General features: G+C 36.1%; 1 protein-coding gene across 12 annotated transcripts; it reads left to right on the top strand.

Moving 5' to 3' along the window:
• The first annotated feature begins 6,808 nt into the window (after nucleotides 1-6,808).
• Nucleotides 6,809-94,752, top strand: RBM26 (RNA binding motif protein 26). Of its 12 annotated transcripts, XM_035726483.1 has the most exons (23): nucleotides 6,809-6,824; nucleotides 9,440-10,574; nucleotides 39,294-39,412; nucleotides 40,060-40,196; nucleotides 43,070-43,158; nucleotides 43,809-44,026; nucleotides 45,749-46,009; nucleotides 46,988-47,227; nucleotides 47,648-47,818; nucleotides 48,166-48,321; nucleotides 53,749-53,860; nucleotides 54,960-55,119; nucleotides 56,743-56,907; nucleotides 57,549-57,680; nucleotides 58,903-58,974; nucleotides 65,797-65,922; nucleotides 66,261-66,335; nucleotides 67,953-68,120; nucleotides 69,758-69,862; nucleotides 72,933-73,133; nucleotides 75,825-75,911; nucleotides 84,185-84,298; nucleotides 85,948-86,732. In XM_035726483.1, exons 2-23 carry the CDS (start codon nucleotides 10,504-10,506, stop codon nucleotides 86,035-86,037), a joined length of 3,069 nt encoding a protein of 1,022 aa, XP_035582376.1. In that variant the 5' UTR covers nucleotides 6,809-6,824; nucleotides 9,440-10,503; the 3' UTR covers nucleotides 86,038-86,732. The 12 variants fall into 12 exon arrangements, with proteins under 12 accessions (XP_035582376.1, XP_035582377.1, XP_035582380.1 ...); XM_035726484.1 differs by lacking the exon at nucleotides 6,809-6,824 and having other exon boundaries at nucleotides 8,678-10,574; nucleotides 57,558-57,680; XM_035726487.1 differs by lacking the exon at nucleotides 6,809-6,824 and having other exon boundaries at nucleotides 8,678-10,574; nucleotides 47,678-47,818; nucleotides 57,558-57,680.
• The last annotated feature ends 49,427 nt before the right edge of the window (nucleotides 94,753-144,179 follow it).

Consider the following 144,179-nt stretch of genomic DNA (forward strand, 5'->3'; position numbering starts at 1 on the left):
TCCCTGCTCCCAGGACTCTGGATGGACTACTCCCCCTGAATAGAATGGCACAGCCAGAATATCCTACTTAACTGCCATGCCCCAGCTCACATTCAACCCCTTTGTAAAGCTTCTTCTCTGCCAATGGGGCACATTAGCACAGTGGTTAAGTAAAAAGATGTGAGCGTGCAAGAATAGGGTTCAAGGAAAGCAGCAGACAAGGTGGTGGACCATGGAGCCAAGTGGCATAGGTCTGAATCCTGCCTCTACAATGTGGTCACAAGCTCTGTGATCTTAGATGAGTTACTTTACTTCCCCATAATCAGTTTCCTCAACAGTGAAATAAGATAAAGAGTGGTAGCTACGTCAAAGATCTGTTTTGGAAATTAGATAAACACCTAGAATAGTACCCAGCAAATATTTGCCTAATAAAGTCCTAGATCTATCATTTCTTAGCTAGGTGACCCTGAATGGGTTATTTAACCATTTTGCATCTCAATTTCTTGACTTTAAAATAAGGATAAGAAAAATAATATCAATTTCATACTATTTTTGAGGATTAAATAAAATAATGTATGTAATTTGCTTAGTACATTATCATATGTAGAGCCTTGCATATGGCAGGATTTCAACAAAATCGTAGTTTAAAAAAGTTGGTTGTTTCTTCTGAACTCATAATGCTTTATTTATGTCTTATTATATCAAATTATATTATAATAGCCCAGACTGGGAACTCCTTGAGAGGACAGGAGCTTTGTTATTATTCTTTGGATAAAGGGAAAACCGGTTCAGCTGGCAACTAGGATGTGAAAACGGAACTGAAAGTTGAAACAAAAACCACAACTTGTAAAACCATATTATCACTCACAAAATAGAAAAACTGTACAAAAAACCATGACACACAAGACAAATTGTTTTCAGACTCTGAACACCAATTCATCAGACCTATGGTATTCTGAATAAGACCACACAGACAGACCAACCTAACAATAACTCCACAAAAAGTCATGTGTCCTAAAGATAAAACCACTGATCGTTCCAGTAACTTCCTAGTTTATAAATTCGGAGCAATCTCTGCCAAGGCCATCCTATGACTAATTCCGGTTCTACAAAGTCTGTATAGGTATTCTTTTGTAATTGGCCACCTGTTGAAATGTTGAACTCTCCATAGTGTACATTCTCCCTTGTAGCAGCCAGCTAATAAACCTAAATTTGAAAAAAGAAAAGGACTATCTATTATATGTTAGGTACTGGGAATAAAACAAGTGAATGGAAAAAAGCTTTTGCTTTCAAGGAACATGATCTTTTAATGTGGTAGATAGACGACTATTAACAATACAGGCTGATATAATTATAATAGGGATGCACTCTGTGAACACTCAGTCCAGTCAGAAAAGACTTCCTTGAGGAAGTGATTTTTAAGATAAATCCTGAAGTGTGATTTAGAGTTAAGTACAGAATAGGGTTGGGCGTGGTCAATGTTCTAAACAGCAGGGTCTGCTTGTGCAAAGAAGAGAATAAAGGACAGTGTGTTTTGGAATAGAATAAAGGACAGCTAGGAATAGATTGAGGATTTTACAGGCCTAAGGCATCAAAAATATAATGCTGTTCCATTCGAAAGTCAAATTCAAAATAATGCTCATGACAAAATACATGTAGGAAATTCCTTCTGTTTTTTCTTATCATGTTTAGTTGGATACTTTAATAAAAGAAATTCCCAAATTCTCTAAAAAATATATCCATTTTCCTGTTTTGATTTTTTTTTTTTAAGATTTTATTTGTCAGAGAAAGAGAGAGAGAGAGAGAGCGCAAGCTCAAGCAGGGAGATTGGCAGGCAGAGGGAGAAGCAGGCTCTCTGCTGAGCAAGGAGCCCAACATGGGATTACCTGAGCTGAAGGCACTTAACCAACTGAGCCACCCAGGCATCCCCTATTTTTATGTTTTCTTCAGCATATACCAGTTAGCTTATTGCGCCATAGAGTATTGTTTATTTGGGGAACTATACCAATACTTCGGTATGGCAGCACCATAGAGTGTGAAAGGTGAAAAAGTGAGATGAAGTTGGAGAGCTAGACAGACACCAATTAATGAAAGATTTAGTAAAATGTGGTTAAAGATGTGGTCGTTGTTGTTGAGTGATCTGAGTTCGAGCTCTACCATGCTTGAGTACTCCCTGAATGTACTTAGACAACTCAAGGCTTTAATTTCCTCAGTTATAAAATGGGAATGTTAAATTGTGAGGATTAACATAATATATATATAAAGCACTTAGCACAGTGCTTAATACCATAAAACACACTAAATTTTAATTAGATATTATCATGAATAAATCTGTACTTCAGCCTGATAAATGGGGAGTCAATAAAGGATTTTTATTATTTTATTATTATTTTTTAAAGATTTTATTTATTTATTTGACAGAGACACAGCGAGAGAGGAAACACAAGCAGGGAGAGTGGGAGAGGGAGAAGCAGGCTTCCTGCCAAGCAGGGAGCCCGATGCAGGGCTCCATCCCAGGATCCTGGGATCATGACCTGAGCCGAAGGCAGACGCTTAACGACTGAGCCACCCAGGTGCCCCAATAAAGGATTTTAAAGTGTGACATGATTAGCATGGGATTCTATGGATTTCTTTGGCTGCAGTGTATAGCCTGGGCTGAATGACAATGAGTAGATTCTAGGTGTACTTATGAGGAAGATTCAATAAATATTAATGATTAATTGGATGGTGGTTGAAGAGATATATGCATATATATGTGTGTGTATACACACACACACACACACACACACACATGTTCATATTCACATACGCACACATTTACAAAGTCCCTTGTACAAACTGCCATAGATGATGACAGGTATAAATCTCAGTATCCAGAGGAAAAAAACCTGTAATATTATTAAAACCCTCTGTCAGGGAAATGACGTGATGTTTATGTTGTCAAAATAAATTGAAATAGAGTAAGAGGAGAGTATGGAGTATCAATGAAATAAGATTGATCATGAGTCGATAACTGTTGAAACTGGATGATAGGGAAGATTATACTCTTTTCTGTGTTTGTATATGTTTAAATTTTTCCAAAATAAAAAAAACTTTTAAAAAATCTATTAAGGCAGGGACCTTGCCTGTCTTGTTTACATCTGTATTTTCAGGACCTAGAGAAGTTCATAGCACATGGTAGGCTCTCAATATAATATTATTTGTTGAATGAATGAACACTGGCAAAGGAGACTTATAACCTGGGTGAGAGTCTTACAGCTTAGGCTCAGAGTCAGGACTCCTGGGGTTCCCTTCATCTTTCATGATACAAATAACACTCCATTAGCTATTAATGCCTCATAACAAAAACAAAAACACACCCAAAGAGAAAGCAAAGCAGATTGACAAACTTCACTTTGGAATTCCATGAGAAGTAGGTATTTACAAGCTTATATGCATATGATCCCCAGAGAGCCTCTGTGGGGACTCTGCCATCATTTCCTTTCATTGCTTTTTTCCCAACAAATAGTTATTGTGGAGCTATCTCTGTCCTTCAAGCCAAGAATCAGAAGAAAACTGGGTATACCCTTTTGTCCCTTCCCCTCTCATTCTCTGGCTAGTAAGAAGTGAGGGGAGGAATGAACCATCTTTTGAAGAAAGTTCACCTCTACGTTTAGTTATTTCCTTAATAGCCTTAGGACAAAAATATCTATTACAAAAGTAATGATATAGAACCTTAATTACGGCTTTTGAAATTCAAGCCCAATTTTATTGAAGGCCAGTACCTGAGCAGAGGAAAATGACCAATGACACTGAAACAACAAACATCGGCCACAATTAAATACCCAAGAGACACTCTCTAAAGGTTTAAAGCTGTGCTGTCCGATACCATAGCCGTTAGCGATGTGTAGCTATTGAGCACTTGTGATGTGGCGTGCTTAAATTGTGATGGCTACAAGGGTAAAATACATACTGGCTTTCAAAGACTTAGTAACTAGAAAAAAGTGAAATAGCTCAATAAATTTTATATTAATTACACACTGAAACGACAGTATTTTAGTTACTATGAGCAAAATAAAATATATCAAAAGTAATTTCACCTTTTTTTTAGCTTTTAAAAAATATGGCCCCTAGAAAATGTAAAATTACATATGTGGCTCCTATTATATTTTTATTGGACCGTGCTTTCCCAAAATGGAAGAACTTTTCCTCTCCTTATGTGGAATAAAATAAAAAGCTCAGTGTTTTAATAGCACAATTCCTAGTCCTTTTACTCTATACCGTTCTGCTAGGTTTTAGATCCCTTCCATTAAAGTATTGCTATAGGGAGTCATTATAACCAATTAAGGGTATAAATGGAGTGCCCACTAAAGAATCGGTGATTGTCCTTCAAATTCTTTTATTGCAACCAGAAGTACTCTGATCTTTTTAAGGGGAAAATCATAGTATGTCCTCTGATCCTATTTTACGCTATTAGCAATTGCTGAAGGGTTTCCTCTTGAATTACCTAAGGACATACCTCACCGCAGCAAAGCATTATTTCTCTTCCCAAGTTATTGGCTTCTAGTCTCAGATGAAAAAACTATATTCCTTTTATTAACATGATCTTGATTCTACTGCTAGGGAGATAAAAATCCTAGCATTTTTATGTTAAAGGTGATTTGCCTCCTTTTTGTTTTTGTTTAAAAACTCCCAAATTTAATTAAGCTTTCTAAGTGTGTACGTTCAGCTCACCACACTGAAAACCTCTCAATGGCTGCACATTATATTTTTATTATTTTTTAAAGATTTTATTTATTTGAGAGAGAGAGCGAGCGCATGAGCACACGAGCAGGGGGAGTAGCAGAGGGAGAAGAAACAGACTCCCTGCTGAGCACAGAGCCCAACATGGGCTCAATCCCAGAAGGAACCCCAGGATCATGACCTGAGCCCAAGGCAGATACTTAACCAACTGAGCCACCCAGGTGCCCCTGCACATCATATTTTAAATAAAATGTTGTTCAAAAATCTTAACATGTCCCTTATCTAATTTGGCCTATAGCTTTGTTTCCTCCTGACTTAACATACTCTCACCTCTCTGACCTTTAAGTCCTGGCCCTTCCTTACCTCAGGAACATCCCACAAGCTATTACATAGGCCAGAAATGTTCTTGTCTCTGTTTTGCTTCACATGGCTAACTTGTACTCATTATTCCCTTTTCTTAACCATTTAAATATCATATCCTTAGAGAAACCATGCTTGAGCATTTCTAGTCTAAACTGTTAAAATGGTTCATATTTCCCTCTTTATAATACATAACATATTTTGTAAGTTTTCTCCTGTATGATTATTTGTTAGAAGTCTGCCTCCTTAAGGAGATATAGTGTCTTTTTTTGTCCACCACTGTATTTTCAGCAAGTAGTGGTAATGTTTAAAACAGAGGAGACCTTCAGGAAACATTGCTTCAACAATGCATTGGAAAGGCCCAGTAGAGTGCAAGGGTTGAAAACAGGAGATTAGGAAGTAACTGATGAAACAAGGTACTCAGGGAGGCCACAGGGAATTAAATTCAGAACATTAGTTGGAGGATAAAGTATATGTACACCAAAAAAAAAAACAATAGGTACTAAATCAATGATGGCCAGAGAAAGTTGTAGAATGTATGTCTTGGGAGGGATCTTATTAAATTGAGTTGGGTAGGGATGGTTTCAAAGAAGTAATTGGGCCAGAAGCTATGGTTAGATTGTTATTAACTATGACTTTAATTTATAAAAATAGAATGAATCAGATAACTTGTGTCATAAGTTGGATTCTCTGGGGAGATGTTGAGTTAGAGTTAGAAGTGCAAAAGGTTTACTGCAGAGTAGCACTTGTGGAAGGGAAAGAGAGGAAGCAGGACTGGGTAAGGAGAGCCATCAGACTGCCATGCAAGATCTGAGAGAGCCTCTATCACCAATGTTGAGTATGTCCTTATACTATGCCTGACTCCGTCTTTGGCTGAGGACAGGCATGGGGGAAAGGGGCTGCCCTGACAATAGTGTACCTTCAGCTTGAAAGCTCAGGTGAACCTAGAAGGAGTTAACAGCTGGAGGCTGTCAGCTAACTACATGCTTTCAGTTGGGCGGTGAGTCCTTTCTTGAAGGCAGATCTGAGAAGAGCAACTGTGACTACCACACATTATAGGATGCCAATTCAACCCAAATTAATCTACAAATTCAATAAAGGATTTTTATTTTATAAGCTCAACAATCCTGTTCTAGGAAGTATTTGGAAAAACAAAGGTTTAAGTTAAGTAAAATGTGAAAAAAAAAAGAGCATAAAGGAGGGATTTGCCCTATTAGGTACTAAGATAGTCTATAAGATGTTGGTAAATATAAACAACAGGATTTTTTGTTTCGGTAAATAAAAACAACAGGTTTTATTCTTTATGACAGGTGTAGTCATAGACAAAGAGACCAACTGAAGAGTTCAGAACCAGAGCCATATATAAATGGAAATACAATATATAATAAAAGTGGCACCAAAAACCAATGAGAAAGAGTAGACCGCTGTGTAGAATTTCAGAGAAAAATTGGCTTGCCATCTGGAAAAAAAATAGGCTAGCTCCCCACCTTACACCAAATAAAGGAATGCGTTCCAGAGAGAATAAAGATCTAAATGTGATTCTCTGGAGAGTAATGAACTATTAAGGAAATAGAACACATAGAATATCTTTGTGATGTCAAAATGCAAGGTCAGTTTTTAAACAAGAGCCCAAAGGCACCACTGAGAGTAGTAAGATTATATCCATCAGCTAGGAGAGAGAACTGGGAGAAGCTAAGAAGGAGTTAACTACACTATAGAGAATCTTCCTAGGATCAGGGCAGCTAAGTAAGCCACGAGGAGATGTAAGTCAATTAGGAGGTATCATTATGACTCGCCTGTCCAAAATATTTTCCCTGCCTCCACTTCCTTCCTATTTAAAATTAGGCAAGTAAACATTTTTTAGTTCCAGACACTGTGCTAAGCATAGTAAGTAAAAGGATAAATAAGCTTGAGTCCTAGTCCTTAAAGAGTTCATAATCTAGTTAAAGAGACAGAGGAGAAAACTAAATAAGATGTTTTAACTCATATCCTACAGGTAGGGACCAAGAGGCAACTATCTCTGCCTAGGGCATCAGTGAGAAGCTGGTTTTTGAGCAATGAGGAAAGTCATTCCAGGCAAAAGGAACATCACTAACAAAGTCACAGGGATTTGAAAGAGCATGGTGTATTGGAAAATGTTAAGTAGGTAACCTAATAGTGAACATTCTGAAATGTTTGTTACTGAATGCAGAAAGCATTCTACAGAGGTTGTTTTAGTCTTTTCTTAGCAGCATTGATGATCACACTAGCTAATTATCACTTTTGAAGGCAAAGCCAAAGATGAAGTACTGAAGTGATAAGCGATAAATGTTAACGGTTAAGAAACAGAAGCATGCTACAAAGCACTGATGACTAAACGTGGAGTAATAACAAGCACTGTACAATGGATTTAGAGGAGGAAGAGGTCGCTGTCAATTTCATTGGTCAGGGAAGATTTCATGGAAATGGCAGAGTTTCACTGAATCATTAAAGAAAATTGAGAGCTGACTGAATATATCAGGGGCTGTGCTGGAGCAGGAGCTTCAAAACTATAGTTACTAAGGGACAGATAATCAGATACTTGCAAAAAATAAAGCAAGATTGCTATAAGAGGCAAGCATAGGCTGACGTGAGAAAACCTCAGAGTGACTCTTGGTTTAGAGCAGGGAGGTCAGTGATGGCTTTCCAAAGGTGAGGCTGTATGCACTGAATTATGATGGATGAATAGGATTTCATCTAGTGAAAGGGAAGAAAAAATTTTCTGCAATAGCCCCATTTAGTGTGAGAACACACCTCTTCCAAGGAACATGGAATAGCTCGAGATAGCTGAAGCAAAGGCTGAAAGGCAGTGAAAGAACTTTCTAAGGCAAATAGGTAGGGGTTTGATTACGAAAGGCCTTTTATAGAATGTTGGAAGAATATGACTTTTATCCTGAAGACGATGTGGGAGTTGATGAAGATTGTAAGCAGGGAAGTGACATGATTACATCCAAGTTTCACAATGACTGCTATTAAAGTCAATGATGATAGGGCGCCTGGGTGGCTCAGTTGGTTAAGCGACTGCCTTCGGCTCAGGTCATGATCCTGGAGTCCCGGGATCGAGTCCCACATCGGACTCCCTGCTCGGCAGGGAGTCTGCTTCTCCCTCTGACCCTCTTCCCTCTCATGCTCTCTATCTCTCATTCTCTCTCTAATAAATAAATAAAATCTTTAAAAAAAAAATAAAGTCAATGATGATAAAGGCAACCGAAGATGAACAGATAATGGGGGCAGCATAAGAGGCAGAGAGATTAAAAGGCTGTTGCTATTGCTTAGGAAAAATCAAAGAAGACTCAAACATACAGTAGTAGTGGTATTAGGAGAGAATGGGTAAGGTTTGAGCAGCCAGAGAAAGAAGTGGAGGCGTTCCTCAGGGAAATGATGTAGATAAATGTTTGGAGAAGTGGAGGGTGAGCAAATCAGTTTACCTGGGGTATATAGTATTTGGTAGAACAACGATGATTAGCTTTGGAAGGCTGGAGCAGAGGGCCAGTTAAGGAACAGTTGGTGATGAAGTTGAAAACTCAGCCTGAGACAAGTCTATTAAATAAACAGGCTAAACAATTAGGATTTTACTTTTCCCATAGCAACATTAAAATATCACTTTTATTGTTGTAAAATATACATAAAATATACTATTTTTAACCATTTTAAGTGTACAATTCAATGGCATTAACCATGCAACCATCAATACTGTTCATCTCCAGAAACTTTTCAACATCCCAAATAAAACTCTTTCCCCATCCTCCCCTGCTCTCCCACCACTGGCACCCAAGCATTCTACTTTCTGCCTCTTAAAGAGTTTGGTTACCCTACGTACCTCATAAGTGGAATCATATGGTATTTGTCCTCTTGCTTCTAACTTATTTCACTTAGCTAAATCACTTTAATCAACACCCTGGCTAATCAACACACTGAATTCTAATTTCATTCTACTCTACGTGCTATATTTTAAAACAAACGTCTAGCTTTTCTTACTTGACAATCTTTCCCACTTATTGCTTAAGGACACTTCAATCTAGCAAATTATAAACTCAGAGTTCTTAAGGACAATTTCGTCTACCACTGCCTACCACGAGAGCTTTTTATTGGTCTACTTACTCTAAATGTCTTTATGTTGCTAATTATTTTCATTTCATTATAGCTTACGGGCACTAGACCTTTTGCAAAATCCCACCTAGTACCTTAACCATAGTAAATAATAGCAAATAAAACACAGACATGATTCAAACTTCCCCAGGAGAACGGAAGTTTATTTAGGACCTGATATGAAGGCTCTTTTGATACTATTTAATTTCCGATCTGTAGTTGAATCGGCTCTAAATGAAGAGAATTAAAAACACACTGTTCTTATCTTTAGCTGGGGAAAACTCCAAAGTTTCAGATGCTTGAAAACTATTTCAGAACCGTCAAGGTTATCTCACCTTTCTTTGGGGGCATCCCTAGATCATTACCTCTCTGCGATCGAATCCACTAATTTTGGACAAGACACTAATCCTCTGAAGTCTCAAAGAGTTAGATTACACCAGCCTGTGCTTCCCAATCTTGTCCACACCACAGAGCACAAAATATGGTACTGCAGGACACGGAGATAAACGGAGGAGGCAGTACAGCACACCTGGAACCCACGGGCCGCCGTGCGTCCTCGCACAACGTGTAGACGCTCTCAAGGAGCGCTCCAGTCCAGAGGTTCGTTCCAACTGATGCGCCATAGCCGTCTATTACATAGGACGAAGTGGGACTCCCACTGTTTCTGGAGTCAGCGGCCTTTGCCTTCTTGTAAAAAAAGGAAAAATTTATTCCGTACGCTGGCCAAGTCGTAAAAAAGCACAAAGGCCACGAACCACGCAAACGAGCAAAAAATTGAAGTACCGCACTCGACCAGCGCGCTTTCCGCTGGTCTTACGTCTCTTCCCAGCAGGCTCTGGGAGTTACCGCGAGACTTCATCAATTCTCGCGAGATTTATCGGCAGCCATCTTATTGGGGGTGCTAGGAGCCGGGAAGACCCCCCGAATCGTTCCCATTGAGCTGCCCTTCGTCTTCGCTTTTTTCACTTTTGCCTCTTCTGCGTTGCCGACACCACGTTATCCCGAGGCTGAGTGAAAGCCCGGATCTAGGCGTGTGTCGCCCTCCCGGTCCAAGAAGATTTGCTCGAGTGGAGGGAAGGGGGGAGGGCCCGGGCAAACCGTTGCTGCCTCAGCCGGCGTCCGGGGACGGGGAGCTCTTGGCACCCCGTGGATTCCCGGCCTGCGACGGTACCCGCAGAGCTGTTCGCCGATCGGGGCTCGCGGGAACCTGCCACCGGCGCCTCCCACCGCGGCCCACGCGGGCGGCGCGCGGAGGAGGGGGCGGGGGCAGCGGCGGCTGTAGCGGCCGCGACCTGGGCGGGCGGAGGAGTGTGACGGGCCTCGGGGCCGCTGTGGATGGTTTCTAAAATGATCATTGAAAACTTCGAGGCACTCAAGTCCTGGCTCAGCAAGACTCTCGAGCCCATGTGAGTATCCGGGGGCTATCTCCTTGCAGGGATGGAAGTGGGAGATAGGCGGGCACAGTTCCCGAAGTGCCTGTGATGGAGGCCGAAGCGGTGAACAGAGATCCCAGGGTTTTGTGTTTTTTCTTTTTCCACCCTCGCTTCCAGGTTCAGGAGACTCCAGAGAGCTTGAGCTGACCTTTATCTTACCGCTGAGTTGGTCCTTGAACTGATACCTTTTTCTCTCGTTTTCCCGTTATATGTAGACCGACTCGAACCTACACACACATTTGATGAGGGCCCCCAAATCGGTTTCTTTTATTTTAGTGAATCCGAGCCTTACCTCTTGCCCAGACTATTTTACCTTGTTTCTTTAAATGAAGTGAATGGCCCGTATTAGGGATTAGGGCAGTTCTAATGTAAGCCACTCACGTTTTACCTAAATACAGTCCCCGAAAGAAAGGCCACGTTTCCCATGTGCTATCTGGCTCACCCGCACCTCTCTTAACTGATTGAAGATGTAACAGGTGCCAAGGTGCCCAGTAAGATTCCCTTTTCCTACTTTCACGTTTGTTAGCTTGGAGAGGAGGAAGAAAATGTTATTTATCCATATGGGATATTTGGCAGTTTTAAGTGGGATGCTGTAGATGGACTGTGGGGAGGGGGTGTTCAGAGTGCTGGAATGTTTTATACTGGAAAAAATAGTGTTTTAAGGATTTATCTTTTAATACATACAAAATATATTTTGGGCCAGGTGCTATATCAAAGTTAGTTGATATACAGTAAACAATGAAAGAGGTTAAATCCACTCATCTAATAAGTTTATTAAGTGCCTGCTGTATATTGTGGGAGGCTTTGGTGGCAGCTTTTAAATTCCAAAGTTGAGAACACAGTAATAAATAAGTTTTAAAGAAGTAAGATAACTTCAGATTAAAATAGAAGTGGTGGTTGTAATAATAGAGGGTCATATAAATGATTAGAAGGCCTCTCACAGGAGGTAGCATTTGAGCAACACTTGGGGAGAACGAACCATCTGGGTCAAAGTCTGGAGAAAGACTGTTCCTTGCAGAAGGAACAGCAAGTGCAAAGGCCCTGTGGCAGATACGATTACAGTGTGTTCCAGGAAGAGAAGGAAGGTAACTGGCTGCAAGGAACATTGTGATGGGGGAGAGAATGGAATAACATGAGGTTGGAGAATTAGGCAGGGGCTGCATTATTTTGGTTCTTTGAGGCCATGGTCAAGAGCTAGGATCTTATTGAAAATACAGTGAGACCTTAGATAATTTAAAGCAGGCAGGGACTGATTTGATTTTTTAATTCTGCTCGCTTTGTGGAGATTAAGGGGGCAAGAATGAAAGTAGACTATTCTGAAGGGCATTGTAGGCAGAAATGTGGGTCGTTTATATTATAGTGATAGTGGAGACAGAACGAAATATGTCTTATAAGTAGATCTGATAGAACTTTCTAATGGATTGGATGTGGGAGATGAGGGAAAGGCACATCAAGGATAATGACTAAGAAGTTAGCCTGAACAGCTGGATGGATGATGATAGAGAAGGCTGGGAGAGAACAGGTTGAAGGGAGGTGGAAAGGTAATTGGTGTTTGTTACACATCCAAGTTAGATATTTAAGAGGTGGTTGGGTTGAGTCTAGAACTTGGGCAGGACTAGAGAGTCACGCAGAGAGTATTTGAAACCATGGAATTGTGGGAGATTTCCTAGTAAGAATGTGTTGCTAGGTAAGAAAGGAGGGTCCACATCTGAGGTAGAAGACTGAGATTTCTGTTACTAACGAAAAATATATGGCAAGAGAGGCGAGTTGTCAACTTGATGGGATGCTGCAGAGTGGATGAAAAAGGTGGAGTCAGATGAGTGGTCCTTAAGTTTGGAAAGGTAGAAGTCATTGGTGACCTTAGCAAAATAGTTTTATTGAAGTGAGGTGGTCCAGATAGAAACCTTATTTCAGTGGATGGAGAAGAGAGCGTGCAACAGTGGTTGTAGTGATTTAGAGGACGAACTCCGGAGTCAGAATGGCTGGCTTTAAATATTGCCTCTGCCACTTACCAGCTGTATAATATTGGGTAAATTACTTAACTCAGTGTCTCCCGTTTCCTCATCTGTATGGGGAAATAATAAACATGTATTAAGAATCTTTAGACACTGCCTGGTTTGTAATTAGCACTCAATAAATATTAGGTGAACAGAAAACGTAAAAAAAAAGTTTTGAGTTTAAATAGCACTCCTTCTTAAAAATATTTTTTTGAGTTATAGTTAACGTTATATTAGCTGCAGTTACACAAGGTAGTGGTTTAACATTTCTATTTTATGCTATAACCTAAAAGAAGATTACTTACAGTTATGTAGTATGTATACTTGTGACTTTTATTCAGTTTTAATAAAGCATGTTTCAGATATCATAGCCTACTTAGATGACTGTAGCACTGCAGTCATTACTGTTAGGATAAATAAGGCTGCTAGTACAGCCTAGACAGTGGTAAGAATTGGGATTGGTCCTTTCATAATGTATATTGCTGTGGTAAAATTGAGACTTTATCCAAGTTCCTGTCCCTTTCATTGCATTTCAGGTGAGTTCTCGATGACTTAAAGCTGATTCCAATTGTTTAAGACTTGTGGTTTCTAACCTTGGTTTTGTGAAGCTTTAAGATGTGTTTGTTATCTAAAGGGATTTTTTGCTTTACTTTAAAAGTATAATTGCTGAATAGCACCTATTTGAAGGAGAAACATTTGAAGGACCAAGGGTAGGATATAACTCAAAACTTGTATGGAACTTTCTAGCTACTTGTGCTAGTAAAGTATCTCATGGTTTGGGACTTCCCCTGCATTTTGAATATGTTAATTCAGCAAACATCGAGTACTTAATCTGTACTGAGCAGTGTGTTAGATATTGGGAATATTGGGAAACAAGCTGCAATAACTATCTTCATATTGTTTACCATTTAGCAGGGAAGACAGATGTTGAACAAGTAATTATAAGACCTTTGAGTATTATGAAGTCCAGAATGCTGTCAAAATGTATGTTTGGAAGGTCAGGAAAGGCTTTTGCTGGTATAACATTTGATCTTAACTTAAAAGGATGAGTAGCAGTTTGCTAGGACAAAAGGGTGGGAGAGCTGTGAAAGCATTCTAGGTTTTGAAGAACAGATTGTATGAAAGCCCTAAAATGAAAGAAAAAAAAATATCTTGGGGAAAATGAAATTTTTGAAAAAAGAGCAAAGGGAGGAATAGCAGTGGATAGCTCCAGAGAGAGGAGCTGGATCATTCAAGACTTTGTTGAGTCATGTTAAGGATTTTGGATGTTAATTGAAGGATAGTGGGAAGCCAGTGAAGGGTTTTAGGGCAGGAGAGTTTTCAGATTGACATAAAAACAAACAAAAACCCAGCCTGGTTGCAGTGTTTTGGCATGAAATGAAAGTCGGTAAATCTGCTTGTTATTTGATTATAAGGTCTGTCGACGTGTCAGGGCTCTTGAGTTTTGTGGGTTTTTTTCCCCATAAATTATTGAAAATGTAGGTGTTAAAATTGGCATCTTGAAATACTTAAGATTGAAATTTTGTTCTCTCAAACATTTGCTTAGTCATACTTGCTGTAATAAAATGAAATTAGATGTTGGTCTTTTCTTTAACATTCTCTTTGCTAATGTGAAGTCCTGGAAAAACAATTTTAAGCTTTTTTTTTTGGATGTTCACTTTTTCTGTTTTTGTTTTCTAAACAGAAAAGGTTTTCTGCTGTATTTTGAAACTTTTTATGAGTTTACACATCACTAAATGTGGTAACTTAATAAAATCATGGACTATTTTAGCTGGAGGGAAACCTCAAAATCAAATTTGAAAAAACTCCTTAATTTTTCAGAAAATGGAGAGGCAGATAGACTTAATGATGTGCCCAGATTTTGTGAGGTTAGTAGTAAAGAACAGAATGCATAGTTTTGTGCTCCTGCTGCTATGTAGTGGTGTGGCGGTAACGTGTAGTGGAAAGAAGCCAAGTTTTGTAACCGTACAAACTAATGTTCACATCTAATTCCTGCCACTTATTAACTGAGTAATCTAGGCAAATGAACCTCCCCTTTCCTTATTGGTATAATAGGGGGAGTTATACTTAATTACTTTTTTTTTTAAAGATTTTATTTTATTATTTGACAGAGAGAGTGAGAGAGGGAACACAAGCAGGGGGAGTGGAAGAGGGAGAAGCAGGCTTCCCGCCAAGCAGGGAGCCTGATGCGGGGCTCGATCCCAGGAACCCGGGATCATGACCTGAGCTGAAGGCAGACGACGCTTAACGACTGAGCCACCCAGGCGCCCCTGTACTTAATTACTTTTGTAGTTGAAAGATTTGAGACACATTTTTTTAAAAAGATTTTTAAATTAATTCATTTAGAGAGCCACGCCCCAAGAGAGAGTGTGCAGGGTGGGGGGAGGGAGAGGGAGAAAGAGAATCTTAAGCCGACTCCCTGCCGAGCTTGGAACCCTGCAGGCTCATCTCACAACCCTGGGATCATGACCTGAGCCACCAAGAGTTGGATGCTTCACTGACTGAGCCACCCAGGGGCCCCTGAGTCACATTTTTAGGAGCCTAGCCCTTCCCTCTGTCCTTAAATACTGCTTGACTAAACATAAATAGGTTACATTACTTGCTACTGTTAACTCTTATCACTACCACTGCTGCTGCCACTACCACCTGCATTTGTATGCATTGTTGAAAGTTTTGTATTACTTCCAGTTCTGAGAGTTGGATTGTTACCTCCGGTTTGCAAGTGATGACACTGAGGCACAAATTTAAGGTACTTGTCTAGAGTCACACAGCTAGCCATAGCATGTGACTAAACAGTAATTTAAACTCCTACTTTTTTGCCTCTAGAGCCATGTTCTTAATTTACTACCACACAATATAGTGTATTCTGCCCTGTTACTGTATGCACTTTTTTACTATTACGTTTTCATAATACTAGCTGCAGTTATAAAGGAATAAAGTTCGAAAGCATCATGGTTATCAGTGCTTTACAGTTTAAGAAAAACTTTTTCAGAGTTTTTGTAGTCTCTTTCTCCCTTCACCCACACTTGTTAACTATACCTTTCTCACCACATTAAAATTATTTTTGTTCCTGTTTTACAGGAAGAATTGAAAGGTGATCTTTTCACTGCTGAACTTTATTCCTGTTTCCCTTCTTTGATCTTTCTCTTTTTACAGACTCCTTTTGGCATAAAAAGTCAATTTCCTAGTCCTTAAGGAAGAAAAACTCAGCAACAATAGCAGCAAAAACAAAACAAAAAGTAAAATCATACTTTTCTTCCAGTCATTTTCATGCTAGCTTTTCTTTTCACTAGTAAATCTAGAAATAGTAGTCAGTCTTTAATTTTTCACTCCTTTTTCCCCAACCATTTAGTTCTTAATCCTTTGTCATATAGTTTCTTTTTCCTTATACACAAACAAAATTGCTTACCTCAGTGTTACCAATGAATTTATTAAATGTAGAGATTTTATATAAATTTTATATTTATCCTATATGTATAACATAAAGCAGTGTTGATGCTGCCTTTTTTTTTAACTTCTTATATCTTGAATCCCTAATACTTTGCTTCTCTTTCTTCTCAAATCAGCTCTGTCCTTTTTAGTTCTTTTTCTTGCCTTTTAATTATGTTTTTTCAAATTCTGTTTCCATGCCTTTTTTTCCCCTCAACTATTTCTACTCCTGTCATCTCATTCACATTCGTTCCCATGGATAGTTTCCATTATAATCTGTTCCAGTGGTTCTTAAAAAGTGTGTGTGTGTGTGTGTGTGTGTGTTGGAGTCTTTGAAAGTTTGATTAAAGACTTCCTTCCTTAGGATATTGCATATATATGTTTGCATTGAATTTCAGAGTTTTTTCAAGAGAACCTCTAGTCTCTACATTATTTTTCACGTATGTATGTTTAGACTTAATCTCTCTTCAAAGCCTTAAGCTCTTATTCCAGTTGCTAGCTGTGTTTCTACCTGGTTCTCCCATATGAACTTCAAACTACATTTCTGAAAATAAATGTTCTCTGAATTTACTAATCTGCATTTCATTTCCTCAAATTTTCCAGGCTTGAAATTTTAGCTTTTCCTCCCTTCATCCTTTCCCCCTTCAGTTAATCGTTGAGTTCTATCTCTTTCTTTTAATAATTCTTACTAATGACATTGCTCAGTAGGGGCCTCACGTTCCTTATCAAACCCTTGCAGTTTTTTTTCTCCCTTCTAGTTCCATCCTGGATGCCCAGCCTTGTTTATATCCTTTGATTTGACCAAAATCTTCAGCACTCCTAAATAAATTGCATACATTTTGACTTAGCTTTCAAAATGTATAATCTGTTTATCTTTCTAGTTTTATCTTCCCACTTTTTTTGTGAGTCTTAATTTCAGCAAAGCTGAACTTTTTTCTGTGTCCCATTGTTTATCCTGTCCCCTTTCGCATCTTTCAGAGGGTAACATTCGTTGAGGGCTGCTTATATTGTAATCATTGTGTGTTCATTGAGTGTGAGCTAGAGTCTGCTATTTCCATTTTAAATATGAGGAAATTGAGTCATAGGCAGATTAAGTAATGTGGTTCATTCATAGCTAGTAAATAATGGAGAAAGGATTCAAAACAAGACATTTTGATTTCAGAGCTTTGTTGTGCGCTATAATATACTACTGCCTTTCTCCATTTCCTTTATATATGTTGAAATCAAAGGTCAAGGATGATTCCAGTTCTTCCAGAGTATTATTTATGATCCATCCATCTGGAAGGAGTGACATGATTCTTCTCTCATAGCACTAGTTTGCATCAGTTATGACATTCATCACTTGCATACTTGTTTAGTAATTAATTCTCATTTATTTTGTCTTCATTATTAGAATCTCAGGTCCTTGAAAGTGGACTCCAAATCCTAGATTTAACTATCTTCCTATTGTATACAGCACCCAGCACATGCCTTGTGTGTAGTATATCAAATGCACTGGTTGAAATTTCTAGTCTGTGTAACCATAACCTAAGCAGAGAGAAGTGTAAACTCTAAAATCTACCATACTGTAATGAGAATTTTATTTCAGAGCAGCAGATATGTGAGCAATTTGAAAAGTCACTAATCTCTGGGTCTGTTTCTCTTTATTTTTACTTCATAGCACCTTCAGATTATGTAAAGCTTAAGTGACTTTTTTTTTAGGGGGGAAAGGACACTGAAAAATATTAATAACATTTACTCAAAGTATTTTTGAATTCTGTTATGTGCAAGCTGCTGGCCTCCATGGAGCTGCCCAGAAAAGAATGCCAAATGATAATTCTAGTCTCATGAATTTTACAGCTGGTAGAAGAGTTTTTCTATAATTAATTATTGGTTAAAATATTTTTCATTACCTTCTTCATCCTTTTAACTTTTGTTGAGTTGACTCATTACCACATTTCACTGCTGCAACCTTATTTGACTTTTTCATCTGAGTGCTGAGTAGTTAAAATGGATTTAGCATTTTCTATATGTTTTAGCATATCCTTGTCTTTGGCTTATAATAGTTCCCAAATAATTTTGTATGCATATAAATCAAAAGAGATACTATTATGAGCAAAACAGAAAGTAAGGTATTCCAGTGTTTGGTGTCTACACATCAAGAATGACTAATTCAAGCTTGAGCTAAAAAGCTTCTAGGAATATTTTTTTCTTCCTCCTGCTTCCTTAGTCCCAGAGGATAGAGAATGAGAGAAATGAGTGGGTGGTATAATCCCTTCCTACCAAACTTAGTCACTCACTTACTCCCACTACCTCATTTCTGTGGAAAAATCCTTTTCAATCTACAAGTAGTAACTTCTCAAACAGGTGAAAGTTTATTTTTAACTTGGGGTCATATTTAGTATTGTGTGTTTGTGTGAAATAATGGAATTTGCTTGAGATCTGTTACCTAGTGATTCTTCCTGAGATATTTTTACCGACACACAAGCAAATACGTTTATGTATTCTTTCTCCTTTTTACGTAATTGGTATCATACTTGGATGTCCTCATAATACATAAAAGTGTTGCCTTTTTTATTAAGGTTACATAGTATTTTAATTTACTGGATATACCATAATTTAACCATCTGTAGCGATGAATGGGACAAAAAGTACTATAGTGTATATATTTACCACATGACACACTCGTGTATACCCATCACTTTGATTCTGCTGTTAATATTTTAGTGTACTTGCCCCTACCCTTTGATGTATTTTAAAGTAAATTGCAGATGTTAGTGAACTTACCCCTAAGTATTTATGCCTATCATTAGAGTTCAGTATTTATAGTTTTTTAAAAAAAGTTTGATATAATCTGTATACAGTAGTGTACACAGATCTTAAAGTGTATCCTTTGATGAGTTGACAAATGTGTACATCTTTGTAACTCAATTCCCTGTCAAAATAAAGAACATTCCCATCATTCTGGAAAGTTTCCTCATTCCCCTTCCTGTGCTACCATTTACCCATAGAAATAAGCACTGTTCTGATTTTTTCCCAGTGTGTATTAGCTTTGCCGGTTATGGAACTTTATATAAATGAAATTTTAGAATAGGTGCTCTTTTGAGCAGGACTTCTTTTTACTTCTGAAAATGTTCTTTTTTTTAATTTTTTTTTTTTAAGATTTTATTTATTTATTTGACAGAGGCACAGTGAGAGAGAGAGCACAAGCAGGGGGAGTGGGAGAGGGAGAAGCAGGCTTCCCGCTGAGCAGGGAGCCCAATGCGGGGCTCGATTCCGGAACATGATCATGGGATCATGACCTGAACTGAAGGCAGACGCTTAACGACTGAGCCACCCAGGAGCCCCTCTGAAAATGTGCTTGAGATTTATCCATATTGTTACATATATCTGTAGTTTGGTCCTTTTTACTGCTGAGTAGTATTCCATTGTCAAATGCATGCTATGTAGTTTTAATAATGCCAGTGCTATTTTTTTTTTTTAGTATCGACTAGTTAATTTAACACAATTTTTCTTTTTCTTTTTAATTGAAAATAGTACATACTTGTTTTAATAAAAACTCAAATAGTATAGAAATATAAACCAAAAGTGAGTCTTCCTAACCCCCTTCTTGATTCCCATATGTAAATACAGAATTGTATATTTATAAAAATAAACATACATGTACTATGTTTATGTAGGTATATGCAGTTGACCCTTAAATATCACTGGTTTAAATTGCACGGGTCCACTTATACATGAATGTTTTACCGTACTGTGAATGTATTTTCCTAATAACTGTTAATATTTTCTTTTATCTAGCTTTATTGTAAAAATACAATATATAATTATATATAACATACAAAATGTGTGTTAATTGACTGTTTATATTGTTGGTAAGGTTTCTGGTCAACCGTAGGCTAGTAGAGTTTAAGATTTGGGGGAGTCAGAAGTTATACACAGATTTTTGATTATGTGGGAGTTGTCACCCTTAACCCTTGCACTGCTCCAGGGTCAACTGTAATTTTTTTTAACATAGGATCATGTTGTTCATATGTTATTGTAACTGATGTGGGTAACAGACACTGTACATATCCTCCCATACCATTCTTTGGTTTCCTGTTCTTCCCAGTGGCTCCATAGTATTACATTATGTGAATATACTATATATATTTCTACTTCGTAGAAAAAAAATTAGCTTATTAAAGTATTAAATACCTGCACATAGTTACAAGAAAGAAAACTTGCCAGAAGACTTTGAAAAGTTAAAAGTCCTTCACACTTCTTACCCTAGCACTTTTAATATTAATATGTAGTCTTTATACCTTTAAAATGGCTGATTCCAGTTTTGAGTAGCTCTACCATAGTTTACTAAATCATATTTTTACTTATAATTGTAATTTAGTTTGTTTCCTAGGGTTTTTTTTTTTTTACTTTATAAATAACTGCAGTGAACATCTTGCCATATGTAGTTTCTTTTTCTCTAACTTTTCCTTCTTTCCTTTCTTTCCCTCCCTCTCATTCTCTCTCCATATCTCTCGCTCCCCTTTCCTTCTCTTTTTTGCTTCTCCTCCCCTCCCCACCCCCCTCCCAGTTCTCATTAGAGAGGAATTACTTTCCAGATGTCAGCTAATACTGTTGTTGGAGGCCTTTTTAACATTAAAAGATGTGTGTTTTGAAAGCTCAGCCAGGTGTGCTTTTGGTGGTGGTTGTTTATTTATTTATTTATTTTTAAAGATTTTATTTATTTATTCATGAGAGACAGAGAAGCAGAGGGAGAAGCAGGTTCCCTGCTGAGCAGGGAGCCCGATGCGGGACTCGATCCCAGGACCCTGGGATCATGACCTGAGCCGAAGGCAGACGCTCAACCATATGAGCCACCCAGGCACCCTGGTGGTGATTGTTTAATAAATCCGGTAGTTCAGATAAACTTGTTTTTTGAAGTCATGTACTGCGTTGTGGCAAGTAATTTCTCTAGTGTTCTTGTCTGAGAGCCATTTAAAAAGTGACAGAAGGAGAGAGAGTATGTCAGTATAAATTCTGGTCTGTTTTTGACTTTATAACTTTCTGCATCCTGCTATTCTGACACTCCCTGATGCTTTGCCCACATTCTCCAATTATTAATTTTCCATTGCTTACTGGCAATTTAAAAGTTATGAAAAAGCATTTCTGCAAGTTTAAGATTTATACAAATCTTAAAGTTACCAAAAGTGAAAAATACTTGAATGATTACAGATTCTACATATTATAAGCATTAAAATACGCTGTTCAGCAGATCATTTGTTGCTCTTTGTGATATAGTTTTTTTAATTGAATAAATTTGCTGAGTAACACTGTATAAGTTTAAGGTGTAAAGTGTCACTTTAATTCATTTATGTATCTTAATATGATTGTCGATATAGTGATATTTATCACATAATTATAGTACAATATTATTGTCAGTGTCTCTAATACTGTGAATTAGGTCTCCAAGGCCTCTTTCCTACTCATTACAAGTTGTACCCTTAAACACCATGACACCTGTCTCCCTCCCCCCCATCCCTGGTAGCCATCATTTTACTCTCTTTTTCACAGATTTAAGTTTTTTTATTTTTTATTTATTTTTTTTAAAAGATTTTATTTATTTGAGACAGAAAGAGAGAGAGCACATGAGAGGGGGGAGGGGCAGAGGGAGAAGCAGACTCCCCGCCGAGCAGGGAGCCCGATGCGGGACTCGATCCCGGGACTCCAGGATCATGACCTGAGCCGAAGGCAGTCGCTCAACCAACTGAGCCACCCAGGCGCCCCAGATTTAAGTTTTTTTAGATTTCACATGTAAGTGATTCATACAGTACTTATCCTTCTCTGTCTGATTTATCTTGCTTAGCATAATGTGCCGAAGGTCCATCTTTTTTTTCACAAAAGGAAAGGTATCTTCCTTTCTTGTGGCTGAATAATATTCCATTATGTATTTATGTACCACATCTTTTTTATCCATTTATGTGTTGATGGGCATTTGGGTTGTTTTTAGATCTTGCTGTTGTGAATAATGCTGTGATAAAAATGGAAATTCATATATCTCATTAAAATCTTGTTTTCATTTCCTTTGGGTACATACCCAGAAGTGGAATTGTTCACTGAATGATAGATCTTTTAAAAATTTTGGGGGAACCTCCATGTTATTTTTTTTTAGTGGCTGGGCCACTTTTTGTTCCCGCCAACAATGTATGAGGGTTCTCTCTTCACTACATCCTCACCAGCATCTGTTGTTTCTTGTCTTGATGGTAGCTATTCTAACAGGTGTGAGGCAGTATCTCTTTGTTGTTTTGATTTGCGTTTCCCTGATGATTCACGATACTTAACATCTTTTCATGTGTCTCTTGACCATTTTGATGTTCTCTGGGGAAGTGGCTATTTAGTTCTCATTTTTTAAATTGGAATGTTTCCTTTTGTTTGTTTTTGAGTTGATGGAGTTTTTATATCCTTTGGATATTAACCCCTTCCAATTTATGGTTTACAAAAATCTCCCTTTCTGCGGGTTGTCTTTCATTTTGTTGATGGATTTGTTTGCTCTACAGAAGCCTTTAGTTTGATGTAGTCCCACTTGTTTTTGCTTTTATTGCTTTTGCTTTTGCTTTTGGTGTCGTGTCCGCTTCAAAAACTCATTGCCAGTACCTATGTCAAGGAGTTTACCACCAGTTTTCTTTAAGACCTTTGTTTCAGGTCTCTTAAGTTTGAGTCTTTAATCTATTTTGAGTTAGTTTTTGTATATGGTGTAAGATTTTGGTCCAGTTTTAGTTTTTTGCATATGACTTTCCAAATTTCCCAACATTTATTGAAGAGACTATAGACTGCTTTCCCCATTGTAAATTCTTTGTTATAAATTAATTGACCATGTTTACATGGGTTTATTTTTGGGCTCTGTTCTGTTTTATTGATCTATGTTTTTATGCCAATACCACACTTTTAATTACCTTGTAATATAGTTTGAAATCAGGGAGTATGGTGCCTCTGGCTTTGTTCTTTTATAAGATTGCTTTGACTATTCAGGGTCTTTCATGGTTCCATACAAGTTTTAGAATTGTTTGTTCTATTTATCTGAAAAATACTATTGGAATTTTGATCAGGATTGCACTGAATCTTTAGATTGCTTTGAGCAATGATGGACAATTTCGCAATATTAATTCCTCCGCTCCATAAACATGGGATAGTTTTCCGTTTGTTTCTTTGATTTCTTTCACAGTCTTGTAGTTTTTGTTGTACAGATCTTTCACTTGCTTAAATTTATTCCTAGGTATTTTCTTATTTTCGGTGGTATTGTGAAAGGGATAGTTTTCTTTATTTTTCAGTGTTTCATCATTAGCATAAAGAAATGCAACTGACTTCTGTATGTTGATTTTGTATTTTGCAACTTTACTGCAATCATTGATTAGTTCCAAAAGCTTTTTGGTCGAATCTTTGGGTTTTTTTTTTTTTTTTTTAAATAAAATCATGTCATTGGGAAATAGTGAGTTTTACATCTTATTTTCCAATATGGATGCCTCTTATTCTTTTGACTAGCCTAATTGCTCTAGCAAGGACTTCCAGTTCTATAGTGAATAGGAGAGATGAGAGTGGGCATCATTGTCTTATTCCTGATCTTAGAAGAAAAGCTTTCAGTTTTTCTCCATTGCGTATAATGTGAGCTGTGAGTTTGTCCTATATGATAGCCTTTATTGTGTTGCGGTTATGGCTCTAGTCTGTCAGTTAAGGTTTTTTATTATGAAGGGATGTTGTATATTGTCATGTTTTTTCTACATCTGTTGAGATCGTGTGATTTTCATCTTTCATTTTACTGATACGATGTCTTACATTTGTTGATTTGCATATTTTGAACCATTCTTCCATCCCAGGGATAAATCCCATTTGGTTGTGATGTATACTCCCTTTAATGTGTTCTTGCATTTGGTTTGCTAATATTTTGTTGGGAATTTTTGCATATGTATTCATTAGGGATATTGGTCTGTAGTTTTTTTGTGGTATCCTTATCTGGTTTTGGTGTCAGGGTATCCTTATCTGGTTTTGGTGTCAGGGTAATGCTAGCCTCATAAAAGAAGTCAGGAAGTGTTTCCTCCTCATTATTTTGGAAGACTATGAGGATGATTGGGGTTAATTCTTTAGATGCATCATAGACTTCTCCACTGAAGCCATCTAGTCCTGGCATTTTCTTGTTTTGGGAGATTTTGATTACCCGTTCAATCTCTTTACTAATTATTGGTCTGTTCAGATTTTCTGTTTCTTCTTGATTCAGTTTTGGTAGGCTGTTTCTAGGGATGTATACATTTCATCTAGTTTGTATAATTTGTTGGCATATAATTATTCATAGTACCTGAAGAGTTTATGTATTTCTGTAATAGCTATTGTATTGTAATGCCTTCTTTTTCATTTTTTTTTTTTAAGATTTTATTTATTCATGAGAGATGGGGGTGGGCAAAGGCAGAGGGAGAAGCAGCAGGGAACCCATTGTAGAACTTGATCTCAGGACCCTGGATCAGGACCTGAGCCGAAGGCGGACCCTTAACCAACTGAGCCACCCAGGCACCCTTCTTTTTCATTTCTGATTTTATTTTTTGTTTTTTTTTTTGGAGCGTTCACTTCTTTTCCTCTTAGTCTAGCTAAAGGTTTATCAGTTTTGTTTATCTTTTCAAAGAACCAGCTCTTAGTTTTGTTAATCCTTTCTGATGTTTATCTGGTATTTATTTCATGTATTTCTACTCTAATCATTATTATTTTCTTCTAACTTTGGGCTTAATTTATTCTTTTCTTTGTTCCTTGAGTTGTAAAGTTAAGTTGTTTATATGAGGTATTTCTAATTTTTTAATATATGCACTTACTGCTATAAATTTTCCTCAGAACTGCTTTTGCTGCATCCCACAATATTTGATATGTTGTGTTTATTTCAAGATAATTTTTTATTCCCCATTTGGTTTCTTCTTTGACCCAGTGGTTTGGAAGTACATTGCTTAGTTTCCACGTATTTGTAGATTTTCTTACTTTCCTCTTGTTGATTTCTAGTTTCTACCAGTGTGGTTAGGGAAGATAGTTGGTATGATTTCTGTCTTCCTAAATTTGCCGAGATTTGTTTTGTGGCCTATCTTGTGCTTTGTCTTGGAGACTGTTCCATGTGCAGTTGAGAAGAATGTTTATTTTGCTGCTGTTGGATGGAATGTTCTATATAGGTCTGTTAAGACCATTTGTTCTGAAATGTGGTTCAATTCCAATGTTCCCTTGTTGATTTTCTGCCTTGATAATCTGTCCATAACAGATAGTCGGGTATGGAAATCCCCTACATTTACTTATTGTATTGCTGTTTGTTTTTCCTTTAAGATCTTTTTTAGTTGCTTAATATATTTCATTGCTCAGGATTTGGGAGTGTGTATATTTAACATTGCTATATCTTCTTAATGTATTGACTCTTTTATTATATAATGACATTCTGTGACTCTTGTTACCTTTTTTGGCTTGAAGTCTATTTGTCTAATGTAATTATGGCTCTGCCCACCTTTTTGTTTTTGTTTGCTTCGAATGAATATCATCTTCTATCATTTCACTTTTGAGCCTATGTGTGTCATTAGAGTGGAAATGAGTCTCTTGTAGGCAGCATGTAGTTGGGTTTTGTCTTTTTAATCCATCCAGCCATTCTGCTTTGATTGGTGAGTTAGTTCATTTATGTTTAGGATGATTATTGATATGTAAGGATTTACTACTGCTATTTCATCTTTTTTCTTCTGGTTCTTTTTTTTTTTTTTTCCATTGTTTTTCCTTTTGTTTCTGTCTGTAAGTTGGTTTTCCATGGTGATTTGCTCAGTCTCCCATTTTTTTAGTTTCATGTATCTGCTGTAGATTTTTGCTTTGTGGTTACCATGAGGTTACATAAAAAAAATCTTAGACAAGCAGTCCTTTTTCTGCTAATAAAAATTTATCTTCATTTGCCTATAAAGATTCCATCTTTTTAAACTTCCCCTTTTATATTTTTGATGTCATAAGTTGTATCTTTTTTTTTTTTAAAGATTTTTATTTATTTATTTGAGAGAGAGAATGAGATAGAGAGAGAGAGCATGAGACGGGGGAGGGTCAGAGGGAGAAGCAGACTCCCTGCTGAGCAGGGAGCCCGATGTGGGACTCGATCCCGGGACTCCAGGATCATGACCTGAGCCGAAGGCAGTCGCTTAACCAACTGAGCCACCCAGGCGCCCCATAAGTTATATCTTTTTATATTGTGGTTTCATTATCAAGTTGTAGCTATATTTTTAATAATGTGCTTTTTAAAAATTTCTAATTTTTTTTATGTTAAGTAGGCTCCATGCCCAATGTGAGGCTCGAACTCACAACCCTGAGATCTAGAGTCATATGCTCCACCACCTGAGCCAGCCGGTGCCTCTTTGATACGCTTTTTTAAACCTTTGTGCCATAGTTAAAGAGTTTGATATACTATTCTAAAAAAGAGTTACAGTATTTTAATTCTGAGCATTCTATTTATTACCTTAATCAGAGTTTTCTGTACTTTGGTCTTTTCATTTCAGCTTGAAGAGCTCTTTTTAACTTTTTTTTTTTTTGGGAAGATATATTTATTTTAGAGAGAAAGAAAGGGAGCAAGCAAGCATGGGAGGGAGGGTAAGAGGGAGAGAAAGTCTTAAGTGGATTCCATGCCGAGCATGGAGCCAGATGCAGGGCTCATTTTAACGACACTGAGATTACCACCTGAGTGAAAACCAAGAGTTGGACACTTAGCCAACTGTGCCACTCAGGCACCCCTTAACATTTCTTATGAGCATGTCTAGTGATAGTGAACTCTCTCAACTTCTGTTTGTCTGGGAAAACCTTTTTTCTCCTTTGTATCTCAAAAATAACTGCTAGCGGCTGGTGGTTTTTATCTTTTGAGGGTTTTGAATAGGTTATTCCATTCTCTCTTGGAGTATAGAGTTTCTGCTGAGAAGTCAGCTGATAGCCTTATGGGAGTACCTTTGTAGGTTACTCTCTTTTTTCCTGGGCTTTAAAATTCTTGTTGACTTTTGACAGTTTTCATATAATGTATCTTGGAGAAGGTCTTTTTGTGTTGGTATAATAAGGTGTTCTGTTAGCTTTGTGGTTTTGTATATCCAGTTCTTTCCTTGGGTTTAGGAAGTTCTCAACTATCATTTAAATATGTTCTGTGCTCCCTTCTCCCACTCTTCTTTTTTGAGATACTTTTATTGTGGGGCTTGAATTCATGACCCTGAGATCAAGAGTGTTACGCTTTACTGACTGAGCCAGCCAGGTGCCCTGGGTTTTTTTACTTTTTAAAAATCTTAGTTCTTTCTCCTCTTCCATCTGAATCATTTCTATATTTCTATCCTTGAGTGTGCTAATTCTCTCTTCCATAGGATCTTCTCCATTTCCAGTGCATTCTAATTCATTCTTCATATATTGAGTTCTTCACCCCAGAATTGTGGGTTTTTTTTTTTTTTTACAATTTTAATCTCTCCAGTAAAATACTCCTTTTCTTTGTTAATTTTATCCCTGAGATAATTGAGTTGCTTTTCTGAGTTTTCTAGTAACTCATTGAATTTCTTCATAATAGCTGTTTTATATCCCTTATCAGTTAGATCACAGTATTTCATGTCTTTGGGTTCAGTTGCTGGAAAATTGTCATTTTTTATTGTGACACTATATTACTGTGACTTTTCATGGTGTTTGATAGGAAGTGCTTCGACTTCGCCATTTGAAGTAGTAAACATCTTTCTTATTTTAGGCAAGGTTTTGTTTGCTTTGATTCTTAACAATTCAGCAGGTTTGTAATTAGGAGCCTTCATTTTGTTTCCCAGAAGGTGGCACTATAGTACAAGCTTTTGGTTTCTCTTACCAGAGCTGACTCACGTTAAGGTTGTTCAGCAGGTACATTTAAAAGAAAAAAAAAAGGGGGGGACCAAAGGGTGGCTGCAGAGCTTGGGGAGAGGTGTATATTTAGCACTTCAGGGTTTTGGTATGCTAGTGGTCTGCGGGGGATCCTCAAGTTGGTGGTGGTGGTGGGGGTACCAGAGGTCCATGGGTGGTCCTCTTACCTCCCCGGGGCAGATAGCAGGAGACCCTTTCCTTCAGTTCTCTTTGCCTACTTCCCTTTCCTTCCCCTCTTCCCAGTCACTGTGGTCTCTCTGCAGAGAGAGCAACTGGTTTTTGTAGCTTTAGCATGCATGGTCAGACAGAGCCCTATTCTCCTGCCTTTACCCACCACCTCCTCTGCTGCAAAGGTTGTGCTGGCTTCCTGCTGGACCAGGCACCACCTTGTCTGCTGTTGCTATAGCCTCTGTGATCCAGTCCACTCACTTCTGGGTGCACAGATGGATAGATCTCTCAGGTGTTCTGCTATCCTGTGCAGAGGTGCTTTTTTCCCTCTTCAGTTATGGATATCTAATTAGTTGTAAATCAAAGAGGAGAGAAAAAGGGAAGGAGTCATGTTGCAATGATGCTGATGTCTAATATAGTTTTAAATGTAATAAGTACTTCAAGACCTTTTGGGGGGCATTTTATAAGAGATTGCCAATGTGACTATAGTCATAGGTTTATATTATTTTTATATCTCTAGTACTTTACCTTTTTTTTTTTTTTAAGATTTTATTTATTTATTTGACAGAGACAGCGAAGAGGGAACACAAGCAGAGGGAGTGGGAGAGGGAGAAGCAGGCTTCCCGCGGAACAGGGAGCCCAATGCGGGGCTTGATCCCAGGACCCTGGGATCATGACCTGAGCCGAAGGCAGACGCTTAACGACCGAGCCACTCAGGCGCCCCTTTACTTTACCTTTTATAAAGTTTCATTCTTTATAATAGTGAACGAGGTAGATCCCATTTGAAAACTGTTCATACACTTGCAGTGACCAGTCTCTGAAGTTTTTCATGCACTCTCTCAAATTGGATTCTCTTAAAGTTTGAAGCTTCTGATGACATTAAATAGCCAGAATTGGAAGAACATTTCTGTGAGGAATTAGGACTATTCATTTTGGTTAGGAAGAGGCTTTTAAATCCAGCAGCCTTTGTTGGTTTCAGAGTTAGATTAAATTTTGTTGCCATGCTGAAGTGTTTGGACGTTTTGGGGACTAGCTTGTGGTATACTGGGAAAGATAAATCTGGGTAGTAACTTGATCAGTTTTTTTTTTTTTTTTTAAAGGATACTGGGGTGTGTAGATGTTTGATTATATAGCGTTTTTGGAGGCAAAGAAGATTAGTTAGCAGTTTTTTCTTGTAGATTTAAGAGTGAGTTGTGAAATGCCTGAATTTGGACTTCGGCAGGAGATTGAGAAGAAATGGCAATATTCTTGGGACTTGTGTACTGAATATATATGAGGAGGAAAGGCAAGGAGGAAAGACTTGTCAGTATGCTGAGACATTTTATTGACTTTTTTTGTATCTGTGACAGGTCTTTGAACTTGTCATAATTGGTTTTGACCTAAACTAAGAGCTGTTTTTTGTGAGTTTTTGTTGATAATACTCTTGATTTAATGTGCTCTTACATAGTATGGTAATTAGTTGCTACTTTTCAACACATTGTAGTTGGGTCTGGGGAAAAGGTAGACATAGTTACCTAGAATCCCTGTAGGGGAAACAGACAAGCATAGCATACCCATAGCAACAATTTAACAGGACAGACATGCTTACAGATCTTAAGGTCTGGCATTTCAGGAAAAATTTATAGAATGTTTCTACTTAGTTGAATTTTGTTATTTATCTCTTCCAAAGGGTTAAAATTTACTCATGAGTATTCAGAAAGGGGGATTCTGTGGCTCTTGAAAAACAGGTAGGGGGAATTTCTTTTTATTTTCAGGTTACATACTGAATTATTTTAAAGTTCAGTTAGCTAAGTTTTTTTTTTTCAGACTTCTTGTCTTAGTGCTATTTCTTTTGGATAATTCTGTCTCTTCTTGGTTATGAAAGAAAATGGTTCCTGGCTTCCTCTCTCTCTTAGTAACTGAAAGGATGAAATACCTCGGCTCTGGTTTATAAGTAGGTAAAATGTGAATATGAGTAACTGAAGAGGTAGGTAGCCTTTGGAGGCCAGAGTCCTTTCCCAGAGAACTCAAGTCTTCTCTGAATTGGAATATAAAACATGTACTAAATGTGCAGTTTTGCTGTGGGCTGCCATATCAGCATTTCACCTCCAGTCCCACTTTTAAGAGAGAGTTCTGTGACATGATACTATAACTATACCTGTCTGTGCTCAGTTTGCCATTTGGGCTACTGTTATTTGCTGTGAACAGCATAGAGTTTTCCAATCTGAGTTGGTGGGCCTTGTCTTTGAGAAGATGAGGATTGACTTTGTCTTTGAATCAGTTACTTAACAGATACTTTTAAAATGAATTTTAAAACCGTGGTTCTCAAGTGTGATGGGAGGACTCCTGAGCTTTCCTGAGACCTTTCATAGGGTCTGTGAAGTCCTCCCTTTTCTAACTATAGATCTGTATGAGGTCAGATTTCTTTATGCATTTCAACCAAAATAGTATATCCCAACAGATTGAATATAAAAGTAGATATTAAAATTGTTCTGTCGTCTTTTAAGCCAGACATTTAATGGTATTTGCAAAATTGTGACACATTGTCAGTTTTCTCACCAAATTTTTATTCTGTTGTAGAAATATAATTGTTTTTTCATTAAAAAATAGGGTATTTAGTTTCAGGGGAGGCTTTTACTCATGGAACTCTGCCCATCCCTGCCCTGCGTAGGGAAATGACCCAAACTGGGGAAGATTCTTGAGTAATTTTCAAGGACCAATATGATGCAGGAGGAGAGGAAAGCAGTCCCCTTTCCCTGGATTCACTAGCTATCAGAATGATGTAAACCTGGAGCTGCTCAGGGCTGTTTTTGTTGCCATGTGGAGAGGGCCTGCTTAAAATGAAATGAATTCAAGGGAAAGCAGAATGGAAAGAGGGTCCTGGTGATATCATTTGAACTCCTGAATCCAGCTGTGCCTAAAGTTAGCCTTACACCCTTAGAGTCTCCATTTATTAAATTCCTCCTTTTGAATGCCACCCCCCCCAAGGGCTTCTTATGTTAAATTGTAGGTTTGTTATTTATTTGATTTGTTATTTTAAACTAATTTAATTTTTTTCAGTTTTGCTAATATGGTAAATATTGATAGATGTAGCCCTTTTAAATAAAAGCTCTTTGGAGTTCTCTATAGTTTTTAACATGTAAATCGATCTTGAGACCAAAATGTTTGAGGACTACTGTTCTCAAGGAAAGAAGGCATTGCTGCTATTTCTTGGGTAATACAGGGAATGAGAGAACTGACTGAATAGTTTTCAGTGTTGTAATTACATGTAATTACATGTAGTGGTTAAGTTTGCAGTGGTAAGAAGTGATTTGTATTACACTCATGGATGGATCATGTTTAGATATGAAGTGGGTATGATAATTCTTAATGAATAACTTTTGCTGTAGCTAATTACTACATACAAATAATCCATTTTTGCTTCCTTATTTGAATTGAATGAAACTGTATAGTAAACAATGGCAATTGAATTTTTCAGTGTATGTATTATATTTGTTGTAATAGGATTTGGAGTTTTAAAAGAGTAATCCTAAGTACAGAATAATAGAACTATGACTTTGATGCAAATTAGATATTTTTCTTGAATATAAAGTGAAAATTTGGAAGGAACAGATGTGGGTGTATATCCGTGTTCTAAAGTTACTGAGTTAACATATTTAAATTTAATTTTTAATTTCCACTGCCACCTCCAGCTACACCTTCTCAAGATTACCAAAAATGGAAGCTTGGGTTAAATTCCTTCAGTTATCTTCCACTGAATTTCTAAAGCCTCCAAGAAACTTGAGCAAAGCAAAACAAACTTCTTTTTGAAAGAATGTACTGGAAGGCTAGCTTTTCTTGTTTTCCTTGTCATTACTATTTTGAAAGTCCTAAATTGAAAAGTAAAAACTAATATGAAGAGTGTGTTAGGAAGATTAATTTACAGTCTTTATATCTAAGAGTGATTTGATTCATGTCAGTTCTTTTGGGAGGTTTTATTTTATTATTAACATTTGATTTTCTGCATTGCTTTGGCTTCTCCAACTTTTTTAGCATATGTACTTCCCTCCTCAGATACTTTTGGAAAAGAATGACCTTCTTAGATGGTTACCCCTACTAATGTTTTTCATTATTATTACTATATCCTTAACACAAATTCAGAGATTGTTAAAATTTTACTTTTATGCCTTTAAAATCATTGGTTTGAATGACTTCATGGTGATCTGGACCTTTAATTTGTTAAAGCTCATTGAGCATTTGATTTTAAATCTTTAAAGAGGTGAGAGATTAGATATCCAGCTGTTCATGAATACTCTGTTTTCTCCAACTCACTGGACTCCTGTGCCTCATGTATAAGTAGGTGTCCAGTTCAGACCTTTTTTGTTGGGCTCCCTCGGCCTGGGCTGTCCTTTTTCCAGATAGCCCAAAGCTTGCTTGTACTCCATTTTGATCCCTGTTTAAATTCTGATCCCTGTTTAAATGGTTACTTCATCAGGGTTCTTCCTTGATGATTTCATCTAATATATATTCATTCATTTTTTTCTCCTCTTTCTTGTTCTTTCCTCTTTCCTTCTCTTCATTCCTTTTACTCTGTATTTTATCTTCATGCTTTACATTATTTTTCCTCAGAGCACTTGTCTACATGTCAATATGTTGTGTGTATCTATGTACGTATTGTGTCTCCTCCACTGGAGCTTCAACAGCCCCAGTGTAAATTCTGTGAGGACAAGGACTGAATTTTTTTTCGAAGTTGCATCATCAGGATCTAGAACAGTGCCTTACATAGTAGGTGCTTGTTAAATATTTTTGAAAGATGAATGTGATATTTGGAAGATAATCAACTTATTTTATTCTAAGTACTTCATGAAGATGAAAAAGAAAGGGTCCTTAATAAAAGTGAGCTGTTGATCTAGTGAGATAGATTTGTATATATTCTCTCTTTCTCTGTATTCTCTCTTAGGTACTGTGTTAGGCCCAGAGGCTACACATGTGTGTAAGAACTTCTGTTTTTGGGTTTTGGTATGTTTTTGATAAAACTCTCATATAGCACGTATTTTATCTGTAGTGCCAGGTCACTTAAATTTTTTTATTGCTAATATTTACAAAATAATTGAAAAGAATACTATATTATATTTCATATATTTGTCACAGTATTCCACAAACAAAATTAAACCTAAGGATTATACTCTTTCAGGTTTGTGAGGGATTTACTATTCAATCCAGTGCTTATCTGCCAGGGGCTGTTCAGCCTGTGCTTGAAACCATTCTAATGATGGAAAATGCACTTTTCTTTCAAGCAGTTTATTCTGCCTTTGGGAGGCCTCTGATTATTAAAAAAGTTCATCTCTATTTTAAGCCAAAATCTGTTCCTTCCACTTATTGGTTCTAATTATATCCCGTGGAGGATGTCTTGAATAAGTGTAATCTTTCTTGTGATAGCCCTTCAATTATTTGAAAACCTACCAAGTTCTCTCTGACATTTCAATTTTCCAGGCTGAGAATCCCTTGTAAGCTCTCTGATACTGATATCCATTTACCATTCTGGTCATTTTCTGGGAATCTGTTTGAGTTTGCTTATGTATTTGTAAAAGGTGACACCTTGAAGTGAAAGCAGTGGCTCTCCCTACGACTTGGGAACTGCGCTGTTTCCTCTCTAGTACTGTTTTCTTATTGCATCTTTATGATTTAAGGTTTCCCCCAACCATTTCACACTTTATCTCATTTGACATACTAAAATACTTAGTTGCTCCTCCTCCACCCCGCCTTTCACAAATGCTGTTGGCAGGTCGTGTCTCATGCCGGCCTTATTTTGTAGTTTGTTTTGCCCACCCAACCCTCTCAATCCCCCAACACACACACACACACACACACACACACACACACACACACACACACACACACACACACACACACACACACACGTAATTGGAGCACTCTGTGGTTAGTTTGATGCTTTATTGGCAGATTCTGTACTTACTGGATTGAGAAGTCTTTATGGAACATAGAATCAGTGGGAATTCAGCCTGTTTGCTTAGATATGGATGAAGTCTGTCACTCAGTGTTCTTTGTACTTAAACATTTTCAAAATCTGTCCCCTTTCTCTCTCTGATCTGAAAGATTTCAGTCCCACTTTTCTTTAACTGTTTCTAGAATGCTAGTAACATAGCATAGGGTAAAGTCTAGCTCTGACAAGATCTGTTCATTCAGACTGCAAACCTATCATCAGCAGTGGCAACTGGTGCCGTAAAGTACTGTATGAATAGTCTTGCTTGCCATGGAGACTTTTTTTTTTTTAAATTATCCCTTACTATCTTAATATAATTTTCTTTTGATTAGGTAGTTTAAACATTTTTACTGCATTAATTTTGCGTAGCAGGTTGTTGCTGGGTGTTCAGATGAAGTAGCATTGGCACTTTTAATTAAAACGTAGAAAAGAGAACGCGTATTTTACCCTTTCTCCTTAATTTATAACGTGGCATATTATTAAACTTCTATAGTTCAGATATTCTTTTACTTAGCTGTAATTTACAAGTACATATCTTTTTTTTAAAAAATATTAAATATGAAATGACTTTTTATCGGATTTAAGAAAAATTGCCTCTCAAATGTAAATTCACCCATTTTGCCATTAAATGTGAAATTATAAACCTTGTTTCTACTGTATAATTTGCAGTTTAACAAATTTTAAAGAGTAATTTGCCCTTTCAGACTGTGTCAAGGATTTAGAATTTTTGTGTATGGTAGTTGATTTGCTGTGGTGGTTGTGATTTTATTTTATTTTTTTTATTCAGTTCAGTAGCTTCCTGTAGGAGATGTTGAGCAGTGATTGTTCAGGAATGATTCTGTCTTGTTTTATAAAACTGTGGTCTATAAACCATAATAAATACAGAAATCACAAAGGCCTTTTTCTGCATTTTTTTATAAAGATTTTATTTATTTGAGAGAGAGCTCGAATAGTGGGGAGCAGAAGAGGGAGAGGGAGAAGCAGACTCCCTGCTGAACAGGGAGCCCAACGTGGGGCTCAATCCCAGGACCCTGAGGTCATGACCTGAGCTGAAGGCGGACACTTAACTGACTGAGCCACCCCAGCACCCTTATATTTTTAACTGCTAAAATTTTGATTGACTTAAAGTATCATATTTAGAAAAGTAACGGAGTGGCAGTGGAATAGATTTGGTGTTTAGTTAAGAGAAATGTGAAGTCACGGTTAAGTCATTAGCAAGGCCATTATTAAGTTGAAAATTCACAATAAGACCAATGTTGAATTAAATTATAGGATTTGGACTCAATGTGGAGACTCTAAATTTATTTATCTATTTTTAAAGATTTTTATTTATTTATTCGACAGAGAGCGAGAACAGGAACACAAGCAGGGGGAGCGGGAGGGGGAGAAGCAGGCTCTCAGTGGAGCAGGGATCCCGGTGTGGGGCTCAATCCCAGGACTCTGGGATCATGATCTGAGCTGAAGGCAGAAGCTTAATGACTGAGCCACCCAGGCGCCCCTCTAAATTTGTTTATTAACAGCAGTTGCAATAAAACAGTATAACATAGTGGTAGTATTATGTTTCACAGTGATTTTTCAGTAAACTGAAGTATGTTTAGCTTGATGTCTAGTTAAGTGTTTAGTTGACTGTGCTTATTCAGATTACCTAACCTGAATAGGCATTGTTTCATGATTCGTCATGCAGTATTACCAAATTGCTGGATGTAAGTATATCTATAGATCATCATGAGGTTATATTTGTCCCATTTCTTTGTGCTTATTTCATCACAGATGTAAGTATTTCTGTGCTCATTATGATAAAACATGAAAAAATCATAAATCATTTTGTCTGTATTTTTTTAAAAGGTTAGTTTAAGTATATTGAAGTAAATTTCAAAGAAAAAGTCTTTACAAAAATCTTTCATGTACCATTAAAGTAGAATTTTTTCTTGTTTCTTGTTTAATAGCCCATTTCAAGTCTTTGTAAATAAATGGAAATAGATCTATGAGAAAAGTATGATTACTGACAAATTATCCTGCAACTTAACTTAGTAACACAGCAGACATTTATCCCCTCATGACATTTATCATTCCTGTGTCAGGAATTTGGAAGCAGGTTAGTGGAGTATTTCTGGCTCTGAATCATGAGATTGCAGTTAAGCTGTAGATCAGTTCTGCAGTCTTCTCAAGGTTCTACGGTGACTAGAATCGGCTTCCAAGCTCATTCACATATGGGTATTGGCAAGAGACCTCAGTCCTCTTGACTGTTGACTGGAACCCTCATTTCATTGCCACATGGTGCTTTCCATAAGGCTGCTTGAGTGTCCTTGGAACATAGCAGCTGTTGTCTCTAGAAGTGATTCCAGAGAGAGAGCAAGGATGATGCCACAATACTTTGTATGTCCTAGTCTCAGAAGGTAGACACCATCACTTCTGCTGTTTGTTTAGAAGCAAGTCCCTAAATTGAGCCTACTCTCAAAGGGTGGGGAATCAGGCTCTACCTTCTAAAGGGAGGAGTGAAGAATTGGAAGACGTATTTAATGACCACAGTAACGTAGACTAGGAAGTCTTAGAACATATGATAAATGCTATACTAGTTCCTTAATAGACTATTTGTCAGTTCTGACGCTGTATTAAATTTATCTGTGTAGCCTTTATAATACAACAAAGCAAAACACAAATGGTTGAATTACGCCTGTTGATTCACTTGCAGTCAGGTTTTTCTATAGGTGTTTTCTACTGTGCAACCAAAGTTCTTCATTGTCTTTTTCTTTTTAAGATTTTATTTATTTATTTGACAGTGAGAGAGGGAACACAAGCAGGGGGAGTGGGAGAGGGAGAGGCAGGCCTCCCACTGAGCAGGGAGCCCGATGTGGGGCTCAATCCCAGGACCCTTGGATCATGACCTGAGCTGAAGGCAGACACTTAACGACTGAGCCACCCAGGTGCCCTCTTCATTGTCTTTTTAAAGATGTACTTTTCGATTCAGTGACCTAGGTTACTGCTATACTTTTGTAGAACTGTTACAGAATAGAGCTAATAAATACAGTATGTACAGTTCATGGCACAAACTAGGTGTTCGGTAGATAGATGTTAGTGCTTGGCTGTTGCTACTATTTTATTCTTATTTAGCCTAACTTGTAAAATGACCATTAATTACATGGGTAACAATCTTAGCTTAGTTGAAAAACAATTATCTGGCTTTTTGTCAGGATTGGGCATGGCTCAGGCATCAAAAACTTTCTTTGCTCACTCTGTTCCTCCTTCACTTAACCCCCACTATCTCCCCCCATCCAAAAAAAAAAGCAATAACCATAATTACTTGTTTGTACTTCCACATATTTATTATTCACATATAAGCCAATCCAAATATATAATTTCTTCTCTTTCCCCCACACAAATGGTAACATGATAGCCGGTTTTCTTCAACCTTTTTTTTTTTTTAATTTATTAACATATAATGTATTATTTGTTTCAGGGGTACAGGTCTGTGATTCAACAGTCTTACACAATTCATAGCACTCACCATAGCATATACCCTCCCCAGTGTCCATCACCCGGCCACCCCATCCCTCCCACCCCCCACCACTCCAGCAACCCTCAGTTGGTTTCCTGAGATTAAGAATCTCTTATGGTTTGTCTCCCTCTCTGGTTTCGTCCTGTTTCATTTTTCCCTCTCTTCCCCTATGATCCTCTGTCTTGTTTTTCAAATTCGTCATTATCAGTGAGTTCATATGATACTTGTCTTTGTCTGATTGACTTATTTTGCGTAGCATAATACCCTCTAGTTCCATCCATGTCGTTGCAAATGGCAAGATTTCATTTTTTTGATGGCTGCGTAATATTCCATTGCATATGTACACCACATCTTCTTTATCCATTCATCTGTTGATGGACATCTAGGCTCTTTCCATAGTTTGGCTATTGTGGACATTGCTGCTATAAACTCTACCTTGCTTTTTGAATATAACAAATTGATAAGGAAAATTTCTCTATGATTGGAACACTTCCTCATTCTTTTTTTGTGTCTTTTTGCTGTATTCCATTCCCTTGTGTAGATTAGTATAATTTCTTTTTCCAGTCCTCTGTAAATGGACATTTTGCACATTTTTTATTTTGCAATCAGTGTGACAATGACCTGTGTATGTGTCACTTTGAATATGTAAGTATGTCTGTAAAGTAACTTCAGAGAAATAGAATTGCTAGGTCATTTGCACTTGTGATTGTATGCTACCAGTCTCCTCACAGCAGCCACAGTGTTTAAAAACTGTGTATCCCCATACCTTATCTGCAGAATATATATTCATATCTTTAGATTTTGCCAGCTTTATAGCTGAAAAATGGTATTTCAATATAGCTTAAGTGAATTTCTCTTACGAATGAGGGTGTATTTTTACTCATATTTAGACTTACTTTTTCTCTTTAGTATCTATTCATATTCTTTATCTTCTTTCCCTTAGGATTTTGGTCTTAACTGATTGATAGAAACTACATATTAGGAGAATTCACTTTTTGGAATGGGTTAAATTATTTGAACTTTTTTTATTTGTCTTTTGACTTTTCATTCTGAAGTTTTTGCCTTTGTTTTTGTATAATCAAATTACTCTTGTAATACAGATTTCTGTCATTATTCAGAAAGCCTTCATTACTCCAGAGTTATAAAATAACTTCCTTGTTTTTTTCCTAATACTTTAGTGGTTTCATATTTTTCAGTTTTAGATTTATCGTGGTGTATGGAATCAGTTATAGAACCAACTTAGTTTTTAATAACTGTCACTTGTCTCAATATCATTTATTGTATAGTTCATCTCTTGCACATTGACTTGGACGCCACCTTTATAAAATCAAAATTCATATATTTATTTATTTGGGTCTGTTTCTAAAGTTGTATGTTTTCACGTTTTCTTTTAGTGCCCTCTCTGTCTGGGTTTTCTAGCTGTTTAGTTCTTGGGGTAGGGGAAAGGGGAGGGCACTTTTTGTGTTTTTATTGGTTCCACGCTAATAGTTTTTGATGCTCTGGTACTGTTTTTACTTTGTTATAACTTCTCTTTTTAATAATAATAAAGCCTACCGAGTTTATACATTAGTACAAATGTGGAAGAATACGGAATAATGGCTATGTATGTCATGTAAAATATATTACTATAAGGGAGAACTTATATTTCTTCATTGCCTTCCATGGGGTAGGTGCTTTTTACATATAATTCAGTTAACTATCATACCAACTAAGTCTGTTTGTAACTGGAATTTTTAGAATGTGCAGTTGTTTATGGCTAAATTTCCTTCAACATTGCTTTTTTTCTTCAGTTGTGATGCAGATCCATCAGCCCTAGCAAAATATGTTCTCGCTTTGGTAAAGAAAGACAAAAGTGAGAAAGAGTTAAAGGCATTATGTATTGATCAACTGGATGTATTTCTTCAAAAAGGTAAGATCTTTGGTTTAAAAATAGTAGTTTATTTTAATAAATCCTTTAAAGCAAGACTTTCCATAATATTAAAGGAACTCAATAAGAGAACAGACTCTAATTATAGCAAAGTTGAATAAACAGTATTATTACTGATTATAGTTATAGCTTATTTATAATGAAAACCTTTTTCATTAATATCTTTATTCTCTTTCTTAAAGGAAGCCGATATTTCTCCTTAAAAGATTAAGTAAATAAATGCTTGTTTATTTAAAAATCGTACTGCTTAAGAAACTACTTGGGATGTTGTCTAGATAGTGTTTCTAACTTTTTTCACTTTGCTACCATCTAGATGATAATATTTGTGTTTGGCACTCTGGGCGCAGGGTACCTGGAGACTAGTCATGGCTGGAAGCCACGGGCCCAGAAGCTCTGGCCATCCTAGTTCCACTACCCTGAAATTGAATAGGTTTAGTATTACCATAGGATTTGTGTCATGACACACTGGTTGGGAAGCTGTTGGTCTTAGTTTAATTTCTAGAGTTATAAAAGTCAGTGTGTATTTCATCATATTGAACTCTGATGTATAGAAGGGGAGAATTCATATCTTAGCAAATGTCTTTAATCTGCGGGTTTTTGGTTTTTTGATTTTTTTTTTTTTTTGTTAGAGACGCAGATATTTGTGGAAAAGCTTTTTGATGCTGTGAATACAAAGAGTTACCTACCTCCTCCAGAGCAGCCATCATCAGGAAGCTTAAAGGTAGAATTTTTTCAGCACCAAGAAAAAGATATAAAAAAAGAGGAGGTAAGGATTTGTGTTAAACTTTAGATGTTCTTTAAAAACATATAAGGAATAATTAAACTGAGGTTTACTTGCTTTGTTTGTGTCAAGAATCCTCAGGACCATCCCTAGGAGCAGTCATAGGACTTAACACATAGTCATACTCATGGCTATGACTTTACAGCAAAATCAACAAAAGGAAAAAGTAGGTGTTGCGAAGTCTGGGGGAAAACAGACATAAGCTTCTAGAGGCTTCTCCTAGGAGAGTCACAAAGGATGCCTGTAACAAGTAGTTTTCAACACATTTGAACTAGGGAAGCTCAATAGAGACTTAGTGTCCAGGGTTTTTATTGAGGGCTGGTCACAGATGCACCTTCTGTCTACTAGGTACCAAAATTCCAAACTCCCAGAGGAAAGCATGTGTTCAGCATAAAACCATATCGTTGACACAAAGAATTCAGGCATATAGTGAGCTATTATTATCGGGGAATGATGGGAACCTTCCAGAAATCAAACTTCACAGACACCAGCCAAGGGCCTACCTTATAATAAGCAGCCCTTTCTAAGGATGACAGTCTCAGACTTACTTTTTAACTCTTTTCTGTATAGTATCTTACAGCTGTGGACTCGCATTATCTGTGTTCTGTGAAAATAATTAGATTGACATTAGATCTCTTTGCTTCTGTCCTGCCTGAATTTTGTAGGGGGCTGTTTTTAAGGTAGTCTCGTAAAAGGACCTTGACAGGGCAGTGGGCATGACTTCATCCTTTTAAGAGTTTTAGAAGAATTCACCTTTTATACCAGATTGCCATTCTTAATAATCATAAAAATTCAGATCTTCTTAATTTGATGTTTAAAGATTGTAATTCGAGCAAAACTAATTGACAGTTAAGCTGGTATATTTCTGCAGTTGGCCTAGCTTTAGGTCAAATAAATCTTGGTTAAAATTTTGGATTTATCAGTCAGTGCTGTATGACCTTGAAAACGTTACTTTGCCAAGCCTTAGTTTACTCAGCTGTGAAATGGAAACACTGTAGGGTTGTTGTGAGGAATAATAAAATGTTGTCTATAGAGCACTTGGCGTAGTGTGTAGCACATAGTATGTTCTCAATAAAATGGCAGTTCCTATTGTTGAGAGATTGTTGTGTGGTAGAAGATGTGATTGGGTTTTTCCCCCCTCATACTCTTTTTTTCTTTACAGATTATGTAACTAATATTTGTTTATTATGTAATAATATAAACATATGTATAACCTTACATAGTAATTCTCAAATATATTTTTATTCTGTATCTGAACATATTTACACACATGCACATGTATATAGTTACACAGACATCGCATAAAACACCCCTATCACTTCTCAGTGAGAGAAGACCAGAAATAATTTTGTGCATATTTCATACCTTACAGTAGGGGTTCTATTAATAAGGAAGAAAGGGATAGTTGCTATTGTGCTGGCAACTGCTTACACCACGTAGAGATACACAATAATTTATTTAAGTTTTGCCCACCAATGGAAGTTTGATGGGTTAGTTCTAGATTTTTGCTATTGCAAATCATATTTTAATTCTTAGAAAATCTTAAGTAGTCTTCTCTGGATTTGAGAAGCAATAAGAAGTCTTCCCTCAAAACGAGTTAGTGGCAAAACCTTAAGTCTTAACGTCTATGGACATAATAATATTTCTCCACAGTTTTCTTGACCAGTTGTGAAGGATATTTATCCCTGATCTTTCAGAACTGTCAAAATGTCAGATGACAACCTGGATTTAAAATACCGTGGGTATAGTAAAAGTTCCCAGTTGAGCATGTACTGTGGAATATGATGATCTGTCAACATAAATTATTCGCGAGTGTGTGTTGAAGCAAGTAGAAGGGAAAAGGTGCATTGTACCCTGTTTTTTTTGGGGTGGGGAAGGGTCGAAATGGGTGGGAAGAGGAGAATGAAAGTATAAGAAAAAGACTTAAAAAAAAAGGCTTTTAAGCAGTGTTTCTCAGAGTTTGGCCTATTAATAGGATTTCCATTTAATTTATCACCCAACATTGGACACTTCTGACTGTAAGAGACTCTTACCCAGAGGGGTATTGGAACAACTGGCATAAACTGGGGCACTGTTTTATTATCCTGTAGACTGTCTGCATCAGATTGTCTTAGAGTTCTTATTAACAATGCAAAATCTTGAGTCCTATCATATTTACAGAAGCCATAGGTTCAGTATTTCCTGTATTTGTTTATCCTCTAAATCTTTTTTTTTTTTTCTAGTAACACCTATTAATGTCCTATGTGACGGTGTTCTAGACAGTATAGTGTGGAAAATTCTGGCCTCAGAAAAGTAGCGCACTGATCAAGGGAATGTTTTCCAGGGCTGCTTTCTATTAATAATATAATACGAATGGAGGCCCCTTGTAGGGAAGAGGAATATATAGCTGCCATACTGCTGAGAACTGGAGAACTGTTTGACCTTACATATCATTTTCTCTTACATCTCTTTTTCTGACTTGGTTAGTTCTAATGCATTCTGCTCTATTTCCCGATGTGTGTGGTGCCTGGCCAAATCCGTGAAACCAAAACATGAGTGTATGTTGGACTTTTGAAAGAAGAACTAAAATTGACTTTCTACTAATAATGTTAAAATGAGGACATTTGCCTAAGTGTTTTCTCACCACTGTTATCTAAGATAAACATTTCTGAGTTTCTTTAGCATTCACTTCAACTTTCAGCAAACCTTTCTTCTGTGGTTAAATTAAATGATTGTACTTAGAAGAGATTTATTTTTTTTAATACTTTTAGAAGAGAACAATTTCACGTCTGTGTTTTAATATCAGTTAAATCATTCAGATAGTAACATGGCAAGGAATAACTTGCTAAACTTAATGCAAATTTTTCTTTGTATATCAGATCACAAAGGAGGAAGAGCGAGAGAAGAAGTTTTCCAGAAGACTAAATCATAGTCCTCCCCAGTCAAGTTCCCGATACAGAGAAAATAGGTGATTGATTAATTGAACCATGTTCAGTGCTTAGACATTGGATATCTTTTATATGAATGCTTAGACTTGATTATCTTTCGCCTAGGGGCAAGTAATGTCTACTCTTCTTTTGGTCTAGGAAAGTGTAACTCAGTTCCTTTCTTACTAAGAATATCTGTGTCACATTTGTAGGTCCTGGAATTGAGATTTAGAATAGTGCTTGGCAAACATTATTATTATATTTATTTCCTAGCTTTAAATTCCAGTGAAATCTTAATGTGAGACCTTTTTTTGCATGAAGTTTCCCTTTAGTGTGAATAAATTAAATGCTTTTGAAGCCTTAAGTGGGAAAAATAGTGTGGGCAGTAGATGCGCTACATGCCTGTAAGTATGAGGTTGTGTCTGTACAGGACAGCATGTGCTAGGAGACGTGATGTACCGATGCCAGATGTATAGATGTCTTTGTGTATAAGGTTAGGGATTGAGACTTTCCTTAAAAGGGGTTTTAGAGTTCTTGAGCAGATCATGTTCAGTTTTTCAATTTGAGTTTCCTATATATGTGGTGGAATAAAGAATCATGATGTTTACAGGAATTAAATGTGACTTTTGCATTTAATGAGTATTTTCTCTATCCCACTTACTTTCCTAAAAGTGATCATTTATTTTTTTAGAAGTCGTGATGAGAGGAAAAAAGATGATCGTTCTCGCAAAAGAGATTATGATCGAAACCCTCCTCGAAGAGATTCATATAGAGACCGGTACAATAGAAGACGGGGCCGAAGTCGAAGTTACAGCAGGAGTCGGAGTCGAAGTTGGAGTAAAGAGAGGCTTCGTGACCGGGATAGGGATAGAAGCAGGACTAGAAGCAGAAGCAGAACACGAAGCCGGGGTAAATAATCCATACATATGTATGTTCTGATTAGCATTCTTCTATTGTGAATATGCTGTATTTGAGGGTTTTAAAAATGGTTTTTAATTTTTGTCAGTGTTGTCTTCATTTTTTCTATTTTGATGTATTTTGTGGTCCAAGTGAATGCTTTTTTAAAAATTTCTTTTAAAAATTTTATTTCATGTAAATTAAAACCCCACAATCACCACTGCATGCCCATTAACAATGACTAAAAGTAAAAAGGCTGACTTTATCTAATATTGGTAAGGATAGAGATAAACTGGAACTCTCTGGAAAACACTTTCACAGTATCTTAAATTTAAATCTACACCTACCAAATGACCCAGCCATCCCAACTCCAAAGTATTTATGTAAGAGAAACAAAAGTGTATTTCCACACAAGAACTGTACTCAAATGATCATGGTACCTTCCTTTGAAATGGACAAAAACTAGAAACAACCCAAAGGTCATGTGAATGGATAACCTGATGCATTCATACAGTGGAAGAAAAGGATGGAACTTTTGATATATGTCACAAAAGGATGAATCTCAAAATAATAATGCCGAGTGAAAGAAGCCAGACAAAAAAGAATATACGTGTATATAAAATTTTAGAAAATGCAAACTAATCTCTGGTGACAGAAAAAAATCAGTGGTTGCCTTGGATGGAATAAAGGGCAGAGAATTATCAAGGAGTGCAAGGATATTTTTGGGGGTCATGAATATGTATCTATATTATTTTGGTTATGATTGGTTTCACACGTATATACGTAGGTAAAATTCATTAAATTGTATAAATATGTTCAGTTTATTATATATAAGAGTTATATTTTAAAATTAGGAAAGCAGTTAAAATTCTCATTTCAGATGAGTATATTTGCAAGAGCATGTCATTTCCAACATGTATAATTTTTCTTCCAATGTGTGTTATTTAAAGGAAGATACTGGAGGCAATAAAACAACTAAAATACTTCAAGTAAAACACCTTTACTCAAACTTAGATTTTTTGCTACTCTTTTAGCTTTTATTGTACAGTCACCTTTAGTCTTTGGGAAATAATACTTACAGGCTTTGTATAAGCTTTATACTTCTCTCTTACTCTTAGAGTTTTCCCTCTCTGTGATCTAGGCCTTCTGCACATTGCTTCACTTAACTAATCTTCTTCATACCTTTTCTCTCTCCTTGGGACCAAACACAGCCCAGTTAATGGTTTTATTCATGTTTAATATGAACTCCTTTTCCTTCCTCTTAGCTCATCCGTTTCCATCTTCAACAAATAGTTTTCACTATTTAATACTATTAATAGTGTATACTATTTATTTAAAAAGCCATGCTAGGATCTTTGGGTGGATTACAACTAAATGTTCATCACAGAAAAAATAACCATACTTTTATTGTGTATTTTGTTTTGTGGGCTGACGTTATGCATACTAAGATTGCACTGAAGAAAATAAAAGATCTCTTTTCTGTAAACAGCCCTCCAAGAAAAAAAGCTCATTAAGTACAGCAAATTTTGTGTGATTTTTATAGTTCAGGTCATATTGAAAAGAAATAGCTTATCTTGGAACATTGTGTATTCATTTAGTAGTTTTTAAAAGAAAAGGGGGCTTGTGTACAATTTGAACATTTTCTCTCTGTTTAGCAAAAATACCACTGTTTTGTAGATCTGGGACTTTTTTTTATAGTGTATAATTTTATAAGTTATTTGTGTTTTGTTGCAGAAAGGGATCTAGTAAAACCTAAATACGACCTGGATAGGACAGATCCACTAGAAAACAATTATACTCCAGTCTCTTCGGTACCTAGTATTTCATCTGGTCACTACCCTGTACCTACTTTGAGCAGTACTATTACAGTAATTGCTCCTACTCATCATGGTAATAACACTACTGAAAGTTGGTCTGAATTTCATGAAGACCAAGTGGACCATAACTCATATGTAAGACCACCAATGCCAAAGAAACGGTGTAGAGACTATGATGGTAAGTCTTCTCCTGTTTCCTGAAGTACTGAATTAGTATTTCCAGTTGACTAAATTCTGCAAGTTTAGGTTGCAGTTATTCATAGAAGGCCCAGTTAATGGTGGTAAGTTAGTCTTAGGCACTTCTTGAATTCCTCAGTATTATTTAAACCTTCATTAGTCACTACTGACTATTGTATATCCATCTAAAGATAGTGCTTATTTACACATAAGTCTTAATATATTTTTGGAGTTTACAAACAGGAGTAGTATCTACTGAGTTGTTTATCTGGGAATCTGCTACTGAAACATTCTTGACAAAACTCACTTCTTTAGAAATCAGTGGTCATTGGCATGTAATTAGAACCTAGAAATGTGAGTATCACCTGTAAGAATTTTATAGATGAAGACTCTCAAAGTTTTACTGTAAAAGTTTTTGTAAATTGTACTACAGTTGCAATATTCTGAAAGTTTTAAGTGAGATTTATTTATTTATTTTTAAAGATTTTATTTATTTATTTGACAGAGAGAGACACAGCGAGAGAGGGAACACAAGCAGGGGGAGTGGGGGAGGGAGAAGCAGGCTTCCCGCTGAGCAGGGAGCCCGATGCGGGGCTCGATTCCAGGACCCTGAGACCATGACCTGAGCCGAAGGCAGACGCTTAATGACTGAGCCACCCAGGCGCCCCTTTTAAGTGAGATTTAAATAAAGGAAATGAAAAATAAGGAAATGCTTCTGATGACAGAAAATATGTAAAAGTTTTGTATCCTCTTGCTAGCTAGGTATACTCATTTTAATTTGTGGATATACTTTTTTAATGTGTATGTTAGCTATATTTACTTTGTAAGTATTTTATGTTACTGGAAATTAGCTCTTGTGTTATGGTTATACTGGCCCAATATTAAAAATATTCTTATTTTTAAATATCTTACCTTTGTTAACTTACAGAAAATTTATATATCTGACACTTTCCATGTATCTAATTATTCTTCCTTACAGAAAAGGGTTTCTGTATGAGAGGAGACATGTGCCCTTTTGACCATGGAAGTGACCCTGTAGTTGTAGAAGATGTGAATCTTCCCGGCATGCTGCCTTTCCCAGCACAGCCGCCAGTTGTTGAAGGACCACCTCCTCCTGGGCTTCCCCCACCTCCGCCAATTCTTACACCTCCACCTGTGAATCTGAGACCCCCAGTGCCACCACCAGGCCCATTACCACCTAGCCTACCACCTGTCACAGGTAAGTAAATCTATTTGTTTGCCAGTACCTATTATCTGTCCATTCATAGCCTTTTTAAAAGTTAATAGTTTGATGCTTGCTTTTGTTAAAAATACCTAAAATAATCCTAAAGATGCCTGCTAGAAACCAAGGGCAAGATACTCTTATTTAGAATATATCCCCACTTTGCAGGCTTTGCCAAACCTATGGTTTACTGTGGTGTGGAGGGGCCCTGACTTAGCACATCCCTGATGAATCCCAGCTCTCAGTAGTTCTTTATAGCTTAAGACAAACCTGTTTTGGAATATAGTAAAAGGATATTTTACCCTGAAAAACTAATACAGTTGTAAGAACTTGAGTTTATAGATATTATAATTTTGCTGATAAATGAGAATATCATGTTTGGATATACAATAACTTATTTTATTTGTTTGCTTTCAGATGATATTTCTTATTCTTTGGTTTTGACAGGACCACCACCTCCACTTCCTCCTTTGCAGCCATCTGGCATGGATGCTCCCCCAAACTCTGCAACCAGTTCTGTTCCTACTGTAGTAACAACTGGCATTCATCACCAGCCTCCACCTGCTCCACCCTCTCTTTTTACTGCAGGTGCAGTTTTGTCCCTCTTTATATTCATAATGTAGTGAGGTTTTAGAGCAGAGTTTAGATAAGGAATTTAAAAATTTTTAGAGTGACTAGCTCTGTTAGGTTTATTTTTCTCACTAAAATCATGTAGAATAAAATGTAGAAATGGTGAATGTATATTAAATGTAAGTCCTCAGGATTTTTATAAGACTAAATTATATTTTTTATTTAACTTATTTTTATAAAACTAAATTTTCTTTTTTATATATATAGCGTGTTAGCTCTGTATTAGTAGTTATATAATTTACTTTTTCTATTATCAATATAAAAAAATTACCAAGTGGCGTTTTATAATTGTTTTTTAATTACAGTTTTTGTATTACCAGATACATATGACACAGATGGCTACAATCCTGAAGCCCCAAGCATAACAAACACTTCCAGACCTATGTATAGACACAGAGTACACGCACAAAGGCCTAACTTGATAGGACTAACATCAGGGGATATGGATTTGCCACCCAGAGGTACTATTCATTAATCTTTTCTTCTTATTTTCATATTAAGAGTGGCAAACATTTATAAAGAATATGGTCCTGCATTTATTGGGGTTGAGTAAGGGATGGTGATTAAGTTTATTCCTCCGATCCTTTGGTCTCTCTTAAGAGAAAAGGTAATGTGTGGTTCTCTATTTGTGTTACTGGTGACACTTTGTTCTGTCACTCAAGGGGAAAGGAATTTCCTGTAAGTACGTATTTTCTTTTTTTTTTTTTTAAAGGAGAATAAATCTTTTATTTATTTTTTTAAGACTTTTATTTTTTTGAGAGAGTGAGCGAGCGAGAGGGCACGTGTGCACAAGCCAGAGGGAAAGGCAGGGGGAGAGGGAGAAGCAGATTCCCCACTGAGCAGGGAGCCCCACTCGGAGCTTGATCCCAGGACCTTGGGGTAACCTGAGCTGAAGGCTTAACCGACTGAGCCACCCAGGCACCCCAAAAATACGTATTTTCTAAGGTAGCTTTTTTGGGGGTACTTTGTATCTTTTGCAGTCTTTTGTTTTTTTTTTTAAAGATCTATTTATTTATTTTAGGGGGGAGGGGCAGAGAGGGAGAGAGCGAGTAGTAAGCAGGCTCCATGCCCAGTGGTAGGCCTGATGTGGGGCTTTATCCCATGACCCTGAGATCATGACCTGAGTCTAAATCAAGAGAAATGAAGTCACATGTTAAACTGTGCCACTCAGGCGCCCCTGTCATTTGCAGTCTTAATTGGTTCATTTAAACTTTTTTTTTTTAAGATTTTTAAAATTTATTTATTTGTGCAGAGAGAGACAAGCGAGAGAGGGAACACAAGCCGGGGGGAGTGCGAAAGGGAGAAGCAGGCTTCCCGCGGAGCAGGGAGCCCGATGCGGGGCTCGATCCCAGGACCCTGGGATCATGACCTGAGCCGAAGGCAGATGCTTAATGACTGAGCCACCCAGGCGCCCCTAAACTCTTGCAAGTAATGCTTTAGTGGTGCCTGGGTGGCTCAGTTAAGTGTCTGCCTTTGGTTGGGGTGGTGATCTTGGGGTCCTCGGATTGAGTAATGCTTTAATTCCTGAAGATTTTTTTTTGTAGTTTGGATAATGAAATAAGTTTATACAAACTTTTATAAACTTGTGCTTGATATGTATTTTACGTATAAGAATTTGTTATTGGTTTGCTTATAATATTTTAATCAAAAGGATTTATGTTACAGGAAGTGATTCATTCGCTTTTAAAATTTTCTTAGAGGAGACAGACTTTTTGCTAAAATTTCTAAATGAGAGAAGATGAGAGTTTAGACGATAAAATCACAAGCTGGGGCAGCAAAACTGCTCTCCTGGAGGTGCAAAGTGATATGAAGGTTTAGAGGAAGGGAGAGAGCTCACAATAATTTGAAAGAGGGAGCATTGGCTGCAAATATCAGGAAGTGAGGGGTTGTCATCCATAATGGAAAATACATGTAGGCCAATAAAATATTTTTTTTTTCCTAACTACTTCAGCTAACTTTTAAATCCCATTTTCTTTGTGGTCTTGCCTTGTTATCTTTTTTTTCTAGTGGGGGAAAAAAAAAATCGTGCCTCATCAATCATGAATAAAAGTCCAGCTTGTTAAATAATAGTACCTAAGGTGGTTTAGTAAACTTGTGATTACTTATACTTTGCATTTTTTTATTTGTTCTTTGAAACTATCAAATTCTGCATCTGTTAACTTGATTGTTCAGAGGACTTTTTGTTATAGAGATGTGAGGAACATTATACTTTATACCCTATTTAATTTATATCATCTTTCATTATACAGGAAAGCATTTCATGTGGATGCCACTCTTCCCTCACACCTTTTAAATTCTCATTGAGGAATTCTAATAGCTATCATTAACAACAACAGAAGAAAAATATTTTTTAAGAGTTTTTTATAAAGGATGTAAGATTGTTTATAAATGAAAATTATAAGCCACTTAAAATTGTGGCTCTTCATCTCCCAAGTCTCTGCTGACTAGTTCAGAGAAAACCCCTTTCTTTGAGTCACTACTTAGCACCTTTCTTTTCATCATACCAATACTCTTTGCTTTTACTGGAACCTCCTACATGAAGTCATCTCTTTCTTACCTTGCTGCTTAGGTGTGGCAAAAATATATGCTACTGCAGATCAGTATTTATTAGACTCATTCCAATGCCAGGCAAACTTTTTTGATGGTGATTAAGAAAAGGAAGAGGGATCATACTCTTTGCATATAAATCTTACCATGTAGAAGTTGCAGTTGTGGCAATTTCAGCTCCACATGTGTGTAGTTACAAGTTACAGGAAGTGGCCCTATTGAGAGAAAAATGTCTAGTGTGTATGGTTAGAAATCTGAATGCCTTTTCCTATAGAATCACTGTATAGAGTGATTATTTTAGGACTGTTCTTCATATACATCACATAATATTTTTTGTGAATTGGTTTAGGAATATATTTTCTACTAATAACATTGTTTTTATGTACCACAGAACTGATTTAGCACCCCATTTAAATTGAGTAGAACCTATATTTCTATTTCCTCATCTTTTTTCATTCTTCCTCCTGCCAAAATGTTTTCATCTTTTGCCTATTTGGTTTGAAATTTATTTTCCTGGATGGTGACAGATACATAATTAAAAGCTTTTAATATTATTTATTACATAATTAGTGTACATTTCTTATAGTCTGTAGATGATGGCCTTAATTTAAATTTGTCATAGACTATTATGTGATAATTATATTGTTATGTTTCGTACTTTAAACTTGATGGGGAATCATCATCATTAAACATATGAAAAAATTTAGGCCCATTGATACCGTAGAATTACTAATGCAAGTGACTGAGAGACTTTGAGAATTGTTCTTTCCAGATTTCTAAGGAGGTAAAGAATTTGATAGATGTTCCTTGACTGGATATAGGTAGGAGTAAGGGCTAAGTGGTTTTCCATTTGCTGTCAACAAAACCAGTGCTAAAAAATTTTAAGCATAAAAGCAATTTATTAAAAGGATATTGTGGGGGTAAACTCAGTATATATAACTAATAGACACTAATTTACTAATTATTTAATGAAATACTAAATGTATTTATTAAATACATTTACTGATTGTATACCAAGAGGAACTTGGTAGGATTTGGTAGGAAAATAAATTTAGTTTTGGAAGTATTTAATTTGTTGTGTCCTGGGGCATTTGAAGAGAAATGTCCAGTTGGAGATAGGGTCTGGACATCAGGTCTATAAGAGACAGATGGTTTAGAAATACAGATTTTTAATCATGAGTGTGTAGAACAGTGGTTCTTAATCTTTTCTTCTGTGCCATTAGTAATTGTGGGAGGTACAGGGAGATGGAATGAGGCATACGCAAATCTGCAAGCCTGACTGACATAGGTTCTGAAAGCCCTTCTCATGTGTTTCTGATATACTCTCCTTCCCTTTGAGAATCACTAAAAATGATGAATGAAACCATGGTAATAGATGTCTTAAGGTGATTGTGTAGAGTGAGATTGGAAAGTCCAAGTAAGTAGCTTGCAGAATGCCAGTATTTGAAACAGTGGGCAGAGAAGAGGGAGCTTACATAGGGCACTGAGAAAATGAAGTCAAAAAGGCACAGACAAAAGCAGGGAGGTGAGAAGTCCTGAAAAATAAGAGAAGATAGGAGAGGAAGGTGATCAACAGCATTTAATGATCAAGAGATCAAGTAAGAGAAGGACTGGGATGTATTTATAAGCAACAAGTTTTAGAACATCAGCAAATTTAGGATGAGCAGGTTATGTGCAGTAATGAGAGCAGCTGCCAGTTTTTGGAGGATTAGTGAATGGGTGGTAGGGAAGCAAGTTAGCAAGTGTAACATCTCTTTAGGAAATAGCTGTGAGGATGGGGAGAGAGGGAAGGCTGTAGCTGGAGGGGAAGTAGTTTTACGAGGTTTCATTTAAAAATGGGGTAATTTGAGCTTGCTTAAATGTTGATGGGAAGTGCCAGTTTAGAGGAAGAGGTTGAAGAGGAAGGAAAGCAGCAGAGCTCGGGGGCACTGATTTTGCTAGTTCTTTATATAGGATGAGTTGCTGGAAGGAGAATCCAGAAAGTTCAGTAGACTAGGTGAAAAGTAATGCAAGTTTGTACCAAGCTTGTTTCAGAAATGAGAGGAAATCTATGCAAGATGAATTGAAGGGATGTGGCCATGGCACTCAGAAATCAAATAGTAGTTTCATTAATAGAAATGCTTAAGAAAGATTTGAAAAGTACATTTGATATGAAGATAATTTGTACTTTGTATGTACTCTGAGTTTTGAGAAACCTGTAGGATTTTCAGAACTAGATGGCCAGAGAAAACCGACAAATTAGAAATTGAGGACTGACTCTCAGAGTTCATGTGCAGTAGAGAGATTGATGGAGGTCAGAGTTGTAGCCATCCACGAGAGAGGTTGTGCTGAAACACCTTAAGTTATTTTGGTTAGTTGTATGTTTAGAAATATTAAGAATAAGATATATGCAATCAATTTATCCATCTTTAAAAAGGAATTTAAAATTATATTTTTCTATGTGGATTAAAGTTTGCATGTTTTAAGCTTTAGTGTAGTTTAGGAGTAATAGGTTAAATATACTTATGTTTGTCACATTCCAACTAAGTAAATGAAAAGTGTTGAAAGTAACACACACACACACACACACACACACACACACACATCTTTTGCACTGCATTTCAATCTTGAATACCTTTTTAAATCAAGTATGCTGGGGCGCCTGGGTGGCTCAGTCGTTAAGCGTCTGCCTTTGGCTCAGGTCATGATCCCAGGGTCCTGGGATCGAGCCCCGTGTCAGGCTCTCTGCTCAGCAGAAGCCTGCTTCTCCCTCTCCCCCTGCTTGTGTTCCCTCTCTCACTGTCTCAAATAAATAAATAAAATCTTAAAAAAAAAAAAAAATCAAGTATGCTTTGTGTTACCCTGTTGATATTTAAATAGGCAACTTACTTCAGTCACAACTTTTTTTTTAAGTTATCAATTCCTAAAGGTCATTGTATTAATGTTAAATTTTGGATAAATTTAAATTTGAATAAATGTTAAATTTAGATTGTGCATTTGATTTCAAAACTGTGAACTCGAAGCTTCAAGATGGTTTATTTGGACATTTATTTTTGAGGAGGGTCATGGCAAATGGAAACAGTGACGTGGATTCCGCCCCCCCACCTCAAAAACAGGTGGCTTGCAGAGTCATATTGTAATTTGACATGTAAGAATTACTGAGTCTTCTTTAGTTAGGTATGAAATGAATTCAGAATAAGTTAAAATCCCTTAGATTATTATATTTGAATCTACATTTATTTCTATTTCTTTTAAAAATGTATATTTGGACAAAAAGCCAGAACTTTGTTTTCAGTATGCATTTAAGGAAATAGCTGTGATAAACAGAATATTAATCTGTGCTCTCTTTTCTTTTCAAATAGAAAAGCCTCCTAATAAAAGCAGTATGAGGATAGTAGTGGATTCAGAATCAAGGAAAAGAACCATTGGTTCCGGGGAGCCTGGAGCTCCTACAAAGAAGACCTGGTTTGATAAGTAAGCTGGCAGGGAAAATTGAGGAATTTTATTGTACAGTGATTTTTAGGATACTGGAATATTATTTGGCAGTATAGTATTCTTTTTCAAAATGAGCTTTGTATAATTCTGTTCTATAAGCAGTCTCACACTATAGTGTACATTGATTTCTAAATATGTGTAAGTTAATTGGTACTTGGAAGGCATTGTCATATAGAAATGGTGTGGTAGGCAAGGACACAATTTTTCCTTTTTCTACCTTTCGCCACCTCCAGAAAAAAACACTGCTGAACTTAGAGATGTCACTGAAAACTACCTGTATAAAGGATAGTCATGAGCCCACTATTAGAGTTGGGTCAGGTTTGGGAGGAGGCTTTTAGCATGTGGCCAAGTCCTACTAGGAGCTGGAAAGTGATCTTTTGGGGAGCAGGGGAGGCTGGATAGACTTTAAAGTTGTCAGGGAAGGGCTTCAGAGAAAGAGGGAAGGCACAAAGATGTTGGGATGCATGTGATGATTCTCTTATAAATTTGCAAGTTAAAGGAGGGAAGGAGGATCACACTTTCAGAGCCTTAACATCATTTAATAATGGATAATATCTAGTTCTGGCTCTGCCTGTAATTGTGTGATGTAAGGCAAACAGTGTAACCTCTCTGGGCCACAGTTTTGTTCTTTTTTCAAGTGCCAAATGTGTGGTTTACAGTTTTGACTTTTTTTTTTTTTAAGTTGGAAAGTGGTTGAGACGGTTGTACCTTGTTTTTAATCAGAGTTTTAGAATAGGATACATTTCAGTAAGCTAGCTTTTGCAGAAGTGCAACAAAAATTGTATATGCAAATTTACTAAAAGAGCACTGGACCTTTCCTGCTTAAGTAGGCATGGATTTGAAGTGGAACATAATAAATGGCATAGAAGAACCCTTCTCAGTTAGCTTCTATGAAAGATATGTATGGTACTAATTTGGAAATTTCAGTTTTTGGAAGAAAATTTAAATTTTCTTTATCAACCAGTAATTTCAGTTTTGAAAAAACAATTGAACTTAAATTGTAAAACTTTATTAATTTGTGCTTGATAGGGTCAGGATTTATAAATAAATGTATTAATCAACTTGATTTTTGTTACAGGCCAAATTTTAATAGAACAAACAGCCCAGGTTTCCAGAAGAAGGTTCAGTTTGGAAATGAAAATACCAAACTTGAACTTAGAAAAGTTCCCCCAGAATTAAATAATATAAGCAAACTTAATGAACATTTTAGTCGATTTGGAACCTTGGTTAACTTACAGGTAAGAGCTATGAAGTAATTCTCTTGTCTTTGCTTAATTATTTAGGGAGGGAGTTTAATGTAGTAAGAAAAATACTTTTATAAAGGAATACGGGGAATTTGGTGACATTCTAAATTTGGAAAATTGGAATGAGATGAAACTATTTTTGAAACAGTATGTGATTTTGAATAAGTGTTTTGCTTTCAGAAGGCAGTTTTGATTGATTATTATATGCCTCCTACTTAATATAAGTTATTATAAAATTTTAGCAACTTGAATCAGAGTAGGAAAATCTAATCTTTTTTAAATTATTTTTTATTATTTTTAAATATTTTATTTATTTATTAGTGAGAGTACAGACAGGGAGAGTGGCAGGGAGAGGGAGAAGCAGACTCCCACTGAGCAGAGAGCCTGATGTGGGCTCAATCCCAGGACCCTGGGATCATGACCTGAGCCAAAGGCAAACGCTTAACTGACTGAGCCACCCAGGTGCCCCGGAAAATCTAATCTTTAATAGTGTTCATTTCCTTAGTTTCTCTGAAGCATTACAGCAGAATGCTTCTCAGGTTGTTTTCGCTGCCTGTATAGTGGGAAGCACTTAACAGATAGTTTTGGGGCCCAAACACCACGTGATCCTTAATTAGTTTAAACATTTACTTTTTCCTCTGTCACTTTTGAACATCCTTAAGGATTAAATATCAGTATATTTTGTATATGACTTCACCTATGATTAGACTTTGGCTTGGGTATACATAATTTGTGAGGTTATTTAGTGTTGAGTTTACATTATATGATATGTCGAAATGTTGAAATAATGTTGGGCTTTTTTTCCAGTTTGTACGATGTTCTTTTAAACTAAAATAATTATTTCCCATAACCTGATAAAAATAAGTTTTGGAGAGTACAACTGAAGTCGATTATTTGGAAAATTTTGCTTTCTTGACATTTAAAAAATGATATAAAAAGAACATGAAAAAATGCATGCTTCCTTGGTGTGGGGCAATAGAAGTTTGTATAGAATTTAAAGGAAATGTTTCCCCTTCAGCTCTGTGTCCTTCTCATTCCTTTCCCCATATATCCCCATAATCCTCATAATCCTGTTATTGTTAAAAATATATCATGTGTTATTCTAGTTTTTTTTTATTTCTGTGTCTACTTACCAATTAGCACACACAAAATATATATATATATATACACAGACATATATATATACATACACATAAATAAATATGTGGGCCTGTGGTACACGTATTACCCCATAGTTACCTAATCTTAAATATCTCTGAATATCTTTTTATAGCAATTCAGTTTTATCTACCACATTTAGATGGAGACACAAAAAAGTTTTCAGAATATTCTTTTCCTCGTACAATTTAACTGCCCTGGTAAAATTAATTTAGGAAAATTGCCAAAACTGAGGAGCAAAACATGGTATCTCACTATTGTTTCAGATTGCATTTTGTACAGTCCTTAGTTAACATTTCTTTGGGGGTGAAAGTAAACTATGGTAAATAATGTAGGTATAAGAAAGGGTAAAGATAGAATATTACCTGGAGGGACCAGAATTTCATCTCTTGAGGAATTTTACTGGATGAAGCAGTGGATTCTTTTGGAATTCACTATTCTTAATATTTTAAATCTTAGGTTGCTTATAATGGTGATCCTGAAGGTGCTCTTATCCAGTTTGCAACATACGAAGAAGCAAAGAAAGCTATATCAAGTACAGAAGCAGTACTAAACAACCGCTTTATTAAGGTTTATTGGCACAGAGAAGGAAGTACCCAGCAGTTACAAACTACTTCTCCAAAGGTAAGAGAGAGATTTGTGTGAAATTCACTGCTTTTCTTAGCTCAGCATAGTGTTTAAGAGCAGGTGTATTGCAGTCAGGTAGACTTGAGTTCAGATTCTGGCTCTAACTCTGTTAACTGTAAAGGCTGAAGGAACTTACTTAATGTCCCTAACCTGTTCTCTCATTTTATTGTGAAGTTAATTCCCTAGTTTAGACAGTTATAGGATGCGAAGATGTAAAGCATATAGAAAAGTCCCTGGTAGATGGGAGGTACTCAGTATGTGGTAGCTGTGCATATTCCAGAAACTCAGACTGTGTGTTCATCTTGGAACTCCTTCCCTTCCTCTCTCCCTCCCTCTTTCCCTTTCTCTTTTTCAGTCACTGAACCAATCACTAAGTAATATTAGATCAGTTGCTTGTAGGAGGGTTTATAGCAGTTTGTTTCTCGATTGAATTTCCTCCTGTTCATTATTTACTTGATAAATAAGTTAATTTATGCAAAGAAAAACATCTGTATATGTGTGTGAAGGAATTTGGAAGATAGGTTTTGATTATAAGCTGTGCTTTTAAAACTGCATGGGCATTTTAATAACGAATAACAGAGGTTACTTGACATTTTCATGAACTAATCCTCTTGTTTAACATTTTTTCTTGTTCTGAGGTAATGCAGCCGTTAGTCCAGCAGCCCATTTTACCTGTTGTGAAGCAGTCGGTCAAAGAGCGGTTGGGTCCAGTACCTTCAAATACTGTTGAACCAGCAGAAGCCCAGAGTGCCAGTTCAGACCTTCCTCAGGTAAATGAAAAGTCTTCTCCTTCTGTCTGTCCCATAACAGGTTCTCAGCAAATTAGTTTCCCTTGTGATTTGAATTATAGTTAATTGTATATATTTTATACAGAATTATCATAGTCTATACATATATGAACTCCACCTGTAAATTTTCTTTTTACCATTAGCATAAGATTTTCACATTCTGCTTTTCCTATAGTATTTGAATTTTAAATTCTTCTCTCTCTAGTTAATACTTGAGTTCCCTTTCACTTTGTGGAAGAGTTATTTTCAAGCAAAACTGTCTGAAAAATGAAGTTCAGTACACTAAATCTTATTTTTCCCATCATCTTTAACTTAACTAGATTTCTGTTCCAGAGAAAATGATACAGTAGACTGCACCAGAAGCTTTTGGGAAGGGAAGGCTTTTAAGCCATCAGGTTTTAGCATGCTTGATAATACTGTTTCAGGTTACTTATGCAGCTCTCAGAACTTGGCATCACTTATTCCTGACTTTCAGATTCTCTTCTCCACATGTCATTCCCTTCCCACTGCCTTCCACACTTGAGTGGCAGTTTCTTGTTTCTGCCCTCTCAGTCTCTGAAACTTAGCTTTCTTTTGTCTCTAGATGTTTCAGCATTTGCTGTTTAAAGTAGTGTTAGGATATAGTTAGGATGCTGTTTTATGAAAATAGTCTTCCTAGATAATTCCTGAAGAGTAAGATAATGAGATTCTGTGAAAACATGCAGAATGGAAATTGATAAATTCTGTTACTAAAAAAACCCCGATTACAATAATAATTCCCCATCCTGTTATCTCAAATAATCACCAGAAACAGTGCATTTGGCTATAAAAACATACTTTAGGAAAGAATGGCTTTTATTTTTTAAGCTCAAGAAGCAGGCACATATTTTAATGACTCATCTGATATTTATAATGGTCACACTTTCTACTTGTCAACATAGAATTCTAAGAATTGATGATTCTGTATCAGTGGAGGGGACTTTAGTAAATACCTGGTTCAAACCTTACTTTACATCATAATTGTTTATGATTAATACTACATACTGTTTGTTTTCCCACACACATTTTTCTTTCTGTCTCTGTCTTTGAAAAAGGCCCAAGTTTGTGTGATTAACATCTGTATACTTAATGAGTCAGTATATGTTAGTAGAATCCGAATGTTCAAAATCCCAACAGACCTGTATGTTTGGGGAAACACTGAATATGTCCATTTTAATTTTTTTAGAATGTAACTAAGTTATCTGTGAAGGACAGGTTGGGTTTTGTATCAAAGCCATCTGTTTCAGCAACTGAAAAGGTAAGAAGAATAATAGCATGATGTGTTTGTCTTGGCTTCATACATGTTTTCAGGTGGCATCTTAATTTTTTAATTTTTTTTATAGTTCTAAACTCTTGCTTCTTAATAGTATCTGTATCTCTTATTCCTACCTTTTTGCTTTCCATTTGCTGAAAAAGAAAAATAATTGCCTATACTTTTTTTACTTTTTGCATCAGCATTTTAATATTTGCCTCTCACTATATGTCCATGTGCTTCCTTCTTTTCATTTTCTCTTTTTATTTACTATATTTTCTTTAGAGATATTGTGCATTTTATTTTTTTTTATTTTTTATTGTTATGTTAATCACCATATATTAGATATTGTGCATTTTAATTTGAAAACTCTGGCAGCCTAATGGAAAAGGCCACAAATTAGGAATTTTACCGGAATTTGAATTCTGGCTCTTCACTTACTAACCGCATGATACCGGGCAGTGCTCTTAACCTTTCTGATTCTTTTTCCTCATTGGTGAAATGATGTTTGTAAATTTGTGTTACTCACAGGGTTTTGTGAGGATTAAATAAAATGATTCATTTAGAAGTGTTTTCTAATTGGAAAAGATGATGTAAATGTAAATTTTTTATTTATTACTAACAGCTATTGTACATAGCCTGACAATTGTCATTTGTCATTTCTTTTTTTAAATGGTGGGGTAAATACTGATTAAGACCATTCATGGACCTGTCTTACAGTTCTATGTAGATGTGTTATTTATTTTTTTCTATTTAGGTATGAGTGAATGCTCTGGTCTTTAGTCTTATTTGGGGTATATGGAATCACAGAATAGGATTAGATAATTTTTCTCATTTCTCTGTCCTCACTTTAAAAAGAAGGTAAGGCCCAAGTGGATGCACTAGGAATTGAGTCAGGACTGGAAGGTGGGTCTCCTCTATTTTACATCCATGGCTCTTTCCATTATTAAGATTATGTAGGAAGTTGACTCCATATGTTACATAGAGCATTCCATGAGATGGCTAACCTCTCTCCACTGGTTCTTCTGTATATTCTTTTCCTTATTTACCATGTTAAACTATGGCAATTACAGAAATTTGAATCCGAATCTCATTCTGTATTTCAGATTTTTATCTTGGGCACCTCAGCATTACTTCAGGCATAATGTGCTTAAAAAATGACGATTTCCCACATAAATTAACCTCTCTTCCTCACCCAACCTCTGGAAGTTAATACCACCATTTACCAAGTTGTGCAGTCATTCACTTGTATTTGTCATCCACTTCTTTTTCTTCCACCACCTTCAGTTTCCAGGCCTCTAGATGTGGTGTCCTAGCTGTATGCCTGTCCTGTAGTTTATATATCACCATTGTAAAAAATCCCAGCCTTATTTTAATGTTAACTTCTTACAGAAACTTTCATTTCATCAACTAAGTAACTGCTTGATTCATAGCTCATCATACCTCGGTTATTTGGGCCACATATCTCCTTGTTAGTCCTTCATTCTACCTTAGCGGGCCCTTTACTGCTCATTGTTCCTCACTCTTTCCTGCCTTTTTCTTTTTCTTTTTTTGGTGTTGATTTTCCTGGAGTGCATTTTCCTCTAAGTGAATTCTAGTCATTCTTTTAAAGATTGAAAATCTCTTTACACTATTCTATAAAATCTTCACATTTTTTCCATATGATGCCTCCCTTTTTTCCCCTGAATTTGTCTATATCTTAGTCTATGGTACTGAATTTAGCACTATCTAAATATTTACTTTGATTAGGTTTATCCACCTTGATAATAAGTAACTAAGGAATAAAGAAAATAAAAAAGTCTGTTATACTTTGTGTAGTAATGACCAATTCTGGAGAGGTCTAAAAACTTTATGCTTAGCATCTGTTTATGTCAAGATTTAGACTCTGAAATTGACGTTACTAATTATAGCTTTTACAGCACCTTTCTGGTATGTTTGCTTCTGTTTTTGTTTTTTTAATGTGTTTTATATAGCTTTAGGATAAAAGGGATACAAATTTGGAATTGATAGTATACATTTACTAATATAGTTACCACTAACTGAAAAATCACTAATGGTAGTATTTTCATGAAAAAAGTACTGTAAATACTGTAAAGAATCTTTTAAGGAAAGCAGTTACTTACAAGTGTGTAACTTTCAGTCATCTTCAGTGAACCTGTTTATAGAATAGCATTTTGTTTTTGCTTATTCTTGGTTGTTCCCATTCCCCAAGTTTATAGGGGTTTTTGCTGAAGAATCCTTAGAGGTTAGTGATTCAGAGAAGTCTTAGGAAGGATAGAAGAATGTTTCCCATCATCAAATTGAAGGCTGGGAAATACTCAAAACTAGTATCTGTACAGTATCTTCTGTCGTTATTAAAGCAAGTAAGTATAAAAATGTAAAGATTTTCCCCTTCCTCTCAGCAACACTGAGTAAACCCCTCAGTGATTCTTCTTTATTCTAAAAGTCGTTTTTGTGAGAGGGTTGAGAGAGGAAACTTAAAACCTAATTGATACTGCTAAATCTTAAGGCATTGTGGTAGCTATTAAATAGGTATTATTTGGAAAGAGTGATCAGTGAAATGATGTTTGAGTACCTCTCAAGATAGAGCGATTTATCAAGAATAAAGGTGGCATCTGATTAGTCTACAGACAGACTTAAGACTGTCCAAATTATCTCCCTAAGACCCTTCTTAAAGACTAAGAAGGTAAAATGATTAATCACTTGAATATTTAATGTTTGTGTATCATTATTAGTTTCAAGTGTATTAGACTTTTGTGATACAGGATGTTATTGTTCCTTAGCAGCTTAGCAGTAGTTTCTTTCTCTCCCCGCCCCCCTTTTTTTAATCTAAAAATATATATCTCGGTCTCTTTGCAATATGATATGTTAACATATGCACCATGCAGCTTTTAAAAGGGAAATTGTGTGGTATACTGAAGGAACATTGCAAGTCATTGGGAGACTTCAGCTGTTGATATAGCAGCTGACATTAGGTATGATCCTGAACAAATCTTACTCTCTTACTTTCCTTAACTATAAAATGCAGTCATCTAAGTAACCCTTTGATTTTTAAATTTGCATTTGTTGTGTAATTTTGCTACTTTAAATATAACAGTAAAGGAATTTATGAGTTTCTTTTCATAACTGTTACTGACTACTTTTGATTTTTTTTTAATACATTGATCTCTCTCAGGATTATTACTTGGATTATTTAGTCAGAATTATTACCAGGATTGTTTTTCTTACGGAGAGAGATGATTTCTGTAAAATTACTTATATGCTGAATTTTCTGGGAACCAAGTTCTTTTTTAATAATTTTTTACAAGATAATTTTTTCCCCCCTTCCATTCTTATCACGAGAAAAATCTGTTTTTCTCTTTCTTTACAAGAACTAGTAGTAGTTATGGCTGGTAATATTTTACATAGGAAATAAGATAAAGAGGTGTTAATGGATTATAACTTCTATCTTGTTAAGAAATTGACTTTTGTCTTGGAAAGTAAGAGGTGGTAGTGATGTGATGTACATTTTAGTAACAAAGCACATATGATAGTTTTCAGCTCACCCTTTGAATTCAACGGACCTTTGAGACCAAACCTGACAAGTATACTACAATAAAGGAAAATTAAAAGCAATAGCTCATGAATGTACACATAAAAATCCTAAGCTAAATAATTAACAAATTCTCAGTGATATGAAAAAAGATAGTACGACCTGGCCAGGTAGAATTTATTCCAGAAATGCAAGATTGAGTTAACATTTGAAAATTCACCACATTAACAGACTAAGGGGGAGAAGGGTGGGAAGAACCTCCTATGATTATTTCAGTAGAAAAAGCGTATGATAAAATTTATTACTTTGTCACAATAAACAATACACAAAATAAGAATAGAAAGAAACTTCCTTAATTTGATAAAGTTTATCTTCATAAAACATCTACAGCTAACATACTGAATAGTGAAATAGTGAATGATTTCCCTCTTGAGATCAGGAACAAGAAAGGATGTCCACTCTCATCACTTTTTTTTAGTGTAGGGCCTAACCAGTATAGTAAGGCAGGAAAATGAAATAAACGGTGAAAAGGTGGCAAAAGAAGAAACAAAACTATATTTACTCACAGATGACATGATAGTGTATGTGAAAAATCCAAAAGAATTCACCAGCCTTTGGCGTTAATAGGTGAATGCCATAAGATCAGTATGTAAAAATACAGTACATGCCGAAACCTGTTTGGAAAACAGAGAAGGTGTGGTTGTTTGAAAGACCACCACCTATGCTTTGACTTTGTTCTTAGGAGTTGTAGCACGTTCTTTTCTGTTGGATTTGTCGTTTCCTTCCACTGGTTTCATTCTTAACAGATTTTCTTCTCTTTTATCACAACTCCATCCTTGTCTTTTGAAAATACAGACATCCCTTGCTATTCATACTCTTACTATCTAAACTCTAGAACCGGATAGATTCAAATAGTGAGCAGTATTTGTGACTAATAGTTCATTGTTTCTAAGACATTTTGTTTTCACCTTTCAACACCTCTGAAATTAGGCTACATCTTATTGGTGTTTGTGGCAACCTTTATGTCTCTAGTAGGGGTACATTGTGATAATGTGTTTCATAGTGATGTTTTGAGCTCATTGAAATATGTTAGCTAATGTTCTGTTTGTGTAGAAGGCAGTTCTTGGATAAAACAAGGATGTGGGATGCTTTTAGGAGTAAAGGAGTCTTCTCATTCTTGTCATATAGTTTTATTCACTTTGAATCAGCACTCCTTAGTCTGATATCAGATGTTAATAAGTATACTTTGAAAAGGAGTGCTCCCTTCTCAATGAAATTGAAGAAATGCTAAATTAAACAAATTACATGGGTTTCTTTACTTCAGGCCTTCTCACAGCTCTTACGGTAAAACGCATTTTGAAACTAGAAAGTAGGTTTATGTTATTTCCAACTTAGTATAGAAATCTTTTTGGTCACAACTTTTCAACTTTTTATGGAGCTCTCATGAAGAAAACCGTTTATGAGACACTCAGACTGTTTTTAGCACATTATCTTGTGTTTCTTTATAAAGTTACTCTGTTATACTTGTATGATCACACAGTTTAGCATTTTGTGGTATGGTAAGGTAGCATAGAAGAAATTTTTTTCTGGTATTACAGAGAATGGTGACTGAAGTTAGACTGCAAAGTAAATCTGTGTTTACTCCATGTTTTACTGAATGCAGCCATTTCATCATTAGTGATATCTGGGTATTATTTTTCGTTATTGAAGAAAATTATCAGTCAGATTTGATACACATCAAGTATTGTAAAGAGCCTTTATTTTTAAACATTAGTTGCATTGTATGGAACCAGCATAATTAATGGTGTTCTAGGTTTTTATTTTACTTGGAGGCTAAAACATTCTTGAATACTTAGAATAGTGATGAGTTGTCTAATCTTTGTGATGTTTCCTGATCTAACTTCATGATAGAACATTAGAAAATGGTGTCTGATTGATACTTCTCTGATAGACCCATATGTTTATATTTTAGTAGCTAAAAAGGTAGGGCTCTTTTTCTCATTGATCATCTTCTGTTTGTGTAGTTCTTTTAACCCCCTTTTTTGGTAGGGAACTCCCTTAACACTTGGGAAAACTATGTTTTTTCCTCAGGGAAGTTACATTGTTCACACATATGGTTCCATGTTTAGTTTTTATAACATTCATAGATTTCCCTTAAGGGATCTCTGGACTCCTTTATTAAGAACTGTTAACTAACCACGCCACAGAACCTACAACTTTTTGCTTTTGAAGAATAAAAAAGGTAGCCTATACACTTTTATTTTTTTGAATTGACCCTTGTGTAGATTGTACACTTCAATCTATCATCATTTCAGTTTACTTTAGTGCAAAACTATTCGTTGAGTATTTACTACATGCCTTGGCACTTTCTAGGCATTGAAGATAGAGTGGTGACCGAAGCCAAAAAAAAAAAAAAAAAAAATCCCTACGCTCATGGAATGAATTTTTGAGTTTGTAAGGACATTAGATGCCATCAACTTAAACATTCTCAAATGAACAAACTGAGGCCCAGAAAAGGTGCCTGAAGTTACCCAGGGTCTCACAATTAGTTGGTAACAAGGTTTAGGTAGTAGAAGAAGCACAAAGAGGAGAAATAAATGGTTTTGTTGGCTTTACTGTGTAGACAAGGAGAGAGACATGTAAATTAATATATCCATTAGGTCATTTTAATTGTTTGAATAGCTGTAGGAATAAAATTTCATGAAAGGATCTGGGTAGAAGAAACAAATGATTAGGGCTTTGTGGAGGTCTTGACTGTTTGGTGCTGAACCTGAGCTGGGTTTAAGGGAATAAGGTCACTTAGAGGGATCAATGCAAGCAAAGGAATGGAGGAAGAAAGCATTTTCTTAAGTTCTTAAGAAAGGTTAATTTCAGAACTATAAATTGCAAATGATCATGTTAAATTGAGGGACAGTATCTGTTTTCCTCCTGTGTCATGCTCTTGTGTACTGTGTTTGCTTTAGTCACTAGGAATATTAAGTAAATGTTTTTAGCAACTAATATTTTCTCAGTTATATAGTGATGTCAGTGTTTTTTTCTTTATTTCAAGTTTTTGTATGTTCTTTTTTTTCTATAGATATATGCTGTTAATTTAGTTTTTTTATTTTATAGTTTATGCCTCAGTCATACCCTTCCTTTCAAATCACTAAATGTGATTTAGTTATTATATGTATATAATAGACTTATTTCAATGTACTGGTTTTTGACAAAAGTGTTTTAAAATTGAGTTTTGTAGGAAAGATAGGTAATCACAAATGCTTGGTACATTTTTTAAGAAATTGAATTTGTATTGGTAGGTGTTGTCTACATCTACTGGCCTAACTAAAACAGTGTATAATCCAGCTGCTTTGAAGGCTGCACAGAAAACCTTACTTGTTTCCACCTCTGCCCTTGACAATAATGAAGCACAGAAAAAAAAACAGGTAAATACAGATAATAGTATACAAAATGTGCATGTAGGAAAGCTTTTCTGCATGTATGTGTTTTTTCAAGGCTTATCACAAAATAGAACTAAAAGAAAAAAGTGTATGTTGGGTCCAGTGAACTTTTATTTTTCATAGTTTAGCAGTAAATACTAATTTTGGGGGAACAAAAGCTTCTCTTGATTAATCTTTGAAACTTACATACATATTTAACTTGTACATAGCAAAACTTTACATTTAATTGTTGCCAAGCTGCTGTATCTACAACCCTTTCTTTCCTCTGGAATATCTGTTTTATCAGTAAATATTCTAATGATATTTTTGGTCTCTTTCTCTAGGAGGCACTGAAACTTCAGCAAGATGTAAGGAAAAGGAAACAAGAAATTTTAGAAAAGCACATTGAAACACAGAAGGTAAAATATTAAAGTTGGATTTGGCAAAATGTATTTATGGTGTTATAATTTTAAGTAAATTTAATTTCACACTATATAGCTAATCCTAAGAAATATATTTTATGTAATTGAAAAGGGTAAAACTGGAATATTTATCACTGATAAGGTATATATCAGTTGATCAACGTATTGGGGATGAAGAGCATTAAATGGTGAACTGGGGATTGGAGTGGTTTAAAGGAACTGGGGTGGTTGACTTGTGAAAATAAGGAGTATTTATCCAGATATGTTGCTGCACAGTAATTTATCAACAGATAGTGAATTGGAACATTTTTCTCAGTATTGAAATACGTACCTTTCTTTAATTGGCTTGAGATCCTCTAGTTTTGTGTTGTCCAGTATGGTAGCTAATAGCTTCATCCAACTTTTGAGTACTTGAAATGTGTCTAGTCCAAATTGATATGTGCTCTATGGATATAAAATGCGTACCAGATTTCAAAGATGTAATACAAAGGAAAAAAGTAAAATATCTCAATAATTTTTGTTGAAATATAGCATTTTGGATATATTGAGTTAAATACAGTATTAGTTAACTTTACTGGTTTGGGTTTTTAAAATCTTTTTAATGTGGCTGCTAGAAAAATGTAAAATTATTTGCATGGTTTGCAGTATTTCTTTTGTACATGGTTGCTCTATGACATTTAATTAGTGTCAGTTTTTTTTTTTTAAAGATTTTATTTATTTATTTGACAGAGAGAGACAGCAAGAGCAGGAACACAAGCAGGGGGAGTGGGAGAGGGAGAAGCAGGCTTCCCGCTGAGCAGGGAGCCCAATGCAGGGCTCGATCCCAGGACTCTGGGATCATGACCTGAGCCGAAGGCAGACGCTTAATGACTGAGCCACCCAGACGCCCCTATTTAGTGTTAGTTTTTGATTATGTCTAGTAATAAAGGTTATGACATTTCAGACTATTGAAAATACAGAAACTTCTTACATTTTTGCTTATAATTTCTAATTTAAATTTAGATACAAAGAGAAATTACAGTACTTTATACCACAAACTGAAACGACCTTGACTCAGAAAACCTATAATATGTGGTATCTTCTGCCCCGTATTGCCTTGTTTATCTTTTGATTCCTGTCCATGTTGGGGATATCGTTCTTAGGCCAGCCAGTTATTGTTCCCTGTAACAAAGTAATTAATTTTTTAAGATTTCATTATGTGAAGGAAACCATGAAACTTCCTCTGGTTCTTTCTGGGTTGCAGACTACATTTGGAGTAGGAATACTTAGAGGCAGTAATATCCACAAATGGATTGGAAAGTAAAATTACTGATATTACTTCAAATTGACTTTTCCGTGGTCAGATTGAATTTCTTAGGGTTGTGTGCTTTGAACTTATGTTCTGAAAGACCAGTGGTAATGTGTAATTCTTTACAAAGTGTGCCAAGATTAAGACTTGAATTGAGATAGTACCACCAAATCTGTTATTCTGCTTAGTAGTTAGTTGTAAGCTTTGCCATGAATATATAAACTAAAACTAGTAGTTACTTATTTTTATATTTATTTTGCTGTGTTTGCTTTGTTAATAATAGGAGGAATAAGTATCTTTTTCTCTTTTTTTAAAAAATTTGGCAGATGTTAATTTCAAAACTGGAGAAAAACAAATCAATGAAGTCTGAAGATAAAGCAGAAATAATGAAAACTTTAGAGGTTTTGACAAAAAATATTACCAAGTTGAAAGATGAGGTCAAAGCTGCTTCTCCTGGACGCTGTCTTCCAAAAAGTATAAAAACCAAGACTCAGGTATTTTATTTTGTGTTGTTCTTCATTTTACTGCTTACCAAGAAACATTAAAATGCTACACTGTATTAAGATTGTTTTCCTTTTAGGTAATGTCCTTTGCTTAAAATCTGACTATTATATGCTAACATTTTTCCCCTCCTTCATTAATTAATAGTAAATATATACAGACAAGCAAACTCTGTTAATCTTTTAAATCCTTTCTCTGTTAATTTTTTAAATCCTTTATATTATAGTTGGAAAGTCAGTAATTAGGAGGATAGTTATGGATAATCTTGAAAAGATAGCTTGAGGACAAAGTGATACAGGTACTTGAATGCTTGATAAATAGTTAAGTGAAGAGTTTGAGCTTTATTTTATAAGGAGTTCTTGTATAAAAGGTTAATAAACAGAAGTAACATTCTGGAGGCACTTGAGTGGCTCAGTCCGTTAAGCATCTGTCTTGGCTCAGGTCATGGTCTCCATTTCCTGGAACCGAGTTCCTCATTGGGCTCCATGTTCAGTGGGGAGTCAGCTTCTCCCTCTCCCTCTTTCCCTCTGCTTGTTCGTTCTGTCTCTCTCAAATGAATAAATAAAATCTTAAAAAAAAAAATAACATTTTGACAACGTTATATAGAATTGATTAAAAGGGAAATTCAGGCAGATGAATCCATTGGATGTGAATAAGTGAGGAAGAGAATTTCTTGTGGTACTAAGTGATTTTTAAAAACCTCCAGTTATACAATATTTATACTTGGTCTTGTGTGTATGTATGTATATGTATAAAGTTATGGGTTCATATTGATATTTCTGATTCTATCCAGTACCACAGGGTTCTTCTTTTCCTCCTCTTACTCCGTATTTTGTCTCCCGTTCCCATACTGACAGCTTGCTTCCCACTAACGTCAGTACAGTACTCATTTGCAGTCATTTAATACATTCCACGTATTCCCAAATTACTACAACAATACCACTTCTGACAAGAGGTTCAGATTTATTTGTATTCTTTACAAGCTCACAATATATTCAACTAAGGGCATAGGGTCTGAACTGTGGCCTAGGATTACTTTTTTTCCCTTTTGTGTGGTTATGTCATCAGTTTGATAAAGTTAAATGTATTTCTATTTGTAGTAAGTTTTGGGTCCCCCTCCCTTTCATTCTTGCTGACTTTTATTTTTTGAATAAATAAAACATTAACATGATTTGAAAGTTAAATTACATTAAAAAAGTGAACATAGAAGACCTTTTCACTTTGATCCCTGCCACTCTGACGCTCTCCCCATTCTTCTCTCCCTCTTGGTGTGTGTGTGTGTGTATTCTTCCCAGCGCAAAAGCATACTATATAGTGCTCGTTAACACCTTGTTTGTTTGTTTTCACAGTTATTTCCTGAAAATTACTTCATATCAGTCCATAGAAATCTCACTCTGGCTTCTGTATGGAAAATGAATTATAGGGAAGTGAGTGGAAGTAGAACCAGTGGGGAAGCGACTGTAGTAGTGTAGACCAGAAGTGACTGATGGCTTGGGCTAGGGTGGTAGGACTGGAGATACAGAAGGAATGTGTGGATTAAACAGGAATGTGTAAAAGTCCTTTGTATAAAAAAGTTTTTTATAAGTGCAGGATATTAATTGTCACTTAATTATTAATTACCATTTTCTAGATGCAGAAAGAATTGCTTGACACAGAACTGGATTTATATAAGAAGATGCAAGCTGGAGAAGAAGTCACTGAACTTCGGAGAAAGTATACAGAATTACAGCTGGAAGTATGTTTCACCACAACTACACAGTACGCTAAAGAGGAGCAGATGTAGTCATGGTGGTCAATTTGAAAATAGATCTCCCTCATTCTAGTCAATGATTGTTGATAGTCTCTGACATACATACTGGGAGTTGATATAGGAAAGGAGAGAAGAAGTTAGCAAATTTTTCAGAACTGGTAGAGAAAATCTTTTATTTAATGAGGGGTGGTAGCAGTTCTGCCTGTACACCCAGGTCCTTCCACTTCTAGTGAGTTTGGTTCCTTTTCTAATTTTAGTCTCCTTCTCCCTGGGACCAAAATCTATTAAAGTCTTTTCAGGTATTCTTACAGAGATACTCTGTGCATATATAGGCATATTATATTGAGTTGCTGTAAGGATCAGACTTCAGTGGAGAACTGTATTAAAAACATGCTTACTTAAGTTTTGCCTATAGATGGTGCTGTGGATGTTTATAAAAGAAAATAAACTACTTCTAATTTAGCTGCATGATTATACAAGAAAAAAATCTAGTGAAATTGATTGTTACAATGAGCATTTGTAATATTTAGCAAAAAGATGTTTAAAAATCAGAATTACCTTTTGAAGTACAGAGACATTAATGTCATTAATGCAGTTGGTCCTTGTCTACATTTATGATTGATGCCACAATTAAAATTTTTTATTTTTTAGATTATTTTGCCTTCATCTGAGAATTACGCTTTTTCCCCCCAAATTTGTTAGCACCTTGATGATTTTTTTCTAATAGGACATATTCTGAATTTAGTACTGGCATCCAAGTATTAAAGACTTAACATGTAGCAGCCATTGTGCTTGTCTCTATCTTGTCTGTCATAGAAAATCATAGGATGGTCTCTAAACCTGCATACATTTTGCATTCTCTGGAAACCTGATAGGGTTGCCTTTGTGTCCTGGCCAAGATAACAGGTTTTGAAAAACATAGATTTCTTTCATGTTAATATAGAAATTGTATTTTCTTTATTATGGAGATTACTTGCCTGTGTTGGTGGCACTTTAAAAAACAAGTTATTTTTAAAAATTTGGCTCAGAAATTTTAATAAATAAATAACGGTTCTACCAGTATTCTTTGTTAGTCCACGCTTGGTTTCTCTATCATGATACAACTAAATGCCGAATGGCATTTTCTGGTTTCCTTTTATGATGGCTAAATTTTAGTTTGTAGTTACCGTTGGACTATGCAGTAATGCAGTGTTTCCCAGAGTGTGTCATTGACAACACCAATTCCATTTTTTGTTGACAGGTTATTAGTGCAAAAAGCTTGTGAGGCCGGATAAATTTGGAAAAGGTTGTATTAAACATGCTTGTTGCCATAGGGTTTCTTTAGAGGTTTTTGGTTCTTGAATCCCTAAATATACATATTCAGTATTCAGTACTGCTCAAATTTATTTGTCCATGGATCCCCTTTTTCAGGGAACGTTTTGAGACGGTGTTCCTCAGAGCATAAGTCTGTATATGCTGCTCCATTATGAACATTAATCCTTGACCTATGAAGTTTATTATTTGGATTTTAGATTATTTTAGCAAGTGTTAAGGTGAACTGTCTTGAGATGAAGAAATAAATATTTATACTTGAAGAGATTTGTCAGTGGTGCCTGCTTGACATTTCTACTTGAATATCTCACATCCTTAGACTAAACCTGTTCAAAATTGAATTTGTCTTGCTCCTAAATTCCATCTACACAGTTACCCAAACCAGAAATCTGGGAATCTTTATTGATTCCTCCCTTTCCTTCATTATCCATATCAATTAATTTCCAGGTTTTATATATATTACCTCCAAATATATCTTAAATATGTTTACTTCTCTGTGTTGCCACCGCTGTAGACGAAGCTTCCATCTTCAGTTGTTGGAGCTACTTTAGTAGCCTACCAACTGGTTTCCCAGCTTGTTTTTACCTTTCCTCTACTGTGTTCTTAAAACTAGTCAGAACAACATGTTAAATACCGATTTGATTGAATCACTATGCTTTTGTGTTTAAAATGTTTTAACTGATTTTCACAGCCCTTGGGATAACATTAAAAATCCTTAATTGTGGTCCTTAAAATTTTTCATCATCTGGTTCTGCCTATCTCTCTAGCTTCATTTTTTCATCCCATGTGGTCCAGCTGCACTGGATTTCCTGTATTTTTAGAAGTACCGTGTTTCTTTTGACCTTGATTCCTTTGTTCATGCTGTAGCCCCCACCCCTCACCCCTACCTTTTTTGTTCTTTGTTTCTTCTTTGATTCATTGAACACATATTAAATATCTATTCTGTCAGCTGCTGTTCTAAGTGCTGGGGATCAAGTAGAGAATAAAACAAGTAAAAAATATCCTCGTGGAGCTTTCATTCTAGTATCTTATTCATTGCCAATCGTTAATGTTCTTTTCAAGTCTTTAAAGTATTTCCTTATTCTTTGAGTGACTTCTCATTAATGTTATTAAGTAACTTGGTTGCTAAATGTCTCTTACCCCTCTAGGATTTGAGTTTCAGGAAGGTAAGGACTTGCACATAGGAAGTGTTTGTTAAATATTTGTGCAGTGAAGGAATGGTATACTATTCATATAGAACAATGTGATGGAATATAAGGTATTGTGCTACATTGGTTGTAAAATGATAGTATAAGTGACTAAAATGATGAATTTGAGATAATTATACCTACTGAAGTCAACAGGCAAACAAATACACTATTTAAAAGTTATAAGTGGAAAAATGAATTAATTGTGTATTATGTATGTATTAAACTGAAGTAACATTTTAACATTCTGTATTTGGAAATCAAGAATTGCTGGTCTTTTTATGATACAGTCTGATTATCTTGGAAAGTAGGAACTTAGAAAAAGTTACATTTAATAATTTCAAAACATTGTTTAAATTAATGTTGTTTTGTTTTCTAATTTCATCAGCTACCTAAATTTGCTTTCACTTTAAAAACTAAAACTAATTTAAATTATGAGATCCTTTCATAGGCCAGCATTTGAATATGATGCCAAATTGTATAAAAGATCTACTCCTCTGACAGAATATATATAACGTGGCTTGTGATGTTTAACTTGTGTGTCTGATCTTTTCAAGGCCGCAAAACGAGGGATTCTTTCATCTGGTCGGGGTAGAGGAATTCACTCAAGAGGCCGAGGTGCAGCTCATGGCCGAGGCAGGGGTCGAGGTCGAGGTCGAGGTGTGCCTGGTCATGCTGTGGTGGATCATCGTCCCAGGGCATTGGAGATTTCTGCATTTACAGAGAGTGATCGAGAAGATCTTCTTCCTCATTTTGCGGTACTTTCTTACTGTCCAACAAAACACATACTGATAAGCATTGTTGGGGATGATGGATATTGAAGGGGAAATTATGAAAATATGAGTAATTCAAACCCATTAATCTGACCAAAGGGTTTGATTAATCCATAATGATCTTTTGCTAATTATTTAAAAAACAAACAGGGATTTTTTTTGTTTGTTTGGTTAATTGGTATCTGGAAGAAATGTTGCTATTCTTAACAGTAGGCCTTCAGATACTATGAAAGGAATGATTTAAGTTTTGCTATTTCAGAAGGGGATGTCCTATAGTTTAGTTTCATTTGATACATATTTTGAAGAGAAAATTTAACACATCATATAGCCACCCAGATTTTTTTAAATTGAGATGGAATTTTATTTGTTAATACTGTATTCTTGATCTAGCTGACCTTCGAAATGAAATAAGACAAAATTTTGATATATGATCTTGAAGTTGCCTTTATTCACTGGCAGGATATAATTAAAGGGAGTCAGTCTAATATAGACCTATGAGAAAGGAGAATGAGATTCTAGTCCTGGCTAACCCATTATTTAACTTGGACTTCCTGGGATCTGTTGGGCTCGTGTGCAGAATGGAAATTACACTTGCCTAAAGGCCTTTTCAACTTAAATGTTGTGATTCTTAGTGGTATCCCAAAGGTTAGTTACTAAGCATCGGTCTTGTCTTTAGGACTGTAGTAACTGCTCTGGAGATAGGAAGGAAATAACCAGTTCTTTACCTTCAAGGATTTTATATATATTGTTTTAACACAAAGCAGTTAAAGTAAACTGCAAACATAATTTATCACGTCATCAAGGTAAATTTATTAAAAACTGTAAGTACTTAGTAACTTAGAAAAGTATCTTTCACACAGGCATATGATGGAAAAGGAATAATACAGGAGAATTTCATGAGGTAGGAAAACTGGAGCTTAGATCTTGAAGGGATCAATAAACTTATAGATAGGTACACAAATGATTGAATCTTTTGGAAATTCAGATTTAAATGTTTGCCAATCATATTCTAGGCTGTTAATAGAAGTTATAAAGGTGAAACTACTTTGTCAGGACATAGGGAATTATTGAAAGAAATTGTATATATTTAAGAAATAACTAAAATGATTAATATTTAAGGATGAGGAGTCTGGAAAGTCCCATGCTTGATGGCTTCAAAGGGAGAAAGAAAGGAATCAGAGAGCTAGAAAGGTTGTTAGAGATAATCTAGCCCAATTCTTGCCTGTTACCCACCCCAGCTTCCCCCACCCCTTTCACAAAGGAAAGGAGATCCAAATAATTAAGTGTTTTGCATACAGTTATATAGCTAATCAAGAAACTAGCAAAGAATATGCTAAATCCAAATAAACCAGGTGAGTTTGTTGTGAATGTATTTTAGTGAGACTAGGATGGTTTTGGTTTTACAAATATTCAGAGCCTCTAAATGGAGATTCTTGCATACATTTAGAGATTTGAACTCCTTTCAAAGTTAGTAATGGTAATGCACATTTAAAAATAATAATTTAAGAATGCAGGTTTAAAGTTTAGTTCTCTGTCTCAACCTGGGATTTGAACATGGGACAAGTAACAGAGACAACCCATTGGGGGTTGGGACCATTGACTGTTATAAATTGTGATTAACAAAATGCCTTCATTAATTTATACTGGAACCAGTAGTATTAATAATAAAAATTATAGCTAAAAGTTATAGAGCATTTATTTTGTGGCAGGTATTATTCTGAGTGCCTTATATATAATTAATTATCTTATGAGTTATCTCAACAACTCTGAGGTACGTACCTTTATTATGCTCACTTTAGAGATGAAGAAGATAAAGCATGAAGAGATTAAGTAACTTGTTCAAGTTCACACAGCTAGTAACTGACAGCTGAAAGGAGCTGATTGATGCTAGAGTCCATTATCTTTACAGAAATTTCGATATGGGGAATAGGTGTGTGTTTGTGTGTGTGTGTATTTAATGAGATTATAGTTATTTTGTTTTTGGCTAAGAAAGATGGAAGGTATGAGTAATGATAAATGAAGGACTAGAATTTTATATACTAAAGATTGCTATTTAAGGGAAATATAAAGGAGAAATCCTACATACAGAAAAAATAAAATCCAACAAACCAAAAGCAAGCATAATTTAATTTATTTAGTTTTTTTTTTAAAGAGTGTGCAGTGTAGAGGAGTATGTAATAGGAGTGAAAGCAGGGTCAGTTCGAATGTTAAAAGACCTGGACTCTCCTGACATTTAACTTAATTACTTTGGGAAAATTATTTAAATCCTCTGAATCTTTTTTTTTTGCACCATCTTTGAATTGGGAATGACACAAAAAACTCATAGAATATCCTGAGGATTAAATATTCCGTTTTAGAAAGAACTTAGCATATTCTAGGATTGGAATAATGAAGGAAGGACATTAAGGAAGCCCAGTTATGACCATTGTTTCATTTTTTTAAAGAATCATTCAAGTATAAGTTTCCCTAATTCGAAAAAGTATAGAATTGTAAATAGGACCATTCTTTATCTTATAATGTCAAGTACTAAAATGAATTATTCATCATTTTTTTTTCTGTTAATCACCATGAATTGTTATATATTCTGGGTTACATTTATGGGTATTTTAAAAGCCATTAGGATTTTGGATGTTTCAAAATATTTATTTGGAGGAAATACTTCTTTTTAATTTAAAGCAATATGGTGAAATTGAAGATTGTCAGATTGATGACTCTTCACTTCATGCAGTAATTACATTCAAGACAAGAGCAGAAGCTGAAGCAGTAAGTATTAGAAATCTGATTTGTTGAAAATTCAGATTTAAATGTTTTATAAGTATTGTTTTTAAGTCTTAATATAAAAGAAATTTTTTTTAACTTACTAAATAACTACACCTCAACAGTAGATAGATTATGTGAAGTAATTCATGGCCACAAAGAATGAGCAGTTAGGCAGTTCTACTTATAATATGATGTAATTAGAATAGTCACCAAGTTGAATATAAAGTTGTATTGTCTTGAGAAACTAGCAGTTCTCCTTCCTTTCTCTTTCACAGGGGATAGGGCCACCCGACTTTCCATTATCCTTTTTCTCAGCTGGCCCAGAACAAAGTCTGCTTTGGCAGAAAGAGTGATGAGAGATAAGGTAGAAGCTGAGATATAATCCTGATGGCGGATCTTCTAAAGCATCCCTTATATGCTACTTCCTAGTCCCAGTAGGCTGAACTCTAATGTGTCCCTAGCTCAGCATATCCCCAACTAAGCCTCTGCAACTTTTTGCCCAAGGCATGATAACACTGCTCTAGCTTTTAGGGTCCTTTTAATATAGTTGTCTTAAACCATGTATCTTGAATTGTCTTTATAAAGAATGAGTATATGCAACCTTGTCTTTCATCTGGGTTTAACAGGTTAAACAGGAAAATGGGTAAGAAGTATGGGAGATTTGATAGGAACATTTTTAGCCCTGTATGTTCTTTCTTCAGGATTGTAGAGAAATAGATGTACCATCTTGTCCTTGGAAAAATGCAGTAAGAGTTCCAAACAGTTAACCTAATGTGAATGGAAAAGTAGTATGCTTTTCAGAAGTTTTAAGTGGATTGTGGTCTAAAGTTTTAAAAAACTTTCTAAATTGATTTATCCTCTTTGTAGTGAATACTTCCTGATTATCACAGTGGTGCCTAGCCTGGTAGGAGTTGCTCTTGGAGCATTGTAACCAGTAAAAGACTGTGGGTCTGAAAAGTCTCAGTAAGTGTTCAACTGGGGCTTGTAATAACTAGTGTCAAGATTAGCGGTGTAGGAGGTGGATGGTTTTATAGAATAGGAGTTCCTGGTCTTAGAGTTTTGTTTTTTTAAATCTACTTTTGGGTAATCTTTCACTTTAAAGATCTTTTTTGAGAGTAAAAAATGTTACTGATGGGAGTTTAAAACTCTCATAAACAGTGGTTAGTTGTCATTGTACAAATGGTTAAATGTTTGTTAAAACTTCTTGCTTATGTGGCTGAGAGAAAAAAAACCTTTTACCTCTGAAATAATTTTTGAAAGTTTGGCTTTTGGAAAATTTATTGACATATACCTTCTTTCTTGGGTGTTGCTTTTTCCACCTCAGATGTGTATACTTATATGTCCATATATATATATGTTTATACAATGCATATGTTTTCCAAATGAATAGCAATCAATTCAAAAGACTGAGATTAATGTATGACAAAGACTTTAAAACACTGAATTATATGGAGGTTGAAGAAGTGACAAAATAAGTTAGATCTAATAAGAACTATCTTTTCAGAGTAAATACAAGTTTAGTTGGAATTACTTAATAGCCTGAAAGGAGGAACTACCATTGCTATGATAAACATTTGGAATTAAATTATAGGAGTTGTTAATCCATAATCATTTCCTTAAGCCAAAAAAATTCTTTTTTTTTTTAAGATTTTATTTATTTATTCATGAGAGACAGAGAGAGAGGCAGAGGGAGAAGCAGGCTCCCAAGGAGCAGGGAGCCCGATGCGGGACCCGATCCCAGGAGTCTGGGATCATGACCTGAGCTGAAGGCAGACGCTTAACCATCTGAGCCACCCAGGCGCCCCAAGCCAAAAAAATTCTTAAAATTTTGTAACCTTCTAGTGTAGGAAAGAATAGAAAACTAAGTTGAAGCTTATCTTCTCCAAGCAGGATATAGGCTAAAGCATTGGTTTTCAAACTTCTGGATTTCAGGGACCATTGAAGTTTGGTAATTTAAAAATTAGTGTTTGACATAGAGGCACCAGTTTTTAATTTCGTTAAGGAAGAGTGCTTAAAAAAGACAAAATAGATTTCATGTACCGTCACCATCATTTTATAAAATAAAGAAAATTTTAACACTGAAATGTCAGAGATTATAAATTCAAGGTAAATGATAGGCTTTCTTCCCAAGGAAAGAAAATTATCAACCTTTTCTAATGCTTATTTCCAAATATTTCTTTGTTCTTATTTTCTGAACCGTTGTCCTAGATGAGCGATGAATGTCTCTGTATTTTCTGTAATCAATAGATGGCACAGTATTTCAAAGTGAAAGTACAAGATAAGGTACTTGAGACATTCATATATGACTGAAAAGTGAGAAAGGATGTACCAAATTTAATCAACCACGTTGATGGCCTTTAAATTGTTTTTATTCTTTTACAGTGCAGCAGTGAATATTCTTGGTGCATATTTCTCTGTGTACATATGTAAATATGACTATAAGATATAGTCTTGATACATTATTGCTGGATGAAAGGATATGTGCATTTAAATTTTTGATGGAGAGTTCTAAAATTGCTCCCTTCATCCCCCACCCCCATATAGGTTGTACCACATTTGCTTACCCACCAAAGATGTATGAGGGTGCATTTTCCCCACACACTTGCCATAGTGTGTACTCTGCATAGTGCTTTGCTTATATAAAATACATGGGTACTTAAGCCGCAGTATGGTATCAGTTTTATTTTGGTAAAAATAGCAACTCATTTCAGTTTTAATATACACTTTACTCTTATTAAAATTGAACACTTTCATATTTGTTTAAATGCTCTTTATTTCTTTTTCTGTCAACTGTTAATGTCATTTGTCTACTATCTTGCTGAGTTCTCTTCTGATTTTTTTTCTGATTTTTTTTCTAGAAAATTAGCTTATAAGTTCCAAACATTTTAATGAAAATTCATATGAATTTTATTTGGTGTAAGGTGTGAAATAGGGAGCCTACTTGATTTCATTGAGTAACAGCTAGTTTCCCAGACTTAGGTGAAATACCCTTAGTATGTAAAAATTTTCCATGTTTATTGGGTTATGTTGGGGATTCGTTCTCTTCCATTGATCAGTTTTCTATCCATGTGCCTCTTCTGCATGGCTTTAATTAAGCTAAACTTTATATTTTAATAGTTTGTCAGGGCTGTTGTTTGGATTCCCTCATATTATGCCCAGCTATTACTCATTTTTAGCATCTTCCTGGTAGATTTTATATATTTATTTTCTATGTAAGCTTTAGAATAAACATAGCAGGTTCTAAAATGAATACTTTATGGGAGAATTAACATCTTTATGATACAAATATTCCTCTAGAACATCATTGTATTTCAGCCCTTTATTCTTTCTCTAGGAGCATTTAGAGGTTTTCTTTATATAGACTTTATATATATATATATATATAAAATCGATATAGGTCATGTACATATGTTGTGGATTACATAATATATAATATATAATGTAAACGTAATATAGTAGTATATAACGCATAATGTAAAATATATATAACATGTATAATTCCTTTATATAAATAAATACATTAGTTTTCCCCCAGTCATTTAACTTCTAGTTACTTTAAATGAGGTCTTTTTTTCCACTGTATTTTCTCTTGATTGTTTGTATGTAGAAAAACTGTTTGTCTGTTTTTATTAAATATGTAGCTGCCATCTTACCAAATTATCTTTTGATAGATTTTTAATTTTGTTGTCCTGGGTTTTTCAGGTAATCATATCCATCTTTAATGTTTATAACTTCTTACTTTCTGTTAGTTAATACCCTTAGAAAAATGTTAAATAACAGTAGTAGTAATTGTGTCTTTACTCATGAAATGACATTCATTGTCTTCCTTGTGAAGTGAATGAAAATAAATGAAAAAATTTCTAATAATTTTAGTATTATATATGATGCTGGCTTTTTAGATTAAGGTAGAATACAAATGATTCCTGTATTTTGAAAGCTGTAGAGATTTTTGGGTTTGATCAGAAATGGATTTCATCATAATTTTTGTGTATTTATAGAAATACGGGGGGTTTGTTCCCTCATCTATTTATATTGTTTCCTGAGACTGAACTAACCATTTGCTTCTGGTACAGATTCCCCACTGTATTGTATTTTTCTTTGATAAATCCCTGAAGTCTGAAGTCTGTTTCTTTTTTTTTCATTTATTTTTATCTATTTTTACTTTAAAAAATTTATTGAACTATAGTTGACATACAATGTTATATTAGTTTCAGGTGTACAGCATAGTGATTTGACAGTTCTCTACGTTACTCAGTTCTCATCATGATAAGTGTAGTCACCATACAACATTATTACAATACTATTGATTATATTTATTATATTCTTCATCCATGTGACTTGTTTTTTAACTGAAGTTTGTACCTCTTAATCCCCTTCAGGTATTTTGCCCATTCCCCAATCCATCTCCCCTCTGGCAACCGCCAGTCTGTTCTCTGTATTTGAGAGTGTTTATTTGTTTTTTTAGATTCTACATATAAGTGAAATCATATGGTATTTGTCGTTCCCTGACTTACTTCATTTAGCATAATAACCCTCCAGATTCATCATGTTGTCACAAATGACAAGGTTTTTTTTTTTTTTAAGATTTTATATATTTATTTGACAGAGAGCACACGTAGGCAGAGCAGCAGGCAGAAGGGGAGAGAGAAACCGGCTTCCCGCTGAGCAGGGAGCCCGACGATGTGGGGCTTGATCCCAGGACCCTGGGACCATGACCTGAGCCGAAGGCAGACACTTAACGACTGAGCCACCCAGGCGCCCCGATTTTATTCTTGTATTTGTCTGTAGCTTTAATTCAGTCTTCAGAAGTAAGATTGGTTTGTAGATTTGGGGGAGGGGTATAATATTTTCATCAGGTATCACTATTACTTGGCTTTATAAAAAGTAATTGAAAAGTTTTCCATCTTTGTGCTCTGAGTTAATTTTAAGTAATGTTGGAGATATATTTTCTTAAATGTTTAATAGAATTTATCTGTGAAAATATCAGGGTCTACTGATTTTTTGACCATGTATCTTTTTAAAATCTTTTTCTTTTCTGTAGAAAGGATTTGTTTATATTTTTTTCTTTTAAAGGTTTTATTTAATTGTCAGAGAGAGCGAACACAAACAGGGGGAGCAGTAGTCAGAGGGAGAAGCAGACTCTCCCCACTGAGCAAGGAGCCCGATGGATGAGGGACTTGATTTCAGGACCCTGGGTTCATGACCTGAGCCAAAGGCAAATGCTAAACCACCTGAGCCACCCAGGCGTCCCTATATATTTTTTTCTTTCTGGCTTTACTTTTTTACTTTGGTAGTTTTTCATTTAGATTATCAACTGTTTTCATTAAGATGAGCAAATTTAATTTTATCTTCTTTTGAAGTTATTTCCCCCACTTTCCTTTCTTATTTTGTATAATTTTACATTTAGCCCCACTTCCACCTTTATAACCACTACCACCTTGCTCAAATAAGCATCCTGTAGAATACATTTATTTATTTATTTTAAAAAATGTTTTATTTATTTATTCATGAGAGAGAGAGAGAGAGAGGCAGAGGCAGAGGGAGAAGCAGGCTCCCCACTGAGCAGGGAGTCCGATACGGGGCTTGATCCCAGGACCCTGAGATCATGACCTGAGCTGAGGGCAGACGCTTAACCATCTGAGCCACTCAGGCGCCCCTAGAATACTTTTAAACAATTAACATTTTATAAGTAGTTACGAGGTTCTTTTTTTAATATACATTTTAATAAAATGGTTGCAGAACTCTTGAAGCAACTGCCACAGTATTGAAAAGTATTGATCTAGTTGATATTATACTATTAAGCAATAGTAAGACAGTATGATACTGGACTTGGCCAAAAAATTCCAGAGGTCAGCAGGACAAAATAATGTCAGAATAACCAAGAATATTCTGAAAAGGATGAATAGTGATACCAAATTCATTATGAAATAAATAATATAGTAATGGTATGGATAGACAGGTAATAAAACAAAATAGAGTTCAGAAAAAGACCTAAATATATAAAAGAATTGTACAGGATTACAAGGAGATATTTTATTTAAATCAGGAAATTTAAATTGACTAATCTGTAAATGTTAGGACAACTGAGTGTTAGGAAAAAATTATACATTATGCCTTTATTTTTGGTATCAAAGGTGCATAAAAGTTTTTTCTTTTTTCAATACATATGATTAGTAAAAAGCTAGGGGATTCCTAAAAGTAATCTTAGTGTGGGGGGGGCTTTTTAAAGGACTGGCACAATCTGGAAGCCGTAAAGGTAAACACTGATAAATTACAGTACATGAGAATGTAAACTTATTTATGACAAAAAGAACAGCAGCAACCCCTTTCCCTTCAATAAAAACATGCACTGTAAACAAAATCAAGATCTAGTTGAGAAAAGAATAGTTTGCCAAACAAATAGGACAAAGTTCCACTCAAGAAATTAGTTTAAATATATTTGGTGTGGGTGTATGTGTATATAAATAGCCATTCAAGAAAAGTGAAAAATCTATTGGTATGACTATGAAAACAATTCTGTGAAATAATTGGATTAATAATATAAGAAAGAAGGTGTACAGACCAGTAAAGTATGTTCCCATGTACATATCCTACATATGTATATACACAAAGCCTCTTACTATGTGCATAGGACTTTTTTTAATGTGTTGCAAGATTTTTTTTTCCAAATTCTTCATAGGATAGTGGTTATCTCTTCAGGATGGGACAGTCATGGATTATGATATTTTACATTATGTAACCTGAAATTTTTGAATTTTTTAAAAAATAAAATGGATGGATTGTATTTTTTTTAAACTTTTAAAGATTTTATGTTGCAAATTACATAAAAAATTTGTATATTTAAAAGGCAAGAACTTAGTTATCGCACATTTATACAGCCAAATAGTCAAAAATTTCCAATGGAGAATGTTGATAAAATGTTAAATATACCTAGCTTTGAAAATCATCCTGTAAAATGTTAAAATAAAAACTTTTGAGGGTTGTAGACTCACCTTATAAATTTGAAGATATATGTGCTAAATATAGAGATTTACAATATTTGGTCATCAGAAATGTTCGTCAAGAACTTATAGAAAATGTCATTAAAATTTTTTAACTGGATGAAAAGAGCTTTATGAGTAGATATTTGGTATGACACTATTAGAATTTTCCTTATAGTAATGTATTTTTATGTAATAGTTTTAGCTTTAAAAAACTAAGTTTTTAATCTTAAATATCATATATAAGTACTTAAAAAATTTTTTAGTTACATGACACTGTGATGAGGCCATGGACTAAAAACTCCTGAACTGCATTTTAATAGGTATAAAATCTCTTAAATTTATCATAGATTTATATGTTCAGATTTAAAATTTATACCTGGAGACTTTAATATCACACAACTCATGGTCAGGTGTCATTGAACGTGTAATTGTTTCTAGATTTCACATTATGCTGTACTTTGAGGTTGTGCTATAAATCTTTTGTGACTACGAGTTATTCTGGTATGTTGCTAACATTGATTTATATCAGTTCATGTTACTTTAATTTGAATGCACGATTTCCTAACCAGCCATTTAATTTAGCAGATACTAAGTTTAACTTTTATGTAGTTCTGAAAGCTTTGTAGGAAGTACATTAGTTTCAATAGAAACATTCAGGGGTTTTTTCTTCATGGAAATACTTATATTTCATAAGGGTTGATACATGTCAAACATTGTATTTTTAAATACAATGTGATACTTTAAACTACTGATGTAATTTTAAAATGTGATACCTTACACATGCAAAATTATTTTTATATTAAAGGTTCCCAGTTTGTAGTTACTATATATATCATTCATAAATTAACAAGAATTAAAATGCAATAAAATACATTTAGCCTGTTGATCCTAATTTGGATGTTAGTTCAGAACCTATAGCCAGAATCTTGAATTGTCTTGAGATTGTTACCTCCAGTAGCCCTTATCATTGTATTGTAAACATGCAGCCATGGTTATAGTCAGATGCTGGCCATTCGTATAATAGCTCTGCTCAAGCATGAGAAAGTGTTCTTCTTTTCTTTTTAAAAGTATTTCCAACCACAAAGCTGATTTTAGAAGTAAATAACCATTAAAAGTAAATTATAAATTATAATAATGAATAGTAAATGGCGAAATAAATAAACACAAAATAAATGGATAGGTGTCTTCACTTTTGTTTTACTAATTTAATTTAAATATTAGGTACTATAACATTTCATTTTTTTCTTCAGAAATTATTAATGTTCTACGTTCTAATGTTCTTAATTGTTTTAGGCTGCAGTTCATGGAGCTCGTTTCAAAGGGCAGGATCTAAAACTGGCATGGAATAAACCAATAACTAATATTTCAGCTGTTGAAACAGAAGAAGTTGAACCTGATGAAGAGGAAGTATGTTTGTTTTTTTTTTAATTTGTTTTGGCCCTTAAATGTTCACATTTTTATATGAAATGTGATTTTATGGCTGTGATTTTAACATAAAACTTTTATTCCTGAGCCATATTCCAGGCAGGGGATGTCAGATAAATGCAGACAACTTTAAATTTTCTGGATTAATGAGAACTATGGATTGCTAATCCAAAAAAAGAAAGAAAGAAAATCATATATATACTCAGTTTTCATTTACTCTTAGAAGACAGTAATTATTCTTTAGATTTTTATCCACAGGAAATCTTGTAATATTTTAAATTTTAGAGTATATATCCTACTCATTTGCTTTATTAACATTTCAGGTTTCCTTTATTTTAACTCATACTGTTTTAGTTCATTAGAGTGAATGCCTGCTATATGGTAGATACTGTGATAGGCACAAAAATGAATAAGACACGGTCCCTATCATCAAGGAGCTTATAATCTGGAAAGGGGGGTGGTGACGACACATAAGAAACTAATTATAATGAAAGGCAGAGTGATATGCTCAATAAAGATTTGAACAATACGCTGTGGGAACCCAGGGGAAGGAGTAATTACTTCTGTCCAGAAGAATCTTGAAGAAGGTGGTGACAGTGGAGCTGAACCCTAAGTGATAAAAAAAGCTTTCCATAACCAAGAGCTGGGACTGGGAATAGAGTTGAGAGAGGCATTTTAGGTGTGGAAGAGGAATAGGTGTGGAACAGTCCATTTTTCTTGGGTACAGCAATTAGTATGATGGCTGAGAGGTGTGAACATAAAGAACAATGAAGTGGGAGAGCCCTTTGAAATCATAAACATAAAAATAACTATTTTGTTTGATGATGACATAAGCTGTAGGAAAAAGTTGAGGTTAATAAATAAAGGTAAGGTGGGGAAACAATGATTCCATGTTTTACCTTTGTTAGATTTTCGTAATGGCACTTCATTTTGTTTGAAGAGCATTCAAGGCTGTTATACATATCCGTAGTCAAATGCAAGAATAAAATGTGTATTTTGAAACTCATATACATGATTTGTCATTTTATGTTTTAGATTATACCTTTGTCCTTCCATGAGTTTGAATTGAATGGGGAGAAAAGCAGGAGAGCTCCTGGTATTAGGTATTTTGCAAAGTTTGAAAAGCAGTCTGAGAAGCTTTTATGAAGGGAATGGGGAAAAGCAAGGAATGCTATAAAAGAAATGTTTGTTACATATAGCAGAAAAAAATATAAATCTATAAATCTTGATAGACATTTCTACAAGTTATTGGTTGATTTAGTGTCCAGGGTTAGACAGGGTAAGTCAAAGAAGACTTAAATTGATGTTTTCTTTTTTAAGCACTAAAGGTATTGAGCACTGTTCTGCAGGTGTAGAAGATGGCATAATTTAATCAAGTGAGGCAGGAGAAATGGCATGTACAAGGGCTTCCTTGGATATTGTTTTAGTGCCTGTTTGATATAAGCAATAGAATAGATACTGTAGAGAAGCCACTGAGTGGATAAAGTTTGCTTTTCTTTGTTCTTGAGTATTGTAGCTATAGAAATACCTTTTGTATTCACCTCTGTTGAGAGAAATCAGTATTTAAAAGTGTCACCTTTTTTCTTTTCTTTTTTTTTTGGGTAAATTCCTAAATGCATTTTAACCTAAAGTTTCAGGAAGAGTCTTTGGTGGATGACTCATTACTTCAAGATGATGATGAAGAAGAAGAGGACAATGAATCTCGTTCTTGGAGAAGATGATTTGACTGATCATTGATCTGCATATGCTAGAACTCTACCTGTGTTTCATTAGTATTATCTAATGTACTTTTACATATTTGTAAAAACAATTTTTTGGTAAAATGTGATGAAGATGGATTTCACAAATAGACAAAAGAGAAGAAAACTACCTTCTGATCCTGTATTTTGAAAGATTGATGTTTGCATTTTATTTCAGTAAACAATTGCTAAAGACATCACACTAGAAACATATGCAATGTTTTTATTACATACTTCTACTGAACATTACGGAATTCTTTGGGTTCTTTGTAATTTAAAGAATAGGTCTAAAAACTTACGACCAATACTTGTTATAACTTAGAGGATTTTGTTTTACTCCAAATAAGGAATGAATTTGCATTTAAAATCTTAATGAATGTTTTCAAAAATGAATAGATAACATAGTACTCTAACTAAAGTCTCCAAGTTATGTATTCATAATATTACATAGTAGTATGCTTAGGCTTTACTATGTATTAGCCTTTTGTTGGACTTGTGTATGTATTTTACCATATGGGTTTTAATGATAACGGTGTATGACTGCTTTGCATTTGAGTCCTTATGCATTCAGATGTTAAAAATAAAGTGGAATGGTCTCTTGAAAAGAAAAGAAAAAAAAAAGGCAATGACAAAAAAAAAAAAAAACAACCCACAAAGGCCAAGACAATGTTCCTTGATTTTAAAAAAGAAAAAAGAAAAGAAAAGAAAAAAAATTAAAATAAATAGACCATTCCAGATGGTGATCTACCCTTCCCCCCAATTATCACAAAAGGAGCTATAATCACTAACTTATTAATAATGGTTACTGATACCTTTACAATAATGTACAATCCAATGTTAAAAATTTATACCACTTCAGTTTGGTTTGATCCTATAAATTTTCAACAGATGTCTTAAAATTTAAAAGCAGGCTGATTAGTTTGGAACCAGACTTCAAGTAGAGCTAACATTTGGTGAATAAGAAAACATCATATTACATTTTGGATATATGAAAGAAAACTTGACCATTTGAAGATGTATGAATAAAGAAATGTACTATAGATACTACTTTAGGAAAACACTGTTTGGTAAGTGTTCCAGTCTGATATTTTAAGTGTGCATTTCCTATACTTGTATAAAAATCTTTGACATTTGCAACAGTATTGTGATTTTTAAGTGGATTTCTCTGGCAAATGAACGTGATCGTTGAAAGTTGATACAGCAGTTTCAGGAAATAAATGCATTCTTTGTAGAATGAGGGGGTGGGAGATTACATATTTATCTTTCAAAATTCATCATTTCAGTTGCAAGTGTTTCTTGCCCCTCCTGAGATTACAGTGATTATATTCAGTGTCACATTAAAAAAATCACTTTCTTCCCATACTGAGGTCCTCACAGTCACAAACTGTAATTCCAACACCATAATCCTCTGTCAGTGGGGTAACTAATGGATTCTGTTCCTCTTTTATTTTTTTCCTCCCACACTTAGGGTTAAAATTGTATATATGTTCTTGATGGTAATACTATTTCATAGGAATGTTTTGGCTTGCAATTGGTACATGTATTAATATTTAAAATTTCAAAATTGATTTCTTTTGTCAAAATAGTGACTTTACTCAAAAACTTCTTAGATCTGTGATATATTTTTATGTAGTCTCTTGTATGTTGACTATGTGCTATTCTGATTCATTAGGTAAGTTTGTTTTCTTTTCTTTTTAGTAGTCGTGAAAGGTGCCAAATTGGCAGAGGCTCACGTTTCTTCTCTTTACACCAAACAGGTATTATAAAGAAAGAAAATCTTTCAAAGGCCAGTTAAATCTCCATGCTGATTTTTGGCTTTATAATTTGACTAGTAAATTTTAGCCTGATTTTTAAAAATTATTGTAAAATTCCCTTACAATGTAACTGAAATTACCTCCTACTTATTTAAATCCATAAATAGCTTATCAGTTTCCCTAGTCTTAAATTCTCTAGAAACCTAAAATTAAAATGTTTTAAACCATGTTGCTTTGAATGAATCAGAAAACAAGTGTGTTTCTATTTTGTCCCAAAGAATGAGGATTAAATATTACAGACATTCATTAGGTTCACAATTACATTTTTATTATCATTAAGATGATTTTAACTATAAATATTAGTACTTGGTTGCGATTGGATTTTTGAAATTAATGAATATGCTTATAAATACTAGTACTCTGCATGTACTTTCATGTGTTCTGATTTAAAACTTAAGGTATCCCTTTGAAGTAGTTGCTAATTCCCATTTTACAGATAAGGAAACTTAGGCTAATAGAGATGGAGTGACTTGCCCAAAGTCACAGCTAGTGAGTGAAAGGACTAGATTTGAGTGCAGGCATTCTGATTTCGGTGCCAACTTTTTTTTTTTTTTTTAACTCTACATTGCTACTCCTTCCTAATTATTGATTGAGCATGAGATTGTGTTTGCAGTAAATGTGGTAGTTCTTGCACAAAATTGGTAGACTTCTTGGTCATTAGCCAGTTCATACCTTTACCCTCCCTTCTAAACAGCACTTTGTTCATATCTCTGTTATAGTACTTATGTTGTAATATAATTTATCTGGTTTATATGTCTGTCTTCCCCACTAAATTACAAGCTCCTCTAGGAAGGGGACCATGTCTTATTCATCTTTTTATCTCTAGTGATTATCACAAAACCTGGCTCATAGTGGGCACTCAGATGTTTGTTGGATGAATTAATGAATGAATGCATATTTAAATCTCCAATAATGGAGTGACAATTACATCCCTTGTTAATTCTTATCAATTTTTCAAAAATCTCTCCTGAAGGTCTTCTCCGTTATTGAGACCATTTTGCTAAACAGTTGAACAGTTAGGTATTGTAACAGTGGGGTTACAAATACTAATGGAGGAATATACATGTAGTCTTAATGGAATTTCCACAGCAATTAAGTAAGACATGAATAATTTGGAGTATTAAATGTTGCAATCAGTTTCAGGAATAAACTAACCTATCAGTGTAAGAAAAGAAATGCCAAGAGCCACCAATCTAGTCCATCCCACTAATTTTTTTATAGCCAAAGATGACCTAGCATAGAGCTACCAGATGAGAGTTAAGAGATTTAGCTTTGGGTCCCAGCTCTGCAACTAACTCTCCGGCCTTAGACAAGTCTCTTAACTTATCCAGGGGTGTTTCCTTGTCTGTAAAATGAAAGGGGTTGGACTAGATGATCTTAAGGTCCCTTTCACACCTGTAGTTTTCTTGGTAGTATATTTGATCTAAAACAGTTTAATATATCTGTACCAGTTCTCCCTACCTGTTGATGCCGTTGTTGTTTCTGTCATCTTATCAATGGAAACAACTTAGATTTGGTTATGATAATCTGTATTAATATGTCTTGGTACAGTTTTGTATATAGTGTTCCCAAATGCTTTTCTGGCACAAAATTCATTTAACCTCTCAAGTATAGCTAAACTTCCCTGTCACTGGACTTAGTAGACTGTCTACTTACTTTTCCTTTTGCTTCTAAACTCAAAGTCTAAAACTCTTTCCTGTTACAATGTGCTACCTAAAACTTGAAACACATATTTAATTCTACAATTCTCCCAACAAGTTCTTTGCTTTATTTAGTACAGATCTGGGCTGAGTTTGAAGTGAAAAAAGGATTCAGAACAATGTAGGTAGCTGCTACTTAAAGGAAAAAAAATGAGGGAAATTATATATTATTGGTTAAAAGATTGATTAGGATTACCTCAAGGGATGGTTGAGTTGTCATTTTTCATATTTCACTCAATATTTTATGTCTACTTAAACAGTGTTGTTTAAATGTTATTGAATAATTGTAAGATTTTAAAAATTAATTTTAGTATTTAATTGATGCCCAACCATTTAATGAAATCATGTTGCAGGAATGGGAGAGTATTCCATAGCTCTTGTTTTATTGTAATATGATCAAGTGTATCAACCAGTAGACAAAACTTCAGTGTTTTAGACTGATTACCTGTAGAAAGTATGGTTGAGCTTAATTCTAGGAAATTTCCTGTGACTAGAACTGTTTTATGGGGACTGTATTTCCACTCTTACTTGGAACACTAATCATTGGCTCTAAGGGTTACATAAGAAAGCAAAACATTTGCTTGTTTGGTATGTTGAAATATCAATGGTTATTTTAGAGTGTTACACAAACTTCACCAATCTATATTTTCTTTTTTTCTTCCCCTTACACATAATGTGAACCAGTTGTAGAAAATTAGTTTTAGTCCTCCTAGAATTTGTAGAAATATTTATAAGCTTTTTTTCTTCCCTTACACAAAAATCTTTTAAAACAAAAATGTCCTGCATGAAATTCTAGTTAATTAAATTAGTTTACTTTTTGGTCTTTTCTCTCAGGGCTTTTATTCTTCTAAAGCCCTATAAGTAAAAACACAAATTTAGGATTAAGTCATCAGTGAATGATGTTTGTAAGGCAGAGAGAAAATTTCCTTTTCCCAGATCTCAGGAACTACCTTGTTCTTGTTAACTTCTTGAACTGGCTAGTTGCTCTAAGGTATGTATACAGGCTTTTAGAGGAGAGTAGCTTTTTTTCTCTCTCTCTCTGATCATGACAAGAGATGATCTTCCAAACTAGCGACCTAAAAGTTCTAAGAACGAACGAAATCTTGGTGAAATGACTGCCATTCTCACTGTTTTCTAATGAAAACATCATATTGGGTTAGTAGGAAAATTCTGAGTTTGGTAAATAACTTTCTTGCAGTTTATCAGTAATATGTATTCATTACGTAGTGTAATTGAAAGCACTTTTTTGTTTTACTTTTTTTTGGTATCAATTTATTATTGTTCCTAATTCCTCCCTCCCTATTGCTTTATTTCATCCATCCACTTAACTTCCCATCATCCAAAGTTAGTCTTCCTTTGTATACCAAGCACTGTCTCATTCTGATGTGTTCCTTTTTATTTTTGGTTGTTTAATCATTGTGCTTAGTACAGAATTTTATGTCCTATAGTGTAATTAAAGAATGAAATGGTTATCATACGGAGTTTAAGGAAATTAGATACACCTCACAATTACTTTGAAATCACTGGGAAATTTAAGAAAATTGTTTTTTTTTTTTTTATATATACACTATCTTGGATTTTGTTCATGATTTCTTAAAGTTACTTTGCCTACCCACGCTTCTTTAACAATTGACTATCTTGTCAGTTACTGCATTTCCTGAGCAGAAATTGTAGATCACAGCCGTGTTGTAGCGCTGTGATCTTTGTGGCTTAATGTTCTAAGGAAGCATGATGCAGAGAGGTTTTGTTAAAGTCATTTAACCCAAAGCTGATTCTTTGTGAAATTTGTCTGCAACTTTATTTTGATTCCTTTCTCAAATAGATTTTTTTTTAAATGTTTAGAAAAGGTGGAGATCAATTTATGGTGTGATTCAGTTTTTAGATTTATTTAATATTTTCAAAGTTTTTTTTAATAGTCTTCTCTTTTTCCAGCAGAGAGAGATCATCATTGCCTGAATTTAGCTTTGTGACTACAACAGCAAGACCTGTTCCTGTCTGGAGACGACTGTTAGAGTATCATCCTATCATTTTATGTTTCCTCTTTATCAATTTGAATAGATGTTTACATGTACTATAATTCGCCTTTTGTCTTTTCGCAGTTCTCTAATTGCTACATCTGAGTCCAGAAGTATGTCTGAGTGTGTGCTTTGTCTGACCTTGCTCTTATCTTAAACGTGTTCTCCCCTTACTTTATAGCCATTTATTTTTTAAACACTAAGAAGGAAAAAGACCTCTTGGCTTCCTAAAATGAGATAAGTTCAGTCGCAGCCAAGTTGAAAATTGTGTCTAGGAAATCTATAAAGCCATGATACTGTGTTCATTAGCATGAACAATTTAGAATGAAGAAAATGATTAAAAAGTTAAGCATGGGTCTGTTTTTAATTTTTCTGGGTTTTAGGATACATTTCTGGGGTTAGGATAGTCACTTAAAAGATTTTGAACAGTTGGTAAAATACTTTTTTATACACTGTAATAACTTGCCTATTTCTTCTCAGTATACTTAATTGAAATTGTTACCAAGGCCACTTACCCAAGTAATTTTTTAAAAAAATTTCTTAGCTCTTCACAACCAACAAGGAGAATAATTTTCTTTCTTTTCAAGTAATACAGGATGATCTATGGATTATAAATACTGAGAAATATCTATTAAATGTCTAATTTACGCAGTTTTCCCATATTTTCCTCACTTGCAATCAAGACATCAAAGACAATCTTAAAAGCAAGGGGAAATTGTGTTGTGTGTCTAACATTGTTAAAGACTATAGTTTTCCTGTCTTAAAAGGTGTATGTTCATAGTATTTATTTATAAGCAGTATGGCTTAGAATTATTTATAAAGAAAGCGATTAAATCTGATTCTAAATATTCACCCCAAATACCCTTTTTGTAATGAGCATCATATAAAGAAGCTTTCAGAAAATTAATTTCTTAGTAGTCCTTCATAGACTCTCATGAGGCATTTGAGAAATTTGGAAGTTATACTTTAATAGAAAAGTCCAAATTATACTTGATTTTATTCACCCTTGTTTTTTTAGTTTCTGTCAGCCATGCTTATATTTTCACATTTTTTTTGCGCAAAGTTGACTATTCTGCAAACACTTCTTTTTCTTGAGTGTGCAGTGCATTTGTCTTCATGAAAAATAAAAAGAATGAACACATCAATCATAACGTAAATTATTTTGATCCACATTAGTTGACAATAGCTTGGTTAATATTAGGGTTGTGTTTAAAGGAAAAGTACATATTTTGGAAGGTCTTCTAATATAATTATGACCCAGTAACCTACAGGGCATTTTTAAAATTAGACTTTTGTTTTAGTTCATATTTGCAAACTAGCATATAGCCACAAGGAGTTCAAAGATATTTCCCAGAATAGTTCAGTATTTTTTTTCTTTTCAAGGAAAGAAGATTCTCTTCCCCCGTGATAGTGATTTACTTGCTAGGTTAGAAACCCAAAGAACATAGTCTGAAGAGACCATACTTGTTAACAATTTTGATTGGTTCTTGGATGTGGACCACATACCAGCACCCTCAACTTTACTTTGTTATCTTTCTTTTTCTTTCCCTTGCTTTTAAATTAAAAACAAAATAAAGCAAAACAAAATTAAACATGCCATTGGGAATCAGAAGTCGAGATGATTTGATTCTCATTAAGATCATTGTGCTTTTTGGAAAATTTCTGTGAGAGCCAATAGGTCAGTTATATATTTAAATTCCTATATGTTGATTAATTAAAGATAAGGATTTTCATTATTTCATTTCCCTGAGTAGGATTCTCATGGAGCTATATGTAGATAACTGTACAGAATCACTTTTGTGTAATTGAATGAAGTGGTTTACCTCTGCACGATTGCATTATGGAAGCCTTTTATATATCTTTATATTTTTCAATATACTTAGATTTTACACTATTAGCAGCTCTAGTCATGCTATATTTGTTTTTTTTTAAATAGAGTTTATAAATATTTATGCTCAAAATACAGATCAACTGAATATTTTTGGTCTTGTTTACAAGATAAATAATACTTTAAAGTGATGCAGCCCAAGTGTCTTAGGAAAAAGTTATTGGTGCTAAAAAAAAAAACACAAACCTTTCAATATCATTTTTGAACCTGTTATCTAGATTTCTCTAGGCTTTAATGTATGATCACTTGTTACTTACTCTAATCTAGCAGCATAATTATAAAAGTGGTCTGTGGTAAGTCAGGTAAAGAGCCCAGCCTGTTAGAAACACCCCATACTTTAAAGATATGGTACAGAATTACAGTATACTTATTTGTGCCCAGCTTCCAAAAAAGAAAATCATTTCTTCAGTTTGTCCTTAGCTCTTTTGGTAAGAGGAACTTTAATCTGGCTAGAATAAAAAAAAAAAATGATACATTCAGCATGGCTCAGTTTTCCTAAATTTCAGGTGGAAAACTTTTCTAGTCCTAAAATATGGTGTAATCCTACTCTGCTTCAAATTCCCATCTGTCTTTAACTGAATAGGAGGCAGGGTAATTCTTACGTATTAATAGAACATTTGATGAGTTGTAAAGGAATGTATTATTTACGTTGCACAAGTTTTGCGTTGATGTGTAGATTGTTTTCTACATCTAGAAGACTTCATTCCAGCACCTTAGTGAATGTTCTTAAGATACAATTTTTAAGTATCAGCAAAGCATTCATAGATGTTTACTTTTGATTCTCAGAATCCTGAACCTGTTTTGGGTGTGATATTACTTCAGAACATGTTATCTGGCACAAGATTTCCTTTAATAAGTGGTTTAGTTTTACTCAGTTTCTGTGGATTGTTGAACCTAAAAACACCAAAGGAGTCTTTTCTTGTCTGGAGACTGGATTGTTCCAGTTTTTAATACCTGTGCCCATAAGTATCCCATTTCACGAATGTGTGTTGGCATGGGGAAAAAATTCCCTGCTCTTTGAGTGGAGCGAAAGTAATTGGTTAAGCTGTAGCAGCTTTTTTTTTGTTTGTTTATTTTTCAAAGTGATAATAAAACTTGAACTGAAAAAGGTAAAACTTGAACTAGAAAACTACTCTTGTATGCTTAGAATGTTTATAGTATTATATGTTTATGTGGGGTTGTCAACATTTTTATTATTTATAGTTGAATTATGTTTTGTTTGTTAAATATCCATAATGTTTATTATTTTTATATTTTGAAAAATTTTTAAATAAAATAGTCTTACTAAAAACAGTTGTTAACTTTTTAAAATTGTCCTGCATCTTGCATCAGTTATATTAATATCGAATAGAAAGAAAAATTTGCAGCCCTCAGGCGTTGCACAGTTGAGAATTCTGAAAATATAAGTATAAATATATATATATATATACACACACAAGTGCCTCCAGGTTGCCTCTCTACCATCCATTCCCACTTTAAATTGTTCTAATTCACCTTTGGTACCAATGTGTTATTGGCCTAATGACTCCTTTTCTAACATATATACAAGTCCTCCATACCCTTCTCCGTAATTCCTGCCTCTTTACTGCTAGGATTTATCTCTTTATTCTCTTTGGGGGCCAGGAAGTTTCTCCTTACCATGAGTAATAAGGATAAAATACTCTTGTGATGTCAAAGAAAGACTGCCGTATATTCTGAGGTGAAATTCGGTGTAAAGTGCTTATGCTGTCAACCTCCAAAACCATTGAAAGTTTCCAGAACTTCCCTCTATAATTTTCAGTTTTCACCTCAGTGTTTGTTCTCCTGATTTGACCTGCTTTTTCAGCATTCAGCATGCTCATTTCATATTTAATTTCGCTGATTGAAATATTGCTGTATTTTTTTGTTTTCATTGCAGATATACCTTCTATCATCTATAACGTGGGTTAAATAAGCTTTGGTAATAACCTGTCTTCCACTTGTGACACTGCTTCTACAAGAAAACACATTATCATCTCAAAGTGCATAAGTCTTGATAAAAATCTAGTTAAAGAAATCTGGTTATGAAATAGTGGAGGACTTTGGTTAATAATGTACTGGGTAAAATTATTTTCAAAACGTACTTTATATAGTATATACTTTACATATCCAGCACCTGTGGAATATTTGCAGATTATTGAGCATATTGTCAACCTTCACTTAACCTGAAAAAATATTTCTGCACGAAGTATGAATGTATTTGGTCTTTAAAAAAAAATTTTTTTTTTAAATCACATGTAATAGTGTATTGTAGAAAAGCTAAAAATTAAGACAGGATGATAGCCTATTTATAAATGATGGAACATTTAAAAATGGGGTTATATAATGTACACTGTTTTGTAGTCTTTTTTCATTTATGATAATAGGTTCATACCATTTTTTTTAAAGCCCCTCCAGTTGTAGATGAATCATAATGTATTAAATCCTCATTTTGGGTGCATAGGGCCTTCCTTTCCATTCTTTATTTTAATATAAATGATTATGTACCCTTGAATATCTTTGATTATTCCTTCAAGATACATTCTCAAAACTCCTGGGTTAAAGTATACTTGTTTTTAAAACTCATGATAACGTTTTCAGTTTGATCTTTTACAAAGCAGAGATATATAAACATGTAGGTACTTTAATAATTTGGCTTTGGAGAACAGCATAAATTCAGTTTTTTGCACGTGTTGAAACAATTTATATTCATATTTTTACAGGAACCAACCAAATTATGCTTGATAGAGTAGTTCAGCTCTGATGCAATAGTGACACTATTAGTATTTTCCGCAGTATGTTGCCAGGATTTTGTATACCATACCAGATTTTTTTTATAGTCTCAAACTAGTCTGTATTGAAAGGACCGATAATCTTTATTAAATAAAATAAATGGCAGAATCAGGACTGGAATTTCCATTTCTCAATACCACAAGCACTAGAAGAATGCACAAAGACCACATAATTTATAGAAATGACAAACTCCCCATATTTTTTTATTTCAACTCTCCAAACTGCTTTTCTTCAGGAAAACATGATGTGTTCTCCCCATGAAATTCATGAACATTTGTTTCTGAAACATAAAGCATGAAGTAGACTGAATGAAGGAAATTATGTAGAAGTGGGAAGTTGATGGGTTCCATATATTTTCCTTCTTTGTCCTAAGCAAAAAAAAAAAAATTGAAAATCCATTTTCTTCTGGGAAGAATAAAACCCCTTGCAAACCATGAACATTTTCCTGAGCTATTTTAATGGTGATGTTTTGTCTGATATTTATCTAATACACTACATTGTATGACATTAATTCCAATATTAGAGGGTTTGCAGTGTTGTGGCGGAGTTTTCTTGCCAGACTTTGACCTCTTAAACCTAGAAATGTGTTACTGAAGTATGCAAGAATGCGCTTTGTGTTCAGTGCTGAGAATCATGATTCTGATTGTCTAAAAGATAGTATGTAGTGTATTTGTTTTGAGGATTTTGAATTTAGGAAATGGAGTTAGTAAAAAGACTTCTGACTTCAGGGAGGATAGGGTACAAGTTTCACACAAAGCTTTTAAAATCTCCCACATTTTTGAAACATTTTTAATGTTAAAGTGTTAGCTTATTCCAAAGATCTCATTTAAATAAAAAGTTTCAGGGACGTTACCATCCTATTTTTTTTTTTTTTTAAATCTCTCTGACTTAAGACTTCATGGTCATCACTTACTAGAAGTTGATGTCAGGAAGAAATACTTAGAGATGTCTGCAATTCTGGAGTTAGAAATGGATAGCAGTCAAATTTGTACTAAGTTTAATGCAGTATTTAGTTTTTGTGTGGTAAGTCCAGTAGGTAATCTGCCAATTTCACATTTTATTTTTTTTATCAAGTTAATATTCAGAGTTAACAGATTAAAGAATGATAGAAAAGAAGATCTCTGGCTCTTAGCAATTGTCATGTCTGAATGAGGTAAGAATTTAAACATCAAACAGGTAACTCTTAAAAATATTCTTTGAGTACTGATCTGATTGTTAGCCATGATAGCCCTCACATATGTCATATTTGTAATACTAAATGGATGAAAACTACATATACTGGAAACGAAATAGCATCCTAACCAGTGATTGGTTAGCCTAGAATAGGTTTTTTTTTTTTTTAAAGATTTTATTTATTTATTTGAGAGAGAGAGAATGAGAGATAGCACGAGAGGGAAGAGGGTCAGAGGGAGAAGCAGACTCCCTGCTGAGCAGGGAGCCCGATGTGGGACTCGATCCCGGGACTCCGGGATCATGACCTGAGCCGAAGGCAGTCGCTTAACCAAATGAGCCACCCAGGCGCCCTAGAATAGGTTTTTAAATTTTGTTTTATCAAGATACCCGTGAAAAAGAGGCGAGAATCCTCAAATTGGGAGTACTCAGAAAAGAAGAGAGCCTTTTAAGGTGCTGAAGATGGGGAAACTAGATTTAGTCTTGGCATTTGTTAAAGTTCTAATTAAAAGAAAGCAGCCTACGAGCAAGTAATGCATTTGTATTTTTGGCTTTCCCCCCCAACTGATAAGCTTTATTGAGCATCATATATATATAAAATTTATTAAAAATACACAATCAGGGCACCTGAGTGGCTGAGTCAGTTAGCGTCTCTCACCTCAGGTCTTGCTCTCAGGGTTGTGAGTTCAAGCTGTGCTGGGCTCTACGCTGGGCATAGAGCCTACTTAAAAAAATATGTTAAAAACATGCATCCAAGAATACATTTATACAGGGTCCCTCTTCTCTTCCTCATGGGGAAGCACTCAATATAGGAGTGATGACAGCAACCTGAATGAGTTCCAAGGTATCCCCCTCACAAAAAAAGACCCACCCTTTTTATCTGCCACAAGAGCACCTCAGCACAACTTATATTACCACATAAAGCATAAGCAACACCATTCAGACCTAATGCCCAACCAAGTTTAATTTCCTAAGATTTTCTTTTTTAATTTTATTGTCTTTTTAAGATTTTATTTATTTATTTGACAGAGTTAGTGGGAGCAGAAACAAGCAGGGCGAGTGGGAAAGGGAGAAGCAGGCTTCCTGCCGAGCAGAGGGCCCGATGTGGGGCTCGATTCCAGGACCCTGGGATCATGACCTCTGAGCAGAAGGCAGACGCTTAACTGACTGAGCCACCCAGGTGCCCCAATTTTCTAAGATTTTCACTGTGCTATATACTTAAGTAACCTACCTGTGACTGCTCTTGCCCAGATGGACCTGGGAATTTTCCAAAAGGTAAACACTTAGGGCCTTCCTCTGTGCAATTCTAGCTATGGTTTACTACGAATCATAAACATAGAGGACTAATTTTTTTTTCTATATACTAACATCAAACATTTGGGAGACAAATTTAAAATGCAATGCTAGTTACAACCATGAAAAAAAAATGATGCACCTAAATGTAAATCTAACCATGTACAGGACTTGAATGCTAAAAATTACAAAATGCCAATAATCAAAGAAGACCTAAATAAATGGAGAGTGGGAGTTCTGGGAGTTCATGGATTGGAAAACCCACCATCATAAATGTGTTCATTCTCCAAATTCATACACAGATTTAATTTAATACCAAAATCCCAGTAAGTTTTTTTTTATAGATAAGATTATCCTAAAATTTATATGGAAAGGCAAAAGAATCAGAACACAACAGTTTTAAAAAAGACGAGTAAAAGGAATCAGTCTATCCAAGACTTAAAGCTATAGTAATTAAGACTGTTTATAATGGAGGAATCTTCATGGGAAGGATAAACACATGGATCAATGGAACAGAATAGAGATCTCATAAAGATGCACACAAATATGCCCAACTGATTTTTGATAGGGTACAAAACCAATTGAATGTAGGAAATAAAATTTTCAAATGATCCTGGAACAATTGACATCCATTGGCAAAAACAAACACCCCTCTCCCTGACCTAAGACTCCCACCTCATTCAACAATTAACTCAAAATGGATCAAGGATTTAAACGGAAAACTACAAAACTTGTAAGAAAAAGAAAAATCTGTGGAATCTAGGGCTAGGCAAAAGTTCTTAGACTTGGCACCAAAAATATCAATACGGCATGATAAATTGGACTTCATCAAAATTTAAAACTTGCTCTGTGAAAGAATCTGTTACAAGGATAATAACTACAAAGTGGGAGAAATTTGCAAGCCACATCTAGTATGTGTCAGCACTGGTATCTAGAACATATAATTTTTTTTTTTAAGATTTATTTACTTATTTGAGAGAGAGAATGAGAGAAGTAACACGAGAGGGAAGAGGGTCAGAGGGAGAAGCAGACTCCCTGCCGAGCAGGGAGCCCAATGTGGGACTTGATCCCGGGACTCCAGGAGAATGACCTGAGCCTAAAAGCTTAATAAAAAGCAAACAATCCAACTAGTACATGGGCAAAAGACATTTCACCAAAGATAATATTCAGGTGGCAGATAAACACATGAAAAGATATTCAACATCTTCTGCCATTAGGGAAGTGGAAATTAAAACCGTTATAAGGTGTCCTTACATACTACCAGAATGGCCAAAGAAAAAGGGACAAAACAAAATACTGGCAAGGATGCATAGAAACTGGATCACTCATTGAGGCACCTGGGTGGCTCAATAACTTAAGTGTTCACTCTTGTTTTCTGCTCAAGTTGTGATCTCAGGGTTCTGAGATCAAGCCCTGCACAGGGCTCAGCGCTGGGCGTGCAGCCTCCTTAAGATTTTCTCCCTCTGCTTTTGCCCCCCTTCTCTCTCTAAAAGAATTTAAAAAAGAAACTGAATCACTCATAGATAGCTGGTGGGAATATTAAATTGTATGGTCAGTCTGGGAAACAGTGGCAGTTTCTTAAATAGCTAAACCAACTATCATATCAACCCGTAATTATACTCCTGGGCATTTAACTTATTTTCACACGAATACCTGTATATAAATGTTCACAATAATAAACCACTGGAAGTAATCTACATGTCTTCCAATGGGTGGATGATTAATCTGATACGTTCATTCCGTGAAATATTACTCAGCATTAAAGACAAAAGAACAAAAACCACATTATTGATATGTGCCGCACCTTGGATGAATTTCCAGAGACTATGCTGAGTGGGGAAAAAAAAAAACCTGCCAATCCCAAAATGCTACTTACTGTGTGATTCCATTTATATAACATTCTTGAAATGACAAAATTATAAAGATGGGGAACAGATTACTAGTTGCCAGGTGTTACGGAGGTGGTGGGTGTGAATGTAAAAGGACAATATGAGAGATCTTAAGGTAATGGAAATATTCTGTGTCTTGACTATCAGTAGGTGGTTGTTAAATTGTACTATAGTTTTTGCAAGATACTACCATTGGAGGAAATTCGGTAAAAGATACGCAAGATCTTTATTTCTTACAAGTGCATATGAATTTAAGTTATCACAAAAAGCTTAATTTTAGAAAAAAGTAAAGGGAGAGTAACATCTAGTTCCATCTTAGGGCACAATCTGGGGAAACGTCTTGGAAAGATGTGTGCTTCTCATAAAGAATGAAGTCCTTGAAATCAATTGAGTTTGCACGCTTGGGTATTTCTGCAAGTACTGCAGACTTTTCCCACTGGTTACATACCCAGTGCCAGTAAATGAGGCAGTTCTGCATACACGGTGACTCTTTTATTCTTCCCATCAGCACTGCTGCCTGAAAGAGACTTCATGTTGAGAAATGTCAGAGCTCACCTATGAAAAGGTGGGTGAAGATTAAAACAACTGATGCTTACCTTGTTTTCCCTGCCCTTGACCATATAGTTCGGGGGAGGGGGGTGTTGAAATCATCCAAAAGAGAAAGAGAACATAGAACAAAAGCAAAATTATAAATTAAATGCTCTGAAGGAAAGAAACAGTTTTATAGAAGTATAAAGCAAATGAACCCTACCTCTGATGTCAGGAAAGTCTTCCAACAAAAAGTGATCTTTTAGTTGAGATCTGAAAGCTGAGCAGGAGCTTACTAGAGGGAGAGCATATTCTTGAGGAATGAACAGTTTTGTGCAAAAATACCATGCAAGACCAAGTATGGCATATCTGAGGGCAGAAAGAAGCCCAATGCGACTGCAATGCGGTGGTGATAAACAATTTGAGAATTATTTAGTACAGAAATCTTAATCTATGGGTGAGAATGAGATTCCTAGACATCACATATAGAGTGAGGAGGTCTACATTTAATACAGATAATGTAGGCAGATTCGGCAAAGGAGAATTAGAAAGGACAGCCAAAGCAGTAGGAACAAAACCAGGAATGGTAGTTACAGACAGCACCCCCCCCCCAAAAAAAAAGCTTTAGGAAGGAGGTGGTGATAAAGTGTCAAATGTTAAAAGGCAAAGTAAGAGGGAATGTGAAAGATGTCCATTGGATTTTAGGATAAGGAAGTCATTGACTCTGGAAGATGCTTTTGTCTGGGTTTTTTGTTTGTTTTGTTTTGCTTATTTTTTAATGATGGATTTGGGAGCCAGAATGGATAGGATGAAGAGTAAGAGGAAGATAAGGATATAGAAACACAGTATATGCAGGTTTTTTGAGATTTTTAAGGGTAGAAGAGAGATAGAGTGGTACTTTGAAAGGCAAGTGGGATAAAGCGAGGCCAGAAAATCATGTTTAAATCTTTACAGAAAAGTTCTAATAAGGTAGAATGAACAATAATGATAGTTTAAGGGGCCTAAAAACATGGAATAAGAAAAAATCCAATGCACATTTAGAACTTCCTTTAGAAGATAATAGAGACAAGGAGAGGAGGAAAATTTCATGTTTTTAGAAAGTTTGGTGGTAGAATTCAAAGAGTTCCCATTAGATTAGTTCAATTTTCTTTGCAGCTACTTAGGAATATCATTTGCTGCATAGCCTCCACCCTATAAATAGCATTCCCGCCCCACCTTTATCATCTTTCCCAGTTATACCTGAACATTCCCTAAATATCTAGCCTTAACTAGTCCCCTCTCTTTCTTCTACGCCAGACTCAACTGGACCCTTCACCACTGCCTCCACTGCTGGTCACAGCGGCCTCTGTTAAAACACTGCTTTACTGGATACCCCCAAACCTCACAGTCCCTCTCCCCTGCCCGCACCACACCTTCAGGGCAGCAAACCTGCACTGCAGTCTGAGGAAGTCCATGATCCTTCTTCAACTCTATCAATCTTTGTTCCTGGGATTCAGTGCATAGCATCTTTTAATACAGCTCCTTTTATTTCTTGCCCTCTCAAGCCAGTGAATAAACAGGTATCTTGCCATCTCTTTTATAATCCTTTTCTGCTCTATCTACTCTCCTGGTATTGAGGGGGAAGAAATTCCCATAAACATCAATTTATGAAAATAGGTACTGAGAGGATGGCCAGGAACATGAAGCAATTGGAATATAAAGGGTTTTAAAAGAAATAGAAACTAGGATAGAAGGAGTCTGGAAAGAAGGTTCAGAGCATGGTAAGAACTTTGAACTTCATCCTGAGGTGTTGGAATGGGGGGCACTGAACGGTTTGAAAGTTTAGAAGAAAGAAGGGGATGGAGTAGAAGGAGGACAGAGAGCAGGGCAGGGAAATGTGAAGTGATTATTTTTGCAGTGATGAGGAGGATGTACTGGAGGCAGGGAGGACATTGGACATAACAAGGGCAGAGACTCCAGATTTCTAAGCTGAGCAACAAAGTTGATGGTCGTGTCATATGCTGAGTTGGGCCAGTGGGATTAGGAGCAAGTTTGCAGGACAAGAAAGGAAGTCGAATTCATGTGTGACATGTTGAGTTTTAGGGCCTTGTGGCATATCAAAATGGAAATATCGTCTAGGCAGATGTCTGCTATCTGAAGTGTAGGAGAGGAGTCTGGGATGCAGATACAAGTCTAAGAACCATATATACTACATGAGTGAGATTCCCCAGTGAGGACATGTAGCATGCAAAGTGGTAAAACTAAGGATGGTAAACCCCAATATTTGGGATAGAAGAGGGGGTACCCTTGAAGCAGATGAAAAAGAGTTGCTAGAAAAAAAAGACCTAACTGAAAGGATGTTACAAAAGCCAGTGAAGGAGAGAACATCACAAATGGGGGCTTGATAAAGTAAGAAGTCAGTAAGATCAAGATGGAAAGGACCTGTGGATCTGCCAGTTCAAAAGTGCATAGGCTTATTACACGGAGCACTTCGTGTTATACGCAATGAATCATGGAACACTTCATCAAAAACTAATGATGTAATGTATGGTGACTAACATAATAAAATAAAATTTTTATAAAAGTACATAGGAAGTTTCATGGAAGGAGGAATCAGACTGATGTTTGGTGGAGACTGAATGTAGGAAATTCAAAGCAGAAGGCAAAATTTAGTATGGTAGCTTGAAGACTTTGCTGGGTAAACGAAAGGAAAGGTCTGTATTTTTTAGACTGAAGGGAAAGAATCAATGGGAAGGAGGAGATTAAGAATGTAAGAGAAGTTGTTTATAACTGATAGATATTTCAGGGTGCACCATGGAAAGGGCTGACAGAATGAGTTGTGAGAACAGTGATAGAGTATGCTAGAACATGGTCACCACAGCCTGATGATTTGAGGACTGCCCAGGTGTGATGCCAACAGAAATGCATGAAGCTAATGGAATTTTAAGTCAGTTTTAATAGAAAGTTCTTTTGCTCAGAACTCAAGGCAGCTGTGACATGCTGGGGTATGTAGATGGCTGTTTTTACCCAATCCCTAGAAATCTTAACACAACTGAAACATAGTAATTTCTATTTACAAAGCTTAAGTAACTTGCTCATAATAAGCACCCAAATGTTTGTGAAATAAATGGATTGGGTTACCCTGGATTTTTCTGGGGGAAGGGAGAAGGAAAATTATAAAATAAAAAAGAGTGTAGGAAGGGGTATTGAGGAGAGGGAGAGTCCCAGGGAAGAAAGGTGTAATAACAAAGCCTAATACCAGAATAAAAACACCCAGTGTAAGGAAAAATACGTTTGTTTATGCTTGCTGCAAGTAAAAGAAAAATGTTCTTTTTTCCCTCAGAACTTTCTTTCTTTCAGTGACTGTATCTTGATGCCAGGGTAATGAAAATCAGAGTTGGTATTTTGGTTCCTGCCACTACTTCCTAAAGACAACCAGCATAAAATGGCTGGAGTAGGGAGATGGAGCACCTGGGTTTAAAGAAACTGTGTGACCTCAAGCAAATAATTTACAGTGTCAGTCTCAGTCTTCTCACATGTAAAATGGAGGTAAAAATAGTACCTTCTCACTATTGGTACCCTTCTCACTATTGAGAAAATCTGATGAAATTATGTGGATTAAGGATTTTCTTGGGAAATGGTAATGGCTCAATGGATTCATAATTACTTGAATGGCTCAGGAAATGGAAAATATTTCCTGTGGGTTCCATATCTTAGGGAAAAAGAAAGGCCTAGATCGTTTTAAGGAAAATGGATGCAGTGTAGGTCCACCACCCACTCCCAGTGCCTCTTTCAGAAATAGTAATTGAATTTACCCTCAGACCTGGTCTGCTTTAGATATAAAGAATCCTGGGGAAGGCTAACCATTTCCCCCTCTCTACTCCACCTGCTTCTAATATACTTTGAAACCCTAATCTAAGGAGGTATGGCAACTGTGGAATAGTGAAAATTGATCTCTTTGTGTTGCCAAGAACTCAGGCTGCTTCAAGTACCTCTTATGAGCTCAATGTCTTGGGGAAAACTGGCTTCAGAGGTATATATGCCCTGGAATTCCAAAATTATTCAAGGTTGAGAACAATCACTCCATGCCTCTTTTTCCATAATATCTTAGCCTTCTCTGTGTCTCTACTCCATTCTGCTCTCTCTACTAGATAGAAACTCTTTTCTGTACTTTCCAGTATACATTTTGGGGAAGATTTTCTAATTAGCTAAATAAATGCACTCTGCTGTCCTTTATTATTCAGCTATTGCAAATACAACAGCAGTGGCAACAACAACAACAAAAACCCACAGATGAGTAAGGAAATATATAAAAAAAAATCCCAGTGGCTTACAATAAGCTTTTATTCTTTTGCATGTCCACAGGTTGATGGTGATTCCACCTATCTAGAACTGGGGTCAACTGGGAAGCTTTGCTTGAGGCTATGGTTTGGCATTAGCTCTGTTTCATGTACATTCATTCTGGGGCCCAGGCTGAAGGAGCATCAGCTTCCTGAGCATTCTCTTCTGTGGAGGATAATCGAACAAGTCATGCCTCTTGAGACCTCAGTCTGGCACATTTTCACATCTACCCATATTTCATCAGCTTAAGCAAGGCACTTAGCCAAAGCCACTGATATGGTAATAAATATACTCTTCTTAGTCTAATAAAGCAATGTCACATGGGAAAGAGCATGGGTGTAGAATTCTAGAACAGGAAGTTATGAAGAATTGTAAACAATGATTCAAACTTTGTCCCGGACAACTATAATCTATGTGTGCATCAGGTGCCCACTCTCATCTAATCTTTGGCTGTACTTAACAGAAGTCTGCCGAGTAGAGCAGCCTATAGTGAAAACGGGTCAATGGGTGTGACCCACATGACTCCTATCTAGTGTGTGAACACTAGGAAAGGTGTCAATAGCATGAGAGAATAGAGAATAGAGGGGACTAGATAGCCCTCATTCATAACATTTTACCATGAATTTGTTTCAAAAGTAAAGGTTAGTCAAGTCTGGAGGTATATTTGTTGAATGAGTTATGATTCAAAAGAAATGAAGTTTATGAATCTTCAAATAGTTGAGTCTTGATACAAATAACTACAGGCAGTCTTTGCTCTAGACTACCCCAATGTACATGAATTTCACTTACCACAGTTTACTTAAATAACACCAGTCCCACAACACTATGATTCAGAGTCAGTTACCACAGTATATTAACTGTGATTGCTTAAAGTATAAACTTCAGTGCTAGGTCTTAAGTCCACAAATCACTGTGTAAATAAGAGATGTGCATCATGGTCAGTGAACAATCACATTGCTTCTTTCAGAATCTGTCTGTGATTGGTCACTGTGCATCTTTTATTCAGTTCACACATGTATAGCAAAGCATGTCATTGTGTTGCCTTCTTGTCTCCCAGGGATAAATTCATGTAAGAGTTTATAAAAATGGGTAATGGAGTGTTAGTTACACCAGCTTAAAAGTGATGGAGGCGGTCATTTTTCTTTCAGGGGCAAAGAATAGAAGGGAACAGATAGCTGTCAGGGAAGAGGGACTGACTCACAACTGGTGCTTGGACTTATAAGGGGATCACACAGCTGATTCTGAAAGTGATAAAAGATGCTGGAAGGATGCATACAAGACCTGAAGTGGGAGCATCTCTTCTCCCCTTCTTCCCCTGCTAGTCCCCCAACAGCTCCTCCCATTGGCAGTTAGTCTAGCAAATGTAGTTTGCAGATACACAATCAGAGCCAGGGAGGTAGAAGGGTCGGACTGGGTCTGAGAAGCACTAGGTAAGTACCTGCAATAGCTGCCATCACTATTTCTCCTAGGGATTGTTGCAAAAATAAGATTACTAATGCTTTGCTTTGATACCTCAGATCTCTGAAGAGGCGTGTCTACAGGACCACTGTCAAAAATCTGCTACCCTTGTAAGTCATGCATTGAAATAAATGGAAACATGTTGCCCAAATATCAACCAGAGGTCAGTTACAACCACTTTTTGTTGATCCACAAAAATCAGACATTTCCTATCCCCTCAAATTATTGTTATTTGCTAATAGTTTATTTCATTTCTCCTCAAATGGCTAACCTTTGTGTGATTCCATGTCTAAGAACTTACCTTGTGTTCTTTTATCTATTCTCAGGCTGTGGGGTTGCTTTTTCTCTACTCTCTTTCTTATTTGCCTCTCTACTTCTGGTAATGAGGTATCCTGGGTGTTGATTCTTTGAGAGTGTTTTTCAGTTTGCTACTCAAAGAAAAAGAGGCTGAGGAATCTGAGATTTTAATTTATTTCAACTTTCTCGGTTTCTTTCTTATACCTCTGCTGGCCCACTGGGAAGAAACAAGTCCACCCCTTTGGAGAATTTGAATCTTATGCTCTGGAAAAGAAAACAATGGCTTGTACTTACTTCTTAATATAGTTCTTATTTTCTTTTACATATACTCTTTTACACATAATAAGCATTTATGTATGATAAAGATAGACAACTATAGCATTTGAGCTGTTTTAAAAAAACACTATTATGAAGTTCTGGGGTCCTATCTGACACCCACTTGTACGGTGGCAGTGACACCTGGGTAGAAGAGGATAATGTGAATATACAGAGAAAGTTTAAAAATTACTAATTGGACAACCAATTGAAAAACTAATATAGATGATAAGTCTTGCTTATATTCTAATTTCCATAGCTATCTTTTCAAATATGTGTTTGATACCCTAAGATGCTATAAGAAAGTTACCAATTAAACTGACCAGTGCTTCTTTTTCATTGTATTTTTTTGTGTTTACTACCTTTTATGGCAAACTTTTAGAGGTACTTCATTTCTGATTACAAAATAATTTTAGTGTATTTATTCCAGTGAGCTGAACTAAGCTGTTACTAGTTTTGAAAAACTATGCCTCCATGGCTTTAAGGGAAGATTGGATTGGTACGAAATACCAATTGAGGTCTTTATGCCTGGTGACACCATTGGTTGAGAAATACTAAGTGAGGGTTCTAAACAATTATATATAATGTATAATCTAATATATAACACGCATGCACATATAATAAACAAAACTAACATTTTCTATGAAGTATTCATTCCTATTGATCAACGAAGTATATTCTAGTGGAAAGAGTCTTCGGTGATAAGGTTTGGTTCAGCCTCTACTACTAATTAGCTCTGTGACCTAGGCAAAGTCATTTAACCTTTCTGGGACTCACTTTGCTTATCTGTAATAAGAGAGAATAGACCAAGAGTGACAAGCAGGATTCATCTTGACCACTGACTCCAGAGAGCAGTCTGTTTGTTAAGTGCTGAGTTGAGAATTCTAAAGCTGAGTCTGGGCTTAATGAGAAGGAGTGCCATGATCGATTAGTGCTGTCTGCTATGGGTGCAGGAGGTGGAGAGCGGCACTGAGAGGGCCATATATTAGCTGTCACCCTAGACTAGATTACCTCCAAGGCCACTTGTACTATGCCATATAATTCAAGTTATTCATCGCATAAATTTAGGTTTATAAACATAAAACAAACTGGAAAAACAAACCTAAAGGTTCCCTGATCTAAATATGGATTTTGGAAAAATACACTTTTTCTTTTTGGAAATAGGAATGAAAAAGGAAGTTTCTGCTGGAACTTTCTGAAAGAGTTTTAAAATAATGTAAATTTATTTCCCTTCACTCTTCCATTCTCTCATGAAATATTTATTGAGTACCAACTTTGAAATTGACACAGTGCTGCATGTTAAATATTTGCTGAATTGAAATGGGGGATAGAAAGATGAATAGACACAGCCCTTGCTCTTGTGGAGTTCATGGCCCAGTGGAGAAGGCATACATCCTAGCAGGTAATTCCAATACAACATGTTAAATGCTGTAATGGTCTTATGAAGCTCAAAAAATGAAATGACTAACTTTGTCTCAAGGAGTTGCTACAGGTTCTATAGAGATGACATCTAAGCTGAGTGTTAATGGATGAATAAAAACTCGTCTAGTAGAGAAGGATGGTTTAGGTATGTTGGCACTTTTGAAAAAGAGTTTCTCCCCACAAATTATTTATATTTTCAGGTTGTTTTGATTAAAGTGGAGTCTAGAAAATTGAAATATAATTGTTAATGAGGATTCTCATGTTTAAGAAACTTTAGTCCAATGACGTGGGCCTGGAAATGTCATTTGAACTGCCTGAGAGAGGAAGAATGAGGCAGTTCAGATGGAAGTTTAAAGATCTCTGGGTGATAACACCAAGAAATGGCTCAGAAGCAGAGAGGACAGAACTGTGTTGATCAAAACTGGAGAGTCAGAGAGAATGGGAGAAGGCACACTGGCTGGAAAGGAGGCTGGGGATTGGAGGGGCTCATAAGGGAATTTGTATAAAGGTTTGGAAAGGGGTGGCCTGAAATCAAGGGCCTCCCAGGAAAGGACCTAGCTTCTCTAGGAAAATAGGGATGGAAAGGGTACCTCGTGCTGGAGAATGGCAGCGAGGTAAAGTAGGAAGTTATGAGAAACATTGTCAAGGGTCAGGTGATCAAGAGTTGCCAGAAGAAAGGTTATGTGGAGCCCAGGGAAAGATAAGCTGATTGTGTACCAGTGGGTGAAGATTTCATTTTTAATATGTATAAACAACACCCCCCCGAAATAGAAAAAAATATTCCACAGACCATAATTGTTTCTGAGGAAAAGTGGGGGAAAGTCTCAGATGAGGGAGCTTCTTGGAGGGAAGAGATTCAGATCTCAACTCTTTCTCCTTATGAGCTATTGAAAACTTGGGGAGAAGTGAGTGTGGACTAGACTATAAGCCTCCCTAACATAAGCTTGAATGTTGTTTGGAGGTTGCTGATGTTCTGAGTTGGGACGATGTGTTGGAATGGCTGGTAGATAGAGTTAGGAGTCAGATTTGCTTCTTGAGCTGTGTGCTCCCATTTTGGTAGCAGGTGAGCCTCACTAGTATCATGATTGACTTACAGTGATGTCCAAGCCCTCACCTTTATGAGACTGGCTATGAGGCGGAGCAGCCTCCATTTACCCACTGAAAAAGCACTTTTATAGATCAAACAGGCTTTTGTTGTTCTAAAAGGATAAAACTAGTATATTAGATGAATAAAAATGTGGCTCATGTTGTGAATGACTTAGAGCAGGTCCTGTGTCTGTCACATACAACTCGGATTTGTGGGAGTATATATATGTAACTTTAGCCACATGGCACAATTTTGGAGAAGCCACTCAATGAACTGATCATTTTCTAGTACATTCAATGAACTCATTAAGCAGCCTACATCAGAGTTAGCAGCCATGGCTAGCCACTCCTTTCTTCTCACAGTAAGGCATAATAAACAACTGGCTGGCAGAGCTAAGGGAAATCAATTCAGGTTTCAATTTAGGCACATTATTTTCTGGCTGAGAATTGTGTCTGTGGCATGTGTATTTAATTTTGGTTAATTTTTTTTTCTTGCTAATTTTTTTGTAACCTAAAAGAAAATTTCGTGGAGCATAGTAAGATTTCCTTACTATGTAAAAAGTGCTTTGTTCGTCTTTAGAAAGCTATTAGGCAGGATCTACTAAAGCTATATATTCATATTAAAATATACATGCAGAGGCAATGACCCAGCAATCCTACTCCTAAGTATATACTCCATGGAAATGAAAATATATATGCACCAAAGTAAATGTACAGGAATGTTCATAGCAAAAAACCATGTGTTTATCAATAGTAGAATATTCTGTACATACAGTGGGATATTATGCAATGAAAAAGTATAAACTACACTTACACAACAACACGGATAAATGCCCCAAATGTAATATTGAGTAAGGAAGTCAGACATTCCCACCTTCCCAAAAAAGAAGTCAGACTAGAAGAGTAGATTTTGTATGATTTGATTTGTACGAATTTCAAAAACAGGCAAAAGAAATTTGTGCTGACAGAATTCAAAAGTATTTACATTTGAAGGGTTAATGACCGAGAAGGGACATATCAAGGGCTTCTGCTGTTCTATTTCTTGATCCTGATGGTGGCTACACAGTACTTTGTAAACTGTCGATATATACACTTAAGATTTGTGCCCTTTTCTGCATATATATTTTTACATCCATAAAAAATTTTAAGAGGTTTGTTTAGTTATAAATGTTTTATTTATATCATTCTAGTCCTGTAAAGATAGGTTTAATTATTTCTTACTTCTTAGCATATTAAGGTCAAGTCTTTTGTATAAGAATTGGTACTTTTATTCTGTTGTTTTTGTTAAATACATATGTGTAGCGATGAATATTTTCTGAATTTTATTATATTCTCTAGAGTAGTTAATCTTGTGGCAAACAATGCTGAATTTTAAGAGGTGGGCTAAGGTAACAAATTATGTCAAAGTTTCTTACAGAGTGGAAAATTTTCTCTTAGCTAATAGCATTGATTGGGACAAATTATGTTTTCAATTTATGTATTTTCTTCAGTATGAGTATTACGTAGCTCATTTAAACATGATTTGCCTTTGTTACCATCTTTACTTTCTGTGTTTCTTCCCATTGAATGGCATTGCTTGGTATCCTCCCTTTTTATGAAGAGAATTTCAGATTATATTTTCCCTTTCTGTATGTATTTATCCATAAAGTACATATGTATGGGCTTTTTCTGTCTTTTTGTCTTATATCATTGATGTCTTCCCAGAAAGCTGTGTGTGTGTGTGTGTGTAGCAATAATAGAGAAATTGTAGTCAGAGGTTGAAAGGAACTGAGGATAATAGTTCACATCCCAGTTTTCAGATAGGAGATTCTACCTTCTGAGAAATTTAGTGTTGTAAAATATTCTATTAAGAACTTGTAGAGACAATAAAATTACAAGACCTACGTGAAGCAAAGGAGATAATAAGCTCTAATGTTTTTCAACCCTTTTGGCTTGATAGAATCATTGACTGTTAGTACTGGTTGGGCAGAATGCAGATGGCGTGCAGCTTCATGGAAATGTCACTCACAGTCTCCCAGGTACTGGTGATTGTGCTCCACAGCTCTAGGCGCGAAGGAGACACCATCCTGAACCTCCAGCTCTCTGCAGAGAGACAGTAGAAGGTAGACTGCCTGGGCCACCTTTGCAGAGAGGGCCCCTGCCTTGCTGGAGACGGACGCCCTTTAAGAAGAAATCTGTGATGTCTTGGATGTCCTTTCATTATGCTCCGCTTTTAAATTTTTAAACTTAGCTTCAGTCTTAAAGGCTGTGGTATAAGAACACAGCTTTCCAATCTTATCTATTTTTCAGTGTAGGATAAACATGTTGGGTTTAGTTAAATTATGAATGCTGATAATATTCATTTGGTACAATTTATATTCTTCTTTTATCTTTTTATTTTTGACAGTTTAGGCTGGAGCATAAAGCATAATTATATTCTTGGCATCCTCCCTTAGAAGTTTTAAATCAGTTCATGAGGCTTTCAGCTCAGCTCCTGTCATTTATCCATCAGCATTCAGTCCACTTAATCCTGGCCTCTCAGCTGAGCAGCGCTAGCCCCTGTTGTGAGTGATTGGCCTGCTCCAGCGCTCCCAGCTTCTCCTGTCACGTCGCATTTGCATAAAAGAGGACAGATAACCAAATTTGAGCACACAAATGAAAATGCTAAGCGCTAAACCTGTCACAGTTGTTGTTCAACTAATTGTGAAAAATTTGATTTGCTCGCCTTTCACTGTTTGTCATGTGGACCCCCTTCTCAAATGTGCCTTGGCTTCTGTCTCTGTATATGTAGCGTTTAAACTCTTGAGCACAAGCAGCCCACCCTGGGGATTACTTACCTCTCCTACCAGCTTTTAATGTTGGCTCATCTTCTTGACTAAATTAGGCCACCATGGCAAACAAACACATAATTAAAAACCCAGGAAAGACAACTGCAGTTGCACTTCTTAAATTGATTTTTACAATACTGGTGTATGCCTCTGTATGCTTTTCCACTTGATAATTTTATTTCTTTATATAACCTCTGGTAGGAGAAAATTGAGGATGGGTGCTGTAGCAAGCTTTGTTATTTTGAAACCTATGTGTTATTTGTTTCTTACTTTCTGTTTCTCAAATAACAAAAATTGTATAATGGGTCTTAAAAAGCACATTTCTATTCCCTAATACTTTACCTGACATGCCAGTATACATTTTTAATCAAGGTTTCAAATGATTCCATTTGAAATAGTATTAGAAACAATGGATAAAATTCCTTTGCTTACAACACTCAATCATAGGAGCTTTGTTTAAATGGTACGTGAGATGGGTGTTTTGAAAATATGTATGTGTATTATGTATAGTCTGGTTCAGTGTTCATTATGCAGAGGCTTTATTCTCTTTTTACAGGCGTTAAGTTGATGATTTCCTTGTGCCCATGAAAATAATACATATGGTGTGTCTACAAAGTGAAAAAACTTGTTTTCCAGGAGTCACACAAGAAAATGTCTCTTTTGTTTAGAACAAACCTCTGATTGCTTGACTGTGTTAACTTGTCCCTAATATTTTAGGTATGTAATCTTCAAGCAACAACAAAGATGGCATTAACTAAAGTTGAAACCTTTTAAAGTTGAATACAGCTTAAATTACCTTTGAGAATTAGAGGGTTATATTCTTGATATTGGGTTGAAGTGAAATGTGACATTACAGTGACAGTTTGTGGTTTGCAAAAGTTGGATGTAACATCATGTATGACAGTATTCCTTTGAGATTTATTTTTAGTAGGTCATAAGACATGGATTAATTGAAGAAGTATTTGAATATATGTAATTTTATACAGTCCTATCCTAAAGAAAACAGTGTCATTCTCCTTGCCATAACCCCCTTAAGATGCTGAGGGATTAAATCTAAATTGAAAATTTGAATGTATACTAATCACAGTGTTTAATCACATTTTAGTTCAAAGAAATTAGATTATGGTATGAAATGCTCACTACTTTAAAACATATGTTGGGTATTAAAGAGGGCACATTCTGCATGGAGCACTGGGTGTTATACGCAAACAATGAATCATGGAACACTACATCCAAAACTAATGATGTAATGTATGGTGATTAACATAATAAAAATACATGATAAATTTAAGAATTTAACTTTTTTTTTGACAGAGTTGGAGGAATAATTTTATTCCCATTACATTTTATTTATACTTCACTATTTTTATGTCATTGTAATTTCTTTTGTGGGTGAAAATATCTGTGAGACTGTATATATAGATATAAACTAGATGTGGCTAGTTACATATGAACAATATTAATTATGAGATTTCAGTGTCTCTAAACCAAAAATCTGGAAAGGACCACAGAATTAATTTTAACCCTCTGGAAAAGATTGAATGAAGCCATTATCAGAGAGATCTACTCCATTGCCTGCTTTCATTCTACTTCCAAGTTGTGCTAATTCCTCTTCAGTATTAGTTCTTAATCTTTATCCACATAGATTTCATTTTTGCATTCATTTAATTACAGACTTTATAATTATGGAGGCAGCATTAACACTGTGGTTGTTAATTGTTTGGGCCTTAGAACCAGACTACATCAGTTGGAAACCTGTCTCATACTCTCAGTACTGTGTGACCTGGGGCATAACTGGTCATTACCTCCAGACTTCTCTTCTACATAATGGAGATGATCATAACACCTTCCTCATAGAAAAGTTACTAGATTTAAATGAGTTCATGCATGTGATGTTTTTAGATCAGAATTTGGCACACTGTAAGTGCTCAAGAATAGTAGGTCATTAAGACATGGATTAATTGAATCCATGCACAGTTGAATGCACTATTATTATAGTGCATACAAGATTAATGCTTTTCTTTTTGCCTTTGACCTATTTTAAATACTTTTCTAAGGTTTCTAAGCAATCATATTTAACATTTTAATGGCTTATATATCACAGTTTACCCAATATTTCTCCAACTATTGTATATTCATATTATTACTAGTTTTTAAAAAAATATATTGATACAGCTGTGTGTATCTCTGTTCATTCAGGATCCTCTCCCCTCAGCACCCCACATTCCTCTGAGTTAAGTTTCTAGAGGTTGAAATTTCTGTTTCATAAGGCATGAAAATTTTAATGGATATTGAATCATCTTGCAAAATCCTCATCCAAAAAGTCTGAACCACTTTACAATGTTAACTTCAATCTCTGCCCTCACTTGTGTTGATCTTGCTAGCATTTCCTGCCTTTGTGTGCTCATCATTTCCAAGTCCTGTCTGTGAGAGGACTCCCCATACTGCTGCTGTGGTCTTCCTTTGCAGTTCAATGCCTGACACTCACTTCTTATTCATTTCACATTAGAATAATTCTTCTTAATCATTGTTTTTCTTATGACACTGTTAGAGTTTTTCTTCTGTGGCTTCTACTTCTTTTTGAATAAAGTTAAAAGTTTTTATTAATTAAAATAAACTGCTGGGACCAATTGTCATCTACTAAGCCTACAATTTCTATTTTATTTTATTAGGAGGCTGTGCAGCCTAGTTCCAAGAATGCAGGCTTCGAGTCAGACAGATCCGGTTTGAATCATGATGCTATTATTTACCAAGTTGTATAGCCTCAGGTAAATTCTGTGAACTTCAATTCCTCATTGAGGATAAGAACAACAACACCAAACTCAAATGGTCACTGTAACATACATAAGGCGTGTGAAATCTTGGCTGGCATTACTCAATAATTACTAGTTAATTTACTCTTTCAATCACTACTCTATTCCTACTTTTGCTTTTTTTTCAAGATATTTCCTGCAAATAATATTTTCCCTCTTTTATTTCCAAACCATTGCAAACACTGAGATTCTTTTTCTCTCTTTGCCGAATTGCCATATTTTTTTCTTTTGAAATCATTTTTGCTCATTTTTTTATGTTGGATCTAGTTGCTTCAACAACTACTCTTATTTGGGATTTGAAGAACTCCCAAATGGATGCTTTTGCATACAGAAGTTTTTATTTAATATTAAACTTCAATTGGGATAAAATGCTGAGGAAATCTGTGAATTAATATGAAAATAAAAGTTATCAGTTGGGTGGGGAAACGGGAAAAGAGAGAAGATGTTTATGGAACCATTTTTCTTCCCCAGTAATAAAACCATTTTTGGGGCGCCTGGGTGGCTCAGTCAGTTAAGCGACTGCCTTCGGCTCAGGTCATGATCCTGGAGTCCTGGGATCGAGTCCCGCATCGGGTTCCCTGCTTGGTGGGGAGTCTGCCTCTCCCTCTGACCCTCCCCCCATTCATGTGCTCTCTCTCTCTCTCATTCTCAGTCTCTCAAAATAAATAAATAAATCTTTAGAAAAAAAAAATAAAACCATTTTTGTTCCTGAATGGCTCAAAGATACCCTCCTGGTGTTGTGCTGGCAGAACTTGGGGTAAAAGAGACATAGCGGCCAATGACTCTTTGGCTAATTATGTTTACAAAGTGCTTTCTCATCTTGCCCTATTTAAAATTTTAATTGTATAAAAACACTTCTCTGACCTTAGGAAATTTACAAGTTGGAAAAATAAACAAAACATATTTTTACAAATCACAGACAAAGATTATGAAATAATGCCACCAGCATGACATGGCATAGACCAGGGTTCTCAAACTCAAGTGGTAAGGGAACTGAAGAGTATATGTAGTCCCTAAGAGTATTAAAATTTAACTTAAATGATGGCAACAACACAATGTTGACTAAACAAAATACATCTGGGTGTCATTCTGTGGGATGCTGCTTTGTGACTCCTTGTACACAAATTGTTATATTTACAGAGCCAACCATGATTCAGGAAGACTTTATGGAGGCATTGGTTCTAGGTTTTAAATGATAAGTGGGATTTGAAGATGGGAGGTTATATCTAGTTAGGTAGGGACAATGTATAGGGAAAGGCAGAGAAAGAGAAAGTACATGATCTTTCCTAAAATCAGCGAGTGCTTTGATTTTTATTTGGGAGGGAATCATGCCCATGACAAAAGCTCCACTGATGAAAAGGATGTGGTGTTTATACTGTGTGCAGTGGTAAGTTATAGAAGGGTCTTCTTCCCTCTCCTGGAGATTAACCTTAACAAAAGTAATGTTTTGGGGCGCCTGGGTGGCTCAGTTGGTTAAGCGACTGCCTTCGGCTCAGGTCATGATCCTGGAGTCCCGGATCGAGTCCCACATCGGGCTCCCTGCTGAGCGGGGAGTCTGCTTCTCCCTCTGACCCTCCCCCCTCTCATGCTCTCTCTCTCTCTCATTCTGTCTCTCAAATAAATAAATAAATAAAATCTTTAAAAAAAAAAAAACAAAAGTAATGTTTTGGGATGGTTGTGCAGGTGGCATGCTGAAATCTGGAGGTAGAAAAGCCTAGAGAAAAGGAGACCAGTTAGAAGATGGTTTCAGTGGTCCAAGTGTGAGGTACTGGGTATCATGGTGGTAAAGAACAGAAAGGGAGGAGCATACACAAAGATTTCATAAAAAGAATTAAATAGGCCTGGGACCAGAATAAAATTTAGAGCCAGGAAAGATGAAGAAATCAAAGTTCATTGACAATTCAAACTTGGGCAGAAAATTAACTAAAATAATGAAACCAAGAGAGCTAGCTTTGGCAGAAATGCTACATGCGATTCTAAATTTGTGAAGTAAGATATTCAAGATATTCAAGATATTCATGTTGCTGGCTGGATGATCTCATTGAGATTGGAGGTGTAGATTTGGAGACCAAATTCAAAAGTTACATGGAAGGAGGAAATAGAAAATAACGAACAAGTGTCAGGGGATATAACTTGTTTTAGTAGTTTGACAGTGAAAGAAAAAGGCAAACTAGGGAGAGAGCTTGAGCAAGCAGGAGAATTAGAAGAAAGTTATTATTTTTCAAGAAAAGGGAGGGAAACTGGAAGGGACCAGGAAAATAGGGGCACCCTTTTCCTATGGGAAGGTAATTGTTGGTTGTCCCCTGCCCAGTACAAATCACATGATCATATTGACTGAAGTCCAAATCCCACATTTCCTTGGATCTGAGAACTAGGTTCCTTTTTTGCTGCTTTGCGGACAAAAAAGAGGGGGAACCCCCTTTTTTCTTGCACGAGGTAAGATCAGAGTCTCGAGTGGGAAAAGAAGCTACCATAAATCCATGAAATTGTGTGTGAATTAAAAACGTTTTAGCAGGAATCTTCTTTTGTGACCTTCAACAGCTGCTTTGGAATTTTGTTAAGTGTTTTATTGGATTTTTTAATGTAATGAGAGCTTTTCATTAAGAGTTTTGAGAATTATAATTGCCAAGACCCAGTCACTGCACAAGTGATTATTATACTCATTCACAGCTGTGGTGGGCATGAGCACTCCTCTTCACTGTCTGGTTCTCCTCTACCTTCCCGCAGATGGGTGGGTGGCTTTTCTCCACCTGCTGCCCTGAGGATGGGTATGCTGTGTGGTTTGCTTTGGCCAAGGAGTGTGAGTGGAAGCAGCGGGTCAGTTGTGGCTCAGCTACCCAGCCTGCTCATCCCTCCCACTGCCAACAGCCACAGACATGCAGGCTGGTATGGAGATGCCTAGCCGCTAAAGCAGGTGAGAACGAAGGCAGCACGTGGAGATGAGCTACCCTGCAGTGTTGTCTATCGTCTGTTGTTGGGGAGAGTAAGAGAGAAACTTTTGTTGGACTTTTTTTTGAACCACAGCATAATCTAGTTTATCATTGTTAATAAAATGACTGAATTGAAAAAAAAATATTAACAAGAAAGGAGTTGTAGGATGCCTAAAAGGTCTCTCTTCAGTTACCTGAAATTTTTATAATAGTTCAGTGTATGAATCCTTATACTTTGTCAGATGTATAGTTTTATAATCACAATAATCATGTACAAAGGATGGTAATAAGAACTGACATTTAATAAGTTGTGCTGGAGCACCTGGGTGGCTCGTTAGGTTAAGCGTCTTCCTTTGGCTCAGGTCATGATCCTAGGGTCCTGATGGGATGGAGCCCCACTGTCTGTCTGTCGGGCTCCCTGCCCATTGGGGAGGTTGCTTCTCCCTCTGCCCCTCCCTGCCAGCCCCACCCCCTGCTCATGTGTGCTCTGTCTCTCGCTTTCTCTCTCTCTCAAATAAGTAACATCTTAAAAAAAATAATAATAAGCTTTTGCTGTGTGCCACTGCCTATTCTAAACCCTTGTAAGCTCTGTGCATCTCTGTTTAGCCGTTTTTTGACAATCCTAAGAGGAGACTTCTGTTAGTCATTTACAGATGAGGAAACTAAGGATAGAGAAGATTCTTAACTTGCCCAAGGTGGGTTCAAGGTTGAACCCCAAGTCTCTCTGATTTTAGATTCTGTGTGCTTAGCTGCTGCAAAATGGCCTCTGGCCGTCTTCAGAAAAGGTGAGGTGTACTTTATGCTCTGAATGTCTGAGTGTTGTGGGTCCTGTAGTTCCTCAGTGTAAAGCCTGGCTTTTTCTTGTAGTATAATTATGTGCATCAAACTTTCAACCTTGAGATCCTTTCTGCTACTAATTATACTAATTAGTAAATCATTGAACTGAAAGACAAGATCCAGATTATTTTGAAGAATAGCAGCAGTTTGTGAAGATGAGAACCCTTTATTAGCCTGTAGGTGGGAATCAGGCACTGCTAAGTCAGAGTGGTTTACAGTTGAACCATGAGAAGTCATTTAATGGTTGATTTTATACATACAGGAATGGAAAACAAAAAACAAATACTACGTGTATTGCCCCCCAGAAAGGACAAATACTAGGTATGAGGACTCAGAGATGAATAAGCATAATACCTTAAGGAGCTCACGATCTAGTGATTATGTGACACCAATAATAATAGCAATAACATCTAATATTTTTGACAATTAAAAATGAGCCAGTTTACTAAAACCCAGCAAATTGTGCGTTTAAAAAATATGTTCTTGGAATTTCACATACATTTCCCACTTAATGTTCAAATTAAGCTTATGTAATTGTTTTCCACATTATAAAATACATAAAATACCTGAGCTTCAGAGAGGTCAGTTAAATTACCTGAGATCACACTGTAGATGGTGGATGATGCCCAGTTTTGTTAGACATCAAGGCCTATGCCTTTCTTTTCTTCACTAGTATTTCTAAAAATGTGTTAGGTCTATATTAGTGGCACATTACCAATTTTAATGCAGTATATAAATATTTTAAGAGTTATGGTTTGTATAGTTTCTACTTACTGGAAGTGATACTGATTTTCCACTTACAATAGTAATATGTAGTTTTATTTTAACATACATATTTCTAAAAAAATAAAATACATATTTCTAGGTGGAAAAATTAAATTGATTTATTTTATTTTTTTTAATGATTTTATTTATTTATTTGACAGAGAGAGAGAGTACAAGCAGGGGGAGCAGCAAGGGAGAGGGAGAAGCAGGCTCCCCACTGAGCAGGGAGCCCCCTGCGGGGCTTGATCCCAGGACCCCAGGACCATGACCTGAGCCCAAAGCAGACACTTAACTGACTGAGCCACCCAGGCACCCTTGAATTGATTTAAATAAAAATAGTATTTGGGTATGCAAAAATTGTGAACAGGGCAGTCAGGTGCTTAAGTGTGGAAAGTAGTGTTCTAGGCCACACTGTACCATAGCTACCAAAAGGCTGAGGGCTGGGACTAGGCCATACTGTTATAACAAACAACTCCTAAATCCAGGAGTTGAAGAAAAATGGTTCATTTATTTATAGCTTACATTATATATCTAACATGACTGGTAGCGGCAGAGGTGGGGCTGGAGGTGTTTCTGTTCCATACAGTCACTCAGGAAACTAGACTGACAGAGATCCCACTATCACTCATCTGGAGGCTGGAGGATTAAGGGGATCCAGATCCATGAAAGGTTAAAGAGTTTGGACCTTATCCTGAGGGCAAGAGGGATTAGTGCTTTTAATGCCTTTTGTTCTATTCATTGCAAGCAAGATAGTGTCATGGCCTAAGAAGATAATACAATATGTTGCCTTAGGACCCATCACTAAGATTTTTGTGATTCAAACCTAATATATGAAAATCCAGGCTTATACTGCAAATAAACATGGGGATTGTTCAAATTGCAAAAGGGTTCTTTGCTTAAATAAAGAATTAATTGTAGGGTGCTCTTTAAGTGTAAATATTCCTTAGTATGTACTGTTTGAAATATTGAAATGAATATTTATTTACTTCTATGTAAACTCAGCTTTTTAGAAGCTCTTCTGTAGTGGGGACTTTCACCTGTTTCACAATGAAGGTAACAGTGTAGCTTTAAAATGTGAATGTTGTTCCCATTTAACATTAATAACAAAATGGATTTTCTTTTCCCCATGTGAATGCAAAGAAAGCAAGTGTAATTTAGATTCTAAGTATTGTAACAAATACAAATTTGATAGGCAGGGACATTTCTTTGGTGATTATTTGAGCTGCTAAACTCTTGGTTTATGTTTCTATAATAGCCCTTACCATGTTTTATTACCTGCTTACATGGCTGTCTTCGTCACTAGCTTCTTGATGGCAGGAGTCATTAACTTTTGCCTTTCTAGCACCTGACACAGATCCTAGCTCTTAGTAGGTGCTCAAAAAGTATTTGCTGAGTGATTAAATAAACACCTTGCATTTCAAACCAAGTTCTGATGAGGAACACTTTCCCAGCACGTTTCACCTTTGCCAACCATGGCTTTCTTTTTAATTCATCAGTCCTTACCTCTCTTGGGATTGCACCTTTGCTAGAGAGAACAACTAAATCTTTAAGGAATCCAAGACAAATAAGAAATGCACTTCAAGAGAGGTACTGCATCCTTAAATTGTTGATTCCTGTGACTGAGTGAGAAAAATGAGTGTATCTGTGTAGTCAAGAAATAAATTCTAGGCAACCTTAGCATAGTTGTCTAGTTTTGAAACATTAAGGCCAATTTATCAGCCATTACACTCTAGTTAAGTACTAATCAAGTTTATGTTTCCCCTCCAAGCTAAGTAATAGCGAGGAACTCTGATTGCAGGGGAACACTAAAGCCATCTATTACACAGCCTTGAAATGCTTGTGACTTTAATTTCTACAAAGAGCATATGCTTATTGCGTTTAAATGTCAGTTTCACAAAAGCCATACATCTCAAGTGGGACAATCAAATAATTGGAAAATAATTTGCAAAAAATTGAGTTCTTGCTTTATCACCTCCCACTTCGCATGCATTTTTTTTCCTTTTAGGTAAATTTCTGTTCTGTCTTTTTATGTCCTGAAGTGCATGCATGGATGCAGCTTCCAAAGTCTCTACCACTTGCTCTGTTGAGAGCTCTGGTTCCCCAATGATCTCCATTCCCTCTATTCAAGCTTAAGCATCGTTTGTTATCCCTGAAATTTATGTGACAAGCCAGAATTGTGGCCATGTATGCATTTGCTTCTGAGAGTGCAAAACTTTCAAAGCAAATAGGTGGAAAGCAGATGCACTCAGGGCTCAGATTAGCACTGGAGCTCAGTAATAAGGGACCTGCCAGTAATTAAACCACCTCAGAATAATGAAATGATTGTACACAATATGGAGGAAGCCCCATCATTAGATTGCCTACCATAGCCAAAGGAAAGGAGGACCTGGGCTTTGAGAGAAGCAGTGACGTGCAGACATTTTCTTTTGAGACTTCTAATAAATGATATTGTTCAGAAGCATTAAATCAGGACATCTTTGTTTAGATGAATCACAACATTGGGGCCACAATTTATACTTTGTATACTTTCTCCATGTTTTAGAGCATCTAGTTCTAGGGATGAATTTTTTGGAGTTCTCTGTTAATCAGAAAGGCTCTATGTAAACCAGAAGGAATTTCCTGGGGTGGAGGTAGGGATGGGGACCAGCCATTGTCTGAGCCTCAGCTCATGTGATTGTAGTTCTAGTTCAGAAAGCAACACTTAAAGCTATTTAGATGGAAGGGAGTGAATAGGGATGAAGAGACCAATTAACCAATTTTTCTTGGCCTTTCCTCACACATAGACACATTCTGTACAACACCCCAGTTTTGATGTATTATTTTAATTAATCCCAGTCTTTTGATTCCTGCAGAAAGAAGGTTAGCAAATGTAACAATGCTCGGGAGTTTCTTTATCGTAAAAGACACATAATTTCAAGCATTTAATAAGGTAGATTTATTCTGGGTAGTTTAGCTTGCACATTCACTCAAACAGCCCTCCCCAAAGACAACATTAAAAATGTGATTAGTTAGCTGCCATCAATAACACAAAATAGGAAAATGCTCTCTGAAGGGACAGCTTTGTGGAGGGCACTGCACAGTGTGTAGTAAAAATATATGGCCTAATAAGTTTACATTTGCAGGCTCATTTGTTAAAACTCTTGAATTTCTAATTTGTGTCGGAAAGATAAATGGATGGAGCCACAGTAAAGTGTGAGATTAATACTGATGGATGGGGATTCAGTTTTTTGCTAGCCTCTTAGTTCCACACAACCCAGTAGGCAGTTTATAGGAAAGCCAAATGTAAATAAAAAGAAGGACATTATTTACTCTGGTGAGACCACTTGCCAGTTATTTTGTTCCTTTCAACCCTACAGTTAAGGAAATTTCTGTAATTTAATTATTATACTTCAGTAATCAAAAGGCCTACAATTTATAATTTGATGTTTTTAAGATTGGTCCCCAGAAGCTCTATTATGTAAAGGACAGTTAGGGATTGTCTTTCTTATTGTATTTCAATAAAATACTTCCTCAGTCAGACTGTCCCTAAAAAAAAAAAAAAAAAAAAAATACAACATCCAAAGACATGGGTTCTGAGGAAAGGTAGAAGAATAGGGGCTTTTTCATAGTCAAGGATTTAGGAAAACAAAATGAGATTCTGTAGCAAAGGAAGATGGTAGTAGAAAGTAAATTTAATGCCTCCCTTTGCCATTTTAAAGCCCCCCTTCCAGGGCACAACACTCAAGGCTTTAAGTAGCCTCCCGGCATGGAGTGTCCTAATGCCTCTGTGTCAGGGATGACCATTGGGGCACATAGGGCAGCAACGCTTGGCGGCAGAGAGAGGGACTCAATACTCAAAACACTTAGTTTGACAAAAACCTCTCTCAAATCAAAAGATGAATGCTCAACACATTTGTAAACTCGGCTCTTTTGACTAAAGCTGGACATATATCTACTTATGAAACTTGTTCTAAATTTTGTGCCAGTCTATGAAAATGTCTACTTGGAGGGGTGGAAATCAGCAAGTCTGCCCCCTTCTTCCCATTCCTCTTCTCTTTCTCTCCCTCCCTCCTTCTGTTCTCCGTCTCTCACCCTCCCTCTCAACCCCTTCTCTCTACCAGGACTTTATCACACACCTGAATCTCCTGGAGAAAATCTTCAATCTTCCCTGAATTTCTCACTGATTCCACTTGTCTCAGCAAGCCCCAAGAATTAGTGTGAAAGAGCTTTGGCCAAGGGAGCAGAAAAATCTGGAAGGTGGCTCTGGCTGTATGGCTTAAAAGCTGTGTGATGGGCAAGTCACTTAGCTTCTCAGAGACACATTTTCCTCATCTCTAGAATAGGGACAATATTTATTGTAAGAGCTATGTATGTTGTATGTACAGGATAAACATAACTGCTTTGGAAAGTAGTTTAATTCTCTATAATAAAGCTGGAAAATAATTTAAAAATATCAAAAATCATAAAGGAAAAAATTTTAAAAACCAATGTTTGGATTGAGTGGCCATGTCTGTAGGTGTTGAAGGTACCCATAGAGCACCACCATCAACATGATGCCTGGGGTCAGTGTTACAGGTGTCGGCTGACTCAGAAGGGCTGCATAGGGGGTTCTAGTGCGGGGCAGGAGGTAGGCCTCTGCTCCCACTACTTCTCTGCCATGTAAGAAGCCCAGACTATAACTGTGGTGTGCTTTGGCCTCAGGCCAGTGGCCTCCAGGCCTGGACTGGCCTCTCCTGAGCTCCAGTAGCAATTTTAAGCCTGGGGCTCCCTGGAGAAGTTTCTGAATAAACTACATCTGTCCATCTGGCACTGTGCAGCTTGGTTCTTCAAAGAACCATCTCTAACTGGCAGTTCAGTGAAGGCTAAATCTAGTGCTGATTTGGTTTTCTGTTCTCTGGTTAGATCAGTCCTGGGAATGTGGCCTTGTCTGGAGATCTGCTGCTCTTCTAATCTGCTTAGAAATTAGCAGGTGGTACTTTCAAGTCAAGCAATTACTGTGCTTTTAAAAGGGCTCTCCTTGGGGTGCCTGAGTGGCTCAGTCGGTTAAGCATCTGCCTTCGGCTCGGGTCATGATCCCAGGGTCCTGGGATCAAGCCCAGCATCAGGCTCCCTGCCCAGCAGGAAGTCTGCTTCTCCCTCTCCCACTCCCCCTGCTTGTGTTCCCTCTCTTGCTGTGTCTCTCTCTGTCAAATAAATAAATAAAATCTTAAAAAAAAAATAAAAATAAAAAAGGCTCTCCTTTCATAGGAATGCAAGAAAATGGTCTTCACTTAAGTTGAAGAGGTGACTCAGAGTCAGGTGTTTGGCTTCTGCGGTGGAGTGTGAAGGAATGGAGGCATTGTCAGGACATATAACCACACACTGGATTTGGTGAAAGGGCAAAAAATCCAAATATATTGAATTTTTTTTAAGGGGAGACATCAGTCCTAAAAAACTAAGCAATATGTAGAATGAAGATGAGAGGCTTCTGAAAGTTTTCTTTGGTGAATATTATTTGTAGGAGACTCAAAGCTGCAGATTACTTTAGGAAATTCTAGGAGTAGATTTAGCATGCACTTAAGGCCCCCTTGCTTAGGGCAAAATTAGAAGGGGTATAAAATACAAAGGAGATGTATTCTCTCCTTTTATAGGCACTTGATCTAAGGCACTATGGGAATCTATGCTGGTGAGTGAATCTTCCTTTCAACTCTAAAATGGAGATAAGAGCCTTTTCAGGGTCTTATCTGAGGTGAATTTGTGGTAAAACATGAAGAAGCAGATTAATTTTGAAACTTATAGGACTATATTCTCTTACTTAAAAATTCTGAATGGTTCCTTATTACTTACAAGAGAAAAATCCAAGGCTCTTAGCTTAGCATACTAGACACTTTGTAATTTACTCCTAAAACTTGTCTTTTCAACCTTTTCTCTTACATTTGCTACCAGTGCATTCTGGTCTCAGCTACAGGGAAACCACTTACAGTTTCTGAAAACACTGTGCTTGCAGGGCATGCCTTTGTATTCAGATGCTGTCCTTTGGACTGGAATGTTGCTCTTAGCTTCTGCTGATGCTGTTCCTCCCCTAAACTTCAAGGCCAAGCTTAAATGCTGCCTCAGATGGAGCCAGTGAGCACCTTCCTTCCCTTGGCTCCTCCTTCATGCTTTCTTCGATCACTCAACCATTACCTGCAGTGATCCCTTTGGCTATTGTTTCTGTGCATAAACTGTGACCCCTTCAAAGAGGGAAGCCTGTGCTATTGTTTTTGGACCTAGTGTAAGGACAAAGGCACAAGGAATCTGAAGGAAAGACATTGTTCCCAATTAGTGCCTTGGTGTTTTTGTGACTGGGATCGAGACAAGATGGCCACTGCCAGAACTCAGTCACTTGAGTGTCATGGCTAAACACATTTACCAATACTTTTTAAAGTGTGTGTGTTTGGGGTAGGTTGGGTGGGAGGTTGGCTAAGCCAGAAAGCAAAGGCAAATTTAAATGCTTGGGATGAGCGCTTGGCATGGAAATCTGGTATAACATTTCCCATCATTATTCAGAAAGGCTTATATATTTTTGAGGAACTTTTAGACTCATTAATGAGCATGTTTGTGGCCTTTTGCTCTTTAATGTGATAAAAAGGAATGTAATTCTTCAGGTGACAGATCTCACTCTGTTATTAGGTCATAAGAGACTATATAATGTTAATTTCCATAAAGCACAATGTAAATGAATGTTCTTTATTTGAAGGCCACAGACTTTCACGTCTGAAATTCCATTCAGTCAGACAATAAAGAGTTCTAGTTCCAATGTCAGTAATCAATAACTCGAATCCCCCATAATCAAGCAAGCTGTCAGTCCCTTGTTTAATCAGAATTTTAGGAAGGATTAGTTCGGTAATGAATCCTTGTAAATTTGCTTTCAGTCTTCTCCATGTTGATGACATCCTTGCATATGTATATCCACATTTGCCTCTCAGTGGGAATGCATATTTGACATTTCAAAGACTACAAAATATGATCTGGAAAATAAACACTGCTGTAGTAATTTTGATGGTTGATCATCTATTTAATGTAGTGTCAGTTAACTTTGAGACTGTATATTAGGCTGGCTTGATTTATTATCAATTTTCAATGCTATTTAGCATTCTAAACAAAAAACAAAAACCCCAGAAGATCTAGGAAGGATGAAGGGCAAAGATGGACTTTTTTCTTTGTGGGAAGAATGGGCAGGTGTTTTCTAGATCTGAAAGTAGGTTATTTTGATAAGTGTAAGACACGAAAGGCATTTTATATTTTCAAATTTAAGGAAATGATATTCCAGACAAGGGCAAAGATGGACTTTTTTCTTTGTGGGAAGAATGGGCAAGTGTTTTCTAGATCTGAAAGTAGGTTATTTTGATAAGTGTAAGACACGAAAGGCATTTTATATTTTCAAATTTAAGGAAATGATATTCCAGACAGTGGACCTATTGCTTTATTCTTTATTTTGTTCCCCACCCTGCCCCCTTTGAAGAGAACAAAGACCTCTCTTTTTGGTTGTATTGATTCATAAAAAATAACCTCCTATGGAATTCTATAAATAGGTGTTGTTGAGTTTTGTGCTTATGACATTATTGCTTTTGTGAAACTGTTTAGGATTTTTGTTTTTTTGTTTTGTTTTGTTTTTTAGCTGAGTGATTAAATGTCAAATAGACCCAGTTTTAGAATTGAGGTTGCAGTTGTATTTCAGATCCTGATTAGGTGAAAAACTTAACTTGGAATGTAGAAACTTTCATGTCTACCTAATTCTATCTTTTGAAAATACAGATATGAATTTAAGTAGCTCACATAGGACATCAATCTAAAAAGAGCAGATAATTCCCATTCCATCTCAACAAACATTTGATGTATGCCTACTGAGATCACCATTATGATGACTGCCCCCTTGCCCTGTGTTGTTCATTATAAAGGTATGTGTTTATGGGCATTTAGAATTTAAGAAAAAGAAAGGAGAAAGGAATGGAATGGTTGGAAAGGAATATTAATTTCAAAAAATTATTTTCTATTTTTGTCAAAAGAACACACACAATTTAAAATGTCAAGGCTTTTAATGAAGGCTTACAACAAATATGAGAGCTCTCTACTGTGTTCTTTCTTACTCCTCAGTCCTGCTCCCCAGATACCGCTTCCTTGAAGTCTTTTAATTGTTTTTTATGGTTTTTATTTCTGTGTTTCTAGATAATATGCTTATATTTCTATTCAAATTGGTTTAATAAACTTTAAATTGATTTATCAATTTTGGAAACATCTATTGACTTGCTATTGTGGTAGGTGAAGATATATTTTTCTTCACTCTCCCCTCTCTCCATACCAATAGAGTTATATTACCCTCTTTCAGTATAGTTATGTCATAATTTTTCATTTAAAAACTTTAGTGTTTACAGTGTTCTGACATTTTTTTTTTTTTTTTTTTTTACTGCTGGGCCAAATAATGTACTATGGCTAGATTTCTTTTCCAATTAAAGTTATTTTCCTGGTACTAATAATTGTCAATTTTTCTCTTGCTAATTTTTCTGTGTTATTTTCATGAATTTTTCCTAATCCACCCTTTAAAGTGATCACATGTATCTGATGATCTAGCAAGTCTTTTTTTCCCTGGCCTCCCCTCTGACACCCCTCCTGCCGCCCTTCATCTATCGACTTCAGTCTGGGAATTCTCTCACCTGATGTAATGTCATCATTCCTTGGGTCCTCCCTTTGTTGTCTGCCTAAGTTATCTTTTATTCTCCTGTGTTTGATCCTCTGATTCCTGGACCCCATGTCTTCTTTCCTGATTTACTCTCTCTCATTTTAGTGGAGATACCCTCCACTAAAATAAGTAATTTATGGGAAAGGGTACATGGGAAATAAATGATTTGGGAAGTTGTATGGCTGAATATATTTTTATCCTACTCTCACTCTTGTTTGATAATTTGAGTGTGTATAGCATATGCGGTTGGAAATAATCATGCCTTAGAATTTTAGAGCTATTCCTCCAGTTCTTATAGTTTCTAACTTTGCTATTGAGAAGCCTAATGCATTTTGATGTTTGTTTATTTGTATATAAGTGGTCTTCTTTCTGGAAACTTTTAGAATCTTCTGGTTTCATAGGTGTTTTGGAATTTAATGACATGAGGGTCTTTTTCATTTATCGTGCTAGATTTTTGTTGACCCTTCCCATGTGAAGTTTCCTGTTTCTTTAGTCCTGAGAAATGTCCTTTAATTATTTCTTTGATAATTTCCTTTTCTTCATTGTCTTTGTTTTCTCTCTTCAGAACTTCATTATGGGGCCTCCTAGCCTAATCTCTCAATTTTAAAAAAATTTTATTTCTTCTGTCCCATTATCCACCACCTTGATTTTTGTCTTAGGTTTTTGAATGTGACTTCAACTTTGTCTTCCAGTCCTTCTATTGAGGTCTTTTTAGACACAGTTTTATTATTATTATTATTACTATTATTTTTATTTTATTGAAATATAGTTGACACATGATATATTAGTTTCAGGTGTACAACATAGTGATTTTACAACTCTATACATTATGCTATGCTCACAAGTGTAGCTACCATCCACCACTCTACATCACTATTACGTTGACTATTCCCATTGACTATAGTCCTTATGCTGTACCTTTTGTCCCCCTGACTTATTCATTCCATAACTGGGACCCTGTACCTCCCACTCCCCTTCACCCATTTGCTCATCCCCCAATCTCTTCCCCCGCCCTTGGCAACCATCAGTTTGTTCTCATTCTCTGTAGATGCTCTCAGTTTTTACCTACTAGGGTACTTTCAGGTTCTCTGAGTGCCTTCTCCTTATCTTTATAAAAATAGCATCTTTTTTTGTTTTATAGGTGCAACCTTCTCTTTTCATTCCTCTAAGGATATTTGTCTTCCTCCCTCCCTTCCTTCCCTTATTTCATTATTCTTCTTTTCCCAGTAAGGTCTTTGTTCCTCCAACTTTCCTTCCATTTCTTTTTTTCTTTCTTTCTTCTTTTGGTATTCTAGATTTAATTTTGGAGGGCTTTCTCAAATTATGATGATATGTGTTTTTGTTGGCGTTCAATTAGCTGACCCCTTTAATTGAAAGTTCTGAGTATGAGTGGGGCTTATCAAATAGTGAGGTTTTTCAAGAGTGACTTTGTGGCTAGCCTATTAATTTTTTAGGAGTGGTGTTAAACATCAGCATCTATGGGTCTTTTCTCTGGGGAATTTGATTTTCTTGGGAAAACATTCTTGATTTTCTTTTTTGGGGTAAAAAGTGTGGAATACAAACTTTGTTACCAGAAATCTGAAACCGAGGGGTTAAGGGCTGGTGTCTGTTTTCAGTCTGACATCCATGGTGCCTGTAGCCTCTCTGATTCAATTTCCCCAGATACCAGATTCTCCAATAAACTCCCTTGAGGGGTTGGGGAAGGATGGTCATTTGGCATCACATAGTAGAGATGGGTTATTTGGACATTTCATCCATTGCACCTTTTTTCATCCCCATGTCTAGCCTCCAGTTGATACATACTTGATATCTCTAATTATTGAGACTTTCTGGGGCTCTGTGACTGGTGCAGCTTGCTTCTTGTTGAAGGATGTGCAGATTTCAGCTCCTAAAAGTGAGATAGGGCACCTAAAGGCTTTTCATTTTCTGTTCTCTTTTTCCTTGTAGGTTTATGATTTTCTTTTTATTCTTTATTGTTTTTAGTGTGGTCTTCGGAGGAAGTGGAGATAAAATACGTATGTTTAACTGACATGTTTGTTTATTTACTTTTTTTAAAACTGATATGTTTAGGGGCACCTTGGTGGCTCAGTCATTGAGCATCTGCCTTTGGCTCAGGTCATGACCCGAGGGTCCTGGAATCGAGCCCTGCATCGGGCTCCCTGCTCTGCAGAAAGCCTGCTTCTCCCTCTTCCACACCCCCCTGCTTGTGTTCCCTCTCTCGCTGTGTCTCTGTCAAATGAATAAATAAAATCTTTAAAAAAAAAAAAACTGACATGTTTAAAGAGAAGTCCAAACATTTAACTTAATAGTAGTTCTACTTGTACTCTGTAGGATACTTTATAGGTATCTATCATCACAGCAAGCTTCCAAAGGAGATATTAGCATCTTTACTTTGTAAATGAGTAATCTGATTTTCGGAAGAAATAGGGAATTGGTTCAACTTCATCTGATGGGTGAGTTACTGAGATTGGATTTGAACTCTGTGCATCTGACTCCCAAGCCTCATCATTCTCTGTGGTATCATAGTATCTCTTTTTCATGGGAAAAATATTATGTTAAGTCTTCATTTTACCACATCTATAGGGCCCAACAATGTTCCAGTGTTTTTACAATTTTGCTTGCAGGAAGCAGAGCTAAGACTTTGTCCTTGGACAGACAACCTCTTGAGCACTAGGACATCCCTGCTTCTTGTTCTTGTGCTCAGGTAGCCTTCCTGTACCTCACTCACCTCCTCTATGGGGCTCTCCCTTTGGTGAATCACAGTCTCTGTGTCACTCCCAGTCTCGGATCACCTCTGTACCCAAGTGTTACTCTGGTCCTGGCTCCTACTTCCCCAGATGATGATTTTACACTCACTCTGCTCTCCTCCAGCTTTAACTCTCTCTTTCCCCTACTTGTGCTCAACTAATGACCTTGTTTTTTTTTTTTTAAATCATTGAGAAAATGGAAGCTATCAGAAAAGAACTTCCACATCTTCCTTCTATCAAATCTACTAACCTGTGTCCAAATCAAGCACCTTCTATTCTCTCTTATAGCACTGACTGAACAGTCCTTTCTCCTAATTTAGGCCAACTCCATCTTGAGGCACTGAATCCCTGACTTTTAGCCTACCTGAAGACTCTTGCATCATCATTTTTTCCTTCTTTATTGGATCACTTCTATAAACATACATCATGGTATAATATTCTCCATAAAAAAAAAAATCCTGCCTTCTGATCCCTCATCTAGCTACACTTCCATCTCTCTCCTCCATCTTACAGAGAAGTTCCTTGAGTTGCCTATATTTGTTTTCTTCCCTTTTCTTTTTATATTATTTCCTGAATCTTTTCAAATCAGGCTTTTGCACTTAGCACCCCATTGAAACTGCTTCCATCAAGAACACCAAGAACTACCCCCCTGCCAAGTCCGCTGGATGATTCTTAGTGCTTATTTACTAGATCGGCAAAATTTCACTCTATTGGTTTCTGCCTTCTCTTGAAAATACTGTCTGCATTTGGCTCACCCTTGTGGATTTTCTTCATTTCTCCTCCTGACTCCACAAACTGTACTGCTCCAGAGCTCAGTCTCTAGCCCTGTTTTCCTTTCTTTGAATTTTCATTTCCTAGATGATACATCCATTTCTGAGGCTTTAATATCATCTATATACTGATGATGCTAACATTAGTTTCTCCATCTTGAACTTTCCTCTCAACCTCAGACTTGCATTTTCAACTACCTGCTCAACAGCTTGACTGTTGTTTAACAGACTTCTGAAATTTAACATGGCCAATAAAACTCTTGATTTTTCCCCTTCACGGCCATTCTTCCATCACTGTCCCTCATTTTTTCTTTTTACTTTTTTGTTTTTAAAATTTAATTTTTAATTTTGTGTTCCTCATTTCTGTAAATGATTCCTCTTGCACTCAGTATTTCTCAGTCACCAAATCTCAAAGTCATCTTTGATGTATCTCTTTTTCTCACCCTCCGCATCCAATCTGTTAGCAAATCCCATTGACTCTACCTTCAAAGTAGATTCCACATATAATCCCTTCTTCTTGCATTCATTACTAGCACTCTAATTCAGGTTGTCCTAATTTTTTGCCTTGTCTAAGATGATAGTATACTAACTAGTCACCTTGCTTCCGTAGTTGTCTTAGTGCAGTTTGTTCTTTATATGGTAGCCAGAATGCTATTTTAATAGTATAAATGAGATAATGATGTACTCTGCTTAAAAGTTTCCTGTCCTTCTGTTTCTTCACCTCTACAGGACATTATATAACTATTTGGTGATTTGACTATTTACTTTCTTTACTGCCAAAAGGAAACTTTAATGCTGGACTGTAAGGACTGTTGTTGGTCTTGTTTACCTCTGTCTTAGTCCATTTGCGTGGCTAAAACAACAATACCATAGACTGGGTGGCTTTAAACAAGAGAAATTTATTTCTCACCGTTCTTGAGGCTGGGAAGCCTAGCAGATTGAGTGTCTGGTGAGGTTTTGTTTTCTGTCATCGATGGCTGTTTTCTTGCTGTGTCCTCACATGGGGGAAGGGGCGAGGGAGATTTCTGAGGTCTTTTTTATAAGGGCACTAATCCTACTCACGAGGGCTCTGTCCCAATGAACTAATCTCTCCTCAAAGGCCCCACCCCTAATGCCATCATACTGGTGATTAGGTTTTAATATATGAATTTTGAGGGGACACAAATATCCAGTCTATAGCAACTTCCATATTGCCGATGTCTAGAAGAGTGCTGGGTACTTAGAAGGTGCTAGTAAACCATTTAATGAATGAATGAATAAATGATCTTGGAAGCAGCCCACTCCTGGGATACTGTAATTGTTTCTTCAAATACCACTGCTTACTTCATCCTCCTGCCTCATCCTAAATAGCCACTCTCCCATGAATCCCTTAAATATATAAAAATTTACTGTTATGCAATTTGTTCTATTACCCTATGCAATTTATTTAAATATTAGTTTAGAGTGCTGGATAATGGAATAAAGTATATGATAAATAGATGATTAAATGACTTAAAATATGGCTAGCATGGATTTTCCTATAAAACAGTCTTTATGAACAAAACTCTATTATGATGGCTTTGGGGGGAATAAATTTGAGTTAAATTATTTCATCATACAGAAAATATTCTTTAAACCTCAGCTGTCTGTTTTGTGCCTTAACTGTGAGTGAATGTGTGTGAGTGCATATGTGGGTGCATATGTTTTAGAAGCTGGGAGAGTTGCACGGTGGAAGACACAGTCTCTGCCCAGCCCATTCAGCACATTTAATCTCTAAATATTATGATAAAGAATAGCATTTTATTAACTAATGGCTTTCACTTAAAACAGAGAACATGGTCATTGTTAGAACATAATCAAAGATTAACTCAAAATATTATTCATGACCCAGTTGAGTTAGGCCCAAAGTTTGTTTGCTACTTCTATGCGACACTTTTTTTCTTTTTCTTGGAACTGCTTGTGCAATGGGTTTTTGCACATATTTACAACAAAATGACAAGTCCTTCACAGACAAGATTGTATCAGTTTAACTTAAGAGCATATGGCAATTTACATATAAACTGCTTTATGTTTGGAATAATAAAAATGTCAGGACAAATAGGGAATGTTAAACATGGTGATATTTTTATACCATGTAAATTTATTGCCCCATTTAGAAATTAAATTTATAAAGGGATGTGATTGATACTGTGCAGTGTAGTTGCCAAAGAGACTATACAGCACCACTGGAATTGTACATTCACTTTCAGGCTGGAGTGCTGTTTTATTGGTAAATAATTTGACTGCTGCCGTGCTTCCTTTCATCTTGTAATCCCATGTTAAGCCTACCTAGAAAACATAAAGAATATCTGGGTATACTGACTTATGTGTAAACAAGTTTCCTTGGCAGTCTTCCTCATAGAAATGGGAGTAAGATATTGGTCTGTTTCCTCATTCTAGTTGCTTCCTTCTGTGGAGTTTATTATGGTCTGGGACTTCTAAGGTCCTGAAAGAGCGCTGGTTTTCAGATCACTTTCCCAGGTTATACAAAAGTGCAAGGTCCTTAGTGAGCAGAACCTGAAGAGACTTACACTGGCCTCTTCAAATGGAATAAAATAGACTAGGCAAGGAAAGAAACATGGGAAGGAGACATGTCTGAACAAAGGATGTGCCAGCAGACAGTAGATCTTGTATGATTTACTCAAGGCTCTGTTTTTATTCCTTCTAAATTTTGAAGGAAATGAAAGATATGTGTGAACACCTGTGAGTATATATAAAAACAAATGTGTGCATAAAATTTCGTATCTAAACTGTCTGAAATAACTCAGGCCTGTCAGCTCGATTCCCTTGAAAAAAGAAGTGGTGGAGAGAAATTCTTTAAAGTAGTTATAGACTCTTTTGGGATCAGAGAATGAATTTTGACTTGTGTTTAGAGACCACATTAATATGAACAGTACAGAGATCCAGATAACATATCCCAGCCATAAAAAAAAAAAAAAAAAAAAAAAAAAACAGATAAAACCAGAGAAATGGAAATTTTACATCAACTCAAAATTTGGACAGGGGTCAACAGGGAGTTGTTCTGCGGTGCTTTTCAAACACAGAGGTGTCTGCTGCTCTTTCTTGATGAAATGCTGGGATGGGAAATCGTGGGCATTTCGTGCCTTTGGAGCAGAAAGATAGGTGTCTAGTCCTACTGGCACTAATTATAAATAACACTCTCCCAGAGTGGTTCAGTACTTAAGTCTTGGCAATTACTCACATGCGTGTTGTCCCTCGTAGCCCAACTATGGGGATTTCAGAGTCTGCACCTCATTGCTGGGAGATGATTCAGGAGGGATTCAATAGTGAATTTCTTCCAGCAGCCCTTACTCCTGTTTACAGCCTTTTTACCAAAATGGGGTAAAAGAGGTAACAAGGGGGACAGGCCAATCTAAACCCAAAGCCCTTCCTGATTCTGATTTAAGTGTTTTCTAAAACCTTCTTTAAGGAAGCATTCAAGGCTTATCTGAACATGCCTTGATTCAGTAGGGTATTGTCATATAGCACATTGTATGTAGCAGTAGTAGTAGCAGTAAAAACAGCTAGTCTTCATCTGTCCAATAATTATACAAGGTAGGTGTTGTTACTGTTTGAAAGAAGAGAAAAGAAAATTGACGCTGAAAGACGTTGAATAGTCTGTCCATGATGCATACTACAGGTAGAAATAAATTGATAAGTAAATGGAATAATTCCAATAGCAAGTCCACTGTTGTTAGCCTGTAAGAAATATTTTGCTTTTGCCCAGCATTAAAATCATCTTTAGAAATCATAGAGATAATTTATCACCCCCAAGCATTCTGCCAATGCTAAATAACACTCTTTCATAATAAAATAACACTTTAAAATTAGAGGTACCCTTTCAAAATAGAGGTTTATCTGTATTACACATTTAATTCTTACAAGAGTCTTGCGAGATAAATAAACATTATTGTCCCTATTTTATAAAGCTATGGAGGTTCATGACTTGCCAACATCTGTCCACTACCAGTAATTTTTGAATTGTAAGAAGTCAGGATCTTCTAATTTAAATTTCTTCCCTCCTCCTCTTCTTTTTCACTGGCACAATCAATGGGTTGCTTGATCTCACATTAGGTATACAGCTGGGAGGTTGTAAGAAGTGCATTTTATGGCTGCCCTTCAAAACAAACAAACAATGGAAAGCATTTATCCATTGTTGCTTCTATCTGATCTCCCTAAAGTGTCTAGGTTATGCCTGCATATGTGGCACCCCCAGAAGCTAAAGGGCAGGAAGTGTGAAGCATATGCCACAGGGCTGAGGCAAGGTGCTATTGGGTTGCAACCTATGTGAAGCTCTTGGAGTCCACCTAGAAATGGTCACTGCAGGAGGAGCTGAAATAAGAGGCAGGTAGTGCAAGAAGCTCTGAAGCAATACACAAGATCAGTGCAATACAAAGTAACAAACAAACAAAAACGAACAAATTAAATAAATCCACCCCAGAGTCAAGAAACATTAAAAATGGGATCAATAAAAATAAAAAAGATAACAAGTCCAAGTATATCAATAATATAATAAAGAAAAATAGATTAAACATACTAGTTAAAGGCTGGGAGGATCAGATTAAATTAAAAATATTCTAGTTTACATCTAAAGTATAAAAGCATAGAATGACTTAACGGATGGAAAAAAATATACCAAGCAAATGTTAATCTAAACAAAAGTGACACAGATACGTTATCAGATAAAATAGGCTTTAAGTCAGGAAGTATTATATATAGAGAGTTACTAAATAATGGTAAAATACTGAAATTACCAGGAAGATTAACAACTCTAAACTCATATGCTTCTAACAAAGTATCTTAAACCTATAAAGCAAAAATTGATAGAACCAGAGGAAAACAGACTTCTAGTAATAGTAAAAAATTTATTATACTGTCTCATTGTCATATTCGACAAAACATATTTAATAAAGACATAGAAATTTGAACAACACAGTAAAGAGTTTGATCTAATAGAAACTGTACCAAATGCTTTGAGAATATACATTCTAATAGAAACTGTACCAAATGTTTTGAGAATGGAACACTTAGCAAAAAATGATCATGAACTGGATTAAAAAGCAAGTCTCCACAAATTTCAAAGAATCAGTATTCTGACCTATAACCTACATCTCTCAGATATTCAGAAGTGCTGGATCCTTCTGGTAAGCTCTTGAGCAACAACAACTGTGTGGGTTAACTCCACGTGAAGAGACTCTGGTAGTGGCCAGATGTATCTACAGTTTGGGGCTGGTGGTTTTGGGAAAGGGGATGAATAGGCTTTGTTGCAGGTTGAATTATGAGGTGACAAACTACTTCCAGTGATGCCTAAATATAAAGATATGCACTTGTTTTCCAGAAAATGCAAAGAAGCCAGCAGTTGGGCAAGAGCTGAAAAGTCAATCAGCAGCTTCTAGCAAGGGTAGTTATTGGAAATCTAGCTGAACCAAGGTGAAAAGATGTTTAGTTTATTAGAGAGGAATGAAAAATTTTTAGGTGTTGAACTATGTCAGAGGAGGTCAGATTGTATGAGTTAATGTGAAACTAACCTACTCTGCAATGGCTGTTTCATGCTGTGTCTACAATTTAAGGCTATTTCTTCTAGGTGGTATATGCTATATGTATAGCCACATACAATTTTAATTTTCTGGATAATATTCTCATTTTTGGTTCTTTTCCCACTTTTTTTCATTGCCTCATCTATATAGTTTATGGTAGCTCTTTGATTCTTGCTCCTTTACATTTGAATTATTAACCTAGATGGTATAAAACTAGATTCACATACACACACGCACACAGCAAACCTCTTTTGATTATTCTTCCTTTAAGGAGGGTTGATAATTCTGGAGGCATGGAGTATTAATTGCTGGTTGGGCACTAAGTTTTACTACTGACATTACCTATTAAGTATCTCTAAAGGAAATAATAAAATGGCAGCTTTTAAGAGCCCATTTGTGACTCATAAAATATGGGTTAAAACCTCCCATTTTATTACACTTTTACTTCTGTAATTATTACTGTAAGTGATAGAACAGTGCAGGGTAATCAAGAAATCAACTCTCTCAACTCCTACAAAGGTCCATAGGCTCTCTGAAAATGTTACAGATCCTATACTTGAAGACAATCTGGATAAGTCTAAAGAACACCCTGATGAAATAAAAAAGAAATCAAATGAAAATGAGACAAAAAACCCCCCACAAAAGCCAAACTCCAAGTAAAGCAATCAAAATAATGCTAAAATTATAGATCTGTAGAACCCTTGAGCCCATACAAACCTGCTCATTCCCTGCTTCCACACTTAGGATGACCCTAGGAAATTTGCTCAATATCTCCATAGCTTAATTTGCTCATTCAGTAAATGAGGGGTAATAGTTGTACATAATGAATTTTGTGGGGACTAAGTGAGCTGAAGTATATAAATACATTACTACAAATTCTGACATATAGCAAATGTCAATACTAATTAATGTCATATTATAATTAATAATGATAATTGTTTTCTTGTACATGGCCCCTTAGATTGTCTTGTGGTATGTCTGATGTGATCTTTCTGAAGCCATGCGACTGGTAGCCTGTCTGCCCTGATATGTGCTTGAACTAGTAATCCCAATTGACTTGTAGTAAAGCCTATTCTCACTTACTCTAGTTGGGAGAGGGTGGAAAGACAGTAAATCTAACTATTAGTTTTGTTTTTGTTTTTGTTTTTGTTTTTTAAAGATTTTATTTATTTATTTGACCGAGAGAGACAAAGCAAGAGAAGGAACACAAGCAGGGGGAGTGGGAGAGGGAGAAGCAGGCTCCCCACTGAGCAAGGAGCCCGACGTGGGGCCCGATCCCAGAACCCTGGGATCACGACCTGAGCTGAAGTCAGACACTTAACGACTGAGCCACCCAGGCGCCCCTAACTATTAGTTTTTAATAATATTGTGCGAATGCCCACTGTCTTCAAAGCATTGCTCTTTTAGTTGTAGGAATAAGCCATGGTTTCTGATTTTAAGAATTTATGGTATACTATAGTACCCAGACACAGATACAAATACTGTCATACTAGACACCTAAAAATTTTTCATTCCTCTCTAATAAACTAAACATCTCTTCACCTTGGTTCAGCTAGATTTCCAATAACTACCCTTGCTAGAAGCTTCTTCTTTTCATACTAGAACTAGAAAGGGGTTGCAAGGGGAAGGGGAACTTGTGCATGGACTAAGGTTCAGATTTAGATTAAACCAATATTTAACCAATAAGCTATTGGATTTCATGCACTTGTTTCAGTATTGAACCAATCACCCATGGCTCTAAATTGGAACATTAGTTATTGTGATATGTAATAATCACTTTCAAATTGCAGTTGTGTTACTCAAGGTGACGCTTTTTTTGTTTGAAGCCAGGAGAAAAGATAAAAGGTTCTTTAAAAAGTTTGCATTGCTGCTGAGTAGAGTTTCCTTTGTCATTTGCTCCTAGGTCTTTTATCATTATTCATTCATTCATTCATTCACTCACTCACTTGATTAACTAATTTGACAAAAATCTATTAAGATTCCATTATGTGCCAAAAACTGTGCTAAGCACTGGGGGTTCAAAGATGAATAAATTGCATTCCCGGGATTCAAGAGGCTCACAGTCTAGGGAAAGAAACAATAGTGTATCAATAGATATATTATTATGTCATGTGATAAATTCTATAATTGAGGAATGAAGCAGGGGTGTATGCATAGTTTTCCTTGAATTAGTTCTAGTTTGTTTCTGGGAGAAATGAGAAGGTTGTGATGCATGTATTTGTGTCCCTCAGTGCCCTGGGCATTTCTGTAATCCTTGATTTTTCTATTGTATACACTCCAGGCCCCTGCCTTAAATACCATGTTTGTGGCACAGGTTCTCTTTTTATTTGTCATCTAATCTACTCCCAAAGAAGTATTGATTACTCCTGATGTGAGATTTCTACTCTTGCAGGGTTAGAATTTCAGTAGGTACATCTTAAAGAAACAACCATTTAAATACAAAATGAGGAATGGATGTGACCGTGGCCTCTTGCTAGGGTGCCTGCCTGGGGCCCCCACCTGTCTCACCAAAACAGTCCATATCATATGGTGAAAAAGAATGGACCTCAGATATTGACAGACCTAGGTTGTAATTCTTGCTCCAGCATATATGGGCACTCTTGGGCAAGTTATTCAGGCTCCTTGAGTCTGTTTCCTTATTATTACAAGAGGATAAGAATCTCTATTTCAGAGAGGCATTATGCAAATCAAATGAGGTCAACATAACATAAAATGCCTAATGTGGTGTTCTGTATGTCGCATACAATAATAAATTATAATGGGGAGAGACAGACAAGACTAATAACTAAAATTTGGAGTGCTGTGGTAATAAAGGCTACTGAGGAAATAAAAAGTAGGGAAAGAAGGAAGGTAAAGGAAGGGGTGGTTCGCAATTTTAAATACAGTGAGCAGTGAAGGCCTTACCAGAATATGACATGTGAAGAGAGCCATGAAAGCAGTGAGGGAATGAGTCACATAGAAATCTGTAGGAAGAGAATTCCAGGCCAGGAACAGCCAGTGCAGAGACTGGTGTGTCTTAAACTAATTCTGGCTGGGGAGGAAAGAGCTGGGTGTGTATGTCGGAGGGGAGCAGGCAAGAAGCAGTAGTATATGAAGGCAGAGAAGGTGGGATGGTGCAGATCATTTGGGCCCTTGTTGGTCATGACAAGGGTTTGGCTTTTCCTTTGAAGGAGACAGGAAGCTATTGGAGGTTCTTGTGGGGGAGAAGCAACATAATCTGAGTTAGATTTTGAAAGAATCAAGAGGGATAGACAACATGAAAAAGCAAGTATAATCATGATAGAACCAAGGTTGTGGATATATGGGTTCGCTGTAAAAAATTTTTCTTTGTTTGAAAATGTTCATAATAAAATGTTGGGGGAGAAAGATTCATTCTGAGTTGATGGTCTGAGGAGAAGCTGATGGCAGAGCAGGGAGCCCCTTTGGAGGCCAGGACAATAAGGCAGGGGATAGGTAGTGGCTTGGAGAGGAGGGGTACTTCTGGGGGTGAGAATAGGGTTTTGAGTCTGGATATAATTTGGAGGGAGAGACATGAGAATTTACTAGCAGATTGGCTGCAGGGGGTGAGAAAGAGAGGAATCAAGGATGACACCAAGTTCTCTGGCCTGAGCCACTGGACAGATGTGGTGACCTGTACAGAACAACTGCCAAGTTGCTGCATTCCGTGCTTTCGTTTCAGAAGGGCCTTTCCCACTGTGATACAGGTGACATTGTCTTTGTGTTATCCTTTCCCAAGGACCTTCCTTCCCAGGCCCAGTCACCCTGTATGGCCTCTCCCAGCCTGACCCACTCCTGTTGCTCACTGCCTGCTGCCATCCCAAGCTTGGTATGGCTACGGAGCAGAAATAGCCCTGAACTTGGAGTCAGAAGACCATAATTCTCTGCCTTCACACATCACTTAATTTTTCCGAACCTCAGTTACCTTATGAAGCTAAAAATGCACACATCAGGAATGTTGGGGAATTGAGAAAACAAGCAAGAAAACATTTAGCACAAAAGTCTTGTACATTGCAGGTTTGCTCTTTCTTGCTTTATTTTCCTCACACTTTATCCCCCACTGAAATGTGTCCATGTTGTCGCTCACTACCCTGAAGGTCTTTGATTTATTAGAAAGTCCCATGGAATTTCTAGAGTTCTGTGGTGACATTCTCAAGTGTGGAGCACTGGCCTAGGAAGCTCCATGAGTTCTAACACTGCTTCTCCCCATGAGCCAGATGGCTTGCACAAGCTGCTTCAATTTTCTGTGATTCTGTTTTATTGTCTTGATATTCTCTAAGGTTCTTTGCTTCTAGATACTGCCTATTAGAGGTGCATACCCACAGAAATCTCATTTAATGCTTACAGTAACCCCATGAAGTAGATCTGCTCTGATGTAGGTGACAATATTTTCACCTGTTTGGTCTAAACCATTTTGGATTCTGTTTTTTTTAAAGATTTTACTTATTTATTTGAAAGAGAGAAAGTGAGAGAAAGAGCATGAGCAGGGAGAAGGGGAGAAGCAGATTCCCTTGCTAAGCAGGGAGAGCCCGATGTGGGGCTCCATCCTGGGACCCTAGGATCATGGCCTGAGCCGAAGGCAGCCGTTTAACTGACTGAGGCCCCAGGAGTCCCACCATTTTGGATTCTAAATGCAAGGTTTCCAGTCCAGTTTGTTTATATCTGAGGTGTATTTAGTTATACATTGATTTAATAGACATTTATTGAACACTTAGGCCCTAGGTAAGCAGGGAGGTGGACCTTTTGGAACCCCCTTAAAATCACGCTCATCCAATTGGGACTTCTGGTGAAGAGTCACTCATGCAGCCAGACTGTGAAGAGCTGGGACAGTGTTCATGGGCAGGACTTGGAAAACTCTGACAATGGACTCTGATACAAGAGAAAACTGAGAAAAGACTGAAAATAATGAGCTCATTGATTCTTTTTTTCTTCAAGTTTTTACTTAAATTCCAGTTAGTTAACATACAGTGTAATATTAGTTTCAGGTATAGAATTTAGTGACTCATCACTTAACATACAACACTAAGTGCGCATCACAAGTGCCCTCCTTAATACCTATCACCCATTTAACCCATCCCCCTGCCCACCTCCCTCCAGCAACCCTCAGTTTGTTCTCTGTGGCTGAGTCTATTTTCTGGTTTGCCTCTCTCTCTTTTTTCCCCCATGTTCATCTGTTTTGTTTCTTAAATTGTACATATGAGTGAAATCACATGGTATTGTCTTTCTCTAATTGACTGACTTCTTTTAGCATAATACTCTCTAGCTCCATCCATGTCATTGCAAATGGCAAGATTTCATTCTTCTTTATGGCTTAGCAATATTCCATTTTATGTGTGTGTGTGTGTATATATATATATATATATATATATATATCCCAAAATACACACACACCAAATATATATATACACATACCACATATTCTTTATCCATTGGTCAGTTGATGGACATTTGGGCTCTTTCTATAATTTGGCTATTGTTGATAAAGCTGCTATAAACAGAATGGCTAAAATTAACACAGGAAGCAACAGATGTTGGCAAGGATGTAGAGAAAGGGGAACCCTCTTGCTCTGTTGGCAGGAATGCAGACTGGTGCAACAACTCTGGAAAATGAGCTCATTGATTCTTAGAGAGTGTCCTTCAGAGTTAGTTGAAACTTTAGCCATGGGTGCCTTGGCTGAAAAGAAGTTTCTGAAAGAGATTAAGTGTATCTCTTCTGAGGATTTGAAGACTCTTGTAAATGATTACAATCTTTTGGGACTGTTTAAAACATTTTTTAATGTTTTATTTATTTATTCATGAGAGAGAGAGAGAAAGAGGCAGGCTCCCTGCCTAGCAGGGAGCCCGATGTGGGGCTCAATCCCGGGACCCTGGGATCATGACCTGAGCGGAAGGCAGACGCTTAACCATCTGAGCCACCCAGGCGCCCTGTTTAAAACATTCTTGTTGGGATAGAGGGAAATGGACCAAATGAGCTCTTCTGTCTTATTAGGTATTTAACTAGTTACAGTGTTATTTGCAATGTTGTTCTAGGCCACTTCTAAACTCTTAAGCCCCAAGAGAGGAAACTTCTCTTTTTACCTCTCATGTCCACATGACTAAAGGAAAAAGGCCTACTTACTGTCCCTAACTTAATTCTCAGTGAAGTGAAGTAAGTCCAATTGCCACTGGAAAGGAAGCAAACTAGAGGAAGATTTGAAAGCTTTTCTTTGTTAACATGGCTAACTATAGGTAAAGGGGAAGT

This window comes from Zalophus californianus, chromosome 3 (genome assembly GCF_009762305.2).
Source record: "Zalophus californianus isolate mZalCal1 chromosome 3, mZalCal1.pri.v2, whole genome shotgun sequence".
Lineage (NCBI taxonomy): Eukaryota > Metazoa > Chordata > Mammalia > Carnivora > Otariidae > Zalophus > Zalophus californianus.

Bases quoted from the DNA above. Each gene is read 5' to 3' on its own strand.
- RBM26 (XM_035726483.1), top strand. From the start codon at position 10,504: ATGGTTTCTAAAATGATCATTGAAAACTTCGAGGCACTCAAGTCCTGG. The intron at 75,912-84,184 runs GTAAGTATTAGA...TAATTGTTTTAG, and splicing joins CAAGAGCAGAAGCTGAAGCA to GCTGCAGTTCATGGAGCTCG. The intron at 84,299-85,947 runs GTATGTTTGTTT...TTTAACCTAAAG, and splicing joins TTGAACCTGATGAAGAGGAA to TTTCAGGAAGAGTCTTTGGT.